General features: G+C 38.9%; 1 protein-coding gene across 1 annotated transcript; it reads left to right on the plus strand.

The window, feature by feature from the left end:
- The first annotated feature begins 38,169 nt into the window (after window positions 1–38,169).
- Window positions 38,170–94,534, plus strand: si:dkey-106n21.1 (solute carrier family 23 member 1). Its single transcript, XM_042411682.1, has 12 exons — window positions 38,170–38,415; window positions 53,673–53,825; window positions 61,996–62,153; window positions 63,946–64,129; window positions 66,169–66,350; window positions 71,684–71,801; window positions 74,971–75,127; window positions 78,961–79,214; window positions 81,949–82,113; window positions 84,877–84,985; window positions 93,077–93,172; window positions 93,261–94,534. The coding sequence occupies exons 1-12, from the start codon at window positions 38,170–38,172 to the stop codon at window positions 93,428–93,430; spliced, it is 1,992 nt and encodes a 663-aa protein (XP_042267616.1). The 3' UTR covers window positions 93,431–94,534.
- Window positions 94,535–144,179: the final 49,645 nt, after the last annotated feature.

Raw genomic sequence — 144,179 nt, forward strand, 5'->3', positions numbered from 1 at the left:
GAGTGTAGAGTTAGATATGCGTTGCTAGAGTGTGTTGTAGAAGAAATTGTGTGCAAAAGAGGCGATGTGTGCCTCTGTGTTCAGTAAGCAGAACTAGTTTCATGTTTTGTGCCAGTGAGAAAACAACTGGTGTGTGTATGGGATAGCAGTAGCATCAACAGTGGTAGGTGAAGTTTTCCTGCATGTGAAGTAAACCAGTGCATGGAAAATGGCTTATGAAAGGCTGCAGGTCTCATGTTTAGAGTCCCTGCAGTGCTTTTCACATGGCCTCCGTACAGTTATGTCACAACTCATAAGTAATGCAACTCCCTGACTCCTTCAGCTGTCAAACATGTAACTTCTGTCTGTCCATGTTTCCCCTGCGCTGCTGCTGCAGATATCTTGACATTATGCAACAGGTAGCGCCAGCCAAACGATCTGATTGGTCGCAGAGAGGAAGTGTACCCAACAAACAAGTGGAGCATACATAATAAATCCAGGCTTAATGGCATGTTATTTTACGTGACACTGATTTAACTAAAAGTTGTGTATAGTATATAGAATATTATGTATAGTATATTGCATGTATTGTTTTCTATCACTGCTGTTGTCAGTTTATTTTCTTTTTAATTGTTAAATGAATATTTTTTCCAGGTATTTTCATGTGACTTTTTCCTTGTATTCTTATTTATTTTATTCCATAAGATATTATTACTATAACATAACATAATGTAAACATAAAGTATATATTATATTGCAACATGACATAACATCTCAATGTAACGACAACAATGTAATATCATGGTATAACAGATTATTGTATCATGATGTCATGGCATCTTGAAAGAATGGCTTACAGAGCTACAATATTAACAATATGCATTTATTTGGTATCGTGAGAATAACTGGAAAAGTTAAAGAGATATGTGAGGAGTCTTTGGCCATTTGACCCCCCCCCCCTTCCCCCCCCAATGGAGTCCAGACAATGGTGGTGGTGAAGAATATTAAGCCTTGCTGAAGATCTTGTTGGGTATGATATGCAGCAGGATTCCTGATGAACTCACTGAAATGAAAGGTGGAGGTGAAATGATAAAAAAGTTTTGACAGCAACATGATAATTAGCTCATGGAGGTTGTGGTTAAGTCTAATTGGTTGAAATGAATAAAGGGAACGCTCTCAGTCAGAGGATTCAGTTGGAAGTGGAAAAAACAAAACCTAACCAGAGAAAGCATTAAACATCTTCCAGATTGACTTTTCATTAAACCTCATGAGTAGCTAAAAGTTATTTAAAGGATCCAATGCAACTCTGGTGTAAAAGTGCATTAGTCCTCTATATCCTTTGTCTTTCTCTGTGTTCTCCTTCATCTTAGTTTACCTTTTATTTTTGTTTCAGCTTCTTTAGTTCAGCCTCTCCTTTACTTGTCTCAGGTCATTGACTGAACACAATATTCTTTATACTACAAGTGTTGCTGGAGTGTTGACCTCTTAAAACTTCTTTTTCTTCTCTGTGCACCTTGGAAGTAGATGAAATTGTGCCAGAAATCTCTACTTTGCTTTCAGGACAATGACTAATCCACATTAACTACTGTATTGAGTGTTGGAGATTTGTGATCCATGCAGTGTTGCATCAGATGAACTTTAGCTTGACTGTTGATTTTTGAATAAATCTTTTCTCCTTCTTATAATTTATTTTCATAAAGTAAGGTCTGAATTACAGTAAATTCAAACATCCTCACTGAGTAGCACCGACATCTTACATCAACTGAAGTGTTGTAAATGACAACAACAAACCCACTCTTCCACATGCTGGTACGGGTGTGAAATCTTCATAGCAGAGTCCGCCCACTGTTCCCAGCAGTCTCTTGCGCTCATCTAATTATAGTGTATGTGAATGAGGATTTGTCTGTGATCTTAGGGAGCTTTGGAACAATGAATCATATTGGATTTTGAAAAAGCATGATAGAAAAACAACGATTTCAAGATGGAAAAACTGAATCACTAGCTGCACAGCTGTAAACATGTCAGTTGAGTCATTTCCTTTATAATGTGCCTGTGATCACCATTATTAAAAAGTTATGTTGTGCAAACACCTTCTGTGACCTCCAGGTTGTAAAGTTGCTCAATGAGGGTGAATCATAGTGGAGAAGTCATGCGCACCAACACCATTAAAAAGATTCGACACTGTTCTACACTGTGAGTCACTATTTTTACTTCTATGAAAGTCCAGGCTCTCTATTCTCTAACAGTAGCATTTTTGTTTTAAAACAGCCTTATATAGTATATAGCATTATGTAGCCTTTTTCTTCAAAGCTTTGTCAGCATTCACACTATTCTTATTCAAAGCTTTATTATTCTTCCGTACATTTTTCGATTGCTAACTACTTCTGCATACTTTTCAGCAACAGAAACTGTTCAAATATTAAAATGTTCAACTCTTTAAGGACATTTATGCTATTATTTTTGTTCTTTCTAGCATGTTCAAGTGATTATATATATATATATATTTTTTTAAAAACATTAAAATTTACAATGGAAAGTCTATGGGAGGAGTGTTTAAAAGTTGATATCTCAAAAAGTGAAAGTGCTGAAGTATTCATACTTCATAGACAGGTGTTCCATGTGGAAATACTTAACATATTAAAACATGGTACCAATAGCGCCACCATACAGTCAGTTATTGTGTGTTTTATATTGTGGCTAATAAATTCAACCAAGAGGCTTATCAAAACAATATTTGCACAGTATATTCCTTGTATGATGCTGATTCGACTGATAAAGGCCATGCCCATTTGTGCCTGAAAATTTTTTCTGCCACTTTTTTTGCTTGTGTTGGCACATATTTCATCTAATCTTCACCAAACTTGGTACATACCATATTTAGATGACCCTGAATAAAACTTATGACTTCATTTTTCACAATCACTTACCCTTTGTCTGTAGTTGGTTACCAAAATTTTGAAGGCATGGCCTGATGCACTTAACCATCCATAACTCTTCAATGCTAAATTCGATTGCAACCAAATTTGGGAATGTTTTACATACAGTCACACTGCACAAGTGTGTAACATTGGATACAATTCTACCCACAGGGGGCACTACTGTAATATTATAACATGACATTTCTACAATTCTGTTGCCTTTAATGCCTCAATGAGAATGTGCACAGCATATTGAAGCATGGCACCAATAGCCCCACCTTGTGGCCATAAGTGAAACACCACCATACTACTTATTAACTGCCATATCTCTTAAAGGTTCTATATGTAGAACTGTGAAGCAATTTACGTGTATTAAAGTTTTTTTATTGCTAATGAGTGAACAGGTAGTAATGTAATGTAAAAAAATTAGACCTTCCTTCTTTGTGAAGGACCTGGGCTGGATTTTCTGCGAAAATCCAATGGATGTGATGTTTTTATGCGCTCCTTGTGTGCCTTGCTAACATCAACAAACAACTGGCATAATGACACAACACAACAAAAATGGTGCAATCCAACTATGAACACCCTGCAGATATAAGCTCTTCAGCTAATGAAACAGCTCCTGTCAACCACCACATATTTCACAATGAAACAAAAATAAACAATGAAACCTGGTGCAGATCTTTTATGTAATTATGAGAAGTGTAGGCAAGGAAAAAGACATCACCTTCAATAGTCTCACGACGCGAGCATGCGAGTGCAAGCGGCAGGATGTTGACTGCACCTCATTTAACGGCCACAGATGTCACTAATCAGAAGGAATTTCTGATTCCTACATACAGAACCTTTAAATATAATATTCCATGGTAACCAAATTCAGCAAAGTTGTACAGATGGGGATGGTGAACATGTCTGTAGTATTTTCAGCAGGGCTTTGCAATTTATCTCAGCTGCCTGCATTCACACTCATTTTCCACAGGAAATGCATTTTCTAGTTATTTTTGTTTGTAGTGTATTGTCTTACTGTACTTTAAGAAAACTGTTTTACTTTAAGCCGGTAACTAGTTGAAAAACAGTTATATAAAAAGTATATTTACTTAAGTAAAAGAAGCAATTAACAGTGTAACATAAATTCTTTACAAGTAAAAGTTGTGCATTTAAAATAAATATAATAAATAAAGCACTAATTAACGTTTTTTATGTTAACAATGGACTGAGTGACTTTTTGTTATATGGGAATTAGAGAATTATCACCCGACTTTGTAGTTGTCCACAGTGCTATGATGTGTTTTAGCCTCTTTCAGCTCATTGTTTTGGTTTCACAGCATATTTACTGTTTTGGTTCAGTCTTAGTGCTCTCATCAACCTTGTTTCTACCTGCAGCAGGTAGCTGTTTTCAGCAAACAAGCTCTGGGAACATTCAACTTAATACTCATCAGGTCACCAGAAACACGACTCCAAATGAATGGTAATGTTGCTCCACGTTTGCTGGATTCGCTAGATTTGTATATAACCAAGTGTTTGCTAACATACAAGTATATGTCAATGTTGTGTTTACAGCTTATTCTGATGGTCCCAACTGGCAAAATAAATGCATAAAAAAACATTGTCTTATATATTATCAACAAACTGTAACAAAATTTAGGCTGTGGCTGATATGCATGAGTAATCACATAATCAGTAGAAATAAGTAATATGAATTTGGGAATTAACTAACCTCTTTAATAGTCAGATGAGAAAGTTTGTTCAATGTCTGAATAGGAAAAAAACATTCACACATCATACCAGTATTTTCATCACAAAGTCAAACGTCAGTGCAGAGCTGTAAACGCTGGTGACGTAGGCTCAATTCAGAGAACTCTCTTGAATGATGTCATCTCAAGGCACCTATACATAATTTAATCTCCTGGCGCACAGTGAAGTCAGGTCTGCACTGTTCTGCTCTGCACTAACAACCATTTGTTAAAAAACATGGGTCATGGGTTTTTAATGATCTGGTGCTTTGGTGAGAGCCAAGGTGCTGAGGTAACATGCTGGGCTGGCTTTTCACTGCTGTGCTGTAGAGTGTGAGTGTGTGTGTGTGTGTGCGTGTGTGTGAAGTTAGCAGTAAGACTAGAAAATGAATGTGTTTCGGCTTCTGTGCTGTTTCACTAATCTTAGGTCAGACTTGGTAATGTGTCTCCTGTATGAGTCACGCGTTGGTTGTTTCCTGCTGTCATCATGTGGTCTTTGAGGAGCAATTTAAGGAAAATTAGTGGTCTAAAACTTCCTGCTACCTTCTTTAGTCAGATCATTTGAAAACACACAACCTGTAATTATTCAAATGCCTCTTCTTTCACACAATCTCTTTTTGTTTTACTAATAAAAAACAAACATGAAATTTGTGGAATATTTATAAGTGGAAGTATACATGTTTATGTAAATTCAAAGCAGTAGTAAAGGATCACTTTTACCTTTATCAGTATCATGATCACTGAAATCCTTTGCTAAACTTCACATCAGGTTTATGGATGGATGGATGGATGAATGGATGGATGGATGGATGGATGGATGGATGGATGGATGGATGACAGATAAAACCAAATAACACCATTGGGGCAGGATAGCTTTCACATGCAGCTATCAGGACTGCAACTGTTACCTTTAAGTATGACTTCTCAGTTTTATTCTTTTTAGCATTCCACAGTGTATCAGTATCACATTGACATAGAAAATACAAGTAAAATTTGAATGAAATTCAACAATTTTCTTAAACCATGTAGGTAGACTCAAGCATTTTGCTCATCATTGGAGAAAAATCTGAAAGCACAGGTTCACAATTTTTCAAGTCTGCGTTAAAACAACAGTCAGGTGACCATATGAATCCTGAAAGAGGTTTTGCATGCTGCAATCATTCCTCCTGTTCATACTGACAATTAGAAAATCCTTTCCTAATGCGCTTACAATGTAAACAATGGTGGAAAAAATCCCCAAGCCTCTTGTGCAAAAATATATTCAAACGTTTATCTGAAGCTTATATGAGCCTTATTCCTCCTATAAGATTTGGATAAACTTTTAAACCGCATTTCATTTCACTTCATCAGCACATGGAGTTTGCTCGGTTGGAGCCTTAATGGGAATTTGGAAATGAAATGGTCCAAAAACATTGTACAGGGGCTGTCAGTAGGGGCCCAAGAGCAATTTTTGCCCTGGACAGCCATAACATGTATCCAGCCATGCTTCGTAGTGGTGTTTTTCTATAAAATGATGAAGGCAACACGGGGGCTTTTGCACAAGGGGGTCACAGCTTGCAGACTTTCTCCCTCATACTGATGGAAGTACTGGATGTACTGTACCTCGCCAGTCTCCCAGTATCCCAGCAACACTCCTTTGCTGGCTCTTCCTCAAGCACCAGACTTTGGTTTTGCTCTGATTATGTGATTCATTTACTTACTAACTATTACTCATATTAGTTGTTATATTCTATAAATACACTGGACTGTTTGATTTTCCCACTGAACCCCATGTTTTCCTGTCTTTACCACGGCTTTTGAGCTGGATCATAATTTCTGAAGTTTAGATTAGACCGTGTTTGCTGACGGGAAGCTGCAGGCCTTTGAGCTCCTCATTAGAAATACACAGATGTCTTTTGCCTTTGGCGTGGCATGGAACTCATATAGAAGAAGAGGGTGGAGTTTTTTTGGGGAGGGAAACGCCTTCTCTGTACCACATCAAAAAGATAGTGAAGCCTTGGGAGAACACACCGTCATCATCTGTCGGTTCAGACTGATGGAGTTCTTTAGTTGTGGTTGTGCAGGCAGACAGTGTGGTCCAGGTTCACATGAGAAAATATGACCAGTTCTATCGGGAGTGAATGTCATGAAAATGAAACATTTGGCTTTATAAATGATGTATATTTATTATTAAAGGTTAAATTGTTTTCAAGTCCCATGGACTTTTACCCCATTTTAAGTGAAGCCAATGTTTCAATAATCCAAACGTTACAAGTTTGGCAATATCATTTATTATTTATTCTAACTGTGGACCTTCCTAAATCTTGTTTTCCCCATGATAGATTTGATATCATATTTAAATGCGATTGCACCACTGAAAAGGGACAATAAACAAAATCCCTCAAGTTTATGCTGACATTTAAACCTGCAGTGCGGAGTTAGTGTCTCTCCCTTTTGGCAGTGAGAGTAAATAGTAGTTACCTGATGTAACTCCAGTTCTATGAGTACATGCATGAGCTGATTAAATTATTTTATCCCTCAAGTTAGCGGAGGGCCAAACTGGAAGATAGTTGGCTTGATAGTCTTTGGTGCGCATGAGCTATGGATGCCCTTCAGCTCTGGCAAACTATGTCGCCACAGACACCAGATTATACCAGTTATACTGTGAAATACAGAGAGATTTACCTGGTGGTGATAGGTTTAATCAGCATTGTGTGAACTCGTTTGGCAGGGGCTTGAATGTAACAGGTGTTCATGTATATGTTAAATCCTGCACTCCAGCTTTAAGGATCAATTAGATGGTTACCTGGACAACAAGATTGAATGAGAAACCTCAAGATTCATTCATCCAAACATTTCAACAGTCAGTAGAAATGTGCAAAGACATAATAAAACAAGACAATGATGGCATTCTTATGTTTAGCAGGTAATGTTTACCATGTTCACCATCTTGGTTTAGTGTGTCAGCACACCAACATTCCAAAGTCCGACACTACAAAAGTTCTTGCTTTCTGTTACCAGATGAGCTACCAGAGATAAAAATGCATGAATTATAACCATAAACTATTTTAAAAGCTCACTTGAGTACTGTGTGTCAGTGTCAATGTTGCTTTAAGCAGCTCACTGCTGAGACTATTCAGACCTACAAACCCCGTATACTAGACTCAACTTGGCTGAGTCTGATACCAGCTGTCGTACATACTCGCTGTCCTCGATCCTTCTCGTACATGCTGAACTGCTGCCTGTATGCCGAAGAATACCGAAGAGATTGCTCATGGGGCTTCAGGCCTCACCAGATTTGTTCATGTACCAGACTCACACAGTAGACTCAGTGCTTATTAGTCAGACTGTTCCTGCTGCCTCACTGCTCTAGTTTGGTTGATAATTAGACTATTTTAGTGCCTGCTAGTGTTAATAATTATTTAGCATTTTGAGTTAAATCCTTGCATTGGACACAAAGTACAAGTGAAGCTGATGGGAATGTCACTAGTTTTGCTGATATTTGGTCATAAAACAAAATACTGGACACATTGAAATTTAGGCCTGATCACCTTGGTGAGTTTGTTTTTGTCTTTTTAGCAAATTTCACAGCAATCTATTCAATATTTCAGCCTGGATCAGAGTGTTGGCCACAAGCACTAGTGTTGCTAACAACTGTGTCACACATCTCATCTCAAGCTGTAAAACTATCCAACTGTTCGCATGTTCTCGATGGTTCATTTGAAGACAGTTTGAATATTTTTTCACCAGAATACAAACATCATTTTGGCACTTTTGCATATGACGAAATGGATGTTTCTCAACCTAACAGGTGGTGCAGGAAAACTGCAAAAAGAGTGTTGTAATTAAGCAGAGACAGTTGTGTAAAAATTGGAAGCAAAACTAAATCAGTATTTTCCTTTGGGCAAAACTCCACTGACTCATTTATCATGATGTGTTAATGTAATGTAAAAACACAAATGGCACTAAGATAAAAAAGTTTAAATGAACTCCATCTTTTATCTTATTCAGGAGAGTCATTTATTTTAACTGTGAATGAATGGGTATTGTTTTGAGTGGTGGGGTGATATTTTCAAAATACTGAAAGCGCTTGCAACAAAAAAGTTTCAAACTTTGCTAAAATACTGACTTACAAGAAAGTGATCTTCATTTGCACCTTTAAAACGTTGAATGACTGTCACTAACTTTTGTTTCCCAACTACTCATGAAAAAAATCACATTTTCTTTCTGCTCTCTGCCTCAAGCTGTGAGTTCTGGCTGGATGACTGTGTAATGACTCTTCATATGTAATCATGACTTCATAAAAGTATATGTAAGATTTAAGAATGAGCAAACAAAGTGTAGAATTATAGATGAGCTTGTCTTGGTTTGCGGTTCAGGCTGTGCGAAGCCTTTCGATATCAATATTTATCTACTCATTTTCTCATGAATACTTTAGAGGCTTCAGTATGTCTTTGTGCATGTGTGTAGTTAGAGCATCAGGAGCCGATTTCACAAAAGCAATTTGTGAGCACTGCTTACACGTGGATAGAAAATCCTGATGTCACGTTTCACAAATGATTGTCGGATAATTGCAGATATTTTTTAAGAGCTCTTGCCAAATCGGAGCTTGCATGTCACAAATTTGGTGAAAGGGGCCTCCGACTGGCACTTAATTTGAAGCATACTGTGGCATTTTTGTTTGGTAGGGATGGCGGTGATGATGAAGTCACGGCTGTTTGGAAAACAGGTGTTATTTCCAGGTTTAGATTCATCACTCCACCCACAAGAAGAGGAGGAGATCTAACCCTAACCCTCAAAAAAAAAGGATGAATCTGTGGTATCTCTGTTACTTAGGATGAGATGCTCTTCTGATAGAGTTTATCAAAGCTGATAACACAGTTGCATTTCTACATCAAAACCTTTCAAATTCAAAAGGCTTCAATTAGAGCTGCTATTGTTTTTGCACATATGAACACAAGAGAATAGAAACAAATAAAATAATCACAGAATGACAAGGCGAGACAAAAGATAATGAATATTAGACACTGAGGAGAAGTCTGAGGAAGGCAGACATCAGTCCAACATGCTGAGTGCACAGTTTGTGTGTGGGAGACAACTGAATTCCTCTTACCCTCTCATTTTCTTTCCTCTATCACAGCTCTGGGGAAGTGTAAGATGCTACTGGAGGTGTGATGCGTTATTCTTAGCCTTCCTTGCCAGTGTTCCTGTCTCACTTTTTTCTTTTTGGTGAGCTTTCTGAAATGGAGATACTGCCCGCCTGCCTGTCACTTCACCCTTACATGTGATTTCTAGTGAGAGGTCATGAAATCGAGGAGGCGGGTAAGGTGTAAGTGCTGCCACTTAAGTGTGTGTGCATTACTGTGGTCAATCATATACTGTAAATTTGAGACTGTCTGTTATTGAATTTGTGAAAACAGGGATTGGAATGCACTGGTGGGAAATTAATTGTTAATTATGGACTGAACAGAGATGTTTAAAGATTGTTAAAGTTATTTCCCATTCTGTATTTATGAAATACTTTATCTTTCTTGCAATCAGCTGTGCCCTGAGGAGGAAACCCTGACCACTTCGGGTTAGATCTGAAAGTACAATGTAGGCCAAAGTCAATCAATTATGAATCAAAACCAGTAAATGTAAGTCCCACAACTCGGCCTGTAATAAAATACCACATAGACTACTTTTTTTTCAATTTTTAGCCATGCTGGCAGTGTGGCTCTAGTGTTTGCAAAGGCTGTCAGCTGGTCCACCACAAGACTGAAATATCACACTATTAGATGGCTTGTCATGGAATTTGGTACAGATAGTCGTGGTTCCCAGACAATGTATCCTAATGACTTTGGTGATAGCAATGATGTTTCAATCAGCACCATCATCAGGTCAAAAATTGTTGACAATGACTTTCCTATTAGCTGGAATCTGTGTTAGCTACTAATCAACAAACATTAGCATGCTAAGACGCTAACTTAGCATGTTCAACCAAGATGTCAAACATGGTAAACACTACCTGTAAAAGATGAGCATGTCAAAATCATCAATTTGAGCATATGCTGATGTGTATTTAGCGCAAAGCCAACTCACAACCTTTAGGCTACCTGTACCTGTTTTTGTACCTTTGGGTAACCAGTACAGAACTCCTATCTGGGCAGGGAAATTATAAACTATCCATTATAAACTCAACACTCTCACCGGTGGAACAGTACCCAATAAGCATTTCAAGATTTGGTGGGCAAAAAAATAAATAAATAACACGATAGACATCTCAGGTAAAACCAGGTTAAGTTTGGTTTAAGAATAAATGCTTTAACGACCATTGTTTTTACACTACTAGTTTAAATGCTGATTGAGAAGCTTAAACCAATAGCTATGTAACTGAGGGATCGAAACATCTTTCATTTTTCAACCTAAGTTAACTTTATTTACATGATGTGTTTTGACCTGCAAAATCAATGCAAACAGTTTAGGCAACAGTAGAGCATTGTAGTATTCATAATTGTATATTAAAAACATGAAGGGAGAGTTGCTGAAATGGGGATTTACAGTTGGTTTAATCCTAAAACAGCACGAACGCCAAAAACTCAGTTGAATACTTTGACAGTATTCTGTGTTTAATGAAATGCTACTTTATATCTTTCTGGTTACAGGTAAAGTTGATCAGAGCAGTAAAAGAAAACTGGCAAATCATTCCTTTAGATTTACAGGAAAACCTCCTGCCTTGTGCCAGTTGCACATGAAGACTAAAGACAAACACCTCATCGCTTCAGAACACTACCAAGTGAGAGAAATACCACATCAAAAGCATTCTTCAGCCAGCTTGCCTTCCTGATACTAGTAAACAGGACCAGTCTGGGCCATGGACTCCACCATGTGTGTATACCCACACCTGACTGCCATGTTTACCTGGCAGTCAACATGCAGGCTACTGCGTGACGCGGTGCTGCTCGGGTTCATCAGTTGTGGCCACAAGCAGTTTCAGACCGACATGGTTAAATGGAATGATGGAAGTTCCCATAACAGAAAAAAAATCTGCAGCAGAACTGATCAAAGTTGCTGTTTTCTCAGGGAGCCATTTCTCTTTGAGTGTCACAACCATGGACGTATAAACACTAGATGAGGCATCCAAACATGGTGGGCCATTCATTCTGATGAAAGTTGCTCTCTCAGTACATATGCCAAAATATTTGCTTTCTTCTTCTGTGCTCATGACATATTTGTCTTTCTTTGGCTCCACCTGCTGCCTCTTGGTCCACATGATTGACATAGTGAAGTCTTTATACGGGTCTTGGGAGCTTTTAAAGAACATTGTAGTTTAAATTATGACAAAAAGCAATTTTCTGAATAAGATCAAGATCAAGATCAATTAAGTGAGCTGCAGTTAGCATCCTGTTGCTCGTACTTGCGCGTGTTCTTGCACTCCATCAGCGCGAGTGAGCAGCGGCATTAGACGATTGCAGGTGATGTCTTTTTCCTTGCCTTCAATTCTCACAATAACATCTTTAATGTTGTGTTTTGCATCTCTCACTCTCAGTCAGTCAGCCACACGTGCACACATGCACAAGCTCACACACAAACACACACACACAGAGGTTCCTGCTGCGTTGTGGCTGCTGACCGATGAGAACCAATCCGCACCGCCCAACCCACAGAAATGTGTTAATAAACCACCTGAACCTGACCCGCAAACCACCAACTTTGTTTACCAACCGTGTTTACTAAACATTTCAAGGCTCAGCAAACTGTGGCCCGGTAGCAACATGCTGCAGTTTTGTTGTGAAATGTGTGGTGGTCAACGGAGGCAGCTAGCCGTCTTAACCCCCAAAAAACAAAGTACTGTATCCAGAAACGGTGATAGCTGGCATGGTTAGGCAGCTGGCTACCAGCCAACTTGGTAGGTAACAGAGCTGGAGCGCTAATATCTGCAGGGTGCTTCTAGTTGGATAAATTTGCACAGTTTTTGTTGTGGTGGGTGCCAGTCATTTGTTGATGTTAGCAGGAGAGAGGCAAGGCACTCAGGAGCACACAAAAACGTCACATCCATTAGGTTTTCGAGGAAAAACAGACCCAAGTCCTTCACATAGATATCAGTCCACAGGCTGATACAGGCAACCAAGAAAGTTGGGGAAGGTCTCATTTTTTAAGTTACGTTATAACCTGTTCACTCATTGGCATAAAAAATGACTGATACATGTAAATTGTTTCACAATTCTCACATATAGAACCTTTAAAATAGGAGGAAAGACGTTATGAATGGTTCTTGACAAAGCATATTTTTTCAAGGTTTGGTCTGTTTTGCTGAGTTTGACTTGGGGCTTGGATCAAGTTTGGGTTTGGGTATTTTCAAGTATAATTTTGTGTGGTGTGTACGTGGATTGCCCAGAAGGAAAAGAAAAAGAAAGTCCAAAGAAAATATACAAATTTCCCTTCGGGGAACAAACAATTAAACATTCAGTCAAGTCAGAGTTGGATATCAAATTTGGCAGCACAGGTAAGGCTCAGTCAAGTCAGGTTTTAAAGTCAAGGGTAGCATTTTCAAACCTACAGTTGGCTTGCTCTAGTCCGAATCAGTGGATGAGATGGTAAACTTCTTGCATTCTCCCTTTTCACACAAGTGGACCAGAATGCATCACTAAATGCCACGTGAGAGCATTCACTAGTTGTGTCTGGTGCTGGAGTAAGAACGTAAAGGTACTCAGAAGAAAGTCCTCTGCCCAAATGCAACATACTTTGTTGTGCTAGTCCAGGTCGGATCTCGAATCACTCTCCATCTTGCCTCTAGCAACTGTTAATTTCACTCATCCGTACACCTTGTAGCTGGGTCGTATCATGTTCTCAATGCAAACAAATCTGTCCAGAATTCGTTTGGGACCAGACCAAGACAACTTCCTCAAAGGGCCTTGGTGAGTTTGTTTTGAATCACACCAAGTACAATTGCTGTATTCAGATCTGTCCAAACAAACCTCACCCTGCATCACTGAAGGATATTTTTAGGTGTTGTCAAAAGCGAGCTTGTTACACCTGTAACCACACCCAATAGTGATGCTATGGTGTCACTGCAGCAAGATGAGAGGTTAACTGGAGGTCAACAAAAATAAGATTTCCAGGGGATGTTAAGTTACTCTTCAAAGGTATAAACAAGCCTCAGCCCAAATGTGTTTTTTTATGGTTATCAAAGAATGAAGTCCTCATCTTACAGTGATTTTCAGGGTAAGTGAAAACAGTACATACAAATGTCAATGGATGTATGATTCTTTTAATGAATGAGTAATCATGAGTAAGACAGAGAACAATTGGGAGGGAGGAGAAACGTACAAATGCTTGGTAGAAAAAGAAAAGTGAATCAAAAGGCGGAAAGGATGACAAGGGAAATGGGAGGAGGCACCCTTCAGAAGTCATCATAATGCACAAGTGATGTAGGGGGACAAAAATAGAGGGAGAAGAGAGTTTGGTGGGGGAAGACGTCTGACTCATCCACTCCCATAGGCTATTTATTTTGGTTGGTTCGAACAAGAAAATCCATGAATGAAGTTTGGATTGCTCTGCAGGATGACGTAAAAGGGATGTCTGTATATGGGAGGGTGAGGGGGAGTCACAAGTAGGCCATCGCCTTGAAATAAGGGAAACCAAAAGAAATACTGCACTGAAAAAAAAAAAAAAAGGAATCCAGGAATTACCCGCAGCCCACACAACCTAACATAACCTCATTTTATCCCCACTGGAAGCGTACAGTACACTAAGGCATTTACTATAACTAATGCTCTTACACAACTGATTAAAACTGATTTAGATGTTGTTCTTCAGTGTATGTCAGTGATATTTATTTGTGTGGTCCAGTATTACATTCATACAGGGTTATTTACATGTTTATGACATTTTTATTGATTCAGCCTGCCGATTGATGAAAAAACATTTTATAAAAAAAACTTGTTGTCCTTCATTTCCTGGCAAAAACAAGGGCATCTATTTACATACTACACACACACACACACACACACACTCACACACACTCACATATTTCTTCATTTATTTACTGGCTTCATTCCTTATGGGTAACACTCCCCCGCAGTCATGTGTTCTCGTGTGATGGCCCATTTCTAAATGGGTCTTTACACTGTACTTCCTGTTCATGTGGGACAGGGACTGAACTCGCTGAACTCAATAACACTGTTGTGCACATAGACACATACACACATACTGTACATATGCACACACTTTTTCTAGTGTTGTTTCTATATTATTGATCTTGTCTTTTTGTGAAGTATGAATTGCTCCATTGTGAAAGCATTATAAAAAAATATTTTTAAAAAGGGCATGGAAAAAATTGCACCCAGCTTGCATGCTACTTATTTATCTTAAAGGAATATTGCAACGTTATCTCAGAATTACATGAGAAGATCAATATCTCTATCATGTCAGCTATATATGACACTGCATAGAGGTTAGCTTAGCATAAAGACTGGAAACAGGGAGAAACCACTAGCCTTGCTGTGTCTAGAGTTAATAAATTCCACCTACCAATACCTATAAAGCTCACAAAAGCTCTTGTTTGTTTTATGGTTTACAGAGGTTATGTGCCAGACTATTTCTTGGTCAGGCGCAGGGACTTTGAAGACAATGACAACAACATGTTGCTTTCACACTTGTGTTTTTGTACCGATTAGTATAAAGTGCTAATTAGTGAGCTTTGGAGCTGCTAGTAGCCTTTAGACAGAACTTTAGGTTTCCCTCTGTTTCCAGTCTTCATGCTAAGCTAAGCTAACAGTCCTCTGACTCCATGCAGTGTCATATTTAGCTTCCATTAGAGTGATATCGATTTTCTCATCTAATTCTCAGGAAAGAAGCAAACAAATGTAAAATATCAAAGTATTCCTTTAAGATAAATTAGTTGCATACAGGCTGTATGCAATGTTTTTCCCATGCCCTTTAAAAAATATTTTTTATAATGCCTTTCACAAAGGAGTCGGGCTCAGTGCAAGTTAGAGACCTCTTGCCAGCTACATTCATCTAAGTCCAGAACCATGTGCCAGTTTGGCTTTAGACCTGCCAATGTTTACCTATGAGGTAACAAATGTGTTAGTGTGTTTGCAGGACTGCATTTTTGTGTAAGGCGCAGTGGGAGGATTACAAAACGTTGTTTTGTGGGTGCTTGGTGACAAGCCATAGGAAAGATTCTCAGACTGGGTTATGCAAGACGTTAATCATCGTGGCATGACTCATCTCTTGGTTCACTCTCTCCATCTCTTGTCTCTTTTATTCTGTCGTTCTGTCCACATTCATAAACTCCCCTTCTGTTTCACATCTCTTTTCAATGGGGAGGACAAGAGGTGACACAGAATGAGACACACTCCTCTTTTTAGCTCAACACTGTAGGCGGAAAAAATACAAGCAAGATCAAGCGAGAAAGCAAGAGGGGTTAATCAGTCAGAAGTGTACTTTGAAGTTGTAGTTGCAAGGATGCCACTCAAAGTAGTTGGAAAGTCACAGGGCAAGGTATAATCACATGTAAACCACGTGACCACATGTGCCTTGATAATGGTAAATATAAAAAATACATAAATAAAACATTGATTCTTTTTTCCTCTTATGCAATATTCCATTCTCTCTATCACAGCTGCCAGTCGCCTAGTTCCAGACCTCTGAATCACCACACACATCTCCAATTTTGTCAGTGATTCAAAAAACATCTTGTATTGCTCTCATGAAAAGCTCTTTTCCCTGGTTGGAGAAACACCAGAGCTAATCAGAGAGTTTGTGGGTGAGATTAATTAAAATCAGTCATTATCAGGCATTATCAACCACTCGTGTCACTCGGGCCACCTATAAAATTGCACTTTATCACAGGTGAGTCAATCATGCATTGTTAGCAGAGACAGGCTAATCATTATGCAAGTTGACTGATTTAGCTTGCAAACATTAGCTAGCGCAGCCCGTTCCACTTAGCTAACAAAACACAAGCCATGTTGAGTCTTCTATAAATCTTAATGATTAAATGTTGAATGAATGACATAGTGTTACATATAACAAAGCACACCCACTAGCCACGTCCTCATATGGACAGAGAACTCTTTTGGTCCTGAAAAGTATCAGGGCACCTCGTGATGGGTTATTGCTTTTTTAACCAGGAAACTGAACTATATCAAAATTTCTCCTGACTATAAACTTCCAAACTGTACAAGTGCCTCAGTAAAGGCTGAAAACAGCAAACAAGGAAGCTGTAGCAGACTGAATTGTCTGATAAAGTCTGATAATGAAACACATGGACTCTGGGGGAACAATAATAATGAAGCTAGCTGCCAGTGCAAACTAGCATTTACTCTGTAAAATCTTTCAATAGGGGTTGAATCACTTATGTTATATCCAATATTAGTAGCATGTTGATGCTCAGCATTTCTTGTATTGTTTCTTTTGCTCACCTCCAATCCTTTGCATGACATTTAAAAAGTTATAATAATTTGTACCTTTAATCTTTTTCAAATGGTGAACATCTTGTGGATGGTTTAACTTAAAAGCACAACTAAAGTAATGAGTCAAATATTTTCACACAGGTTGTAGTAGTTTCAATACTGCTATCATAACCTTCTCCAGCTTCTGTCTAGAAGACCGCAGATCGATGCACATTGTGTCCTTGCTTAGTTGTCTGTACAGGAACTAGCTGCTTGTGCACATCGACTCTCTTCACACCTCACGCAGTTGCAGTTGTACTGTATGCCACCTCATGTGAATGCAGGTGCAGTCTCCTGTACCTCTTGCAGTATTTACTTACACCAAAATATGTAAATATGTAAATATACATCATGGGCATTATGTGTTTTAGCTGCCGAAGCAGTCATTGATGGGTGCTTTTTGTTCCAGGGAAACCAAAACATTCAGATTTGTAAAATAGATATAATAATATGAACAGAAAGCATCTTGTGGCTCTTTGTTACATTCAAAATTGATGCTGTTGGGGCTTTATTTATTTATTTATTTATTTACTTATTTGATAAAATTACTACCATTACTACGAAAGCAAACTGTGCTGTATGCACCACTTCCTCCCTGCAGCTCTGTAACAATGCTGACATCATACCTTCAGTACCTTCATCATCATCATCATCAAACTACATAAATCACATTCTGATAGCAATGCTAAGTTAACCGGTGTGGCGGTAAGAGGATGGCTTCAGTGCAGTCGGCTGTGTTTCTCACTTGCCTCCTTTTCTTTCTCTATATTTCCTTCACCTGACCTCACCTCTTGTTGACCCTCCCCCTCTCTCCCTCCCTTATTCATCTCCTCTCTTCCCACTTACGTAACAGGGTGATCACGGCTGTCCACTAGGCCGACAAGCAATCTGAATGAAGAGGAAATTATGAATGAATAAGCAGCCATTCTTAATCTTGTCTCCCTCCCTGCTGCCTTTGCATCCTCTGTCTGTTGGTCTCTCTCTAGCTTTCTGTGTGTCTCCTTGCATCATGTTAGACTCTCTTTTCTTGCGCTTTCTCTCCTGGCATTTCCTCTTTTTCTTCCTCTGATCCTGCTTCCTTTTCCTTTTGTTTCTTTCTCCGTTGTCCTTTTTTCACCCATGAGCTCAGCGTTACAGCAGCACGGGGGCTGTTGCTGTGCAGATTAAGGGCTGTAATCCTGAAGCGCAGGGATGCAGCACGCGTGCATGTGAGTGTTTGTGTGTGTGCACGATTGTCTGCAGAGCAGACCGGATGTTTCTGGTTGCCTTATGTCACTGTAACAGCAGTGGTTTATGGTCGCTGCTCCATCCCACACCCCCTTTCCATCAGTATCAGCACCACCATCATCATGATCATCGCTCCATCTTTCGAATTTGGGGGGGGGGGGGGGGGGGGGCACAGCTGAGCTAATGGTGAGGTCATGGGACAGTTTTCAGTGCTCATTCAGGAAAACAGAAGCTGGATGAAAGAGGGGGGGGGAAGAGAGAAGACGAGAGAGCCCAAGTGGGAGGGGAAAGCATGCCGTCATCAGAGGATATATCCTCGTGCGCTCATTCAGAAAAATTGACTTTGACAGAGAGAAAAAGGAAATAAGAGAAAGGGTGGAGAAGGGAATGCTATAAAGACGGCTTGCTAGCTTTACATCAGTGTAACGGCAAAGTGGACTCACAGCTTCATGAATGCAATGCATAGAAATGACAGAGAGTGCGATATTAAGAGCAGGAAAGGATTTTTAGCTGAAAATGAGACAAGCTGGAGGGGAATATGAGATAAAAGAGATGGTAAAAAGAGGAAACAATGGATAATGCACAGAAATTTCTGCACTCTGCAGAATTAATTATTTTTCTCTACTGAAACTTTTTATTATCATAGTTGTGTAGATACCAATGAAAATATTACAAGGTATATTCAGCACACTGACCAACAATACAAAGATACTTTGGAGATATTACACCTTGCTTCAAAGCGATGAACTGAAAAGGAATGAATGGGAAAGTGAGACAGATAGTGAGGACAGCTCTATGTGCTGTGATGAAAGGGACAAGGTGTGATGACAGGTTTCCGTTCTGCTTTGTTCTGAAAAAACTGACACAGTGTGAGAAGTGACAGGAAATATTGGAGGGCATTTGGAGGGCAACATGAAAAATCTGACCTGGCTCAAGTCAAGTCAAGTAAAAAAATTATTTATATGTCCAATACCACAGATCACAAATTTGCCTCAAAGGGCTTTACAACATAACACCTTAAGGATGTTGTGGTTCAGTAACCTTTTGTAAAGATCCAATATCATTGTTTAATTAATATTAGTATTATTATTTTAAAATAAATTCAGTATATAATGTACAGCTGATGATTGCTCACAGATCAAACAGTAGGTTACATTTCTTTCTTTTTTAGTGTTGTAGTCATCTGTTGACTTATAAATATTATTATTTTTTATTCTGCTTGTTAAAATGAGACAGCTTCTAATGTTGATGTTCAAGGAATTGAAGTTTACTCTTAACTTGCTGCATTCATTAAGTGCAGAGTGACCTAATGTTTGCTAAATGCCTAAAACGTCAATATAAACTGGGTCAGTCAAACTCACTGACACCTGAGGCCATTTGTGTTAACCAGTGCTCAGCCACACACACACACACACATACACACAGCCTACATATACACACATAGTTATCTGTCACAGTTATAGTGTACAATGGTAGGTCAGAGGGAGTCAGGAAGTGCATGTGTGTGTGTGTCAGTGTTGGGGTTAAATTGATTGTTCCCCATAGTCCATGTGTTTGTTTTCATCAGTATTGAGTTTGTATGTCAGAAAGAGAAAGAGGGAGGAGAGCTACAATGTGTGGTCATGTAAAAAAAAAACCAAAAACAAACAAAAACAGAAATTCGCAAAACTGAGAGATAACAGGAAGCAGAGCGACCTGATATACTGTAGATGAAGTAACACGTCAAGAGCACTAACCACTTTGTGTGTGTGTTTGTAAGAGCTTGCCTTTCTCTGCTGGTTTTCTGTCTTTCCATTAGCTGTGCAAATACCACTACAGATAATGGTGGTCTAGTGTGATTGTGTGTGTGTGTGTGTGTGTGAAAGAACAACCTGTGAGCTAATGGAAAGCCAACGACAAAAAGGAACATACACATATACATGAACGTCCTCGGTACTAAGTCACAAACAAACACACACACAAACCACACAGGGCTGCTATCACCTGATGTACTTCCTGTGACAGTGGAAAATAAGAACACTGTTCACTGAAACACACAAACATAGTCATACACATTCTCAAACAAACATACCCTCATTTACACACACAAACACACACACGCACACACATTTATACATGCACATGTGATGCACACACATCAACACAGATACTGTTAGATATAGGCTCACACACAACAGTACAAACTAAAACCTGCGCTCACACACAAACACACTTAGATTCACATGGCTAGCCAACCTCTGTTAGATGTGAGGCACTCCTGCCTCTGGGCTTCTGCCCATTTCCTGTGAACTTACGGAAATACTGAACCATTAGAGGACTAGTCTTGCCTGAAATGTTAATTTGCAGCATCTCATCACCATGTCCCCCCATTTATTTGACTGAGAATTAAATTAAAGTTAAAACACTGCACATTTTCTGTGCACATTTGATTAAAGGAACTGATATGTTTTCTGCTCATTGATTATTTAGTGTCCATAGTAGACTGATCATTGTAATGTTGTGAGAGTATTTGACCCCAAGAGAGATAACTGAGCCTCTAGAAATAAGCAGTATTAGTTGCAATTACATAATAGATTTTTATATTTTCAATGTAGCTGATAGAAACCACATTCTCATCTGCTGTGATAATTTTTAGCTGTGCACAATAACCAAACATTGGTGATTTCATCCCGATGTTCAGTTGGGTAGATTTTTTTGGTTCCCTACGCCCTGCGGATTAAATAATTGTTGTTGAATTAGCCCAATACACTCTAATTAGGTCTGTGAAATGACACTGATGGAACATAAATTCATTAAGTGCAAGTTCCACCCCAAAAGCTTTGGCACTGGGTGAGTTGTTGTTCGTTAGCTAAACTTGTGCTATACCATGCCAGGACATCTGTAGAGTAGGAATGTGCAGAGAGCCCAGTATTTGTATTTGTGTCTGCATTTGTTGAGGCAGCAAAATTATTTATATTTATATTTTTATTCGAATAAAAGTGGAAAGAGGCTTAAAAATTCTGTTTCTGTTTTTGTTTTTATTACACTTTTAATTTTAGAAAATTAAACTGTTACAATAAGTGTTCATGAAGCGTGTGTCAGTAGCTCAGCTTTATCTCTGGGGAACACCTCCAACTCTGGGAGTGAGGTCCAAATTAGGAAATATGCATGTAACAGGTGTTTATTTTTGGTTTATTTTTCTTCCTGAAAACAAATAATTTTAAAAATATTTGTATGAAACAAACATTCGTAAAAAACCCACTATTTGTGCTTTGCCGAATAACGTATTTGTATTCTGGCACACCCCTACTGTAGAGTACATAAAAACACACATAGTGATGTTATGGCGCATTCACGTCATATTGGAGCTTTTGGAATTACACGATTCTGTCTAGTAAATAGCATTCATGCCAACTATAAAGTTGTAATTATGACTGTAAAATTCAGACTTCTCTGAAAGCACAGATGAATCAAATTTGCCGCTTCATAATTTGGAAGAAAATGTAACAAATAAGGATAGATCACATCAGCCAAAGTCTGTTGTTCATGATGATTAAACCAACATACATTATATTGGATATAGTGTTATGTTATCAATGCACTTCAGTTGTCAGATGATGTGAACACTTTCAAGTCGTAAACATAGGATTTTTTCAATCCATCAAACCAGAGCTGAAAGAGCCCCCCCACCCCACCGCCACATTATTTAGATTCATTGATTGAATTTTATGGTTTCCCAGTAAGTTACAGCAACACTGGACATAAAGAGGAGTGGATAAAATAGTGGAGTGGATAAAAATTGTGTAAACTGAAGTTGGGTGAAAACATGCTTACATGATTTTTACAGCTTTAACCCTGCTATGAAGTTATCTTGTGCATTTCAGTCAGTACATTGTTCCTGCACTGTATAAATGAGCAAGAGTCAAGCCCTGCAGTCATCAACAAATTATCAGACTGTCACTCAACACAGGGCCAGTGCTTCAAACTAAATGAGAAAAAACATTGTTATTTTGAACTAGGGTTAATCCGTGTCTGTGTGTTTAAACCTCATAAACAAAACATCAGTGTAGACTGACAGTAAAAAGAAAGAATCGATGCGTTTGTGCAGGAAAGGGTGCTGCTGCTGTTGTTGGCTTACAGGTTAACATAGGAGTTTAAAACTACTTCCTGTCAAATAAACAAGTTATTTTCTGGCCTCTCTATCAAACTCTCTAATCATTTGGGTCATTGCTACAGTTGCTACAGTGGACATGTGGATAAAGTGATAGCCCACTTTTATGAATAGCTCAATTCTCCTAGGATCTGCATGGTGTAAATCCTGGGGTCTCAGTGTAGGATTACCTCAGATAATCTTGCACTGCAGTGAGATGTAATGACCTCAAGGGGTTATAGCTACTGATTAGGATTTACTGTTCGTCCAGTGAATGTACCTTTGTAAATCTTGACCTATGCATGAATGGGGTGTATGTGCTCAATGAAAGGGATTACATGGGACTCTAGACAAACAGGGACTTTATTTACACTGGGATACTCAATCTCTTTAAGTACTGTTGAAGAAGTAGGTAAATGATTTTTGCTGATGTGAGTTTGGATTTCATCTGTGTTGTAGGGGATAAAAGCCCTGTACACCCACACAGGTGTTTTCCATTATTCTGGCTGATGACACCTCCACTCAGGTGGAAGTTGGGGGGACTTAGGCATGGAATTATGTCACCAAACTTTTTTTTATTAAATAAAAAAATCTCCAAACAGTCAGTGTATTAAATCTGTGCGTGATTAAACAATAACTGTGCTCTTGATAGACACTATTGTTCCACAAAGAAAATGCACAAATGAAATAGGAACTAGGTTACTAATTGCAGATGATGGTGAGACAGGATCTTAAAAAAAAAAAAAAAAAAAAAAAAAAAACTAACTAACTAAAACTAATGCTAATTTTGCATTCAGGTTCTATGAGAGTTACCATAATGGTGCAACATGGTGTTTGCATTTAGTGTCCATTTTGCATGTTTACACCAAGCAGCAACTACCATGGCTCAGGGCTGAAGCCAATGCCAAGTGCAATGCCGCTGACGGCCGCTAGAGGCTGGCTCCAATTGACTCCCTTCAAAAAACTTCAACCTCTCTCTAGAAATACTAAGTCAATACATATTTTCAACAGGTCATTATGGTCTCTAAATTCAGGCCCTCTTATAAATGTGCTGGTGGTCATTTGGGAAATTATTGCTCAGTTAGTAAGATTTGAAGACTTATTGTAGTTTGATGTCTGCCGTGTGGGCGTTGATTGACGGCTGTGATTGACACACCTCACTACGTCCATCTTTATATGCAGTCTGACGTTTACACACAATTTTAAAAATAGTTTATACATAGCACAAAATGACTATAAATTGGACATTTGTAGAAATTTGCTACATCTACAAAATAGAAACATAAAAAGACCAACTACTGCTGGTCCCCAGAATGGTATCACTCTCCATTCCTCAACCCCATGGAGGAATTCTTTTCCTCATGGAGGCTGAAAGTTTATGACCATTGTCCACATGGTCAGATGTCCTCCCTGGATGCAATGAATGCTGGATGCCTACAGAGGATTGCCAAGGGTAGATCAGGTATGGAAAAAAACTGTCTCCCAGGAGTATTGTGGTAGAGGACATAAGGTTTGATGTGGGTGAGAAGTAGTATAACTCAATAGTTGAATAGGGGGTTTGTAGCCTCAGGGCCTCTATCCCTTTACCCTGGTACCAAACTCAGTGAGCATCAGTGTTCAGCAGAGGACTGTCACATCCTGGCTTAGGCTACACTGCCATCTTGTGGACAAGGATGAGTTCACAGACTTGGTATAATTGATATGATTATATGATAGATTTGTATGGTTTAGTTTTGATTGAAAACACACAAATACCTGCACAAAACAGCATATAGACATTTTTATTTTTTATAGGGGTGGGGGTGAGAGGTGTACTGGATATGATGTGGATACAATTACTGTACTTCCTTTGTCTTTTTTATATTGTAATATAATACCTTTATTGTAAATTACAACCTGCTGATTAAAGGTATAATATGTAATTATTCCACATTAAAATGTCTAAAAAGAACTAGACCTATGTTTTATATTTTGTTGAGTTGTGTACTTACATTATCCCAAATGTTTCTAACAATTTTCAAACCCAGAGAAATCTGTAATTTAATCAAAGTAACGGACCGTTTCATTTGGTCGCGTGTCAATGGCGTCATACCTCCTCTACCAAAGAGTAAACACGTACAAGATGCATACGGCGGCGCTGTGTTTGTCTGCTACAATGGCGTCTACCGAAGAGTAACTTACACACATACAAGGTAATACATTGGCGTTGTGGTTGTTCCACACAAACTGTTATAAATGGACTTTTATTCAGTTTGAAGCCACATTTTGATGATAAATTTAGGTCGCTTTTAACTATATCTTTTAGCCAAGAGAAGGACTTTATTCATTGGATGTCTGGATGTTAAGTTATCAGAGAAATAAACTGGGCAAACATTAGCAGAAGCTCGGCTAACAGCCCCTTCAGGAAGTCCGGTAGTCACCAAACATCGTTGGAGAAATATTGATTTTTTAGGTGAAACAGCTTTAATCAGCATTTTTAACAATTTTAATCTGCGTGTATGTTTGTTTTTGGAGAGGAGGACACCTCTGCGGATAATTCGGCTCACGGGAGAAACCGCCTGAACGTCTGGATCTAAAGTTATAAGAGAAATAAACCGAACAAGTGTTAGCAGCAGCTCGGCTAACAGCCTGTGCTGGATGTCCGGTGGTTGCCGTACATTGTCGGAGGAACACTGATTTTTTAGGTGAAACAGCTTTATTCAGTGTTTTTACCTGTAATCTCCGAGTCCATTTGTTCTGGAGAAGAGAGGACCTCTGCGGGTAATTTGGCAGGTAAAAACATCCTGAATGATAGGTTATTGTTTTGAATGAGAGACCCCTAGTAGCTGGAATTACATATTGTGCATTTAAGCTGTGTCTTGTTTGATGCACTCTATAATCACCATGAGAGAAAACAATGTTCCACTACATGCTCTTTGAAAAAAAAAAAAAAAAGGTTCTGTGAAGTGTCAGAAATCCTGTCTCAGGGGAAGTTTGATTCGTCATTTGTTTGTTGTCGTGCAGTATCTCTTTGACTCACAGCAGAACAAATGTCTTCAGAATGATGCGTTGCTCACAGCACATGCTGCTGTGTGCCGTGGTATTGCAGATTTGATTTTCCACTCTGTCCTGTTCTTTACAGGCGGGGACGTCCCATTAGTCTGATGGGGTCAGAAATTGACAGTAATGTTTGGAAGAGGGTTATAGTAATGTCCCGGTTAAGTGATATACTGGATTGATATTGATCTTTTACTTTTTTAGCCTACATTTTATTTTCTTTGCACATTTTCTTTACAGTTGTTTCTGAAAATGAATTTGTGAATTTTACCGTTTCCCCTACAACTGAATGGTACTGGATGGAAGTTTGTCCTGAGATGCTTTCAGTGCTATTTCAGGGAGGTAAGACTGAAGATGTGTCATTATTACTGCCAATAAGGACCATATTAAAATTGTTTTTTATTTCTTTATTTTCTCTGACAAACAAATCTCGCAATAGATTGAAGGATATGACTGGTGATTTTCTATATTTTTCTTACCAAATCTTATGTGCAGAACCAAACCAACAATGAACTCATCCCACTAAGTAAGTAAGTAAGTGATGTGTGTGTATCTGAAGCCTGATTTATCTTATTCTTCTGTGTTGTAGACCTCCATTGTTGTCCAAAAACTATTAAAAACACACTAATGAGCCACACTGTTGCACTGGGTGACATGTTCCTTCGCCACAAAGATTACGTTTAGTAATGGCTCTTAAGATTAATAACAGCGATCATGTTTTCAGTCTGTACTGATCTCTACTCTACTTTGAATAATAATTTGTGTCTGATATGGCTTTCCCACAAAAAAAAAGTTCAATTATCTTATTTAAATACTTAAAATTAAATCTACTCCTTCTCCTTCATTAAACATTCCATAATCTATAAATATGCTAATATATTTAATTTCAGAAGTTTACCTGCTGGACACTAGATGTCTCCTATTTCACTGTAAAGTCCTTTCTCAGTGCACTGGAGGCTTCAAATTTCCAGATCACACTTGTGTAAGTTGAATATTGGAACAGGATTGGCTTCCAAACTATTTGTGATGTCACAAATCATGCTCTTTAAAGGATGACTCCATATGCGTTTTTTTTTTCTGGGTTGTTCAAATGAAAACACTCACCCAGCTGTTAGCAAAAAGCAGTGACACATGCATGCAGTTCACTGACAGTGTCTTCCTAACATACTCACTCACTGTATGTTGAAGCATGAAAAATTGTCCAGATATACCATGAGCAATGTTACAGCGCCGAGTCTGAGTGTGTGAGATGTTTACTTTATAAATGCATTAAACGGAGCGGAGGAACAGACAGCAGCTGAGTGCTGGGAGCAGAGCTTTGGTACGAATATCACCCGCAAGTCACACCGGATTCTGCTCTGATCCTGAGCTGTTTACTGGCGGCAGGAGAGCTCAGAGTTTATTTTCTGTGTGTGTCTGTGTGTCTATTAGCACGTTTAGCAGAGCAGCAGCAACAGCGAGTGCTCTCTGTGAGTCTGTCTCTGTGGATACTGGCTAGGCGGGCTAAGGGGTTTATATTGGTTTATTTGTAGCAACATCATCATGCAGAAACCTACATCAGGTCACCTGGGAAAAAGTTTTAAGAAGGGCTTGGGAAAATGGCATTTTGACGCTAAAACATACGTACTTCAACCAAAATTTGAATTTTTGCATGTGAATACAAACGGACGACTACTGGGGAGCTACCTCAAAGTGAAAGGGGACTTTAAGTAAAGCAATTTAGTTCCAGTCCGCCCATCATTGATCTTCAGTGCCCTCAGGCATTACTTGTTGGGCTGTTATTTGGTTTTGCTTCTGTTTGTCAACCAGACAGAGGCCCTCTGTTCGAGAAATACTCGAATTTGTCAATCAATCCACCAACATCAGCATCTGGAGAGATCTGAGGAGAAAAATAGGTTGAGCAGTAGTAAAATGTAGAGACACATCCTCATCTAAACACCCTGGACTGCCAGACTCAAGTGAGTATGTTTACTTGAGTCATTTTTAATTGAGGAATCCAGTTTATCTTCCAATTGTATTCAGTATTCAAGGCCAGCAATCAGGCCTTTTTGAATTGTACTCAGAGGACTCAAGCTGCTGCTGTTGCTCTGCTAACGTAATGCTTTCAACAAGCTGTGTATACAGTCTATTCAGGTCAGTTAGGGTCTCGTTTTACTGCCACTGGTCTCGGGTCTGTGTCAATATATCTAACACCCAAGTGGATCCAAATAGATCAAAATTTCCCCAGTATAGGACGTGTTCAGTACATGTATGAACACTGACTCTTCAAACTGAAAATGACTGAAATGAATCATCATTATCACTGACTGGATCAGTAGCTTTTAGCAGTGAAGCTCCTCGTTGGTGACTGAGAGCACTTTTTTCAGCTCAGTTGTGATACACACTACTTTACTGCCTCGTTAAAAGCTTTTTAAAAGCCCACAAAAGCCACTGGAATGATCATGATGTGATTACTGTTGCATTTAAGTGGTTGCTGAGCTATTAACCATAGTTAACCACAGTGCTGGTTAGACAAAGGCCAAAAGGATTCGAATCAGAAATTCTTAATTTACACCCCTACTCAGTATCAGCTCTGATCACGTATTATATACAGTAGCGTGACTCCCTTTTAAATTATAAAGTAGTCTTTGAGGCATTTGAACAAATTGATTTTAGAATTAGTTTCTATGACTGGTCTGTTTGAGTCTGGTCTCACTGTACTTGGGTTCACGTTGGACCAGGTCTCTTTTTGAAAAATGAAGTTATGAACATTGGGTGGTTCTGGTAGGTTTACCACAGATCTGTTTTGTAACTTTTTCATATGTAGATCTCTAGTCAAATACCCCAGTTGATCCTTGCAGTTTCATAATAAGCTCTGGTCATGTGCTGCATCATACTCATGCAGGAGGGGAAAAAAAGTGTTTCTTCAGGCAAGAGGGCAAAATTGCATGTATTACTCCTTTTTTCAATAGGGGCTGCTTGTTATGTGATTTGTTGGACATCATCATACTGTTGGAAGTGTTGTATTCTGGTCTGTTCAGGTCAATCACACTGTGGATGGGGTCGAATTGTCCTTGGGTCTGTTTTAGACCGTCTGTCTTTCTTTTGAAAATACACCCTGACCTTCCTTCCTACAGTTTTTCTCTGCACTATCAGAACATAGGTAATAATAATAATAATAATAATAATAATAATAATAATAATAATAATAATAATAATAATAATAATTAAGATATTTATAGAGCACTTTTCAAAAATCCAAGTTACAAAGAGCTTAACAGCAGAAGAGTCATAAAATCATCAGGTTTTAAAAAGAAAACGGAAACAATTTGATGTGTAAAAACCAAAACATTGTAGGAAAAAGCATTTTTAAAGGAGATAAGACAGTTAAAAGAAAATTAAAACTCAAGTAAAATCGGGGAAGGCTCTCTGATAAAGGTATGTTTTAAGAAGAGACTTAAAAGAGATCACTGAATCAGCCGATCTGATTTCCTCCAACCGATCGTTCCAGAGCCTCGGGACCCTGACTGCACATGCTCTGTCCCCTTGAGTTTTCAGCCAAGACTCTGGAACAGACAAAAGACCTCTGCCTGAGGAGTAAAGAGGCTAACACGGGAGAGATGTGATCAACTCTCTTGGTTCTGGTTAAAAGCCTGGCAGCTGAGTACTGCACAGTCTGGAGTCGATCAATAGATTTTTGGTTCAGGCAAGTAAAAGGGCTATTGCAAAAATCTATAAAGCATGATGAGATGAAGGCATGTAAAATGGTCTCTGTGTCCTTAAAAATTAAAATAATTGTATTTTTAATTTTTTTCTACGATGAATAAAACATGATTGCATGACTGTGTGCTGCTCAAAACTTAATTTACTATTAAACCAGATGCTAAGATTGCTTGCAACAGGCTTGATATGTTCCAGTAGGACCCAGTAGATGGTAGAATTTGTTTTGCGATGTGCTGGGACCCAATGACAAGGATCTCTGTTTTGTTTGAGTTCAGCTGTAGAAAATCTTTTGACAAGGCAGTCAATAAGTGAACTCAGTATTCCAGGGTCTGTGGATGGGCAGGATGGGCAGGTACATCTGCGTATAATCAGCATAACAATGGAAAGAGACACCATGTCTATGACTAATGTGCCAAAGGGGAAGCATGTACAGTATAAAGAAAATAAAATTGGTTCCAAGGCTGACCCCTGAGGCACACCATAATTGACAGAAAAAAATGAAGAGCCAGTCCATTGGTATGGGAATATTCAGACAGGGGTGGGCTTTGAGACACTTTGCCCGTTAAAGTTGCGAATGCACGAGGAGCAGGGTGAGACAGTATTAATAACTGGTGATTCACAGTTATAAACTATACATTTGTGATCAGATACAGTCATATTCAGTAATTCCTTGCTGATGCCAGAGTGAGGGATGGTGGGAATGCCTGATGATCCTGGAGATTCTCACACACCGACAGCTGAAGCCTCACTTGATCAGTAGGCTGTAAAGGAGGACGTCCAGCTCTCCCTGCACCGCATACAATAGCCCACTGTTCCATGGAACGTGGTGTTAAGCAGGCCTGTGATCTTGGCTTTGCGTGGTCTTTGGGAATCGCCAAGATTGAGTGGGACTGGGGCAAAGAGGCCTTATCCCCAGTGGTGTTTCCCAGCCACAGCAGAGTCTTTTGCAGCGCTTCTCTGTCAATTTGCTGGGTTAGTTTGATGCAACAAAGACATCCAGGTGACAGGTGAGTTGGCAAGGTGTAGATATGAAATAAAACCATTTGTGAATCCGATGCAGCTTCAGCGTCTCTCAACGTCTCAGCTGAAGGTACTTCCCACTATGTCGATAGGTTTATTTAATGTCTTTCTGGTGAGAACTGTAACACACTTGCTGATCACTTGCTTACACATGAGCAGTTACTGAGTGATTTTTTTTTGTTTGAAGCATCACAAGGGTTCATGGTTCATCAGAGCCTGGAAATGACACTCTGATCAATTCTTTACAACGGACACTTACCCACATGTTCCATTAGTCACTGTCTACCAGATCTGTGTGATTGTTAAAAATAGTTTGTAACATATTATACTGTTACACTGCATTTACTTTTGTTACCACCAATTTAGGTTTTGAGTTTTAATAAAAATCTTCATTGAGTTCAATGGAAGGGACAGTGTCTGAAGTTAGTCATTTTTATTCTTAATGGATGTGTTGCATTTCTGGCACTTTTATGTTTTTTTAAGAGTCCTATCTTGACTTAACAGTATTTTAAAGACAGAGAGTCTTTTTTGTCATTGAGATTTAATGAACTTACAGTACAAAATGACACCAAACTTGGACTGACAACACTGACGCCCTCTACAGGAAGGGACAGAACAAGCTGTTCTTCCTAAGGAGGCTCAGGTCCTTCAACATGTGCAATAAGCTGCTGCAGATGTCTTAGCAGTCTGTAGTAGCCAGTGTCCTCTTCTTTGCCGTCATATGTTGGGGGGTAACATTAACACAAGGGATGCCAACAAACTGAACAAGCTGGTGAAGAAGGCTAGTTCCATAGTTGGAGCTAAACTGGACAGTCTGGAGGTGGTTGCGAAGGGGAGGATGAGGAGGAAGTTCAACACTGATGTTCTGGGGAATGCTTCCCATCCCCTCTATGATGAGCTAGTGATGATCAGGAGCACATTCAGCCACACACTTATCCTTCCTTGGCACACCGCAAAGCGCCTTGGCCAGTCCTTTGTGCCAGTAGCCATCAGGCTCCGCGACTAAGGCTTGACCCCCATGTGAAAACTTCACGACCATTTTTCCTGGCCCAAAATCAGGCGGAGGTGGTACCTCATAGTTTTAAAACCATTTGTGTGTGTGTGTGTGTGCCTTCTTCTTCTCCTTGCGCAACCCACTTATACATATGTGTGTGTGTATATATACATATATATACACATACACACATACATTCATTTTCATTCATATTTATATATGTACATTTATAGTTATTGATAGCCTGAGAGTTATAGAATGACTGTACATATGTACATATTTATATTCACTGATAGTTGATGATGTTCTCTCATTCACTCATTCACAGATGCAGTACAGATATCTGTGGCTAGCAGCTCAGTGTTTTATGTTATCTTTATTTTTCATTTATGTTTTTTATTGTTATTATCTTAGTTTGGTTCTGGACTCTTACTCTTACCTGTACCTCTCCTGTGTTTCATTCTCATTGCTGTTGCTGCTATGACACCTGAATTTCTTATCTTAGGTTGACTTTCTCAGGATGAAGGTATTCCCACAGCTTTAGTTCTATCACGTGAAAGACGCACTACAACATTGTGACTGGCTGAATGTACAAAGAATCTTTTCAGTGCAAGTAGCACCATGTCGAATCCTTTCAGACACCTGCTGTGGGCTACTAAATCTCAACAGCAACCTTGTGAAAAAAATCTATAAACTTCACTTAAAAGGTAAGTCGTAACTAGTCACTAAGGGAGTAAAATGACTTGTGAACTCATCAAAGAATTAAGTATTCTAATTCTTACAGTATCGGACTGCTGATGTTTCTATGGTCTAGTGGCATTTACTTAACATGGTCAGTCTACAGCTTTGGAAAATGGGCATGAATAGCGATTTTGCACGTGAAAAGAAAAGACGTGGTGTAAAACACTATTTACAGTTTCAAAGAGCTTGGGAAATGCAGTCATTACCAATGCTCTTTGTGGTGATGATATAGGTACATGGTGAGAGCGATAAATAAGAAGATCAAAGGGTGGCTGTTCAGGGCAGAACACCGAATGCTTTTGATGTTCACCGAGTTGGCTAAGAGACTCGTTCTCACATCAGGCAACACTTCTAAAGCGAACAATCCCAAACTGTTCTTCTTTGAGCCCATCTCTACGTGGTGCACTGACCCAAACAGAATCCTTTGGTTTCTTCATTCAGTTCTTCTTCATTCAAAACAGCTGCACTGTTTCATCAAGTGAGCTTTGGCTCTGTGTGACACTGTCAGACACCATCTCAAGAGCACTTCTGTGACATGTGAGCTTATGATTCTGTACAACAAAAACTACCAAGCTTTGAAAAGCATCAGCCTTCAGCTGCTCCTACCCCAGCAGAACCTTTTCTCAATGACCGCCACTCTCATGACAAGTCTCCTAAATATGCCATGACATAGGAGTGAATTGATGTCTCGCTCCTGTAACAGGAAAATGGTTTCACATTTGGTATGCGGGACAGTGATGTTCAACATAGTTTTCGTGTTTGTTTTTCACACACCCAGAGTGTATCCAATTCCTGAGCATGCGTGGTAATAATTACTAGGTGGATAAGTGCTTTTGGGTCAGATGAGGTTTCAAGTGTGGACAAATTTCAAAGATTGTAAAGACTGAATGGTCAATATCCAGAACCTCCAGTAAAGTCCCCCTCCAGTAAAAAATGTGTTTTCCTTTTTGTTCTTACAGTTTGATGTTTGAGCTTCACTTTGTAGAATGATGAATGTGCAGTCTGACACTAGAAGGCTGTTTTCATGTTAATTACCGAAAGTGGAAAGTTTCAATGTCCTCATTGAAAATCCGATTTTAAGAGGCAGGCCTACAACCATTTGGTCATATTTCATGAACGACTATAAAATTGATAATTAGATACGGCAGTACTCATTGCAAATATGCTCTTTTATTTATCGTCATATATTTATGATGGGATACCCTTTTAAGTTGTTAATCATTTGTAGCATTAAGTCATCATTGAGTCAATCATTTGAGAATATTTTTTCCCCTGTATTAGAAAGGAGCAATAGAAGTACATTTTACTTAAATAGTTGTATTTAAGAGATTCTTTGACAAACTGACATTTTTTCGGACACAAACTGGGGGTGACGTATGGTTGAAGAACTGACTTTACCTGATGTTCAATGCATTTGTGTGTGTGTGTGTGTTAAAGTTTGCGAAGTTATGCAGTAAGTTTTAAATGAAGTTTTAATAGAGGTGCATATTCTCAAATGTTCATGAGGCTGTTCCAGAGTCTGGTGAATGAACTGAATGCAGTGTCACTGTTGGCTTTAGCCCCGTAGTGAGTCAGCAGAACACAAGGATCTGAAATAAACTGATATTAATGACAGTGTCATCCCACCCAGATGTAAAGTATCATAATGTGATAACTGATAAGATGGTGCACAGTGTAACAGGTGAACTGCTGTGTCTTAAGAACTGGTGAAACAGTCGAGATCAATCAAATCAAACACCTGAGGGGGATTCCTTGAAACTCCACACAAAAGATACTCAAATTAATCAACTCCAAATGTTTGATAGGAGAAGACCATTTTAATGAGTATGACAAACTAAAGATTCATGTGACAAACGTGCTTGTCTTCTCTCATAGGATCCATCGTCACACAACAGCAGGCACATGACTGTAAGTCAGGGTAAATAAAGCCTACATTCGCCTTGCAGCAGACCAGAGACATTTCAGCCAGAGAGGAGATTACAAAATAACTTAGCCACTCTCTTTTTGACTGTGATATTCTGTTTCCCTGGTGATGTGAAGCGGTCGTTCACGTTGCCCTCGTAGGTCTGCGGTCAGTCAGAGTTTTACTCCCACCGTGTGTGTTTCTGTGTTTGTGTGGAGTCCGTTTCACCCCTCAGAAGCAACTATACACCACCTTGTCTTGTTCACAAGAATGCATCTAACTACAGAGGAGAAAATAGAACTTGGACTCAAGGAGCAGGGGACAGACAATCCTGCATTTGGGGTAAGTGAAGTGTCATTTTAATTTTTTTCTTAATTCTTTGTTTTGGCTTTGTGTCACCAGCAAAGTCAAATTGTCAAACTCTCAGTGACAATGTGAGATAAAATACTATCACATGTACATCTTTTAAATATGAAAACTTCTGATATAAATTGTTTGGTTTTTTTAAATTATTTTTGAACTTTTTAATCACCACTGCCCACAGCGAAGTGCAGTGCTATTTTCTTACAGCATTACGGCACTAAGAGCTAAATGTAAGCCACTGTGGAATGTGAAATGACCAAGTGTGCATGTGTTCCACAAAAGATGTGATATTTCAGTGGAATCAATTGCATGGTTTCAAAGTATGTGGTTAATATCAGTCTTGAATGTAGTTGAGACGGATTAAAGTGCTCTGAGCTAAAACAAGAAATGTTCTTTGATTAAACTTCAACCAAGAAACAGGAACTGAATAAAAGATACTAAAGTGGGAACATGTTGTTTGTGTATGTGTGTGAATGGTAAAAGGTCTGACTGCATGGGGAGTGCAAGTGTACACAGCTGAATCCAGGGGTGATGTTTTTTCTCCCCATCCCATTTGAGTGAAGAATTTAGAAAAATATGAACACAAAACAAACAGCCTCGACTGCAGATGTGTAAACACGTCACTCTGTCAACATGTGAAAAACAATCTGTTCAGGGCCTCATTTATTATTATTATTATTATCCCTGTGTTGCATACTACCTGACACTCTGGTACAAAGGCCCAACACTGAACTTCCATCATAGGATAAATTCAAAAGATTTGTTGGAATAGGGTTTATATATTTAATAAATCAATTGAGCTTGCTGTCTTTGGCATCCAGATGAAGTTTTCATAAATCATTTTCAGACTTTTATCAGTTCACACTTCAGTATGTTGTCCATAAGATGTATCTAAAACTAAGTCTTATTTGTTGGAGTTGCTGAGTGTATTCAGGCTATGATGGGACAAAAGCGCCCCAAAGTACATAAAGTTGTATGATACATTAGTTTTTATATGTTTACTAGCCTTTTCCTAGTCAGTGACAGTTGTCTATGTCTGAAAGATGCTAAAGATTTTCAAAAGCAAAAAAACTGTAAGGTTATGGTGCCACTCCACTCTCTAGAGGACACATTAAAGTTACATTTCAAACAAATACAAGATGAGTCATCCTACTGGCAGATACTCTCACCCTATGGAAGATTTCAGCTCTAAACACTGCAGAAAATCTTAAAAAGGCACTAAATATCATATTCAGCTGGTAAAATTAAAACATCAAATGCATAAGCATGTGACAAATCCCAGCAGTCCCTTCTTTCGGCTAATAGATAACTGATTCAAGCCATAATAAAATGGAAGCAGATGAGGATACATGTCTTTGACAGTGAGACCAAACAATTTGAGCGAGTGAAGCAATCGTGTTTTTTCTTAGAGGCTTGTATTGAATAATTTGCTAAATTAAGATTGCAATAAAGTGTACTTTTTTCTTTTCTTTCTATTTAGTGATGAAGCCCATAGCCTATACCTCTCATGTATGTACATACCTGCATTTCAGTTTTATAACTGCAAATGGAAGCAAGATCATTATATCCAGTACACCTGATACAGAGTGCACATTTGCTCCCATGATCACGTTTGCAAATGGGTAAGCAAGAAAAATGTTGGCATTTTTCTTGGCTGTTTAGACAAGTGAGCTTTTGTTTGTCAGTGCAGTTCGATGTCCAGGGGCAGTCAGGAGGAGCCAGCCCATTTATGGTTTCAGGTATCAACAGTAGATAAAGATGCTAAACTCCAAACAAAGGCTGGCTTCATGTGAAATAAAACTACTTATCGTCTTAGCTTACATCTCTTTTTTATTTTGGGTAGACTTTAGTATCCTCAGGTCACAGGAACTTTGTCACAGCACAGTACCTCTGACCCTTGAGCTCCACACTTGTGGTTGTTTTCAATCTTGGTGATAATGAGGTTTGAGGGTCATTGTACTAATTTACTCATTGTAAATCTGTAAACTGTGGATTCAAGGAATAGTTAACTGGTACAAATGTAAAATGTTAGACAAAAAAAGTGAGGCGGTAGTCATAGCAGTAATAGTGCTATAGAGTATTTCTGCTTTCATGAACAGAGAAGTGTACAAAACAGCAAAGTACAGAAACAAACTTACATTGTGTAGGACAGTTATTATGCTCATAAAAATATCTCACCTAAAAAATAGAAAATATGCAGCAGTATTTATAACAAGGAAAGAAAATTTGTCTTGCGGTAGAAAATAGCCAGTGCTGTTAAATATGGCAAGTGCTATATGTATATTTGTGCATGCATGTTTGTGTGAGAGTGTGGAAATCAGTGAGCACAGGCTCAGTCATCTGTCTGCTAGTATGCAAGTTTCACAAAGAGAAGGTCACGGTATGAACTAGGGATGTGCAGAGAGCCCAGTATTTGTATTTGTTGAGGCAGCAAAATTATTTATATTTGTATTTGTATTTGAATAAAAGTGCAAATAGGCGTAAAAATCCTGTTTTTGTTTTTATTACACTTTTAATTTTAGGATATTAGTGTGTTAAAATAAGTGTTTATGAATAAACTATCTTACGAAGGAGATCCCCACAATGGGTCTTTAACTCAAGTCTCCCAGATCATAGGCGACTGCGCTGACTACTGAGCTAAAACTCTGATCATTGCAATTATGCACACAGACCTGTTGGTATTTATACACCCATTACACAGAGACAGCACAGCGTGTAATGAGTGGGGAGGAACTTCAAATGAAATTATTGCTTTGCACTTTTCATTTATTGCCTATTTTTTACAACCTAACTTTGTGGAACAGAGAAGGGGAACAACAGGTTATGGAGAGTCCCTTGAGAGCACTTCGAGCCTGGCAGTAGCTCAGCTTTATCTCTGGGGAACACCCCCAACTGCGGGAGTGATGTCCAAATAAGGAAATGTGCGTCATGTGACAGGTGGATGTGACTCCACTCATTGAGACCTGCTGATATGGAAACAACAACGGAACAGAGGAGAGAGACTGAAATAGCGATGTAACCAACCTGCACACTAGTACTTGATATGGTTTTATTTTTCTTCCTGAAAACAAATATTTTTTAAAATATTGGTATGAAATAAATGTTGGTAAAAAACCCACTATTTGTGCTTTGCCGAATAACGTGTTTGTATTCAGGCACATCCCTAGTATGAACAGTTCAGTTTGCTTGACTTGGTTCTTCAGAGCTGAGGTTGTGAAAGAAATTCAGTCAACACTGTCAATATCTAACATTTTGGAGGATAACAACAATCAGCATGTCTTGTATTGTACACAATATCACAATTTATGTGCGGCAAAGCAGGTTAATAAATAAATATAAATAAATAGATACAAATAAGAAAAATTGAATTATACAATTAGTTACACAACAGAAGACAAAGACAAATTACACTATAGAACTATATAACAGGCAAACACACACACACACAAGTATTAGAAAGAGCAATAGTCTTCCATAAAACAAGCCAAAGAAATATATTTTCATTATTAATATGACTACACTGTATAAGAGTGAATTTACTGAATATTTTTGCAGTATCTCTTTTCAGTGCTGCACTTTCTAGACGGTACCTTTGCACCCGTTTCACAGCCGGCTGCACATAGAGACCAATGTTATTAGTCAAGCTCAGAGGATGGCTCATTTGGGTGAAAATTAGGTTGTAACTCGTTGTAGATTTGTTGCATGAACAGGTTTCTCAGGGTGTAGAGCCGCACGGAGGCCACCATCCCTGGTGTGCCTCCCCTCGACGCAGCTCTCATCAGCCACCCTCCCACCCTCAGAGGGGATGAGGTGAGGCATCGCAACTCAGTAACATCACAACGGAGAGAAGCAGAGAGCATCGGTGGAACAGAGCACATATAGCTCCTGCCACCTCCACTTGGAGCAAACCGACAGCACAGGAATGACTGTCTATGGCAGACAGCATCCTGATGGCGAGGGCTGTATTCACCAGCCCCTCTGCGATGTGAAGGCGAAGTTTTTAGGATGCTGAAGGATGCATACATTCATGTCGAGGTGGCTCTGAAACACAAGAAGTTCCTGCATTTCGGTTTCCAGGGGATAGCCTATGACCGCGACAGACTGCCGTTTGGCTATTCCCTGGCCCCCTGCACCCTAAGAAGATGCATGGACTCGGCGCTTCAGCCACTGCGCAACCGAGGCATGAGGGTCTTCATTTACCTCGACCATCTTGTTGTCATGGCTGGCTACATTTATCCAAAATATCAGTGGGTGAACACATGCGTGTGACTGAAGGAGAGTATTACACATGGAGTCCAGCGGACGGCTCTGCCTTTGCTTATAGAACTAGGGTAATATCATAACCTTCGTTATGAAATAAACCAACCTTTTCGGCCTCCAGATTAAAATGTACAAATTTTGGAAGTAATTATGTATGTAAGTTCTATTCAGTTCCTTCAAATATGCAGATGAGACTCCTGTATTGCTTTGGCCAATCATTATACCAACACTTCATAGTTCATGTTGCAACGATAACATTCTTCACTGTTACATCCTGAAACCACAGTATGTAAGAAAATGAATGTTGAGATGGTTAAGACATTAAAATATCTCAGCACTAGACTGAACAATAACCTCACTTTCTCATGCATCACCAGTTCAATGATCAGTATGTTTATCAGTTACTGACTCAAGGAGCCACTTGAAGAACATCCATGCAGCCAGCAAAGCAATTGGTCTTTCCACGCCCAACTCATCCATCCGTATCATCACAGCTGTGACGTGGAAGGCACACATCTCAGCACATGATGCTGCACACTAAATAATCATGCCGTCCAGCTTCAGTGATGATTAACCACTGTCTATCGTATTAATAATTTACTGTGCTTGTTCTTCACGCAGCACTTTATCTTAGAGGAAAATACTGTAACTTGCTCCAGTTTCCAGTATGTACACAGTTACAGTCTCGAGTTCTTAATTCTACCTCTGCCAATATTTTTAGTTTAGCATCTCAGGTTAAACCATAGGTGGTTTCTGTAGTCTGCAATTTTCCTTGCCATCCTTTTCCTCCTTGCACAATTAATATTAATAATAACAGACTTTATTTGTATTGCACGTTTCATACAGGAAATGCAGCTCAAAGTGCTTTACAACAAAGAAATTACACGCACCAAGTGCTTCACATGAAAAAAGACAAAAATAAAAACATGTTAAAAAAATAGTTATCAGTAATGTTATTCATATTGTGGCGTTAGTTCAGCTTGCATCAACTCTAATAACTGTGAACTTCAATGTAATAACTCTTTAGCTTACAGTCCTGCTTTAAAGTTCTCAATGGGCCCCACTTACTTTAATCATCCCATACACAATGCTACAAACATCTTCTTGTTTAAACTGCACCTTGACATTTCCTACACAATAGAAACAATATGGAGCATACACAATCAAAAACGTATTTTCTCCTCTGCATGAGTAACACTCTCTTATGTTCTATAGATGTCACTCAGTTTAACTAATTGAAAACATCATGTTACACTTTTAACTGTGTTTACTGAATGATCAACTGTAGACAGTCTAACAATGTCTGGGATATACAAAAAACCTTTCCAGCCCACATCTCTACAGGGCCATAGGTTTAACTTGACTGGTTAACTACCTGTATCCTAGCAATGATCTCACTCTTACACACCTTGAACACGAATAACGTTACATAACACAGTAAAATGCTATTAAACCAAACTGAACAAACTACTGTGGTGGGTTTACATAAACTAAACATTTCATGGGTTTAATTGTATCAAAATGGCCGTTAATGCTATCTGTTAACACATATTAAGCTGTGAATTACACATGCTAATTGCTAACGCTAATCACTACCATGAATTACTAATGCTTCCAGCACACACATCACGACTCAACGTGTACATTCAAATTCACATTTTATGCGACCCCAAGCCAACTGATAACCTTTCCTGCTTCAGTGTCCAGACAGTAGTCAGGACATACAGGGGAGACTTTGTGTTCTGCTCCAGGGCCGAAGTTGTTGCTAACGTTGGGTCTGATCCCCTTCACTTTAATCAGCAGATGGCAAACAAGACACGGGGACTTGGCTTGGGTCTTGAGGAATTGTAGTAATTTATTCACTGACAAATAGCCAAAACTGTACATACACTGCATTGCTATGTGCACAGCTGTATTGCTAATTTCATACTCTCTGCTCCGGTCGCCAGCCTCACCATCACACACAGGCTCTCTCTCTCGATTGCACTCTCACTATGCATACAACCTATGCACTGAGCTATTTCTTTGCGAAAATCGCCATTGGCCAAAACTGGACCAATGTGCTCTCTCCTCTTGATTCTGGTTAATAGCTGAGCTGCAGAGTTTTGAATGAGCTGAAGTCTCTCATTGGTTGTTTTTTGGAAGGCCAGTAAAAAGTCCATTACAGTAATCAAGTCAATTTGAAATGAAGGCATGAATCAGTTTTTCAGCATCTTTTTGATTTATGAATGGTCGCGCTTTAGCTATGTTTCTAAAGTGGAAAAATTATGTTTTCATTCCCTTGTGAATCCCAAAAGCAGTTGTCATGTTCATGATCTCCAAGACTGACGTAAAACTTTCTCCCTTTGATGTATGTTTTGAACCAGTGTAACATAGTCAGAAAGACCAACCAATTTTTCAAGATGATTGATTAGAATATCATGGTCAATCATATCAAATGCGGCACTTAAGTCTAACAAGATAAGAATTGAGACCTTATTTTCATCAGAGTTTAGTCTGAGGTCACTGATTATTTTAGTAAGAGCAGTTTCAGTGCCGTGGTATGTTCTAAAGCCTGACTGAAATTCCTGCAAGATAATGTTTTCTTTAAGAAAGGAATTTATTTGCACTGAGAAAGTATTTTACTAATGAATGGAAGGTTGGATATCTGCCTATAGCTGGTCAGTGCATTACCATGCCGAGTAGCTGGTCAGTATTGGAGAATAATAATCTAGAGTTCCCAGCGTTCTCTGTAATAATCTTGGAAAAGTAATCCATTCTTGCCAGATGTATTGCTTTGTTATATGCAATCATTACTTCTTTGTATCTATTACAGTGAACTGTCAGCCTAGTTTTCCTCCATTTTCTTTCAGCTGCCCGACAGATTTTTGATCTCATTAAGACTGTTATTGTTTAACCATAGGGAGATTCTGTCAGTCAACCCCTTTTTAACCTTTAATGGACAACAGTATTTAAAGCAGATGACAAGGTATTGTTGAAAATTTCAACCATGTCATTTAAAGAGCAGTCATAACTATATGGCTCATAATATTAAAGAACGTTTCTTCATCCTCGCCATCAAGGAATCTCTTTTGAACCAGAAATTCCCTTTTAGTCTTTGTTATGGTTAGGTTGGCATCAAAAAACACATAGTGATGGTCTGAAATAGGTAGTTCAAATAATGAAACATTATCAGTGTTTAACCCTTTTATTATTACTAAATCTAGAGTGTTACCATGCTGATGAGTGGTTTCATTTACATGTTGGGTGAGTTCAAATCTATCCAGTAAATTTATACGCTCCATAGCTTTGAGGTCATTCTTCTTATTAATATGGATGTTCAGGTCTCTATTCAGGATCATATATAGTGACACCAAGTGAGATCATCTCTGAGAATTCCTGTAGGAATACTGATGAATATCTCGGCAGTCGATATAATGTAATGATAAGTACTGATAATTCTGCTTTGAGTTCCAGTAAATTCACCTAGGTCAAACCTAGGTCAAACTGTTCAAACTGTGTAGAGAAAAGGCCTGCAATCCCTCCTCCTCTCTTGTTTTATCTGACTGAGGAATTGTAGTTTGGAGGACAGGGCTCTATAAGTGTCGCTACACCAGTAGTGCTGTTTAGCCAGGTCTCAACTAAGAGTACACGATGCAAATTCTTTTCAGTCATCAGATCATTAACCAAGAAGGATTTGCTAGCCAATGATCTGGCATTAAAAAGCGCTAATTTCAGCTGCTGGGATTCGGTGGCAGGAAAGGAGACTGGTTGTGACTGAACATTTACAAATTTAAGATTATTACCAGATGGTGTGTGATTGCTACAATGTGTTTGACCATGCCACCGACTGTTTAAGATCACTGGTATGTTTAATAAAGCAGCATAGGGTCTGTCTCATCTCCAGTGGACACCTGAGTTGATAACTGTGATAGTTGTTTGCCTCCATGTGCTGTCCTGTGTGCGCTGTAAGGGGGGAACAGGGAGGGGGGGAGAGATATAGGCTGTCTGTCTGTGTGCACTGTCCTTTGCACTTATCCACACATTCTTGTTTGGGTTTAGCATGCCAAGGACATGATGTAGATTGGTGCTAAGTAGTCCCTTATCCAATGATGTTTGGATGAACCCAATCAAGTTTAATGCATTCTTTATGGTTCCAAAAGATATCGAAATTGTCAATAAACATTTATCCCATTGGTGAGGCACGCCGATGTCAGCCATGTATTCAGGCCAAGGAATATTCTAAAAGACTCAATTCCTTTCCCAGTCACTCAGTTTTTCCAGTAGCAGGGGAAAGTCTTTCTGCAGGATCTCAGAACCAGTTTTCCTCTGCAGAATGTCAAAGGATCCAGTATGGATAATAATGTTCATGACCCTGATGAAGGCCACAAGCCAAAACGCGTCGGTCAATAAAGTTGTTCCTCATACTACAAGTGTTGCGGGAGTTCTCATCTTTCTAATAATGTTCATACAACATGGATGTGTAGAGAGGATGGTTGGCAACACCTCTTTTATCTTCCTGACAGATGTGCTATCCACATCCACATAAATTTTTGGTCTTTGGCTTTCTTGTACGCTTGGTTATAGAGTCCCCAATCAGAATAGTGTCTGGCTCAGGTGAGAAGTTAGCAGTATTTCTTCTGGCCCTCAGCCTAGCAATGCTTTAGGTTTTGGATAGCCTTAATGCTAGTGGTGTGATTAGCTTCCTTGGGTTCAACATACAGTAGTTAGTATTAGTCAGAAGATCATATCTGTTATGCAACGAAAGTTTAGGTGGTGGAGTGGGCGTTGGTGCTCTCTTATCTGTTTTCTTGCTGGATTTGCCTCTGCAGCGGACAACATCAGACCAAGTCCTCGGCTGGAGTTCATGCTTTCAGTCTAGAGCCAGTGCTGTGCCAGTAAGAAGCATCAGGGAAGTCTGGTTTTGGAGCCTCCGTGGCTAATCCAGGGCAGCAGATGACGTCAGACCAAATGTTGGCTGGAGTTGATGCTTTCAGTCTAGGACCGGTGCGATGCCAGTAAGAAGAGTCATTAGGGAAGTCTGGTCTGGTTTGGGAGCCTCTGCAGCTAATCCAGCAGTGTTGGGACATATCCAGGGGAGTGTATCAGCTAAGTTCGTGACGGGATGCTCCACATCCGATGCAGTCCTGTGTATAATAGTCTGTGCCTGTCTGTTAGCATGTAGTAGCTCTGCACCTTGTACAGTAGCTGCTACAGAGTCATGATTACATACATACATACATACATACATGATTTCTCACCCTCATGTGATGCAGTAAATGTAGTAAAGCAGAGTGTCAGGGGAAGGCATCAAAAGTCCCTAGCCACCATGAGGACTTAAAGGCTCTGATGAAGCTCTTTAATACTGAACATTTTAAATAGCTCCCTTTCCTCTGGTACTGTCCCCCACTATTTCAAAAATGCTCATGTTCAACTCCTGTTAAAGAGACCTGGACTCAATTTAAATGATTTAAACAATTTTAAACCTATCTCTAAACTTCATCTATGCCTTTATGAATGATAACTCTATGATTGAGTAATTCCAGTCGGCTTTTAGAGCTCACCACACTACAGAAACTGCCATTCTTAAGGTCATGAATGACTTGCTTTTAGCTGCTGATGCTGGACGTCCCATTTTAGTACTCCTAGATCTCAGTATAGCGTTTAGTGAAGTCATACAGACAGGACTTTCTGTGTTGGTATTGCTGAGTCTAAGTCTTCCACCTCTAGGCTGCACTATTCACCATTTACATGCTGCTTTTGGGACATCTCATAAGATCACACAACATAAGTTTACATTTTTTCGCAGACAATACCCAGGTTTACCTAAGCTGTGACCTCAATAACTTCAATGAATTTTTTTTGCTTATCAATTGTCTTGAAAACATTCATAAATGGATGGCTGAAAATTTCCTTCAACTCAACTCAACAAAAGACTGAGATACTTCTTGTGGGCACTGACTTCTCCAACACTCAAATTACAAACATACCAGATTCATACTCTCATCTAATTACTCTGCAGTGTAGAAACCTTGGTGTTTTAATTGAGAGCAACCTCACTTTGAGCAGCCACATCAAATCTGTCATAGAGTCATGCTTTTTCAAACTTAGGAAAATCTCTATAATTAAGCCATTTCCGTCTACCAAAAACCTTGAAACAATCATTTATGCTTTTATTTCATTGCAGCTTGATTATTGCAACTCTCTTTTCTCTGTCTGCAGCAAAAACTGTTTCTCCTCTCTACTATTAATCCAAAACTGCAGCTGCCTGGATTTTAACAGGTACCAGGAAACAAGAGCACATTACACCTATCCTTTCATCTTTGTACTGGCTACTTGTTAGTTTTAAAATTTTACTTATCATTTTTAAGGCCCAGAAGGTCCTTAAATGCTGCTCTCCTGGTGGTTCCTAAATCCAGACTTACTGTGTTTATGTTTTATTGCTTTATTTTATTTACTGTTTCATTGATGGTGCTATTGTTCTTATTGTTTTTGCAATTAACACTTTCATGATTCCTGCTGTTCATTGTTTTCACCCTGTAAAGCAACTTGTAAACCTTGTTTTGAAAAGGTGCTACACAAATAAAGTTTAAATTATTATTATTATTATTATTATTATTATTATTATTATTATTATTATTATTATTATTATCTGACAGCTGTAGTGACTACTGTAGTTCCTTTGCAGTTTAGAAAGATAACTGATAAACAATGACCTTATTAAATAAGATCCATTGTACTTTAATTTGTGTATTTATTAATAAATGTATGTGTTATAGTCACATAACTTTATTTATATATCATTTAGGGACAAGCTGAGAAAACTAGTTGAAAGTGCTTGTAGACCATGAGATTCAATTCAATTCAATTCATTTCAGTTGTATTTATATAGTGCCAAATCACAACAAAAGTAATCCCAGGGCACTTTTCACATAGAGCAGGTCTAGATCGTACTCTTTAATTTACAGAGACACAACAATTCTCCCATGAGCAAGCACTTGGCGACAGCGGTAAGGTAAATCTCCCTTTAACAGGAAGAAACTTCAAGCGTTGGGATGTGTTTTGACAGAAATTTTTAAATACTTTCAGTGAACATGCTCTACTCTTCATAGGGACTATTTTTTTGTTAGAATGTTGTTCTACTGAAAAAAGTGAAACCACCAAATAATGTAAGAAGTCTTAGAGGCAACATCTTGACACTTTGGAGAATAAAACCAAAACAACATGGCTAGATTTTGTATGTGGGTGAACCGACCCATGAAATTTCCAATTCCAATTCCATGGCCTCTTGTCCTGTGGTTACAGGAGTACTGGAGTGCAGGTAGATAACCACTAGATGGAAGCAAGCAGCTGTGTAATCACTGAAGCAAACACTACCTGCTGAGAACTTTGCAACGTGAGAGTAAATCAAAGACAGAGAGGAAATGTGATGCAGATGGGACCACATTTGCACGGTCTGTCTTTGTCATGTGACTCTTGTGTGAGACAGATGCAATAGTGGGATGCGCAAAACAAGGTATTTTCTTTTGTTTGAAGTCCTGACTGAATGCCAGACTCACCCTTTGAGTCACAGCAGGTTTCAGATCGATGACTGCAGCATGTGGCTCTGTCCCCGGTTGTGAGACTTTGGTGTGAAATATCCAAAAATTCACTGGAGTCTGGATGTTATCTTGTGTGCTGGCTCTAGTGTGTATGTGAGGCACCCAGAGAGAAAGATGGTGCAATAGACATAATACACTACGCAGAGAAAGAGACAGATAAATGATTTAGAATTTGTTGTTTAACATTTCAAAAGCAGTACAGAAAGAATTCACACATGTAAACATAATTACAGTCATAACTTAAAATTTAATCTTTGTTTATATATCATCATTTGTCTCCCCTCTGACTGTTCCCTTGGTACTGTCCAGTAAAGCAGAGTTTCTCAACTATTAGGTTACAACCCCGTGGGGGGTCACACAAAATGGAGACAGGGTCACAGAAGATTTCACAAATCATTTATCATCAATAAAATATTCTCATTAAAAGACATAGGTTGAAAAATTTAGTGAATAAAAACAAAACGAAATATAATGTATGACCTAAATAGTCTTTTATTAGAGAAATGTGGATATCTGACCATCAACCAGCAATGCCAGTTCTGAAGGTAGTTTGAAAGGCTTATTCTGTCTTTATTGCTCTTTAACTACAGGGTTATGCAAATTGTGAAACTAACATTAGTTATTATTGAAGAAATACTCTATTATAGTATTTGCTCAAGGAATATTAACTTTGGGCCCTAACCTTTAACCTGATGCTCCAGATGATTTTTCTTGTGAGATCTTGTGATCTCGCGAGTCCAGCTGCCTCGAAAGGCAACCTAACCCTAAGGTCAGCCAAAAAAGGCTGAGAGACCCTGAAATATACACTACACACAGTGAAGGGAAACATAACCAGCAAGGTTCTTTAAGCAGTTATAAAACCACACTGTAAAAAACTTACTGTGATTTTTACAGTAATTAATTGGCAGCAATTGACAAGTAACTTACTGTAATTCATTTTACAGTAAGTTACTTGTCAACTGCTGCCAGTTAATTACTGTAAATATAAACACAGTAAACTTACTGTAAAATAAATTTTTTTATTTACAGTAGCAATTGTAAAATGAAACAGTAATTTAATGGTACTGTATCTACTTTTACAGTAGCTGTACATAACTGTAAAATAAAAACAGTAATTTTATGTTACTGTGTAATGGATTACAGCACCAGACATTTTGCAGTAAATTAGATCAGTTATTCATATAATGCTGTAAACTTTCAAACCACATTTAAATTTCAATAAATGAGTACAGAACCAACTCTTTAAATGACAATTATTTATTAACTGTTGAACAGTAACTACTACATTTTACTTATTACTTATTTTCATTGTGCACCATGTTTACAGAAATCTAATGGCCTTCTTCCATATGGCGGAAATACCCACACTGAATAGTGAACTGCTGCAATTATATCTGTGATGCGCACTGCAAATGGGTTTCCCTCAGACAGGACAGCAGAACAAAATAAGTTGTTTACCCTTAATGACATAAACTGTAGTAAAAGAGCCTGTTGCCTGCAGTTCTACATCTACCAGCTCAATTCAGCTGTTTCCTCTTTTACCCATTCTCTTTTGCAATATATAAAACTGATCGGCTGACCAAACAGCACAAAACATTTTGCATAGACCAATGTTTACTGACCAATACTGCAGTCTGTTTTATACTTCCTGTACATACTTCATAATAAAAGCCACACAGTGGTACACCAGTGAGAAGCTTTTAATGTGAAGTAGCAACAGCATGAAATATTCGGACTGCATGGGCTTACTTAACACTGTAAATACGAATATAGTAAATAAGAATGAAGTAAACAAATGTTTTCTTTTCAGTGTTTGCCATAAAAGAAGCAGGGACCATATGCAACTTTCTGTCCTCTAAATATCATTCTGTAACAAAGTTTTCAAATGTATATATTACAAACATTAGCAAATATTACAATGACAACGTTAAAAATACAATATGTAAACAGCTTGTTTAAATCTGTAACCACAGTTAAACAAATCCTCACGAAAAAATAATACAGATGTTTATTTATTAAGCCCACTACGAGTTAAAAAACATAAAACACAAAATCAAATCACTGAATTTGATATATATATAATATAGACACTGACAATAGACACTGTTATTTCCTTGAAACAAAACACTCTTAGGTAATCTAAACATGGATATTCAACTGTGGGAGATGTCAAGTCACCAGGTACTCAGGTAACAAAATAATCTTCAAATTAGTGATTTTCTTTACGAAAGGGAAAGCTGCTACCTCAAATGGAGTAACATAATGGTGTCTGCAGTAGTATCAATATTACTGTGATTTTCTACAGTATTATAATAGTTACTGTGATTTTCTACAGAACTAAAATAGTTACTGTGATTTTCTTCAGTAACATATGGTTACTGTGATTTTCTATATTACTAAAATAGTTACTGTGATTTTCTACAGAACTAAAATAGTTACTGTGATTTTCTACAGTAACATAATGGTTACTGTGATTTTCTATAGTACTAAAATAGTTACTGTGATTTTCTACAGCACTAAAACAGTTACTGTGATTTTCTACAGTATTATAATAGTTACTGTGATTTTCTACAGTAACATAATGGTTACTGTGATTTTCTACAGTAGTGTGTTCACTACTGTGATTTCTACAGTATCATTATGATTACTGTGTTTTTAGGCCAAATACACAGTACTATACTGTAAAAATATTCACAGCAATTAACTGTGCAGAAATACATTAAATTACATTGGATATCACAGTCATTTTTTTACAGTGCAGGGTTCAAAGTGAGGGTGTGCTTAGGGTGTTGTCAGGGGTCCCTGACCCGCAAAAAAGAGAGAAGTTCAGACTTGAGGGATCTCATGCTATTTTACTGTATTAAATTACAGGTTTCTTTTTCTGTAAAAATCAAAGCCCTGGTATGATGCGTCTTTGTCCTTTTCTTCCAGTTCCAAAATATATACATGCAGTATTTGTTTAACCTAAATGTCTTGACACTCCATGGTTTACTGCAGGCTACGTGACACAGAGGGATTCTTGTTTAGTATGCACTATTTTATGGACATCTTTAATCGCTACATGTAAAGATACATTTTTCATCAGATTTTAATTCTTTCAGTTTGTAAAGTGCCTCATTTTTTTTTCTCCTCATCATGATTTGGGAGAAAATAAATTGAACTGCTGCATTGTTCAGAGTTTCTGGAACACTTTCTCTGTTAACCTATTCTTTTCTCTCTTTTTACAAGATTCCTGCCACATTTGCCACACCTTTTCCTTGCAATCTCATCTCACATGTCACTACAAACCCCTCATCTCTTCCACCCTCCAACGTGAATACCTCTGTCACAATTCAAACACTGGTGTCATCTACTCTCTTACTTACACTTCAAACAGAGACATCCTCAAGAGAGTTTGTTCATACCTTTTTGGAAACTGATCTACCCTATGTTGACTGTGTTAAGAGGGAACTGACCTCTTTGCATTTGAGGTCAGCTCATGGGTCACATGGGACATCCCATAATATGCAGTATAATAATCCATAATCCATATATATAATAAAGAAAATATAATCCTGTATATTCCTTTAAAAAAGTTTGTGCTACAGAATATTTTGTAATAATTTTTGTTCTTTTTTTACCATATCACTGTTGAATGTATTACACATTGATTTTACAGTGTTAATACACATGTAACCACCACACCGGACACACTTCAAACAGGCACATCCTCAGAGGTGTTTGTACAAACCCAAAGGAAACGTATCTGTCCCATGTGGCTTGTTTTAAGAAGTAGTTGACCCCTTTGCATTTGAAGACAGCCCCTAGTCTCACATATCAGGTGGCCCTTAAGGATCACTCAGTCTTAATAGTCTTTAATACAAGTCACGCTCACATCCTTCATCATGAGCTATCACTTTTTTTCCAAAGAATGCCAAAGAAAATCCCATAAAAAATCTGGACAGAACAGGCTGCCTGTTCATCACAGGGATGACACTCGCAGACATTCACATCTACAACCAAATATAGTCTTTAATCTATGGAGAGAAATCATTTTCAATACTAGTGACACACTTGTCTTTCATTACACACATATAAAATATTTTACAAATTGTTTTTTTTAGATGTGTGGACTTGGTTACATTTTTGTGTGGAGTTTTAAGACTCTTTAACGCCATTTGATCCACAAATGCATGTGGTGTTTAGAAGCTATTGGAAAACTTGGACATCATTCTTTTCAGCAAAGTTTTGTTGTTCAGAAAGGCTATTTTCTCCCAAAAGACAATGTATAAAAGTCTATATGTGTTGTGTGTGTTTTATTTTGGCATCTTCACTGACTGCATGTTTTTTTCACATCACACATCAAGCAGTGGCTATATCCCTGTCCTGACCACTTCATGATACATGGATATGGTTATCAACCACAATTTATTTGTAAATCATCATATAAGTTTTTAAATCTTGCTTTTATTTGTGTATCATGAAAAATAAATTTGTCATTAGTCAAGATTTATTAGTTTCCATACTAAACCGCCTGAGGCCCTATCCATCTTTGGAAGATGGAAAAAAAGCCAGTGTTACATACCAACAGATACATTCCAACATCATACCAGAGGACCGCACTTGATGTCCATTTGTCTCCTATGATGTGCCTTGTACTTGATCTCACCAAAATGATTTACACAGCAAAGACAAATGCGACTTTCCAGGAATAAAACCCTTTCAAGGAAGTAGAAGAAATACAAATAAGTTCACCAGTTTCATAATTTTTTTGGCATTTGTAAGTATAAATTTAGGGGGCTCTAGCAAAGGTTAATGACTTTGCCTCTGACAACATGAATGCTGAGGAAACATAACTTATATTATTCCGTCCACACTTTGATGTAAAATGCCTTATGTTACTACCGTACTTGTTTATGTCACCCAAATGGGAACAGAACCTCTGGGGCTGTCGGCATCATGTTCCAGTCATTTGAACAGTAGTCAAAGCCAAACATAAGGGCACAGAGGTCCAGACCTCAGTAAATTTTCCCTGCTTGTTAAATTTGATTAGGACTGAATGACTACACACAAGTTGAAGGGAACACATTGTTGAAGGTTTACTTTTCATACTTCTGTGAGCTGTTGCATAAGGTTTAAGAAATTGTAATTTGATGAGGAAGTTTATTAATCCCTTTAATTTCAAATCTATTAAAAATACATCCATCCAAAATAATTACCTCACACTTAAATACTGAGTCGAGCGATCACAAACTGTAAACAGTCTGTGAGAGCAATGCTGCAGTGAGCAGTCTGATAGTTTATTATTAAACAGGGAAATAGCACATGCTAGAATGACTTTTCCATACCAAACACAATTCATGTGTTACTGACTGACATATGCATGGTCAAAGCTGAACAAAGGTGAACTCAGAAATGTGGCACTGCAACAAAACAGGAAATGCATTTTTGGATTCATCCGTCATTCACTTCAAGAGAAGTAAATAAGAGATGGTGTAAACAGTCAGATCCATTAAAGGTGCAGCGTGTAGGATTTAGTGGAACACGTGAAAGGCCCTCTCTAGAGTGTTTAGTTCGTCCATTCTGGGCTACTGTAGAAACATGGCAGTACAACATGACGGGCTCCGTGGAGGAGGACCTGCTCCCCATGTAGATATAAAAGACAAGGTAATGAAAACACAGTGATTCTTATATTAAGGTTTCAGATTATACACTAATTAAAACATACTTATGAATATTATATTCCATGTCTGCCAAGTCTGCTCCACTAGATGCCACTAAATTCCACAGAATGCACCTTTAAATACTTCAAAACTGATGCATACCACAGACACATGTGCACACACAAAATGGAGGCTGTTTTGTTGAATGAACCAGTTAGCAAGCTGATAGCTTATGCAACAAAAATAAAGCCACCTTTACATTCTTTTACCCAGTTTTCCCAGGTGTAGGAACTATTACTGTATATTAGCCAATTATGTCAGGGTACTCTGGGGAGTTTTTGACCACTGTTGAGCAATATTTTTATGAACAGGTCACTGTTCAAACACTAGAATGCATGTGCACGCGGGTGATGCAATACACATACCTGCCAGTGGTTTCACATTACTCCACTCATCGACAGATGGCTGTAATGCACCGAGAAACCCAACAATGTACCAGCAAAGGCGGGGAAGAAAAAGACAGCTAGCAAGTGAACATGGATGTAAGGTTTTTCAAAAAAAAAATTCAAAAAAACAAATCAAGTTTTCAAATGTTTTATGAGAAAGGAAATGATGTTTGATGACAAACAAAAACTTTGTTTGCCATAAAAGTGAACGGGGCACTTTTTAAGCACTAAAAGTAGGATTGAAAGATTCCTGACTTTTGCACCATTTTGTAGTAGTAACCAAAATGAAACTGGGTAAGCAATGCATGCTAGTAAGCCCAGTTCCCCCAGATTAATTTTATTGAAAGCAACATATAGACTGTGCCAGTGCCAATTTTCACTGGTAATGTTACATTTTTATAAATACTATGTAAGATGCTGTGATTGCATATAAATAATGGTGTTGGCAGGTGCGTCTCTAGAGTGTGTTTGTGTTTTGTTACATGTGACATGAAACACTGTCTGCAAACCAGATATCCCCAAGCATTGCATGGAATTAATTCAAATTAATGCAAAAGAAAAAAAAAAGCATTCAGTGATTGATATACCCTGAACTTCAGCCTCCTCAATTACTGCCTTTCCCCTTTGGAGAACAATATGACACAAACACATACCTGCACGTACACATGTGCGTTGCATTCATTAACATGTAATGTAATAAATGCAAAGCAGAAATACCTAATTTCATCTCTCTGTAACCACTTTTACCAGACACCAGAAACTATGGCTCTCATATTTCAATTCAACAACAAAGAGCTGTTTTTCTTGTTTTATACAGCTGTAGCTGCATTTATAACCACACTTATCAAGTTTTACCCCAACCCAACAAACTCAGTGCCTCCCTGTCAAAGTCTTGCATCTTAATTTAACACAATAAGGATGTTGCAATCTCTGAAAATGACAGAATGGAGTCATGTACTGTATGTCATGTCATATGGCACAATGAAAGTCATTGTCATGTCAAAAATAAATTAGATTTTCTCTTTAAAAAAAACATGAAATAGGCTGTAAAAGGTCAAAAAATGTTGTGAGGGAGGACCACTAGAGCAGTTCAGCTTTAAGCACCTTCATCAACAGCATCTTGATGGGATTTGGGAGAAGGTATGCTGTTCACCCCACCTGCCCTCCACTATCACCCACATAGATGTTCCGAACACCATTAATCACTTAAATTCCATTGCGTACACTCATTATTTATGTCTCATCTGATCTAAACTAAACCAACAACTCTAGATTACAGTGAAGATAGAAGGCGTTCCCTGAAACGCTGTCTGTTACAAAGACAAAGCAAAAACAAAACCATTAGGGAACCTTTGGCTCTGCAAGCGCCTCTGGTATGCTCATAGAACAGCAAATGACTGATGTAAGGTATGTTTGTGTTTCAGGTTGTGTTAATTTAGGGCTGGGAGCTTGTGTCCAAATATTCTGGGTGGAATTAAACAAAAAAACATAAGAAAATATTGTTTTTTATTTGATTTTTCTTAGATAAATGCCATTGATAGATTGATGATTTGTTTGCCTTTGCTGTGTTTCTTTCCAAGGGAAAAGACGGTGATGAACAGCCACAGCTGACAGTTGACATTGGGGAACCACACACAGAGGCCCTGGAGGAGACTGTGGACAAAGGTGTAGATTTGGTTTACTCCCTCAATGACAGGCCGCCATGGTACCTCTGCATTCTGCTTGGCTTCCAGGTAAATATTTGTTTTTTTTGGTCCTGCACAAAACCTTCTTTAAAGCTGCATTATGTGATTATTTGCCTCTTGGGGGGCAGAATGAGGCCGAAACAAGCTGAAAGACACACAGCCCTGACAAATTATTTCCTTGTTAAGTTGTTATGGTTAGCAAAAAATTGCACATTATACACATTCAGCAGATGCAAGACAACATTAGCATTCATTCAATCAAAAAAAGATGGCCTGGCTGTGTCTAGACACTGCCATGGCTGCACTGCCATGGCAGTGTATTTGTTTTTGGTGTGGTTGTTTTTTCTTCTTTACCAACCAGATTTTGGCATGAATTACATATGATCGCAACACAGTTCTGAACATTGGATTTAGCTGTACTCGTTAGCTTTCCAGCTCTTTGTGTGTTAATCGGATGTGGATGGCAGAGATCTTGCAAGATGTTCACCATGGCAACCATAACAATCTGATTGTCTCAACAAAGGCAAAAGAACAAAACATTTAGACTGTAAAAGACTGTAACATCACACACAAGAAAGCTCTGGTAAGCCTCAAAACAGAAAGGCCAGGTTGCAGTTTGCAAAAATATACAAAAACAACCAGTACAGTTCTGGAACAAAGTTCTATGGACTGATGAAACAAAAGTCAACCTCTATCAAAATGATGGAAGTGTGGAGAAAAAAAGGAACAGATCATGACCCAAAGCATACCACTCATCTGCCAAACATGGTGGTGCTTCTGTTATGGCTGCCAATGGAACTGGCAATGTTGGTATTTATTGAAGATTTCACTGCTGACCGACACAACAGGATGAATGCATTTTAGACGACATTTCATCATTTAGAAGATCAACAATCCTAAAAATAAATCAGATTGAAGAGGTGAAATATCCTTGACTTGTCAGTCACTTGATCTCGATCCGATTGGGTATCATTCCACTTGCTGAAGACAAGACTAAAGGCAGAGAGACCCCACAACAAGCAAGAGCTGAAGGTGTCTGCAGTGAAAGCTTGGGAGAGCATAACCAGGGAAGATGTATAGCGTCTGCTGATGTCTATGTGTTGAAGACTTCAGGCAGTCATTGACTACAAAGGATTTTCACACAAAACATTAAATATAAAAGTTTTGTTTGATTTCATGCACATCTGTCCAATAACTTCTGAACCCTTAAACTGTAGGCATTATGTGTTAAAAGGGCTGAATATCCCACACAGTTCTTATGTAAACCTAAGCTGCAAGATATTGCTCTGTCAGCTAGCTAGTTGCTGACTTTCTCTGGTTTATCAGAGCTTGTTTCTGAAAACAGCCGTCTGCTGCTGCTGGAAATGAGATTAATGAGAGTGGTGAGACTGAACCATACAGTAAATGTGACCTAAAAGCAAAGCAATGAGCTAAAAGATAAAAAACTCAGTAGAGCTACAGAGTTGGAGGTTTGTCACTACAAGTGACCCCTTTTTAACACAACATGAAGTCATTTAATTCAGTGGTAATATAGGTATGTGGAGCTTTAAACAATACGCTTTTGGGTGAAAATAAGAATATAACTTAAAAGTACCTTTGTAAACAAAGTTGCATTTTACATTCAGAGTTAATCACAAAAACATATTGCTGGTATCCTTGAGGTCAAACAAACATGTTGAATGCATTTCCATGCAATAATGTGGAATAAGTTGATGAAGTAATACAGTGATTATATTACATGGACAGTATATGAAGCCAAAATTAAATAGCAACTATTTGAAAAAAACAAAACACTTTTACAAAGTAATTGATTCTGGAGTTCAGGGTAAAGTTGCTATGAGTTTCCAAGTATTTTGTTTGAGTCAAGAGCTCCTTATACATTTTGTAAATATATCTATGATTAAGCACATCAGGAACCCTTTTCATGCAGCTGTTACTTACATAAAGAGATCTACAAGGATTCTGACATTAAAACTGACATCCTCTGATCCAGCGGTTCCCAACATTTCAAAATAAATCATACTTCCAAACTTCATGTTGAAGGACAAAACTTGTTTCAGAGTACTTTACTTGGGTTATGGTTGGACGTCTAGGGTGAGGGAGGATGTTCTGCACAGATTAATTAAGAGGATATTTCTGATACACAGGTTAATGGGCCGGAAAAAAGAGATAAAAAGTCTCGCCCACTTGTGCTTCTGGGCTTACATAAGAAAATCAGAAGACCAGAAGGTCATGAGTTTGATTTCATAGCAAAGCAGCCATGACATTTGAATCATGCATTAAAATTAGTTACAAGGAAGCCCTGGAAAATGGATAAACTCTGAAGTGTTGGTCATGAATCGGCAATTTAGATATTTTTAGAGGGTAATATTATCAGTTTCGTTAAAGCCCTTAGCTTGAACCACAGACAGAGGAAAAGCAGCAGAAAAATGTAGGCTACTGTGTTTGAGGTGTATGGAACTTCTTAACAGTTTATTCCTTCCAATCAAGAACAGCCCATCCTCACAAGAAAAACAACAGTATATGTCTGAAATTCAGGCTGTCAAAAACCTGGCCTACTACAGCCATAGTAATTATGACCTGTTGAAGTGATGCAGTTCAGATGATGTCAGTATAAGGTGACTTGATAAGATAATTTTGCCTTATTTGGAGGACGTGGGTTGGGTCGATGGCTGAGTAGTTAGATGGCAAAAAATGGACTTTGCTATAGGAGACCACTGTTCACCTCATGTTTCCAACTGTAAGCGTCATTTTCATGGATGTATTATAAGAGCTAGATAGAGCGCTGCCGTTCAGCCTTGCAGCCAATTTTTCCCAGTAGCCACTTGCGGTATTGGAGTGAATAATCCCCCTGCGGCCCAGAAAGTATTTTCCCCATAGACCACCATTGTTAAAGAGATGTCTTTAAAACTGTTGACAGGACACCTCAAACTGCAAACAAGGTCCATTATGACTCTTTCTATTGTGAATTTTTTGATCCATGGAGGTTTTATATTTGTAAAATTTTCCTTGAGCCAGGAAAAGCAATTTAAAAATCAGTGGCGTCACCACAGTGTAAAGTCTGTGGGCCAAGCGGGAACTCACAGGCAGAGCCAGCGGGGCAGACAACACTGCACATATTCACTGGGCCACACAACGCAGAAGCAAACCTGGAAACCAGAAACTTTTTTTGGTGCATGCACAAGCTTCTTATTGGACTGAAAAGGCACCATTTTCAGTCCAGTATCCAGCTGTTATAATATATCCATGGTCATATTTCCAATTGTGACATTTTTTTTAAAAACTCAACGTTGCAGAGTTTATTGTTACCATGACACAAAGTTGTGTAACTTTAAGAAAGTATAAACCATGTGATTATTTAAACCCAAACTATGATCTATGATCTAACCTTTTTTTGCCTAAACCTGACCAGACCTTAACCACAGTGTTCTCACACCATAAAACATAATTACTTTTAAACAGTGATTTGTAACGGTTTTGTATGTGGTCTGGTCTCATCAGTCCTATAGAGGGCGCTGAAAACACTCATATGTGTTGTTTTGGGAGTCAAATAGACCTATTCTGTCATTTTGGTATGAGGACATATTGAACAAGAAACATGGCTGATAACTGCTGCGACAATAGTAACTATTGGCTGCTTATTTACTTGTTTTCCTTAGTGTTTCGTTATTATTTATGTCTGTTTCTTTGAAGAAAACATTCAGACAGCGCACATTTTGGAACACATCAAAGGGTAAAACATTTGTTTCGGGACAATATTTGCTTTGCTGCTTGCTGTGTAATACGACCTCACTATGTGTAGAAATAAAAGATTAGAGGCCCCCTAGTGCAAATTCTAAAGATTGTTTTTGATGCTTAATAAATGCTGAGAAACACACTCAACTAAGTTTCAGGGAGGAGAAGAGAGGAGAACATGTTTACTGTTGGATCCTGTGACCTTTACATCTGACAACATCTTTTTCTACAGGGATTATTACCTTTCTCCAGCTTTTCAATTTTTAAAGTCCCTTGCACTTCTATCACCTCTCTGTTTTTGCTTGAGCTCAAACTCAAGTTTCCCAGAAATCACTATCATGACTTCCAATAAAAGAACTATGTTCCACCCAGTCATCATAGTTTGGGCTCTTTTTTACTGATATGTTTTTTGGTTAACTTAGAAACATGATAACACATTTTCCCAGAATTTTATCATTTGGACTGACCAGCTACATTTCTGTTTATGTTATCCTTTTGGATTGGAGCTGTCGAACCAGCAAACGTAGTTAACGTGCACTAAAATTGTCATGCCAAATAGTCGTTTTCCCCTTTTTTGTTTTTCTGGGGGGCTTTTGTTATTATATCTTGTCTTAGTTATTTGTTTGGCTGTTGAAAAGAAGAAAAAAAATGACAAAAACATCTAACTGAAACCTAATTGATGACAGGAATTACTATTAGGGTCTGTTAACAAAGGTAAGTGCTTGTTAACACTGGGAGAGGCATGATTCATTGGGCACTTTAACGACTGACTCTTCTAGAGAGTAAAAACATAAGAGGAAGGGTGGACTAGAGTGACAAGCTGTAAATTCCCAGGTGGCGGACTTAAACAAATTCAAAACACCACATGTGTCCCTATCATCTAGGTCAGTCAGAGTCATAACAAAATCCTGGGCGCTTTACTTGTCACAAATGTTGTGCATTATGTAACATCATTAAATCATGCATGATAAGTCTGTAGGACAGGCAGCACCATTCACCAGCCACCTCATCTGAATGTTAGAGGGCATGAATGTCCATCACAGGGATTATCAGGTACCCTCCTCAGTGCATTTAATTTAATTTGGGCCATCATTCTTCGAGAAGACTCCACAGATATTTCCAGCATCTGACCACCCTCAGTTAAGCTAATCACTGTAGATAACGCCATAGTTTCCAGCATTCAGGCCATAAATCTCTCTAAACACACACAAAGGCAACAGGTTAATGGTTAATACATTTATGTTTAACTGCATTTACATTTTATTTCACTACTAATCCAAATTTTAAAAGTCCTATCTCACTATTGATAATTAAGAAACTTCATTCTGTTTGAATCAGGCAAACTTCAATCATATTGTAATCCATTTAAAGAGTAAAAAGGTCTCTTTATTTCAGAGATATCTATACACATCCTTTTCATGTTTGAGTTAAGGAATAAGGCTGTTCTTATTCAATAGTTTTCTAATCAAAAAAAGACCCAAGCCATTACTTTCAGACGACCCTGTATGTGGCACTGAGCCCCAAACCCATTAACCTCTACTGAAGGTGAAAATAATTAAAAACAGGTCACAAATATATAGTTTCATTTTTTAAAAAGCTCAGTAATTTCTAAAGTTTTAAGCAAACAATACTCAAACAGGAGTAAACAGTGCATTGGTTGGGAACTATTTTAAGTCATGAATTAATACAAAATTAACATTTTAGTGAGCATTTATGGCATCCATTAACTCAAAATAAACATTACAGAGGCCCAGAGGAATTTGTTGGTCCTATTTTTTAATAGGACCAATTTGATAATAATTTCAAACACATTTAAATACTTCTGTGGATATTGTCAGCCCGATCAATAAACTTTTGAGGGGAAAGAAATAGGTCCATGCAGCTACAACCACTGAGAGAATCAAAGAGACTTTTGAATTGGTTTGTTTTTGTTGCAATAAAAAAACTTTTTTTTTCTATTTCAGAATCAGCTCCTTCATTTGTTTTATGTTTGATTTTAGAAAACAGTGCTGGTCACGCCAGTCAAGGCGGTTAAAATTAATTCATAGTATGCAACTGGGGAACAGCATTGGTTATTCACATCCTCATTAAGATTTTTCCAAATGTCAATGGCCCTCTGGTCACATGAGGGTCACTATGTTGATTTCCACATTGAAATTTACACAGCTGTAAAGGAACTTTTGTCAATCTGACATGACTATACATTCACTGGAGATGACATGAGGCCTCATACGTTGCCTTCTTCCTGAGGGAAACCTCCTCCCAGTTTCTTCTGTCATGAAACTGACCTTAGCCATTTGACTTATGGGTGTTGTAGGTTCAAAAATACCCCCATAAATCTGGTGAGGCCTATCAACATCTGTCTTCTATTTTTTCCCCTTCATCCAAATTCTTTTGGATCAATGGCAATCCCCACCACCACTAACACCCCCCCACAAAACACACGTGCACATATGTGGGCAGAGTGTACAGGACAGTTGAGTGATAAAAGTACAAGATGTACAAGAATATATTGTTTTAGCTCATATAATCCCATGTGTTGTGTTTTAGCAGATTTATAATGAAATAAATACAAACATAAAAAGCTCAATATTGCAATCCATAAATCTGTGCCAAGATCGTTAAATGACAGACAAAATGGAAACACTGTATCTACCTATAAAAAAGTTACCATGCGCTTTGAACCATCATACAATATCTGTGATGCAGTGATGAGGGAATACAACATAAACTACACCAATGGTTCATGTGGCTTGCAACAGGTTTTTATGCACTGAAAACCAGCAGACTTGTAAAGTGACCTGCAAGCAGGCAACCCCACAAAATCACGCAGATGTGCCCCTTAGACAGCTGTCTGAAAACAACTGACACTAACCACATTGCCACAACACTACAAAAAAAGACAAAAAACAAACAAACAAACAGGCAAACAAAAGAACGGACGCAACCCAAAGGGGAAACGCCACTACAGCCTAACGGGGAAATCTCTGTAAACCTCATATCAGGACAGTAATACTTACCTTCTGAATGGCACACAATAATCCAACAAACCAATGATTCCAGAAAGAAAAAATGAAATGATGTACTTCCCAGCATGCGCAGTCAACACCATTCACCCACTGCTATCTGAGGCACCAACAAACTTTCTAACAATGGACAAGCCCCCATTTGTTATGACCCGGCTCTTTGGCCACAACAAAATAGGAAGACACACCATGTAGTTTTAACAAAAGATAAATTTATTTAACAAAGTAAGCTAAATTAAAGGATTAATTAAGTATTTACAGTGTTGAGTATAGAAATGAGTGGTATCAGTAGTGTATGTGATATATGAGTGGAGAGTGTGTTGTAGGGTGCATGAAAGCAAAACCAAGGAACTAAAGTAACATAACCAAAACAAACAGGTGCCTGTTGGGAGAGGGGAAAGAGAGCTGCAGCAGCGAGGCAGCCGAGTGTCAGAGAGAGAGTGTTCTGCTGCAGCCAGGCTTAAATACCCTGGAAACACCGTGGGCCCTCATGTTTTCCTGGTGGCGTTAATGATTCCCTGCAGAGACAAAGCAGACAGACAGGTGACTCGCACTGCAAACCAAAGATGACAACAGGGGTCATCACATAGCCTATACTTAAACAGGCCCTTTCATTTTTAAGTGGCTAGTATTTTAGATTTTGTCTAATAACTTTTGTAAGTTTTATGAAACCTACTTATTGACTTACAGGGAGTGGACACCATATAAGCAGCACATGTACAATATAATGCAGTCCAATGCAATAATAAATGAATACTATCTGTAGGAGGCCTATAATGTTCAGTTTTCTTGAGACTGGTCCGTTTATTCAGAGAAGTTCCAAAATGACAGTATTTGTTTCATTCTCATTGCATTCAATTTCATATTTTTACAGATGTTTTACAGAACAGAGGGTTGATTTTTTTAAGGAATGGAGAGACTGAAAAATATTTCTGTGTCAGTTTCATTTGTTTGAAGCTTGAGATTCTCCAGAGTGTTAAAAGTCTTTCCTTATCAGAAAATGAACAGATTTGTTTATTAAACACTCTTGCCCATTCAGGTTTGATTCTGGCCAGAGACATGTTGCATGTTGTCCCCTTCTCCCTTGTTTTTTTTTTTTAAAAAAAGCACTGGTATAAAATTCAAAATCTGCCCCCTACTGTATATTAACGGAAAAATACTGCACCAAAACTTTGCATTTTGACAAGAATAAATCGTTGTCACATTTGTTTTAATTGTTAAGAAAACTTTCAGCTGCAGTTCACATTGTTTTCCAGAACGTTAGATTTATATTATCCTAGATTGTTCAAAACAGGAAGTGTGCAAAAACTTTATTTATAGAAAAGCATTTCAGGTTAATATTTTTATTTTGAGAAACACATAAATACTTCACAAAGAGCCAGGATTACTTTGATGTGAAGGAAAATTACTTTTTTTCCCCTTGAAAGAGCCTTATTAACTTTCATCTGCCTCCACAGCATTACATCCTTGCATTTGGTGGCATCATTGCAGTCCCACTGATCCTGGCCGAGCCCCTCTGCATAAAGGACAACAACGCCGCCAAAAGCCAGCTTATCTCCACCATATTCTTTGTGTCAGGGTTATGCACACTGCTTCAAACAGCTGTCGGTACCAGGTAACACTCTTACTGTCTTACAGCACCAGTTGAGCAGGTAGCACAAGGTCATACAAAAGTACAGATAGAGTACTTGAGAAGTTTCCACATACTCCCTATAGCCCCCCCTTCCACACACACACACAAACACACACACACAGACAACCACACGTGAGATTTGACAACTTTCACTTGTGTGTGAACTTCTAGGTACTTTAACCTCTGTGGAATGGTACGAATTAGTGTGCGTGTGTGTGTGTGTGTGGTCATATTTTAAGTAGTGTTGTCAGTCAGGTTTAAGATTTACAGCAGGTACAAACTGAGGGAAAGTCCCAGTTAATAATGTCCCCAAGATGGATGAAACTCCTTCACAAACCTTTGCCCTAAATATTTTACATCTCTGATGATGAAGAGTAGTTAGATCTTTATTGAGGATTATGTGACAGTGCAACGCGGTCCCCCAATGCTCGCCCCACATACACTGCCTCCTTCCAGGGGTCCTATGATGGTTTCACAAACTTCATGCCCAGACAAAGCAGCACTAAGCTGTATTTGCAACAGCCTGAAGTTACAGCTCAGCTCAGCTCATGCAGAGACCCCTGTGGTGGTTTCTGTGGTGTAAAACAGTAAGTCAATCAGCTGCCAAGTTCTACGTGACACTAATAGTGGAAATGAGATTTAGCCTTCAGGATAAGTTCTGAAACAGTTTTCCTTAAAGCTTTATGCTATCCAATGTATACAAAGCTTAATTTGTAGCTTTTCTTTTTTAATAGAGATGTGAAATCCTGGCTCATTGGCACTTTGATGAGAAAATCCTTCTGAAACTGATATATCAATCTTTGTACTTTGTGAAAGCTCCCATCGTTGCCACAGGGCAGCTGCCTCCTACACATAAAGTATAGTACAATACAATACAGGTCTCCGCACACACTTTCCTGCCCCCTCAGCACTGCTCTAACTGTAAGCCTGAGCAAATGGCTACAGTAAGGCTTTTGTTTGAGTTCTCCACCTACACAGTTTGGCAAAAGCTAAAAGGGACAAAAATGGGATCTCAGGAAACACTTTGACATTGAATAATAAGTAAGTTAATCTTTATTTTCACTCTACCTGTGCAATGAACCCTCGCAACTGTGTTATGATGTTTTTTTGTGAAATGACAGAAAGGATAAAATGTAAACACAACAGGGCAACACAACAAAAACAATAAATTCAATTCAATTTTTATTTATATAGCACCAAATCACAACAAAAGTCATCTCAGGGCACTTTTCACATAGAGCAGGCCTAGACCGTACTCTTTAATTTACAGAGACCCAACAATTCCCCCATGAGCAAGCACTTGGCAACAGCGGTAAGGAAAAACTCCCCTTTAACGGGAAGAAACCTCAAGCAGAATCTGGCTCTTGGTAGGCGGCCATCTGCCTTGACCGCAAAACATACTGTACTTTGCAAATTTGGAGAGGGTTCCACATGGAAAGCTGTGTCAAAATCCATTTATGACAAGGAATTAAAATGGAAAAATTGAAATCAGAGAGAATAAAGTATAAGCGCAGAGGAAAATTGCCACTAATACCATCATTTGTGAAACTGTTGCTGAGATAAGTTTCAGAGTCAGTAAGAGTTGTCACCCAAAAGGCTTTTGCATCAATATTGTTTTGCTTCCTGAGTGAATCTCAGTCTATGAGAAAAACAACGGGCTCATTAAAATCCACAACTCTTCCTTAAGACTTGCCCTGAGAAGATCCAGGTCATTCTAGTCTTCAGAGACATGACATCATTTGATCCAGTGACCTTTGACCTTATTGACTTGCAGGTTACCGATCCTCCAGGGTGGGACCTTCAGTTTCATCACTCCAACCCTGGCCATTCTTGCTCTGCCTAAGTGGCAGTGCCCGGCCCCAAAAGCACCTGTGATGCTGTCTGTGCAGCTGCAGAACAGCACCAGCCCGCTACAAATGGAAAACTCTGACGAGGTCTGGATGTCACGGATGCGTGAGGTATGTAAAATATCCACTTGGGACACCTTCTGAATGTTGTCAGTAAAGATTATTCTCAGGGCCTTGTGTGCCCCTAAGGTGAATCCAATCCGTTACCTTAGCAATGCTAATGAATTTAGGGGGAACGATGAAGATCCTGTAACATATTATCACACCTTAATCTTTGTATGCTGAAAGAAACAGTCATATGGTTCAAAATATTCTGTTTATATCTACATGTATGCATCCAGAAAGATCAAACAAAATGTACCAATTTGCAAGAGAAGCAAGAAATCTCTACCAAAAGTGACTTGCATGCCAAACTTCTTAGCAAATATTGAACTTGAAAGTTGATAGGTATTAAAAGATTTATTGAAAGTGAAGAACTTGAAAACAGGAATGTTACAATTTGGGTTGAACCCCAAATATTCAGAGTAAGTACAGTAAGCTTTGAATAGTGTTAGAATATTAACATTTTGAGAAAAATACTTGAACTATGAGTAAAAACCTGAAAAAAATGGTAAAAAGAGACCCAAAACCTGTGTTCAAATGTGGGACCTTGCTAAAATTTCAGATAAAAATCCATAGATTCAGGTAAAGTAATTCCCCAAAACCTGTTAGCGTGAAAAAGTGAAACACTACCATATGCTGTTCAAATGCAAAAATTGTGTGTATACAGTACACACAGAAATGTGGGTAAAGCCACAAGCTTTTAACAAGACCCAAAAACCGTATTAAAATGGCAAAATTCTGCTAAATTGGATAAAGCAGGATCCAATACCTGTGTTTTTAAATGTTGATTGTTTGGGGAAAAACCTGGAAATGCAAGAACTTTGTGGTAAACCACAGAAATTTGGGTAACCCCCCCAAAATTTTGGTGAAACAAGGCCCCAAAATTGTGTTCAGATGGGGTAAAAAATACTTCAATCTGGGTAAAAGGCTAAAAATGGGTAAAACAAACAATGGAAAGTTTGTCAAAATGCGGTTTGAGGTAAAACACCAGAAACTCTGATAAAACCTGACAGTTTAAGTGAAACCCCAACAAATTTGGGATAAAAACACAGCACATGGTCAAAAACCATAAACCTAGATGAAACAAGACCTTAAAATTGTGTTAAAATGCTGAAATTTCAGTATATAATTTCAGTATATACTGGAATTTTGTTTATAATTCAATCCACATTCAAATTCTTCAATTTTCATGTTTTTATTTTAAAAGAAAAAAATCCAGCTACTCATATATAGACAGGCTAGGTAGGAACTTTATGCCCAGCATTAAATTTACAGTACAACCAAGGACAAACCCAATTTCCATCATATATCATGTACATATTCTGGTTCAGCAGGTTTAATGACAGCTTTTGAAATGACTCAGACTCAGGAAGCATTTTGAGTTTCATCCAAGTTCATTTCAGTTTGGCATGTCAGACATTTTGCACCCATAAATCTCTCAAGTTTTACACAAGATGTCTTTTCCTGTGGCAATTTTAAGGGGGACTGACTGTACAGCTACTACACCTACATAGCTTTCACGCTTTTTACTGTTCTGATGACAGTTTAAGATGAGCTTGTTAATAGAATAAGGACAGCAGGTTGAGAATCATAAATCCAGGTACAGCTACATTTAAGTGACACACAGATTTAAACAGGTTTTTCTTACATAAATAGTGCTCAAGTCGACTCAACATGCATCAAAAGGATATGTCCAAATACAAGCACTGTGTGCTACTGCTGGAAACCTGCAGTTGAAGGTTATGTAAAAAAGTCAAAGGAAATGTGGATAATATAGCTGCCACAAAGAAATGCTTACCATTACCATACCCAAATTAAGAATTACAATGAGCAGATATATAGCAAAGGACTTATGTTTAACTGGGGCCTGTGTTATGAACCTCTTTTTTTGACATTTTCAAAGTACTGAAGAGCATTAAAGTGACTTTGTATTTAAGAAAGACAAATTTAGACATCACTAATGTGCTATGTGGTGCACAGTTGAGTACCAAATAAATGGCATACCTACCATATCTAAATTGTTTTCCCCCTTGCCTCATTATCAACAGATCCAAGGAGCCATCCTGGTGTCATCTCTGCTTCAGATTGTCCTAGGGTTTTCTGGGCTGGTGGGCTTTGTACTCAAATATATCGGTCCACTGGCTATCGCTCCCACCATCAACCTCATTGGCCTGTCGCTTTTCATCGAAGCTGGCAAGAAGTCTGGAGGTCACTGGGGAATAGCTGCTCTGTGAGTGTTTAGTGTTTTAATACACTGGCTTATTACACACAAAAAAGGGAAGGAATACATTCTAATAGAGAAGGACTTACACATGAGTGGCACTTTCATATATGTAGTTCTATCTCTCACAGGGACCGCCCTCTACTGGACTCTATGGGTAATCCTCTCCTCCAATCACACGCATGCAATCCCCCACTGAAATTTGCATGTATGTAGCCGGCCAATCACATACCTACTGATTACGTGTGTCTGATGCAGTATAAAAGGCAGAGTCTCACTCCAGCTTACATCCTTCAAACCCGTTTCACCCTGGTCTGCCCCAGCTTTGTTGCTGCTGGCGACGGCACCTCTTCTGCTTCCCTTCGGTTGGGACCACGCAGAGAGCGGCTTGATGCAGCCACTCTGCATTTACTGCCGCGGACTTCCTCCGTTTAAATGCCTGCAATGTAGGGACCATTTTCAGCTATGTGGCATCTCACTGCGCCGCAACGAGAACGACCTGGAGCCCAAGATAGATCCCCGCATTGATGATGAGTCCCCTGCTTTGTCAAGTACCCAACCGCCAAGACGATGATAGATGATGACATCTTCCTCTTGTCTGTGGCTGCAATATTACTGAACTTCAGTGATTTCCTGGAGGTTATGGCCATGGCGGCGGAGCATGTAGGGCTCACACTGCCCCTGCCAGTTAGCCGGCCATGTGAAGGCGTTTACGGCCCAGCTCATCCAGGTTCAATGAGCCTTCATTTTGCCTCCTCTTCCAGACATTTGGCAGTGTGTCAAAGCATCCAGGATGGAGCTGCTGAAGTCACCAGTCGTGGGACTGCTTTCCTTCCTGAGAGTGCAGGGCCACATAGAAACAGGCTTTCCCAGTGTGCCCCCTCTGGAAGAGGTCCTCACAGCCCTTCTGATTCCTTACCCAGCTGGCAGGAAGCTGCTGCCTCCACTGGTACAGCATAGGGACATGCTGGAATATTTCAAGAAAATTTTCTGGCTCGGTGTGCAGCTCACCGCAGCAGCTAACAACCAGGGAGTGTCAGGTGTCACTGTGTCACTGCAGCTATATGCCACTAATGGTGCAGACCATCAAGGTGGTGAGAGCAGGATCCACCATTGCTTGCTACAAAGCAAAGTATTTGGGATTCCAATGCTGATGCGTGGAAAGGAAATTAGACACCCTGCCATGTGCAGTAGGAGAGGTTCTCTCCTTTCTGGTGGAAAAGATGATGTCTCATGTCACTATTAAAATGTATGCAGCAGCGATTTCCTCCTGTCATGATGGTTTTGGCAAAAGACCTGTCTTCACCCACCCCCTTGTGAAATGTTTCCTACAGGGGGTTAGGAGACAACACCTGGTGATGCATGTTTTACAAGTCAGAACTACCGTTGGTGCTCAAGGCCCTAGTGAGTGATTCCTATGAGCCTCTGGAGCGCTCCTCTCTGAAGGCATTGTCATTCAAGACAGCTTTGCTGCTTGCACTGACCTCAGCTAAGAAGGTGAGTGAATTGTATGCCCTGTCAATTCACCCCAGCTGTCTGCTGCCTTGTGGTGACCACAGTGGTGTTACTCTCAGACCGAACCGTTCGTTTAGATTGAGAACTATTCACATAGAAGCATTTTGTCCTGCACCTCAGGTGGACGTCAGGGAGGCAACGTTAACGTCAATGGCCTTATTCAATGGGGCGTGTCAAGGACATATGCACAGCAGCATCTTTGTCTACACCTTGTCTGTTCATAAGGTTCATTTCTCTTGGACATGATGGACTGCTTTTCAGTGTCCATGCTCACAGGAGTGACTTAGGACTTATGAAAAGGGTGGTTTGAATGTCAGCTGTGGTACACCTGACCCCCCCCCCTCCCCTGGGCAATATACGCTTGCATTCCTGGGTGATCTAAGACGACTCGGGGAATGTGTAGGGTTGTGCAGGGCTGGGTTGGGCCCCCTACTGCTCCGCTTAAGCAGCTGGGATTATAAAGTAGTAGGAGAACTGCAGCGACTAGGCTATAGCCAGTCGAGCTCAGTGAGGCAGTCTTATGACATGTTGCGGCAGGGCAAACGTTCATCGGACACTGCCTACTGTATACATAGAGTCCAGTAGAGGGCGGAGCCTGTGCAGATAGAACAAAGGTTACGATATTATAACCCTAGTTTTAAAAGCACAGATGGAGCCCTCTACCTATGGACCCTGCCGCTCCTATGCCATTCACTGAACTGGTTTCGGGATGTGAGCTGTAGCGAGATGCTGCCTTTTGTACTGTGTGAGACACACATCAAGTCAAGTCAAGTCAATTTTATTTACATAGCACATTTCATAGGACAGGCATAATCTCGTTGTCAGGCGTGTCCTGATTGGCAAGCTACATACATGCAAATTTCAGTGGGCGATTGCGTGCGTGCGATTGGAGGAGAGTATTACCCATAGAGTCCAATATAGGGCTCCGCCTGTGCTTAAAGAAGTAGGGTTACAATATTGTAACCTTCGATACATCCTTGTAGGGCCTGTAAATGCCATTTGTGCTCATGCAAAAATTTTCCTGCAAAACTGAAATTAACACACACACTGTGAGTTTAAGCATGGTGTGTTTTTTGATAACTACAACACGTGTATCTGATCATAGCAACATGGCAACCATAAACATTTGGAGAAAAAGAAGTTCCATTTATTCCATTCTGCCTGTTGACTCACTCAAACAAAATCTAATTGCCATGTTTCTGTTCAGCAAAATGTCTGTATTTGCTCAGTATTTATTGGCCTGGTTGCAGCCTTTTGTTTATTTACCAAAGCAGTAACCTTCACTATCTAAATCCACCTAATCTCCACAACTACTGCTACTGTAACTCCTTGTTCCACATTAACTCTCCTTTCATTTACCTTTGCCTCTGCTCTGTCCAACCCCATGAAACCTGTCTTCATTTACTGCTGCCATCTCCAGATAATGCAGACTAAAGTCATTACATAGAGTGATCCTTGTGGGTTTTAAAAGGTTCAGCACATCCACCTCCTGGTGCCATATGTGTATGGTAATCAGTCATATCCTTCTTAGCCCCAGTGCCCTGCTCCCTCTCAGCAGTTTCCGTACAGGATGTCCAGCAGCTTACAGGAGCAGAGACACGGACTGCTTGTGGTTGTAATTAAAATCTCCTTGTGCACAAAAACTAATGAAGAAGTGCCTTTTCAAAACATGATCAGCATGAACAGCAAATATATATATATATATATATTTGTTACCATTAATTATTCAACACTGTAAGTTTAATGGCAATCCAGGATCAAAATTCAAAAGTGCAATGATTAAATATTGAGACATCAAACATGTTAAGATTGGCTGTCTTTTGTTAAAGGCAGAATGAGTAGGATTTCCCTAAAAAACAATTTATAGATTCATACAAAAATAATCTCTCTCATTCATCACTTATGACCCACTAGAAGTGTGTGGCGGTGCATGTATCTGCAGAGACCCTGCCCTTTGCCTGTATTTTCTTATTTTGCTGTGTTCAGGATGTTTCTGGGTGTCAACCTTTGGGCGGTGGGTGTTCAGCCCCCACCCAATAACAGTGCACGGAGTGTGAGGACGGGACTCTATAAAAATGTAGCAACATGTTGCTACATTTTGATGTAGTTGTGTCAGGAAGGAGGTGCCAAATTTGAATGTTTTGTTTATAAACCACAACCGACAAATCCTATTCATTCTGCCTTTAAATGCTGTTGTATGACAACAAAGTAGGAGCTGCAAAGTAGACGTTTAATTTCTGAAGTAAACAACTCTCCTCCTTTATTGGTGTCAGCACTGGAGGACAGGAGGCTGCCATGGTAGGGGAAGTGATCTACATTTTCGAGATTGGTGTTATCAATATGCATTACTGGGGGGGAAGCAATGCTGTCTTGGTTGGCTCATGGAGAACTTTTGTCTTCCTTATGCTCAGGGCCAGTCCCTGGAACCTGTATACTTGAGCAAATGCACTGCAGATCCCTTTCTATATGGGTAAAAATAGCATTATCTGTAACATGAACCTCCAGGACGGACGTAGTGGAGACCTTAAACTTGGCCTTAAACCTTAAGTGAACTTAAGTAGAAGAGCTTAGTATCTGATCTGTACGGAATTTGGACACCAGAGAGCAGGTTTTTGCAGATGCAGATGAGATGAATAATGGCTGTAATGAAGATGACTGAGGGCAAAGATACACCCCTGCTTGACCCTAGTTTCCGCCTTGAAAGGCTCAGGCTGAGAACTGTCACTGACATGTGGTCATGGAGTCAATCTCAACACTCTCCATGTATTTCTCTTGACAACCTGGTTTTGTCAGTGTTTGCTCATGGTTCCCAGAGTCAAAATCTTCAGTGAGATCAACCAAGGCAATGTAGGGCGGTTGCCTTTGCTCTTGCAGCTCCCAGGCTGTGAAAATCATGACACAATGCTTCCCATTTTATAGCAATAAGCTGTTCAATTTCCTTATCATTGTCATCTAACCAGTCCTGGTGTTTATTGGTCTTGAAACCAAAGATTTTATTGCTAGAAGGATGTTAGACTTAAGCACTTCCCAGTGTGCGTCAACACCATCAGGGTATGCAGGACAGCTTGAAAAAGTAGTAGTGTCTTAGACTCTGTCATGTTCCTGATGTTCAACCTCGGGCAGATGAGGTTTGTCCTCTTATGCATCATCACAAATGACTGGCACTGGTCATAGAGAAAATTTTAGAATGGCAATCCAGCTTTAAACGGACGGTCATCCACTTAGATGTTTAGACTGATTCTGCTGCTGAATTAAATGTGGATCAGTGTTTTAGCTAAAATGTAAATGTTTAAATCAGATTTGAGTGGCTTGCTCAGTGAAACACAGTAGGACTGAGAGATACAGCAAGGAGCTCTTTGTATTCTCCAAAACAGAATAAGTTTTTATTATTTCCAGTAATGTTGCCTGTTAGACCTTTCTAAACGTTTACTAGGTTGCAAACTTTCCCACTGAAATAACATGCACCATGGCACTCATATCGGTCCTGAACAGTATTTTATGCACAGTGTGCAGTGTTTTCATGCACAGCATGAAGTGTTTCATACACAGCATGGAATGTCATTCAAGGGCAGGGAACCGCGTAAAGTATTTTACAATGTTTCAATGGCCACTTTTGCCTCACTTGCACTTACCAGTAATCCTCTTCACATGTAGGCATGCTTACTGTGTAAAACGACATGTTTTAACTTACTCTTACTAAATAACTGTGTCATATGGAAACATGCCATGCTTAAGCACAATCACAGTAATATCTGTGAGCGAGGGAAAGGCCTTAGGGGAAACGACTGTGAGTGACACATTTTGTCCTGTCTTCTGTTTTTCCACAGCACGGTCTGTCTGATCCTCCTGTTCTCTCAATATCTCAGCAAAGTGGATGTTCCAATGATTGCTTACAAGGATAAGAAGTGGAAGGTTTTCCAGTATCCACTCTTCAAGCTATTCTCTGTGAGTTGTTAACGTTATCCAGATGTCACACATTAAGCTTGTCTTCTGTCATGGAAAAAAAAAAAAAAACATTAAATTTTAATTTCAGGCCCTTTAGCCCTTAAAACCTGTTTATAACCTCCCTGCCTTCCTTCAAAGCTATACATTTTAATGACAAACACAGCAAAACATTCTCTACCAGAAAAAGTTAAATATTCTATTTTCTGAAATCTGCCAGTATCAAAGAAACATCTGTCAATCCTGTAAGCAAAATTTATTTTAAAATGTTTTTGCGATAATGGTGTGGACCAAATCAAAGATGATATTTATAAACAAGAGAAGTAAAGTTACATTTATTTTAATTATTTTCATATTCAGAACAGGTCCAACCACACATCTGGTTTTTAAAAAGTAAGTGTTCTATAGATTCTTGAAGCCTGAATTACTGAAAAATGTTGTTTTCATCTTGTGCTGTTGTTACAAGAAAGAGTAAGAACTGCTCAAAGTCACACTCCATCCACATAATTGACATAGACTGAACAACCTGTTTAAAGAGAAAAAAAGAGAAAACAAGTTTTTGGACTTTCACAGTACAGAACATAACATCCTCATGTCAGGGAGGCCTAGAACAGGAAATCACCCTTATTGGGACCAGAACTGTCGAGCTGATTACATGACAAAAAGAAGTAGTTTCCTAGAACTTACAATATAATATGTGTGAATATTTCACAATGCTCACCTTGTTTTATTAATACCCAAACAGCAGTCAATGTGACTGGGGAAAAATGAATACAAATGTTTAAAAATGACAGTGTTAAGGGTCTTTTCTTTTTTTCTTTTCAGGATTGAAGGTCTTTTCTTTAAATGTTTGTCCTGAGCAGTCATAACCCCAGTCAAACCCTTTTGTGAGATCATGGGAGCCCCATTTTTAAAACTTTCAACTATGACTGTCTTGTAATTACAGTTACCACCTGTCAAGAAATCACCTTTGTTAACCTTTATTTATCCAAGGATGGGATTTAGCCAAGAACACACGCTCCTTTTAACTTCTTCCCTGCTTCACATTCATGGTTACTGTACATAACATGCGAGAGCTGATAAGCACAACCACAATCCTCAACTGCTCGCTGTCAAGCAGATCACTCTCATTTTGAGCATAGTTTTTACATACATCAAGACTCCACTGATACATATACTGCTTTGCATGCAAGTTTAATTTCATTTACTTTGTGACCTGCAAATTTTGCACTTAGGAATAATGTTAATGAACCTTTCCTTCCGTAAACCAGACACATTTCTTTCTGTTCAACAACAACCAAAATAAATACTATAAGTGGTGGCAGAAGTGTTGAGTTCAGTCAGCAATGCTTTGAAGCTCCTGGGTGTGAATTTATGTGACTCCTTGATTAACAGGGATGAAAATGTGCATGTATGCTAAAAGTTTGTCAGGTTGGGGAAGCAGGAGTGGACCCAAATGCAGAGGCCAGAATGCAGATTTGACGAAAATCTCCTTTAATCATGGATGGTCAAGTACAGGCAAACAGAGCTGAACAGAACTAGCAGACAAGACAAGACAATAACTCGACAAAGACGCAACTCAAAACCAGACCTTAAATACAGACTAAACTAATCAGGGAATGGGGAACAGGTGACGAGACACAAAGGCAGGCTGGGAGTGATTGGCTGAGGGAAACACAAGAAGCAGGGCAGGGCTAACAAGGGTGATGCAGGGCAGGTGAGGAGGAGTACATGAACACACACAAGGGAAACACAGTAACAAAACTAAAACCCAGAAAACAAATACATCTAAATACAACCCACACCAACCTGACCAAGAACCATCATGAACCTAAACTAAAGTATACAACACACCAGGCTAAACAACAAAAGGCAGTCCAAACCCACCACCCAAATACAACAAGATCCATATGACCAGAAGGACTAAACAGAACTGCAAACCAGGAGACCCCAAAGAACACAAGAACATATAAAGACCAAAAAAAACGCACAAAGTCCAGGCAGGGTGTGATAAAGTTTAAATTACAATAACATCAAACTGAATGCAGAAGCTTTTCTAGAGAACTAAAGACCTCTGAGTCAGTTTGGCCTCAGGGTTCAATCTTTGAAATGATTTATGTATAGCAGTCCTACACATTTTGGGAGAATTACTCACATCTTATGAAAGCCAACAAAGCCTTAAAAAGAAAAAGAAAAAAAAAAACAAGCAACAAAGGTCTGTTGATCTTTCAATAACCAAGTTCTTATAGTTACCCATCAGTATTTGTTGCCTGTCATCAAATACACAAAACAGAAAAAGCAACACTTTTTAGCGTGAAGGAATGAAGCCAGGGATTAAACCCATCTACTGTATGAGGTTTGCCAACACCCAGTAGTATACACAGTCTCTTGCCAAGTCCTATTCGTCATTGAGTGAGCATATAATGCATGACATACTTTGGCTGTCAAATCATATTGGATGTATATTTTGTAGTTTAAATAGGTCTCTTTTATGGATATTGCCCAATTTATCTCCCACTTGGATCCTATAGGTGAAGGTGTCAATATAAGATCTAAGAAAAAGTCAAGGAAATATAATGAACATAGTTTGCTGGCATGTTTTCTGCACTCAAGCTGCTGTTTATCTCTCCTTGAAGAGAATATGATAAAATCATTCTTATGGGCAACTCTTCCAAGTAATCCCTCTACAAATGCAATCGCGCACACTGGTGCCTCAGGCTTGTTACAGGCTCAGCTTTAATGCAAGTACAGTAATGAAATTCATTGCTACATTAGATTATACTCATAATTCAGTATGTTCTCAAACAAGGTTGTAGTTATAATCCTCATTCTTGAACATTTAAATAAACCAATGAAGGAATTCCTTTGCAGAAATGTATCCTGTTGTCATAATTAGGGGTGGACCGATTTATTGGTTGTAACATTGGACTGTCATGGGTTTTTGATACAAATATGACAACAGGTAATGTTGGCTATGAGAAGGTAGGTATTTAAGTGCAGATGATATTTTAACTTATACTGTAGCTTCAATGTTTTCAGTCTTCAAAACATGCAGTGAATTCTGCCTCACCAGGCCTTAAGGAGCTGCTTAAAGAATTGCAGCAATATTTTACGTTGATTGAATCCAAGGTCAAATGCATTGAGACACTCTGTATCTGATAACAAATTCTAGGCTTTGTTCGGGATGTGTGGCGGGTGGCTGGTCTGCTTCTTACTGACCATCTTTGACGTCCTGCCTTCGAAGTCTGATGAGTACGGGTACTCAGCCAGGACTGACATCAGCCTGGATGCTGTGGCAAACTCCCCGTGGTTCCATGTGCCTTACCCAGGTCAGTGCACAAATATCATACATTTAACACAATACTTTTGTTCCTGGATACCTAATTGGTCAAACCTGGTGAAATTTAAACCTTACAGATATAAGCATCACTTTAGTAGTCACGATGTTAGCAGCCATGGTAACCAGGGAGACTGAGTGGTTTCTATGCCCATTCTCTTTTAATGTTATATATAATATTGAACATTCTGTACTTTAGATGAAGGTTGCACAGCTGCTCTTTAATGATCCGCCAAAATGTTACTGAATCTCTTGGAGCGAATGAAAATTACCAGTTTTTGCTTTAATTGCTTAAAGTATATTTCCTGATACCTTCAATGATGATGTTAGATCTATTAAATACAGACAGATTTTCATAATAGGAATAATAATAGGAAATTCATGAGAACAGTCATTTGGCTACAACGTAAACAGGCAAAACTCATGCAGGATTTGCATCTGCATGTGCTCCCTATTTTCTAAAAACATGCATTGCAAAATTCCATAACCTTTGAACTGATTTTCAAAACAAATAATAATAATCATTTTAGCAATTAAATGTTTTCATCTTGTATCAATGATATAGATATATCTCAAAATATGTTCTTTGTCAAAAATTGAATGCATATGTCTGTCAAAAATTTAAGTCCATTTTATGACTTTTTGATTATTTGCACATGGCACCTGCTGTTTGCAGGCATTGCATTGCTCTGACCATGTGGACCAGACAACGATCTAATATGATACAACTGTCATGAGACAACTGTGCCAATGAAACATTAAACAAGTCTTTTTATACAATAGAAGGCACAACACATTCTCCATAAACAAGTTGGAAAAATGTCTGTACGCAATAGTTTTGGCAGGACTTTGTATTATTCATTGAATGTAAACGGTTATGAATTAAGGACATTTACCACAACAGCAACAGCAAAAAAAAAAAACAAAAACAAAAAAAACTGCTGCTTTCACTCAGCTATCTTAATTTGAACCCAAAGACCTTCTATGAATGACTTTTTTTTATTTTCAAGTCAAATCTTCAGTTGGTTTGACAGTCATTTGCTCATTGTAGAACTGGTATTTGAGGTTTGTTTTATGAATATCAACCCATGTAGTTTTGTTCTTGTGTGTCTTGCTGCATATTTGTTTTAGAGCATGTTCTTGCATGACTTTCGAAGACTTAACCTATTTATCTAAGAAAACAGTATCTGCAACATCATCCTAAGATGTTCATGTATGTGCTTTTATGGATCAAAGGATACTGTCATTTTGGATTTACCTTCGTTGGAATGTTTGACACCTTCACCTGTTGACACCTGCCATAAAGCACACACTGGTCCACTGTTTAATAATTTAATTGTCAAATATACTTAACATTAGATTAGAATAATTATATATTCCCAAAGGGGAAATTGTTCCTGCAGCGATATGCATAAAAAGAGCATAATACTGGAGGAAAACATCATCGTGCCAGTATTACACAATACACATCCTTCAACACATCAGTACAATATGAAAATGTACAACATATACAACATGGGGTCAAAGCAATTTACACAATATTCACAGGGATGTGCTGAGGGATAAAAATAACAAGTGCCAGCTGGGTTTTTCAAGTACTCCAATCCACCATGTAGGTGATCATATGCTTGTATTTGAGTGCATAAGCATATATATACAGATTGGTGGATCAAGGTTTAAATATTAGCATATTGCATTTGTGATAATAGTTTCTTTTGGAGGTAAAGACCTGAAAAACATGTAGGGGATGGGTATGAAGGGATCTTGTCTGATTTTGTATAGTCTAACCAACCATAGAGAGCATGCATACTGTTAAAATTGTATCATATATTTATCAAAACTTTTGTAAAAGAGTGCTGAACTAGAGCACTCATTAGATAAGTTTCCATCCATCATTTCTCTTCCCATTTCAATTGTACAAAGAAAACCTTGAAATAAAAGTTTTTACAAGTTTTTCACTTGGTTGATCTGGAAACATTTACATAAAACAGATAAGTTGCAATAAAGGCTGATTTTTGTATGTTCCTTGTGTTGAACCAGTACAGTTTCTGCTTCTGCTCTTTTTACTGCAGATGAATCATTCATGTCATATTGCCATTTTACAGGCCTCCACTCCACCAGTAAAATCAAACACTAAGTATAAAGAAAGTAGGGTGGGCTCAGTGTGTACAAAACCACAACATCTCTGGTTCAAGTCCAGACGGGGCACGTTGTTGCATCCCCATCTAATTAAAAGCAACAGTGCATATGTATCAGTTACTGGTGTTGTTGAGGATGAATTTCATTTGGTATTTCATTGTCCATTGTACAGTGACTTGAGGAATTGTTTGTTTGAAAAGATCCAATTCAAAAACCCTGATTTGTTTCGGTTGTTCAAAGCTGATATGTTGAGTTGGCTTTTTGATATGGAGATTTTTGTTTTAGCAAGAATTATAGGAGAGGCTTGGCTGTTGAGAAAGAGAAGATTGTATCCATCATAACAGGACATGTCTCTCATGTAAACTAAATGTTTTGAAATGTTCTCTTTTTGAATCTGTTGAACTGTACATCATTATAAGTCATGTGGCCATCCTGGTTATTAAGCCCATACAGGCAGGGCACCAGAAAGGTGCAGGACACTTAAATAAACAAACCAATCAATCAAATACTGGTGCTCAGTAAAATTATCTAATCTTGTTTCAGATCTTGAATATATTTGCATTAAGATAGTTGATAGAAACAAGCACTGCTTCATGTTTCATTTGCAGAAATTTTCTTAAAATCTTGTAAAATATCGATAAACTTTGTTCCATAAACTAACTTTCTACCCATTGAGGGGACACATGATCCAAAACACACCTGCCAATAACAGGAATAGCTTGTGCAGCAAGAAGGATGTGATCCCTCACTGGCTTCCCACCCATGTACATTGGTTTTATTTGAGCATCTGGCCAAGCCTGGGGTCATGCCAACTATTTTTGCTCAAAATGTCCTCATGCTGATTCAATTTTTTTTTTTTTTTTTTTTGCCAATGAGCACCCCAAAATACTTGCATTCAACTATCCCCACAGGTTAACCATGTATTTACTCTGTGGATATTCTGTGTGAATAGCTGTGGATACAGCTTCAGCAAACTTAAATGAATTTCTTGTCAGATAATGTTGTGGATAAGTTGTAAGAACAGAAGAAGGAAAGGAGCACACCCTTGCAGAGGGCTAATGTTAGTTACAACAGGATCAGCGAGCCAATATCCCACATTCCCTTGTTGAGTCATTCGTGCAAGAAATCCATAATCCAGAAAAACTGTTGGGACAAAGTGAGTGCTGAAATGGATGAGTTCACTGTGTTAAAACTTTGCAAAATGTTAGGAAATAAAATCTTAGCATGATATTTGGATCTGTCCAAATGTTTGCATACAACATTGAGCAAAGTCAGCATGGTGTCATGCAGACCTTTGTTCTGGCAGATGTTGTGTACTGTTGCCTGGCTATAAATCCCTCGATAGTTCAAGAGAAAAAAATACATCTCTGCTTTTTAACATATGAACCTTCTTCTAAGCACATTGAGTTTATGCCTGTTGTATGAAATGTGCTATATAAATAAATTTGACTTGACTTGACTTCTTGCCCTTTCAGGTCATCAGGTAGCTGTCTGCAAGTACTTCTCTTAATCAAAGCTAAATATAGAACATTCAATTATTGTGCTACAAGAAGCTGAAACAAACCACTAAAAGATTTAAAATGTGGTATGATTTTGGCAGAAATCCAGTCAGAATCTTTTAGTGTAAGGTTGTTTGTATCTACATGTGTGAGAGCTAATATATGCTTATTCTGTACCATACTGAAGGTCAATGGGGTATCCCTACGGTGAGTGTGTCTTCAGTGTTGGGTATGATGGCCGGCGTCTTGGCATCTACTATGGAATCCATTGGTGACTACTACGCTTGTGCTCGTCTGTCCGGTGCCCCTCCTCCTCCAACTCACGCCATCAACAGAGGTATTGCCGTGGAGGGCATTGGCTGCATCCTGGCTGCTCTGTGGGGAACTGGAAATGGCACTACCTCTTACAGCCAGAACATTGCTGCACTTGGCATTACCAAGGTACACAATAATAATAGTCTCCTCTTGTGTTTTATCACTCTTTGAAATTGCATTAATTAATATTTTAGCAGACAATAGAGTACTAATGAATAAAGGTCCAGTATTTAACAGATTCAAGAATCACATACAAATCTACTCGTAATAATTTTAAAATGCACAGTGTAAACTGGTTGTGGACTGCATACTACTCATACCCTTGTCTTAATTTATATATATCCAAACCTAAAGCTGCCAGTGTTAGCTTCTGTCTTTTTGCATTTAGTTCTTGAGAAAAGAACCAGTGTACTGTATCTTTGACAGAAAAATGCTTCTCATTTCATGTCTGAGTCAGTGAAGCACTTGAGATCTAGCAGAGCATTACTTCATGTCTGAGAGAGTGAAGCACTTGAGATCTAGCAGAGCGTTCTGATGGTTAATTGCATCTCGGCACTTCCTCAGAAGAATCCCACTACTGTCTTTAGTGCTGGTACATTGCAATGAAAACTCAAGTGGACTTCTGTAAGCTCAACCCATCAAGGGCTTAGTGAGAGGCATGCAAGTGTCACATCTTACCTAGAAAGCTCTGTGATTTTACCCAGAGGTAAACTTTTATTTCTCATTTTTCTGAGTAGCATGGATTATCATTCATTTTTCTCAGTTTTCAGGCCTGTTTAACAGAAACATGTGTTAATGCCAGACTTTATTCACACTCACACTGCAAAAGCCCATTCATGTAATTTACAGCTGTATTATGTATTATTGCAACACATGATGACTGTTACATATTACTAAGTGCAAAGGGAATGTAAAGGAAGGCATACTACATGACTTGTGGAATGCACAAATAATGTTGATTTATGGGGGATTTAATGTCAATGTAAATTTAATTTAATAATGTAAATTTATGGGAAATTTTACAGCTAGAGGACATTTCTCTTGTAATGACAATAAGTGTATGTTTATGGTGTAAAATCCACATATAATCCATCGACTGTGGGCATCATCCAGGTACCTCATGTTCTCAATAGGAGTTTGACATTATTCAAGTTTATTCAGAATCATGATGTTTACAGAAAACATCAGCTCAAACAGACTTAAAATGTTAAAACAACACCATCAACAACACCATACACATAGACACAAATCAAAATGACATATTTAATCAATAAGAGGAAAATTTACATTTTTAAAAAACTGAAATGGAAAAGTGCATTATTTAATGCATAGCTTTAATTGTGTGCTTAATTGGGTTTTAACAGTCATCCTATTCCTGCTTCTCGTCCCTCAGTGAATGGTTAAAATTACTGTGCTTCCATTTTGGCCGCGACTCCCTGAAAAAGAGATTTATGCCTCAAAACACCATTCTGGTTACATGAAGGGCAAATAAAAGTAGGGATCAAATATTTTACACAGGTGCAACCACGAGTTAATAGTCCTTAAAGCACTGTGTCTCTGTGGACAAGGATTTGTAGCTTCTCCCAGGGAGTAAAAGTTAGAAGAGATAGTGAGCAGACTGACAGGGGTCAGATATGATTTTGCTTGACTTTTTGGTTATGGCTTTATGATACAATTAATGGGAGGGGAAGCCTATAATTCTGGATGATTTATTGATTGTGCACTGCAGTTGTTTGTTAGACTTATTGTCTGAGCTGCTGACCAGACAGAACATTTAAATGGTCATATATAACAGAAGGACGAGTCAGTGTTTTATCTTCAATTTCACGAGTTGCCTGAGGAGAAAAAGTTCTTACAGTGCTTTTTTCTAGCATGTGGTCTGAGTTGCTGCTCTATTTTAGTGAGTTGCTGATGGGTTGCAAATAAATTTGATTCAGTCTGTGACTGTTATGAGTTACCTTGAGATGTGTACAATATATCCTCTATACATGTTTCACTACTTTTTTGCAAGACACTAAACCTTATTCTGATAAATTACACTTGGAAGAAATTGACGTAATATTAAAACAATAGCCACTCATCTGCATGGTTTTAGTAACTCTGTGTTATGGTGAATAAGAACACATTGTGTATACATAAAGAAATATAGTATACAGTATATTGCAGATGTACCCTGATGGAATTTAAACCACTTGGTTTTAGGCAGCCATTATCCAAACAGGACAATGTTTATTGTACTGAAATTATGATATGTCAGAATAATAACCACTGAGGCTAAAGTGAGAAAGACCAACACTTCAAATGTCAAACTGCCATCACATCTTGTTAAATTAGTACTTGTTTTCAAAAATATCATTTTCACATTCTGGCAAAATTGAAAAAAAAAAAAGAATCAATATAGTTCAACAACTGTAAGAAACTATGGTTGGGTCACCAGAATAAAATAAGAAATGCATAAATATGCATTACTGTATTCTCTCGGCACTTACTTAAGACGTTAATATTGAAGTGAGAGAATTTGTAGGTATTTATCTGTATTTTCATGCAGTATTACACTATATAGTACTGAGTCAAGGCGTGTCAGTTTGATGTACTCAAGTCTGTCGAAAATAACAGCCTGTCTTTGGGGAACACAGCTCTCACAGCGGATAAAAGCCTATCCTACCGCTGAATGTTTTATGGGTTCTGCAGTGTTGACCTGAGCATTCTTTTTCTGTGTTGTATAAGATTGATAATGTCCTCACTAAAACTTCTGCGTCCTTTTCAGTCTTGGTAAAAATAATGCTGGTATGATAAGAATTATTGATTCATCCATCCTATATGCTCCAGATAACACATACCTGTGCTCATTTTATGCCAGGTTGGCAGCAGACTGGTCCTCCAGACGACCGGAATTCTGATGATCGTCCTGGGAATCTTTGGGAAGTTTGGAGCAGTTTTTATTACCATCCCAGATCCGGTTATTGGAGGCATGTTCCTTGTTATGTTTGGAATGATTGCAGCAGTGGGGATATCCAACCTTCAGGTAAACACAATTCAGTATTGTTACATATCATATTTTATATATTTTATATGGTGGACACTTTTATCCAAAGCACCTGCTGTATGGACTGTGAGTCCTCCATGGAAGATTGAGGTTCAAGAGTCTGAAACACGAAACATCCATCCTGCTAAGAGGTCCTTGAACTGGAATCTCTGCTGGCTCCAGAGGTGCTGCTCTGGCACTGACCCTTTGACCTGAAATACAAGCAAAAACAGAGGAATCCTTTGGGGATCAATTATAATAATAACTTTATTTGTATAGCACCTCTCAAACTTAAAATGCAGCTCAAAGTGCTTAAAAAGTAACCAAATACATAGATTAAAAGACTGCAAATAATCAAAATATAATAAAACACAAAAAAATAAAATACCAAATACATAAATCAAGATCAAAAGGGTGAGTCTTCTGCTGTTTACACAAGTTGCATGTCAGCTAATAAATACCAAGCATCACTCTCCCTGCATGCATATTTAATGTATTTAGCATGGCAGTTACTGCTCCTCTGGGGGTTGACTGAGTCCATGATGCATCCATAAATGCAAGACGGTGGACGGTGATACACTTTTGTGGGCAGTGTAGTTTGGAAACAGCCCAAGCAACAGGCAACCAAGAGAGCTTGAGTCAACTGTAATCCTGTTTCCTGGCATGAGACAGTTCTATGTGATTAAAGCAGAAGTGTTAGGGCAGATCTATAGCACTGTTTGCACATTGAAACCACCCACAAAGATATACAGTATTTTACATCATCACCATTACTGTCTTCACTTGCTCAATAAAGATCCTTCAATATATATAATATTTTGGTCAAAGACCTTCTTCAGGTATATACGACAAATGGAATAAACATATGTATATACAAAAGACATGGTTCACAGCGACCAATCATCACAAACATTTCATTAGTGGCAATACCTTATGGCTCAGAGTGAACTCCTCCTACAGTTGGTCAAAAGGCATCATTTGACTTCAATCAGATATAGATCTGTATGATACATCTTGAAAATATTAAAAATATTCATGAAAATATTAAAGTCACATATTGCACAGACTTAAAGGATCTGACTCTGTGCCGCACTACTCTGGAACTGGAAGTCGGCATGAACCAAATAATCTCTAAGGTGTCTCTAAAATCTCAGATGGTGCATGTTCACAGCGGGATTGAATATATAATTATTTTCCAAATGACCGATATAAATAGATTAGCATAATTTGGTGCGAAAATCAAATCCATGCTTGTGCCAGAGACCTGCAGGTAGAATCATTGTCAAAACTGAAATAAGTGTATTTCAGAAGATATGATGCCATGTCCCTTCTTCCTTTAAGTATGTGTCCATTCCACCAACGCACCTGTCACAAAGACTATTTAGGTGTGCAAGATATGTTTTGATGACATTAACACCATTAAAAGATAATGTTATAGGGTTGTTGTTGGGAATGTGCCTATATTTGTTATATTGTTAAGGTGAAAACATCAACTTTTAGGGTTATTGTTGTCCCTGAGACATATGATGAGAATATATGAACAGGGTCTGTATAGTTTTATCACTTCAAGGGGAAATAAATGGTTTATTGACCTTTGACAGCAAGCAGTAACCATATAACAAAATGTATAACACTTACCTCCTCCTAAATAAGTCTCACAGCATCACACTTCCACAACAGAAACACTTGGAAGTTATTTAGAGCAGAAATCTGACAGAAACATTTGATGAAAACCTAATATATTGCAATGCTAAATCCTACACAATAACTCAGCTTTTATTGTTTTTTTAGTTTCACAACGTAACTGTTAAGCCAAAGATGAAATGTTTGCTCTGCTTTGCTGAAACTGCCTCTTTAATCAGCGGGTGGTTCTTCAAATTCCAAGCAGCAGGGAGTTAGAGGGAGTGTCTGCCAGAAAAATAATTTCAAAATACTGAAATCTTTCCAATGTATTTACAACATTGTAATCACTTTATCATAGAGAGCCAAAGTCCCACTCAGGCAATCTAATTTTCCCAGAAATGGTTTCTTTAATGAGTCTTGTAAAAAAATGAAACACGATACTGGGACTTTCTGTCCATATTCTAATGACTATTTTGTTTGCATCCAGCAGCTATAGCTCCCACGAGTCTTAGTCATAGGTGTCAAAACCTCATGGGAGCTATGGTATAGTGGCATATATACAAAATAATTGTCATTTTATCTTGGTTGGAACGACATGGTGCTCAGATTTAGCTCAAAATGTGGACAGAAAACTCCGGTATCACATTTCAGTCTTTCAGAGAGACTAAGGAAGGAAAGTCTCAATGGGAGAATACACAAGAGATAAAAGCTAATGGAACAGAAGCTCAGTTAGAAGTAGGGCAGGACCTCTGCTCTTTATTGAACGACTGTGTCAACCCCTCTCAGTTATACAGTATCATTGTCCTTTTGTGTAATGGGGCAAGAAAAATCTTGCTTTCGAATTTAATTATGCAGTCCAAGCACATTTATAGACAGGATTTCCCCTGCTCTGGCCTGTGTTACCTTGTCATGGCCAAATAATTGTGAATCCTAGACCAAAAAGGAATCTGGAACTTTTTTAGATTCCAGATTTTGTCTAATCACATTTTAGTGTGGGTCAAAAACAGAGATGGCAGCCAGCTGAGGCAGAACAACAAAATAATAGTTTGCATCTGAGAGTCAATAAACCAATTTAAACAAATTTGTATCACACAATCTCTCTCTCTGTCTGCCTTTCTCTCCCTTTCTTTCTCTCTCCAGTATGTGGACCTTAACTCATCCCGTAACCTCCTCATCCTTGGCTTCTCTACGTTCAGCGGCCTTGTCTTACCTACCTGGTTTCATTCCAATCCCGGTATCATTGACACAGGTAATTTTGACATGGATACACTCACTCCCTTAATCTAGGTACAAATGTCAAGATTATTGAAACCTAAAAGACTAGACAACTCACACATAATGACTATTTCCACTAATGTACACAGATTTATTTAGTCTTGACAGTCAGAGGACAACACACTAGCACAGGTAAGATTATGTTTAGTTCTCCTTGAAAGACTGCAAGTATATAAATTCATGTGTGTTCCTGCACCAAAACACAAACAGACATCCATCAAGAACTGCTTTCCTGCTAATTTATGGTGCAATTTGAATGAAAAAGAGAAACAAAGGAAACATACACAATTTTGATGAGATAGTGGATGGAGAGACAACAAAGACTGTACACTCTACAGAGAGAGCTGGACTTCATAAGAGTGAGACACTGAGCTGTGGTTCTGCATCAAAACCTGATTACCTGGATCATTAAATCAATTTAACTCACCACACACTATGGTGTTTTACCCATTCCACAGTTTATTTTTTTATTATTATTTCTCCTACTACATGATGCTGACAATCTAAACACCCACAAAAGACCCACACATGTTGTTTTCTATGTAAGTCCACACACCGGCAGTGTCCTGATGCACATTAACTCATCAGAATACTTCACTGTCCTATTTTCCATCCTTTACATGATGTCAATGCCCCAGAACTGCAGCAGTTTCACATCACATTGGCTTCCTGGATTGGCATATCCTGGCTACTGTACATTGGTTATTCTCACCAACGCAGCCAATGCGTGTTGCACCTTATTATCCTTCAACACCACACACTGTATGATTTTATCTGAAGACTGTTAGTACCATGCAGTCGATACCAAGACACCCTGACTTGGAATATATGTACGTGCCCTTACACACACATAGTCACACATACACATTTTTGTGTTGGTGTATTTTCATTTTGTGCAAAACATGTTCCAAGCTACTGAGAGATGCATCTTGAGTGTGACTGTTTTCTGTTCTTGATAAAGCAAAGATAGAATCAATAAATGGCTCCAGAAAATGACACATCCAGGCTCTAAATCCTTATCAGCAAAGCGACATGGTCCTCTGACAGTAAGTGGGAGGCTGTGCTCCTACTGCTCCACTTACAGATTACCCATTAAAAGATGGCAGCGGTTCTGCCAGCCTAAGCTCCTAAGGCCAAGGTGTTCCCAAATCCCACAGGCCCAGATGGCATACAGGTTACCTTTAGTCTTTAGCCTAGATTTTAAAATGGCCAGAAGAGCCTTTCTAATAGTCTTACCTGATTCTGAACTCCAAGTATACTTTAATGTTTTTTTGGTTGTTTTAGGTGAATGAGGGAGTTTAAGAATGGAAATGTCAGTTGGTATGTGGCTCAGTTGGTCAGGCAATTGGGTCAAACCACATTGGTCCAGTTGGGTGTACTGCAGTTCAGCCTGTAGGGGGCACTGGTGAGACTTTTTGCATACTATCACTAGTGTTGTAAGGCTTGGGGTGTCATGTATTTATAGATTAATAGTGTAGGTGTTGTCAGTTGTGTTGAGAGTGTAATTGAGAGGGTGATTCAAACAGGTTTTTCTTGATTATGCATGACATTAGCTGTCTGGGGAAATTGCAGTTACAGCACCAGGGGTGTGCAGTTTGTCAGTGATTATCAAAAAGGGATGTTGATTCTTGAAAAACAACAGTGTGGACACAATCAAATTACTCAAGCGGAATCACTTGTCATATGCTTTTAATAATGAGTTTTGCTCACTCATTTTTAGACTAATTTTTAATGTTGCTTTTACAATATATATTTTTTTTATAAAAATTAAATAACGTTTTGTCATTTGTACATCACTCTGGAAAAAAAAAAGTTTTATTCATAATGAGTGCAGAAAAGATTGGATGATGAGGTAAAACGTTCAAATTTCCAATAGTGTTTTTTCCTGACTGACAATTTACGTGCTACTGTCTGAACTGCTGTGGTAAACCCATATGCTACACCACATGAGTTGTGATAATTTATTATTATTTATTTTTGACAACTAATACCAACCTGGCACTCTTGGGAAAGGGTTGTAACAAAGTGAAATATAGTGCTGCACAGGTGACAAGGGGCAAAGCTCTTGCACATCACCACCCGGGGCTTAATCCAAGTTTAATCTGGGTTTAGAGGAACCTCTGGGTTGGTTGTGTATTCCAGTTAACACAAATGGCAGTGGTTGTGGGTGAAAAGATAGTGGATTATGTCTTTGTCACTTTATTAACGTCACTACTGATTGGCCAGCTAGGAGGAGGGAAACCAATAGAAAACAGCATAAATTGCGGAGAAAAAGGGTGAAAATGTTAACAAATAAACTGAAATATTGTTTTGCAAGAGAGGCAATTCTACACTTTACATCGACAATACATTGAATAAACATAATAAACACACACACACACATACACATACAACCATACATGCAACAGTGAGAACCCAATTACATTAATCCAGCCATGAAACATAAATCCACCAGATGAAATTGGAACATGTGGAGCCTGTTTGATCAATCACAGATTTTAGAACCAATCAGAGATCAATCACAAGCTATTAGCTGATGATTCCCTGCTTTTGATGACCAATTTATTGGCATTGGATGGTCTTTGTGACCACCTCCTATGAAGTGCCATCAAAAGAGCAATCCTCAAGATTAAACAGCTCTTCTCTGCAGACATAAGACCTTGATCCCATGAGTCATGTGATGCGAGTGTCTCCCAGGAAAGTTCTAATCCAGAGTTTAACACTGGGCATGAGGGCTTGTCTGGTTTTCTCAGGTCTAGGCTGCTTACCTCCCAATCCTCTTGGCTAGCGTCCATGTCACTGGCTGTAATCTGCCCGGCTCAGATAGCACTCTTGCTCCACAGTCTTTCCTCAGCCTCAACACCCAGCTGATAGCTCCTCACAAGAGGAGGCCTGACAGTGCTCTTTGTAAACAAACTGCTGCCCACCCAGACATCTTTAGATGTACATGCTATGGGACTCAAAACCAATTCAACGGGTGCCTTGAACTTTTGACTGCTGCCTCTTTGGGCAGAAGATGTGTGTGTGTGTGTGTGTGTGTGTGTGTGTGTGTGTCTGTGTGTGTCTGTGTATGTTCTTTGAACAAGAGTGTGTTCAGAGTCAAACTACGTCAACGCTGTTTGCAATTCTTGATTCAATTCGATACAACTTCATTAAGCAGTTTATTGCCAGAAGGGCATTATGAGAGCAGGGCATTGGACATGCAGGCATTCACATATTCAATGGCGCTCTGTATTACACTCATATGCTGGTGGTAGCACATGCCACATGAAAGGCCAACTCTGATTCAGGAAATTGGAGTGCCACAGTGGTCTAGTGATTACAGAGACTGCCCCTCAGCCACCAAGCAACCTTCCTGAGTCCAAATATCTGGACATCTATGGACCTGCAGACTTTACAGAACTCTGCTAGCTTATTGCTTTCCATTATTCCGTCTCCTTAACTCTGCCAGGCCTGCCATGTGGCCTTTAGGAGAGCTCAATGCAAACCACAACCAAAATTTGCTCTTTGTATATCACTCTTATCCATTTCTGATCTTTCACGTCAATTCAAAGTGTTGTAAATACTTATGTTAAAGACGAACTTCCAGCATATACACAGTAATTAAGTTAAAGAATCAAATATTTTCTCCCCTAACCCTAGAGGTATCCAGGCACATAGATAGTTTTAATTTTACTTGGTCAGAACTGAGATTATGGCCTACACCAATACAATGTAGGTGAATTGAATTTAGTTTGTATTGCTTAAAGAAATTAAAAATTATATTTTAAAAATTCTGTTCCAAAGAAGACTGTTCACACTGAGGTTTGTGGATTATCAAGAATAAATGAGATACTGTTTCTGGAAAGATACAACACTGCTGAATTTTTTTCTATAAGTAATATATTAATGGTGTGAGCAACACCCAGCCTATGTGCCCTAGGAATAACATAGATTTAATTATAACAATAACAACAACAATAATAATAGTAATATGACTGATAATAATAGTGGTAGCAGTGGGCAAATACGACTAATAATAATAGTAGTACCAATGGGCGTCAAGCTGGACCAAGGGGACAGCAGGCAGTCCATAGCCACAGGCAGCAGGTTGTCTGCAACCGAAGGTCACCTGCAAGATGAGAAAGCACAAAATTCCAGGGAAGATGCCAAGTTGGTAAAATGCATTAAAGGGGCATGAATGTGGACAGAGGTAAAGAAGGAGAGAGGAGCTCAATGCATCATCAGAAGCCCCCCTGCAGTCTAGGCCTATAGCAGCATAACTAGGGGCTGGTCTAAGGCAAGCCTGGGCCGAACCTAACTATAAGTATTATCAATAAGGAAAGTTTTAATTCTTAAACGTAAACAGGGTGTCTGCCTCCCGGACCCAAACTGGAAGATGGTTCTTTAGGGTCTTTACAGACTTGGTGGGGCAGCCTGATCATAAGGAATTGCAATAATCCAGCCTAGAAGTAACAAATGTGTGGACTAGTTTTTCTGCATCTTTTTGAGACAGGATATGCCTGATTTTTGCAATGTTATGTATGTGAAAAAAGGCAGTGCTTGAAATTTGTATTATGTGGGAGTTAAAGGACATATCCTGATCAAAGAAAACTCCCAGATTCCTTAAGGTGGTGCTGGAGGCCAGGGCAATGCCATCTAGAGTAGCTATGTCATTAGATAATTTATTTCTGAGGTGTTTAGGGCAAAGCATGATAACTTCAGTTTTGTCTGAGATAAGTTTAGTAGCAGAAAATTTCAGGTCATCCAGGTCTTTATGTCCTTAAGGCATGCTTGGAATTTAGTTAACTGATTGATTTCATCTGGCTTCATTGATAAATGTAACTGGGTATCATCTGCATAACAATGAAAATGTATGGAGTGTTTCCTAATAATATTACCTGGAGGTAGCATATATAAAGTGAATAGTATTGGTCCAAGCACAGAACCTTGTGGACCTCCGTGTCTAATTTTTGCGTGCATGGAGGATAACGTGTACAAATTGAAATCGATCTGATAAATAGGACTTAAACCAGCTTAATGCAGTTCCTTTAATGCCAATTAAATGTTCCAGTCTCTGTAATAGGATGTGATGGTCAGTGGTGTCAGATGCAGCATTAAGATCTAACAAGACAAGTACAAGGGACAAGGGAGAAGTCCTTTGTCCGCTGCAAAGGAGGTCATTTGTAACTTTCACAAGTGCTGTGTCTGTGCCATGATGCACTCCTGACTGAAAGTCAGCAAATAAACTATAATTATGTAGAAAGTCACACAACTTATTGGCAACTGCTTTCTCAAGGATCTTGGGTAGCACACACACACGCCACCCCACCACCATTATCACTCACTGAATATACCGTAAAGCTTACTGTTTACAGTGAATCTGTACTACGGTGTTGTCAAGATATCAAAATTACCAAAGGGTAAGAGTAAATTACCAAAGAGCTGCACAGATCAGAAAGCAGTTGCACCATAGAGGTAAGTTACAGCATAACTCTAAGTAACAACTAAATATTTTCGCACATGCCCTTAGCGTACTTATTAAAGTGACATGTTAACAGTCTTAAAGTTAAAATTTCAACAGCATTAAAGATTAAAAGTCTATATATATATCATATATATATATACATCAGATTTTAAAGTTTCTAAGGTTCCTGTGTCTGAGTATAAATCAGTGCTGGTTGAGGGCAGGAGGTAATGAATTTTGTCTCTAATAGTTAGAAATTTATCATCAAAGAAGCTCAAGAAGTCGCTACTACTGAGAGCTATATGAATACATGGATTAACAGATTTATAGCTCTTTGTCAGCCTGGCCAAAGTGCTGAAGAGGAACCTAGGGCTGTTTTCTCTATTAATGATGAGTAATAGACAGCTCTGGCATTACAGAGGGCCTTCCTGTATATTTTAAGACTATCTTGCCAGACTAAGCGAGATTCTTCCAGTTTTGCAGAACGTATATCCTTTCAAGTTTTTACGATGTTTGCTTTAATTTGCGGGTTTGAGAGTTATACCATGGAGCTAACCTCTTTTGTTTTATCATCTTCTTTTTTAAAGGGGAAATGGAGTGTCATTTGCCATAAGCATGAGGCAATATCAACAAGATCAATTTAGGTGGGACTAAAGTTAGCATAAGAGTCCTCTGTTGTATTGAGACATGACATTGAATTAAATTCTGATGGAATCGCTTCCTTAAATTTAGCTACAACACTACCAGATAGACATCTACTGAGGACATTTTTGTCTAATGGCGTGTAGTCCAGTAATAGGAATTCAAGTTATTAAGTAATGGTCTGGTAAAATAGGATTATGTGGAAAGACTATTAAATGTTCAATTTCAATGCCATGAGTCAGAACCAGGTCAAGGGTGCTGGTAAAACAGTGAGTGAGTTTATTTAAACTCTGAGAGAAGCCGTTTGAGTCCAATAATTACATAAACATAGTGCTCAGGCTATCACCCTCCACATGAATATTAAAGTCACTTATTATAATTACTTTATCTGTATTAAGGACTAAGTTTCATGAAAACTCAGAGTACAGGCCAGGAGGACGGTACAGTATAAGAGATAGACCTGGCTGTAATGTTTTCCAGGTTGAGTGTGAAAGACTAAGAGCAAAGTAAGAACAAAGCTTTCAAATAAGGTATAATTAAGTTTAGGTCTAGGGTTGATTATTAGGCTTGAGTTGAAAATGGCTGCAACTCCACCTACTTGGCTGGTGGCTCCAGAAATGTGAGTATTAACAGGAAGTGGATTCATTTAGGCTAACATATTCTTCATGACACAGCAAAGTTTCAGCAAGACAAAATATTGACTCATATTGACTGAGTCAATATAATAATCTTATATTAGATGGTTTACTAATACAGCTTTAGATGACAGAGAACTAATGTTTGAGTCCATATTTAATTCTCCTATTTTGTTGTACTATTGCAGTGGTGGTGTTAATTTTTATTAGATTTTTATGTATAACTCCTCTTCTGTTTACTTTAGATTTAATTGATTTAAGTGGTTGGGGGACAGACACGGTTTCTATGTGGTTTTGGGTGGGTAACTGCTCTAATGGAAGCACAGATAAGTGTGTAGGACTGCAGCTCTGCCTCTTGGTCTCAACTCTGGGTTGTCATGGTTTTGGTCTACTAATAAACTCAGCCATGTTTCTAGATATGAGAACAGCTCCAGAAAGATGGCATACATCCCACTTATTCTCTCCTAGTCAGACCAGGTCTTCCTCAGAAAGTCTGCCAATTATCTGTAAAGCCCACATCATTTGCTGGACACCACCTCAACAGCCAGCGGTTGTGATGATAACATGAGGCTATACACGTCATCACTGGTCATATTTAGCAGGGGCCCAGAGAAAACTACAGAGTTCGACATTGTCTTTGCATATGTACACACTGACTCAACAAAACCAAAAGTTTTAGCAGAGGAGGACTTTAACCTTAAATAAGGGTTAACAAGAGCACCATAAACAAAATTGCATTCACTTCCATTGCCTTGGTGTGGCAGCAGAAATCACAGAGAGAAATATCAAAAGCATATGAAACCAAAACTATCTATATGCTAGATAAGACTAGCCATAAATGGGAATATATATATATATTTTTTGCAATTTTGGTAAAAAGTGATTTTCTTAACCTCCTTTAAGACTGGTTGAAAAAATTGTATTTGCACTAAATCGTATTTTTTGTTCACTGAAGTTATACAAAAAGTTCTGTGCCTGTGATATTGACAATTTAGTTTTTGGACATGTGGATAGAGTTGAAATTTAATGTATATGGCTCAAAGAGTTCATCACACATAGATGTGGGTCATCTGGGCAAGAAAGCAGGTATGAGATCCATCCAACAGACGGTTAGGAGCTGGACCGTGTGTGGACTGCCTGTTATCCTGTCCTACAGGATTTACTGTCAGTCCCCAGATGCTGTTGGTTTTGGTTTGAGGAAGCTGACCTGACCTCTCACCTCCGTGTGGAGGAGGCAAGAGCAAAGAGAATCTCCCTTCAAGATTGTAGTTGTCACATTGTTATTTCACAAGCAACTGAAGGGTAACAAATGACATTTGTTTTTTCTCTCTTGTGTTTGAAGGAATAAAAGAACTGGACCAAGTGATTGTAGTGCTCTTCACCACACACATGTTCATTGGAGGGTTCTTTGGGTTTATCCTGGACAACACCATTCCAGGTTTGACAAAACACTTACTGTTAATAACAATAAACAACAAAACGAGCCCTAACATCACTCTCAGCTAACCTTGTCTTTTCTTTTTTAGGCACCGACAAAGAGAGAGGCATCAAGAACTGGCAAGACAAGGTGCAAGAAGAAAGCAAAAACATGTGTGACCAGTCGTGCTATGACATCCCTTTCTGCAACGGTGTTTTGAAACGGTTTAGATGTTTCCAGTACCTGCCCTTCCTCCCTTCTTATAAGACCAACCACTAGGGGTCATTCAAGTAATGAAATGTTAACTTACCCGGTAGCATTGATGCTGGCCTATTAGCCCTATAAAGCCAAACAGTAGTAAAAAACATGAAAATAAGAAACAGAAATTATATAATTTGTCTAAACTCACTAAAACATTATTGGCACAAAAATTTACATGAGATTATGTTGTTTAATTGCTTCTACATTCTTTTTGTTATAAAACCCTCACTGTGATGTGATCCCCCCACAGTCCAAAAATATGCAAGTTTGTTGATTGGCTACTAAAAAAATGAAACTCTAAAACTTGAGATATTTAATGGAAATATAACTAGCTATTGTTTACCTTTATAGGGTAGTCTACATGACATCTTTATGCAGCCTGGGGTTGCCAGCACTGGCTTTAACCTTCTGAAACCATCATTCAGACTGTACTGCCCACTGCAGACATAAAGGTACTGATGTGGGACCAGCCTGGCCCTCTTTATTATGAGTAACATATGACTCTGAGGGAAAAAAAACATAAGAATCCACAGTGAATGATGTTCTATTACATAAATATTATATAATCCTAACCTTATCTTCTTTAGCACTCCAAGTTAAGTTCTTTTGTCCTTATATAGGTTAATAAAACATTTGTAGTGCCTGAACAAGCAAAGAGCAGCATGATACAATTAGGAGGAATCATCAATCCTCAGAAAGAACTTGAAAACACATGAATTAGATACTAATTTATTGAAAAGAATATAGATTCAGACAGTGAAACATTTTGTGATTCTTTTGGAAAGGGTATTTATTAAATATATCTTGGATGTGTGCAAATCTTTTTGAGATTTTCAGTATGTACAGTACCACCACCCATCCTTTTTGGACATCACATTGGAGTAAAGACTGAGTCAATATTTGTTGCTCTGAAGCCACTGTTCAGGTGTTATGAATGTGCTGTAACTCAAATGTTTTCAGTAGGATCATTACTACCTCATCAATAACAGTAACTTACATAAAACACATAATTAATGTAATTATGTGATGTCTTTAAAATAACTTTTTAAAATTTTAATTAACGTTGTTACGGTTACTGCTTTATACATTTCATTTTGTCTTTTGTCACTGTATAAAGGTAAATTTGTTAAATATGATGCTTTTACATTTAAGTATATATATGTAATTTTACTAATTTTTGTACTATAATTTTGAATCTGTCCTAAACTGTGACAATAAAGGGTTGTTGTTAAATAAATTCTACACTTAATAAAGACTTCCGTCATATTTCTCACACTTATTTTAACTTGAGATGTTGGATTAGCTCCTTTTTTTGTAACACCTGAAATAATACCTGAAATAATATTTTTACACCACTTGAGGGCTGTGGGAACAAGCTATGAACAAGTTTAAGTCGTTATGACGAACATGTTAGCATTCACTTGCCTGTTTAAACATCCAGCTGATACAGACCCAATGTAAGCTCTGCCTGCTGCAGCCGAAAACGATGCTATAAGAGCGATGAGTGTGAACCAAAATAGGAAAGTTACACAGTGGAAAACCAAAACACGGAGCGGAAAAATGCTGTAAAACTTCATAGCTGAGCGGAACTGAAGCGTTGGGTGGGTGATAATTCTCTGTGGCTGTGTCACTATGAGCAACCCATTTCACATTACACATTGATTTGAGTCATTTGATCCTTTTTATTTTAAAAATATGTATGTACTACTCTGGTTTCTTACTTATTTACTTTTCCACAGGTTTGTAATTGCATTTACATGTTTTCTATGAGTGTGTCTGAACCATCAAGTCATACAATATACGTTAAGCAGTTAAATTAACTAAAGGAAGAGGGCTGTTAATCCTATGTTGTTGTTGTTGTTGTTGTTGTTGTTGTTCATCTTGTTAATCCTTTAATCTTAAACATTTAAGGGACTCTTTCAAGAATGAAAGGGATTTTCAATCACTTCTAAATATCTGAGACTTAATTTGATTTTAATCTCCTTTTCCAAAAATCCACATAAAATCTGAAAAAAATGGAAACACTGACAGAAAAAGAACAAACATGGCTTTGAATTTTCAACTAAATAGGGATTGTAGATACCACAAAACTCACATTGCAGGAAAAGTGCTAATTACGGTGTAGAATAAGACTGCAATTCTTGAATGGTGTGCTAAAGCACTTATATGGAAATTAAGTTTGGAGATGAAGTAGTGGCATTGTTTGATTTCTTACAACAACCATAATGTTTATCCCTGTCTACCTGGGGTCCGTTTCACAAAGCAGGTTCAACAAACTCTGAGTCTAATCCTGAACTCTGAGTTGATCTACTCTGAGATAAGAAACTCTGAGTTTCCGGTTCCAGAACAGCTGATTTGAGTCAGTTTATTCAACTCGGAGTAGTTTCACCTGGAGTTAAGCGCGTGCACCACAACTATAAAAAGCCAGCATCAATGGAGCCCCGATTCAACGAGTCACCATGGCAACAGGGAAGAGGAGGGCTGCGTTTTTCGCCCCACCAGAATTAGAAATCTTAATGCGATAATACGGCGAGTTTGAACATGTTTTCAAAAAGAAGTGCAACACCGCTGCAGCTGCAAAAGAGAGGGAGACGGCGTGGGAGAACATCACTGCTCGGGTCAATGCGTAAGTTTAAATGTAGTCCTTTGCAATCACAATAATATTACAGAGGAAAACTGCTTGATTGGTCGCCTATTAATTTATTTTATTTAGGTCCAGTCCCGCGAGGGAGAAGCGCACTTGGCAGCAGTTTAGGATAAAATATAAAAACATTGTTCAAACAGGTGAGACCTCGGCATAATCTCATGGGGGTACCTCATTTTGATCATTTTTTACATTGTAAAGTAAATATTAAGTGGCTGTTTGACTGTGCAGTTGTTTTATCCCCAACATAATGCTGGTTTCACACACATAAATGTCTTCTCATCTACATCATGTTCTGTTAAATAATTAATCCTATTTAAATTAACACAGACTTCTACTCAGCCAACAGAAAGAAGGCAGATGTCCGTAAAACGGGTGGTGGTCCAGCACCGCCACCTCTAACGGAGGCAGAGGAGCTGGCCCTAAGCCAGAATTTAGGAAGGCCAGTGGCTGGCTCCGACATTGTACAAAAAACTTCCGTTTGCAAAGAAACGCAACGCAACACACAATATCTGCTGGGATGTGAGAGAATTGATTACGATTAGTAATGTTGCAAATGTAAGGACGGATTAGGTTTTGTATGTAGATGATGGACTGTGACGTGAAACGGTACCGCTCAAAAAGATAATTGTCTGGAAATGCTAGAACATCTATGCGCGGTCTGATAACCATCTCTCAACGAATATTTAATTCTCTGCGCAGTAATGCTGCACCTTCATCCACGGGATCGTTATCAAAAGGACATGCCATGTTAGTGAAAAAGTCGCCACCTACTGTGCCTAATGGACTTCTAATATACTGACTCTGATTTTTTTTAATGATTTTTTTAAATGACAGACGGCAGAACTAGGCTACGCCAAAACTCGCCTGCTGACTGAATGAATGAGGAAATCAAATGGAGTGTGTGGCTCTGAAAGAGGGCGGAGACTGAGAGAAACTCGAGGTTCATCGAGAAAAACCTGGTCCCGACCAGGTTAGGTTCATAGAGTCTGTTACTACGGTAACTGACCAAGAGCTTAAGTTACCCCTCTCTGTGAAACAGGCTAGAGTTATCCCTCTTTCTCTGGTTTGAGTTACCTCCCTTTTTGAAACGGAAAACTCAGAGTTTCCCTCATTTCAGGGTTAACAGACCCTGAGTTTTCACTAAACCTGCTTTGTGAAACGGACCCCTGAATTCCTTCATCCTTTATAGGTGAGCACACCTCTACTGACACCCAGTGAAATCATTCATCTTCCTTTCAGAGGGTTACACAGACAAATTGTAGTAATTACGTTATTATCATTTTAAGCTCATAAAGTTAATATAAGTGGTGAGGAATAAAAGTAAATTGAGAGAGTGTATAAACAGAAATATCAATCACAATGATAGTACCAAAAAATATAAATGTCACCCCAGACTAATTTATTCTCTCATTCTTTTATGTTCATCTCCTTAAGAACAAGGAGCCGATGTCTATTAGATATCAGCATCCTGCCATGTAATTGGAATCATTTTCCATAGTGGGTGCAATTTCACTCTCACTCTCAGATGAGCTGCACCCTATTTCTTTTGGAAGAGGACCAAGAACCAAGTGTGGTTAGTAGGGATGTGCAGAGAGCCCAGTATTTGTATTTGTATTTGTTGAGGCAGCAAAATTATTTGTATTTGTATTTGTATTCAAATAAATGGGGAAAGAGGCTTAAAAATCCTGTTTTTGTTTTTATTACACTTTTAATTTTAGAAAATTAAAGTGTTACAGTAAGTGTTCATGAATAAACTGCCTTATTACTATTAACTATTTTTAAATCAAGAGTGGATTGTATTAAGTTGATATATTCTAAGATACCGTAGGCTATGTCTACTCATTTGTCTCCTTTCACTCCTGTAGTCTACTTGTTGTTGGTAGTGAATGCTGTGGATATGTGATAGCATGTTGTGAGCTAACAATAATTGCAAAGCCTTTTCTATATGAAAACAGGCTTTTGGATTAATAAGAATTTGTATGTCTGTTGAGTAAATACAAGAATAAAAGAACACTTTCAGCAGGGAATTCAAACAATTTCTAACTACAAGTGGAATAGCCCTGATGAGTGCGCAGATGATGATAGCTCCCTGCCAGACACACTAAATACTTTCTACACCTGTTTAGAAGCTACTAACAAAAAGCCAGCCCTAAGGACCACTGGGTTTAATGTATTGCACTTGAACTTGAACATATATGGATGTTGCTGAGTTATGGCGTTGAATAATGGCCAGAAAAGGTTTTTTGCAGAACATTATGATGTCACAGTGAAGTTGACCTTTGACCTTTTATGAATAAAATGTCTTCACTTCATCATTTTATTCTATTAGATATTTGTGTGAAATTTTGTCATAATTAGCGTATGCATTCTTGAGTTATGGCCAAAAACGTGTTTTGTGAGGTCACAGTGACCTTGACCAAATTCTAATCAGTTCATCCTTGAGTCCAAGTGGACATTTTATGCCAGATATAATGAAATTCCCTCCAGGAATTCCTGAGATATCATGTTCATGAGAATGGGATGGACATTAGGTCACAGTGACCTTGATCTTTGATCACCAAAATCTAATCAGTTCATCCTTGAGTCCAAGTGGACGTTTGTGCCAAATTTGAAGAAATTCCCTTAAATCGTTCCTGAGATATCACATTCACAAGAGAATGGGACAGATGTGAGGTCACAGTGACCTTGACTTTTGAACTTTGACCAATAAAATGTAATTAGTTCATCCTTGAGTCCAAATGGACTTTTGTGCAAAATTTAAAGAAATTCCCTCAAGGCATTCCTGAGATATTCTATTCATGTGAATGGGACCTGAAAACATGTCACCAGCGTAGAGGTACAAAAAAACAACATGCTTGAATAGTATAGTAACAAAAAGAGGGATTTAAAGATGATAATGTTGAAAGATATCTACTTGATTTGACTAATTTGGAGGTCTGAAGCTTCATATTGACTTCAGATAAACTTTTAAATACAATTTTGCACAGAGGGAGGCTTGTGAATTTTGGCCCCCATCACTTACACTGTAAGTGCATTATGTAAGGATCTTCTGATGGTCAGTATTAACAGGAGAAATGATCACAGTAAGAAAACTTGTTTAAATGTTTATTTGGGCACCTGACTATTGTTTTAAGACAGATTTAAAAAAATTTTAAACCCATCCTTTAATATGTGTGCATAAGTATATGTGTCCACATGTTTTGACATTTCTAAATTCTTTACTTTAAATACAAGCTTTGAAGTTTATGTTTGGCTGATGTTGTGTCTTTATCTTCATCTCTCACTGAAAATCTCATACTTTTGGGGATTATGATCATATATCCAACAGCAAAGATGTCTCAGGGGTTTTTTCTCAGACAGTTTAAGAAATTATGGGTGATCAAAAGGGCTTTGTCTTCTGATCAAGCATGTCATCTCACAACAAAGGTCGTAGGTTTAATCCCCTGTGCTATTTGCTGTCTATCTGTAAATGCCATGTGCTTTCATCGTATGAAGACAAACTGTGGAAGGAACAAATATGCAAACATTGATATTCCCAGGCCCTTTATGCTTAGGGTCAAATTGATTCCATGCAAGTGATGTACTGTAAGCACTGAGTAGTATTTGTTGTTCCTGTTAAAAAGGAAATCATAAATTTAATGACTGTGATGTCCCTCACCCACAACAAGATAGTTTGAACCAGTTGTATCCCATTACCTTGTCTGAACTTTTAGAAACAGTATCATAAGTGTCTTCAAGCCCTCTTGATGTAATACCAACAAAGTTTTTACTAAAAGTAATGGAATCTGTCAGTTCCTGTTTGCTTCCTGTTTTTAACAGTTCCTTGTTTGTGTCCCTGATTATTTTAAAACAGCATGTGAGAACCCACTGTTTAAAAAAAATGGGCTGGATCCCTCCCTCTCTCAAAACTATCAACCAATTTCCAAGTTGCCTTTTATTTCAAAAATTTTAGAAAAAGTGGTGTCTAAGCAATTTCTCTCAGCACTGGAAAATAATATTTTGACAAATTTCAGTATAGTTTCCAGAAGTATCACAGCACTCCTCAAGGTTACCAACAACCTTTTAGTGGCTGCTGATGATGGCATGTGCTCAGTCCTTGTGCTCCTGGACCTTCACGCAGCCTTATACATGATTGATCAGAGCATCCTGTTAGGCAGACTGAGGCATTGAGTGGGGATATCTGGTATACCTTTAGAATGGTTTTCATCTTATTTGTCAAATAGGAGGTTCTGTGTCTATGTGAACAGCTATGTCTCTTTTACAATTTACAATTTCATTTAGCGGACGCTTTTATCCAAAGCGACGTACATCTGAGAAACTGATACAACATAAGCAGGGATCCAGTCAGGAGACAGCAACATGAGTAAGTGCCATAACGCTGAAGTTTGAGTCCAATAGGACGTAGGTGCCAACAGGTGGTGCGCCGAGTGCATAGATTGCATAGAAGCAGATTCTCTTTTTAAATTTTTGTCTTTTTTGTTTTTTCTTTACTTTCAGTCCATCAAGTGCAGAGGTGTTTGCGAAAGAGCTGGGTCTTTAGTCTTTTCTTTAGATTGAGAGGGACTCTGCAGATTGAACAGAGTTTGGTAACTCGCTCCACCACTACAGAGGAACTACAGAGGAGAAGAGTCTAGCTAGCGACTTAAGGCCCTCCTGTGGTGGTGGTACGTGCTTTTCATTGGCAGAGCGTAGTGAGCGGGAGAGAGTGTAGACCTGAATGAGGGAGTTCAGGTAGGTAGGAGCCGTTTTAGTTGCTGTTTTGTAAGCAAGTGTAAGGGTTTTGAATTTAATGCGGGCAGCAACTGGGAACCCATGGAGAGATGTCAGCAGCGGGGTGACATTTGCTGTTTTGGGCTGGTTGAAGACCAGATGTGCTGCCATGTTCTGGATCATCTGCAGAGGTTTGAAAGTACATGTGGGGAGGCCTGCCAGTAAGGAGTTGCAGTAGTCAATGCATGATATTACGAGAGTTGTGCTGCATGCTCACACAGGTAGGGTCTGATCTTCCTGATGTTGTACAGGGCAAACCAACACAACCAAGTCACTGAGGCCATATGAACCTTAAAGGTTAGCTGGTCATTGATCATGACACCTAAGTTCTGGGCAGACTTTGTGGGCATGAGTTGGGTTGATTTTCTTCTGTTAAGTATGGTGTGCCTCAGGGGTCAGTTTTGGGACCAATTTTATTTTCTTTATGTATGCTTCCCCTTGGACACATTATTCATAGACATGTTCTCTCCTTTCATTGTTATGCTGATGATATGCAGATGTACCTGCCCATTAGATCCACAGACCCTGGAATGCTGAGTGCATTTAACGACTTTGTTATGCCCAAAACCGGACTCAAACAAAACAGAGATCCTTGTCATTGGGTCCCAGCATATGGCAAAACAAATTCTGCCATCTGCTGGTTCCCTAGTGGAACATATCAAGCCTGTTGCAAGGAATCTTGGCTTCTGGTTTGATAGAAAATTTAAGTTTTGAGCACCCCAAAGCTTGTGCAATCATGTTTTTATCATCTTATAAACATATTTCAAAAATAGGAAAATGCAAGGAGACATGATCAAATCACTCCTGTTTTAGCCTCTTTACACTGGCTCCAGTGTCCCGGTTGAAAACTAAAGGAGATGTTTGCAGTCAGGGCCACCAAGCTCTGGAATGATCTGCCTGAGAAAATAAGGTCGGCTGACTCAGTGATCTCTTTGAAGTCCCCTCTTAAAACATATTTTTATCAGAGAGCCTTCCCTGATTTTACCTGAGTTTTAATTTCTTTGAGCTGCCTTTATCTGTTATATTGCTCATCAATATAACATCATAATCAGTGTTATAATTAAAAATGCTTTTTCATACACAGAATTGGTTTTTAAACACCAAAATTGTTTGTTTGGTTTTTTTTTGTCTGTTCTCTTTGCAAAACCTGATCATTTTTATGACTTGTCTGTTTTATTTTGCTGTGAAGCTCTTTGTAACTTGGATTTTGAAAAGTGCTCTATAAATAACCATTATTATTATTATTATTATTATTATTAGAAGTAGTAGTAGTAGTAGTAGTAGTAGTATTAATTTAATGAACACCCTTGTCCACTGGTTTTCAACACATTTGCTATCAGTTCCAAGATCATCAGACACGTTCTGAAGTTGAGGGAGTGTCTTTTTTTCTTTGATTTCTAAGCACATTTATGGATGTTTATTAGTGATGCACATCACAGATGGTGGTATTCCCCAGAAATGTAGTGACACTGAATCTAAATGAAAATCTTGTCTCTTACAAATACTCATCCCCATAGGATTGAATATTTCTTATATTATATTTTAAAATTTTTGAAACTGAAAATGTATAAACATTTAGTCAGTTTGTTCAATTCAATGCTTATTATCCAGTATAAAGGACTACTTGTAAGATGGGCTTGAAAGGCATAGATTTGGGTGAAGATCTTACACTGGAATGATTGTAACACTCCCCACAAATACACTTCCCCACAGATAACGATATCTTGACAATTTCATTTGCAGCATGGAAAAAGCCAAGGCTGCCCTCTTTCACCGTTATTGTTTGTCAATGTAAATGAATCAGGAGCCATGGGAATTCATAGTAATCTGCATATAAAAGGTGTTATGAAGCACTTTTTTTTTTACTATATGTGGATGATTTAATCCTTTACATAACCTATATTATATCTGCAAAATGTTTTTGAAATACAGTACTTTTCAATTTTCACATTGGAAACTAAACCAGCAGAAAGGTGAACTGATGTCAGACAAACATGGCAATGTCTCATACATTAATACCCCTTCAGGTGTAAAGTATGGAGAACTGTAGACCATAAACATCTCTTTAGGCAAAATTTACTTTGATTTTATAGGAGCTCTGACAACATAAGCTAATGGGATCTTTATTGCTTTGTCTAAATTCCAACATTTTATCTGGCAGCCAACCTCAAGCACTACAAGTAAGCATGCATTTTGGATAAAAGACAATGGTAACAACTCACCACATTGGCTGGAAATAAACAGGCCTCATGTTGAGGAGTGTCAATTCTAGCTTTATTTTCTTCTAAATTACATTTTTGCCATTGCATAAAAATCTCCACATTTACTGATAAAATTTGTTGGCTGCCAACCATGTGCACCAGCTGGTTATGTTCACTTTAATTAGATATGTGCATTGAGGTATTTACGCTTCTGTGATATAGCAGGTAAAAACATGGCCACACACAGTGAGTACCATATGTGAAAGCCATATGGCTGGGAACTGTGCCAAGTTTGACACCAAGACCATCACCTGGTCAAAGAACATTCCAATTGCACAGATATAAATATAAGATGGTTGTCTAGCCTTGCAACATGGTTGGCACAAATCTAACGGGATTACCAAATCCTAATCTGGATTGAGTTGTATCGACAGATGCGAGCATTCATTAAGTGAAGAGGCACCATCGGCCACAATGTTCCGAACGTGAGGTATTAGAGAAAGTCTGTCAGGGCATTACCTGCCCTGGGTTTTATCATCTATTGGAAACGTGACTCATCTTAGATCTGTGCCACCTCTGAGATGAAGGTTCAGATTTCTGGATGGAGAAGTAAAGGGCGGCAAATACTTAACTCAGCCTGTCAACTCGGAACAAAGAATCTAATCAATACTGTGTGAGCAAATTAACCATTTTAATATAACAAACAAATGACATCACAAAAACTAATTTTAGAAAACTGACCCTGGATTTACAAAGGTTAAAAGTTGCACAAGTACATCTGTGTAAAAACTGAGTCACAAATAGATCACTTGATTTTCTTACCCAAAAGTAAAAATGGTAAAAGTAAAAAAAACAAAAAATTCTTATCACATTGCTGTTTTGAAATAACATAGTTCATAGTCTACTTTCAAAGCAGACACTATGAGCATGAGGAAAGCTGAAGATTTTGGAACGCCATTTGGGATTTTAAGAAAATCAGAGAGAGTAAAGAAATTCATCTCCAAATGCAACCAGGACCAACAGATCAGGGATTAGAGCAAAAGATGGGGCGTGTTTCTCTTACTTAAGCTACTTTATGCAGCTTTACTCCAAGGTACACCATATTGTTAGTCAATGAGGCCCTGAAGGCTGAAAGCTGTAAGGTCTTAATTAGGTCATGATGATTCCGGAATCTCTCCAAGTTGGTCAGTATCAAAACGATTTAGGACATTTTGGGAATAATGTTTTCACACCCCGATTTGCCCTGGAAACCTGCTACTTCTTACTTATTGTCCTGCATCTCCCATGCACTTTTTCCCACCAATTCACTGACATACTTCCCACCAAAGTAAAAGTATGCTCAGGGTTATTTTGAAAATGTACATTTGTTGATAAGTATACACAGTAGTCCTCTACATGTGTGTAAGATTTAAACATAGTAAGTTGTATTTAGTGTTTTAAAACATGCACTTGCATCTACACACTGACACTCAGCACCATGGACAGGGCCCAGTTGGGCTCTTAATGAAGTAGGTGTTTCCTCAATGTCATATTCTTTCAACACATACTTTTTATGTAACTGTACTTTCCAGTATCAGACAATGAATAGGAAATGTGTGTATCTATAATGTATAGTCTGTTATTGTTTTGAAGATGAATGTCATCTAAATGTCATCCCACTGTTGAAAAAATTCTCAATAGACTATCTACAAAATAGGTTATTGTTTTCCAGCACTGTGTAACCAACCTTGACTCCCACAAATTACATTCATATGGAAATAATTTGTATTGTCTAAAACATTTAGGAGAAAATGTAATGCAGCTTGGATTATGTCCACTGGCAACATTTTGTTCCAATACAAAGAAAGTAGTGTGATTTTCTTATACCACAGGTCATAGCGAGGCCAGGGTCAATGTCTCATGCTGCCAGTCAGCGCAGACATTTTCAGTACCTAATCTTTCCTTAACTTTATCCATATCTGTGTTATAGTTTCTTCACCTGAATCACACCATATTCACCATGACAACAATACTTTCATTACCTTGAAGATACAGTAATCAATATTTTTTTTATTAAAAATGAATCAAACAATATGGAAGTGACTGTAGAGCTTTTTAGCCTCTTTCAGCTTAATTGTTTTGCGTTTACAGCACAATTAAAGAAATGCATGCTTCTGTCCACTGCTGTGATAAACGTACTGTACACTACCTGGCCAGCACCAAGCGGCAGAGAAACATAGTTAGTGACTAGCTGGTCAAGAAATTGTAAAATCTAGCAACTAAAGAACTAGAAATTTTTCTCAGGAGTTGCAGCAGAGGTCAGACCAGGGAACCTACTTGGGAACAGAAAGATGACTCGGAATGAATACTGCTGTTACGCTACATTTGTTGCATGTGTAAGGAGGCAACTGTTTTCCAAGACATTAGCCACAACAGTATCCAGTTTAATATGTCAAGGCTGTGTGTTATCTTGTATTTGAGTTATTTTGCCCTTTAAGAAGCCAAAAATAAAGACAAAAAATGTTGCTACTGTAGAACAAAGTGTTTTGAGTTTCTTTAACATACTCAAATCAGCTGGCATAACTTGATTTTTTTAGAGAAATTGTCTCATTTGGTTTTTTCTTTACCACATCACTGCAGTGGGGTACTTTGTTAATTAAGTGTTCCTGAACCTCTTTACAAAAGCACTGACATTGTATTCAAGACATGCATAGCAATAACCACACAAATTGGTGGTAAAGCTCAGCATTATGAAATCAGAAAGCACTGTACACTGCGGTTACAGACTCCTGCAGATAAGCCATTTGATACCAGAGACTGAACTGATGCCACTGTATAGCAAGTACAGTGGAAAGGGAGTGACTTATTTATTTTCAAGAACAGTCTTTCATTGGCAATGAATTACAACAAAGAGTGCAAACTGTTGTGTAGGAGCCAAAATATGTTGTTATTTCTGTTTATATATTGACGTGGGCATCACGTATTGCATCACTTACATGGCTTGACACATGGGTGTGGTTTCCTATTATTTAACCTGTTCACTTAGGTGGTGGCGGGAGTTTTGGACAAAGGGAGTTGGTAGAGCTCTGATATTTTCTGTTGACCATCACCATCGTCACCATCGTCACCATCATTACTATCATTACCATTGTCTGTTCATCACTTTATTTTCACAGTCAGATTGCATTTTTTGTATATTTTTTGTGCAACAGCTGTTTGTCAGACTCTTTCATTTTTGTTTATTTTTTCAATAAAACACCAGTAAAACGTCATCTGGACTTCAGGATGGTTTTGTATGGATGTGTCACATATAGGAGCCTACTAAGTCTCTTAGCGGCCTTTTTTGAAAAGTAGTCGCTACATTTAGTAAAACAGAAAATAGCCGCATCTACGGACAGAGTTTGGACTGTATTGACAATGGATGATCAGCTGATTCCCCTCACGGCATGGAGAGAAAAGGCCACAGCTGACTGCTGCGGAAAAAACTTGCTTGAACAGCGGCGCATCACAGCCATCAGAAGCGGTATGTTTGTGGATTCCTTCTGTGTGTTTGTTGAAAGTTTGAACACAGTTTGGATGTGCTGCTGCTTGTCCATTGGGGACTGTTGGTTTTGGCTTGTGTTGCACGCGCTTGATTTGCCGAGATCGGCGTAGGTTTTGGACTGTTTGGATTGTGACGCTGTGGCTGTCATGCTCTGAGTTTAAAGTTTGCATTGTTGACAAATGTTGAGCTGATGGGCGATCTTGAATGAGATCTATTTATGGAGTGGCATTTATGTTGCAGTTGCTGTGTATCTCTGATGAGCGTGCACGTTGGAAAATGTCAAAATGAGTGATGACGTGGATAATGAAATGGAGGAGAGGAGGACGGTCAAGCTTACAAGTAAGGCGTTGGCTTGCAAAATTGAAACTCTTCAAAAGGAACGAAATTCAACTGTGAAAACCCTTAAAGGACATGAAATAAATGAGCTCATGAAAAAGGATGAAAATGCAAAGGATGTGAAATTCAATTTGGAGAAACTGATTCAACTGTATGAAAATGCAAAAGCAACACATGAATCAGTTATTCAGTTATTTGCTTCCTAAAGAGGAACAGGAAACCCAGAGTAACTGGTTTACACGCATAACAAAATGCAACACAGATTTCATGGAAGATGTGAAACAATGGCTTTTTGAAACTGAAAGAAACTCTGTTCATGTGGCTGCAGATTTACCAACTGCTGCAAATACAGACATTTCTTCCACCTCACCTGGAAAGGCATCTGTTGAATCAAAGGAGGAAATTCCCCAAACTGAGACTCAGCACGACATTCCCTCCCAGCAGTCAAACATAAAGGCAACATCTGACATACAGGAAGAAATACAACCAGGTGACAGTGTGTCAAATGTTGGAAGCAGCAGGAGGAGCAAACAAAGTTCTAGATCAAGCTCTAGAGTGTCAAGTACTTCATCTGCATGCATTAAAGCTGAGGCTGAAGTAGCTGCTCTGAGAGATAAACATACTTTGGAAGAACAGGAGGAGTTGCTGAGGAGAAAAAAAGGAGCAGCTGGAGCTGGAAGCAGATATTGCCGTTACTATGGCCAAAGTGCAGGTGCTTGGAGCTTCAAGAGGATCAAGTGTACGGAGTCATTTATCTAAAATGTCTGATGGCATGACGTCATATTTTGAGAAAGGACACCTGGAAAAGAACATCATGTTAAGGCAGAACCTTTTGTGCCAAAGTTACAAAACCTGCCTACACAAGAACAAATCCCAAAGCACAGTATCACTGATCCACAATCCAGTAATACACCTGTAATAACAACTCAAACACAATCTCTCACCACAATTCCTATGACACATCAGTCAAGTATTTGAAATTCAGGTGAACATGAACATGTGCCATCTCAAGCTACCTTACCTGCTTCAAACAATGGTGAATAGAATAACTTATTCTCAGTTATGGAAAAACAAAATGAAATCATTGCATTGCTAATTCAACAACAATGTCTTTCTTCTATGCCAAAGAGGGAAATCCAGGTTTTTGATGGTGATCTGCTTCAGTACCCAACATTCATTAAATACTTTGAACACAGTATTGAAAGTAAGAATGAAAACTTCAGAGATTGTCTTTATTATTTGGAACAATACACAAGAGGACAGCCAAGGGAAATTGTAAGGAGCTGCCTACATATGGACTCAGACAGAGGATTCAGGAAGGCAAAGTCTTTACTGCAGAAGCGTTTTGGCAACGAGCATAAAATTGCTACAGCCTATATGGAAAAGGCTCTTTCACGGTCAACAATAAAACCTGATGACACAAAGGCTCTACAAGCATTCACTCTCTTTTTAAGAGGATGCTGTAATGCCAAGTAAGATGTCGACCACATGAAGTAGCTGGATATGCCTTCTAATATGCTCATCATCATAAAGAAATTGCCCTATCGGCTGAGGGATAAATGGAGAACTGTGGTCTGTGATTTCCAGGAAAAATACAATCAAAGAGCTACCTTTAAGGATATGGTGGATTTCCTAGAAAGGCAAGTGAAGATTGTAACAGATCCAGTGTTTGGAGATATCAAAGACACAGTGAGCAAAGATGTAAGGAGGTCCAAACCACAGCCTCAACCAAGAATAAAAGGAAGTATCTTTGCTACCACCGTGACACTTGCAGACAAAGAAAAAAGTGATAAAGGCACCAAGGAAAAGGAAAGCTTGCTTGGTTTGAAAAACTGTTTATTCTGTGGAGGTGGACATGCTTTGGATATGTGTTCACAATTGGAAAAGAGGGCACATAATGAGAAAATCACTTTCTTAAGAGGAAATGGAATATGTTTTGGCTGTTTGTGTAAAGGGCACCTCAGCAAAGACTGCAGAAAGCGACTCAGCTGCAACATATGTAGTTTAAAGCATCCCAGGATGTTGAATATCTAACAAAAAAAAAGGAAATGGACAAACACGAAGCAGAAGTAAAGGATGGAGCTAAAAGGTGTGCAGTAGCTTCTGTGCAAATCAGTGGTCTTACTGGGGCCGGTGAAGATGACTGTCTCAATCGTGCCTGTGCAAGTGAAGGCCAAGAAGGGGAATGCAACAGTGCATACTTATGCATTTCTTGACCCAGGTAGCCCTGCATCATTTTGTACAGTGGGCCTAATGACCAAGCTTAATCTCCAGGGAAGAAGGTCAAGTATTCTATTAAGAACCATGGGTCAAAAGAAGGTTGTTGAAACCAACATTTTTTCAGGCCTAGAAGTTGCTGGACTGGACAACAACAATTTTCGTGATCTTCCAGGCATATACACTCAGAAAACTATGCCTGTACGTAAAGGAAACATCCCACATCAAGAGGACATCAGATGGTGGCCTCACCTGAGGAATGTTTATCTGCCTGACATTGACTCTGATATAGAGTTGCTGATTGGCTTGGATGTACCAAAGGCTCTAGAACCACTGTAAGTAATCCGGAGTGTGGCAGATGGACCCTTCGCTGTCAAAACCATGCTTGGCTGGACAGTTAATGGGCCATTAGAAGGAAAGAGTGATGATCCTCAGGAACAGTCAACAATAAGTGTCAACAGGATATCAGTTGTAAAACTTGATGAGCTGTGGGCGCAACACTTCAGGAATGACTTCCCTGAGTGTCTCAATGATGACAAGGAACCTTCAAAAGAGAGAGATTCAAGAGAGATACACCAGTACATTAATGGGAGTCTTAACTAGATTCCGTAAGGAACCTGTTGTCATCGCTGTAGATATTGAGGCAATGTTTCACCAAGTGAAAGTACCAAATGGAGACTGTGACTTGTTGCAGTTCCTCTGGTGGCCTGATGGGGAACATGGTGGAATACAGAATGGCAGTGCATCTTTTTGGAGCAACTTCATCTCCAAGTTGTGCAAACTTTGCCCTTAGAAGATGTGCTGAGGATAACATGACAGACTTCAGTCCTCAAGCTGTGAACACTGACTGCCTCACTGCAGTAGCTTCAGAGGAGGATGCAATAGCTCTTTATCATGAGCTAAAAGCACTTTGTTTCAAGGGAGGCTTTCTGCTTAACAAGTGGATAAGTAACAGCCATCATGTGTTGTCTGCCATACCTGAAACAGAGAGAGCAAAAGAAACGAAGGATTTGGATCTGGATTGCAACAACCTACCTGTTGAGAGGGTGTTAGGTGTACAATGGTGCGTACAGTTTGATGTTTTCAAGTTTAAAATCATCTTGAGAGACAGACCACTCACAAGAAGGGGGATTCTTTCAACAGTGAGCTCAGTATATGATCCCCTCGGAATATTAGCACCAGTGGTCCTGACTGCCAAGAAAATCCTGCAAGATTTGTGCAGAAAAAAGATTGGTTGGGATGATACAGTGCCTGACTCCATCACACAGAAATGGATGTGTTGGAGTCAAGGTCTTCATAAGTTGGAGGACTTCAAGGTTAACAGATGCTTTAAACCCACAGACTTTGGAACAGTGACATGTGCTCAACTGCATCATTTTGCTGATGCATGTGAAGACGGTTATGGAACTGTCAGTTACCTGTTACTGCACAACAACTGTGGCCAGGCTCAATGTGGATTTGTGATGGGAAAAGCAAGAGTGGCTCCATTAAAGCCAGCCACTATCCCACGAATGGAGCTGACTGCTGCTACAATGGCAAGCAGAATTGACACAATGTGGAGAAAAGAACTGCAAATAGAATTAGCAGACTCCATATTCTGGACTGATAGCACCTCTGTGCTCAAATACATCTACATCTGCACTTTTGTGGCCAACAGAATTGCTGCAATTCACAAAGTCTCACATGCACTACAGTGGAGATATGTTAACACAGCTAACAATCCCGCAGACATGGCTTCCCGGGGTCTGAAAGTCAAATCTTTTCTTAAAAAGGACATATGGCTGTCTGGGCCTCAGTTCCTTCTTCAGCCTCAGGAAATGTGGCCTCAAAATCCTGATGGATTGGAAGAACTGTCACCAAAAGACTCTGAAGTCAGAAGCATAACTGTAAATGCTGCTCAGATAACATCTGAAAATGTGGATCCAGTAACACACTTTATCCAATATTTCTCATCCTGGATACATTTGAAAAGGGCAGTAGCATGGATGCTCAGACTGAAAAGACTGCTTCTGGATCTCATCAGAAAGAGGAAGCAAGCAAGTGGTGTTCTAGCTCAACTTCATACAAATAACAACCATCAGAGAGATCTGCAAAAAACAGAGACCAGAAATCTTAAGATTCAGGACTTTGCAGAGCAAGCAATGCCAGAAGAGATGAAATATCCTGTTATACTGGCAAAAGATTTCCACATTTCTAATCTAATTCTTCGACATATTCATGAGGAGGTTGGTCATGATGGTCGCAACCATATGTTATCCAGACTACACCAAAAATACTGGATCCCTGGTGCCACTGTGTTGATCAGAAAAATAGTGTCAAAATGTGTTGTTTTTCAGCGTATAAATGCTACCCCTGGACAACAGCAGATGGCAGACTTGCCCCTGGATAGAGTCTCTCCGGATGAACCCCCATTTACATATGTTGGAGTGGATTATTTTGGTCCCTTTGGAGTAAAACGTGGAAGGAGTGTTGTGAAGCGCTATGGTGTCATTTTCACATGCTTGGCTATAAGAGCAGTTCAAGTTCAAGTGGTATCATCGCTTGACACAGAGCGACGTTTTATAGTCAGACGTGGTCAGATAAAAGAACAAAGATCTGACAATGGTACCAATTTTGTGGGAGCTCAGCGTGAGTTAAAGGAAGCGATAGAAAACTGGAATCAAAGTCAAATTCATAACACACTCCTTCAAAAGGGAATCAAGTGGATCTTCAACCCCCCTGCTAGCTCACACCATGGAGGTGTATGGGAAAGATTAATTAAATCTGTGTGCAAGATTCTCAACTCCACCCTAAATGGGCAAAGTCTTGATGAGGAGGGTCTTCACACCATTTTTTGTGAAGCTGAGGCAATCCTCAATAGTTGTCCAATCACCAAGGCTTCTACCAACCCAAATGACCTTGAAGCACTTACCCCAAACCACCTTCTGCTTCTTAAAACTATGCCCTCGCTTCCACCAGGACGGTTTAATAAGGATGACATATACGCTTGCCGCAGGTGGAGAATAATTCAACATATGTCGGACCTATTTTGGAAAAGGTGGATTAAGGAATATCTTCCACAACTGCAGGAACGACAGAAATGGTCTAATATCAGACGAAACTTGGCACCAGGAGATACTGTAATCATTGTAGATGATTCAGTGCCTAGGAACTCCTGGATAAATGGTAAATGGACTGTACTTGTATAGCGCCTTTCTAGTCTTCCGACCACTCAAAGCGCTTTTTACACTACGAATCACATTCACCCATTCACACACATTCATACGCTGAATGGGTACAGGGGTTACCATGCAAGGTCCCAACCTTGGGAAGCTAACCATTCACACACATTCATACACTGATGGCAGAGCCATCAGGAGCAATTTGGGGTTAAGTGTCTTGCCCAAGGACACATCAGCATGTGGACTGGAGGAGCCGGGAATCAAACCGCTGATCTTCCGATTAGTGGACGACCTGCTCTACCTCCTGAGCCACAGCCGCGATAACTGGAAAGATTGCTGAGACCATTCTGGATAAAAAAGGACTTGTTCGTCATGTGCGGATAAAGACAAAGACTGGGTTTCTGAACAGGCCGATCAACAAAGTCTGCCTTCTACTGGAGGCAGAAGAACTTCTGATCTGCCCAAACTGACATTTTTTTTTTGATTTTTTGAACTTTGCCCCCTGTCCCCCTGCACACATTACAATACACAGACTACAGACTTTACTGATTCAGAGTGATGGTAAAGATCACTCTTCTTTTAAAGACTGTATGTCCGATAACTTCCAGTTATGAAGAAAGAAGACCTACAAAATAGACTCTCCATAATATTGGAATATGTTTATGTTTGATTATCCTTGTGTAATTATTATTGTTTGAGACATGTTGTGACATGTCCAGTTTGTTAGGGTGATACTACTGAGCTTAACAGCATGCTTTTGGATGCACCAAAACACAGACATAGCATGAAATGCCTCTTGGCTCAGTTTTGAATGAAACTCAGGAGCAACCTAACATGCCCATTACTGAAGAATTTCACAATAACCTTTCTAGCCATGATAGGTGTGCTAGGTGTGTTTTACTGATATTTCACCATAACAAATACCAGCTTAATCTTCCTAATGTGTTTGAAAAGGGTTCACACCCTTAGTTTTTGTGGGTCAAATTTGACCTAGCACTGAAAAAAACACTAATTATCATATGAAATGTTTTATCTGCTAAATGACTTATTATTCATCCATAACTATAATACATACATGTGCTCATTTTGATATTTTATGTACCTTAGACTGCATTTAACTTACAATGTACAAATTATTTTCAGTTTAAAATAGGCACAATTTATCTATTTCATTGCTTATGATGAACAAAACAGGCATAGGATCATATTTGCTGCCTGTCACTCTACAATTGAATTCAAGTCAATACACTTTCTTGGCATGAAACATAATTTTAATATTATTACACAACATTATTATACTTTCATTATAAGATTTTATTACTATTATATTTGTTTTGTTGTAATTTTTGTATTCATGATGGTTTGGCAACATTTACTACGTATTTCTTTGCATAAACATCCCACAAATTTGACCCATAACACAGCAGATGTAATTTTTTTAGTAGGCATTCTAAAAAAAAAGAAAATGATGAAAATGTGTTTTATTGTATTCAGTAGGCCATTGTAGAGGATGTAATGAAGCCTTGTTTTGGTCAGAAAAAGTAAAAGTATGTTTAACACATCTAAGCTTGGAAACAGGTCAAATTTGAGCCGAACACAATAGGAGAGTTAAATGTTAATGGTCAACTGTAATTGTAACCTGTGAAGGTCCACAGAGATACATTTTTAAATGCCAAATTAGACATGACAAACAGTTCACACCATATACATAGATAATATAGAGTGCATAAACAAACAAATACATCTTACAATACACTTTTGTTTTAGAAAAGTACATAGATTTTGGAGTTATATGTTCTCACGGGTTATAAACAGAATGCCGGTGATGCATTCACCAATAATCTTTCAGTACATAATTGACGTGCAGTGGCAGCAGACAGTAATCCAATGATGTGTAGCTCATGTGACCTCTAAACATTTGAACAATTGTCAGTGTATAATCACATTATCTGTACAAACCATTCAGTGGTACCATGTTGACAAAAACTTATTGTGTGGCTGAACTTTGTTTAACTCTATTTTATCTACTAGTCCAAACCCCAAACATGTCCAGCTGGAATGTTTGAAATGTGCATCACATAATGCATGAGCCATCCGGCATTTTCTGATTTATTACATATGCTGTACATTGTGTTTTCACAGTTGGTGCACACACCTAAAAAATGGAAGATCATATTTGAAACAGAGGTGAGTCATCTACGTTTGGATTGGTCTCTCACAGCCAGACAAACATCTTTTGCTCAGTTTTCACCACACAATTTAAGCATCCATGTGGGAAATGGTTTAGCCTCCTCAGGTACCTCTCGACCAATAAGGAAATATTGAGATGACACTTCTACTTGCTACCTCTTTAATATCCCAAAAAGCCCTACTATTAAAACTAAAAGTTTAGATCCAATTAATGCCAAATGTTTTGAGAATGTGATTTTGGTGGATATAGGAATTTAACAAACATTTTCTAGAGGGTGTAAGAGTTTATGTTGTATGGTTAAAGGTTAAAGGAAACTATCAACCATCTATGATGCCAAATCACACTGGATGAAGTTAAAGTTTAAAAGGTTGCCAAGGTTGAAGAGTTCTGGCAAGCAGCACTTGATCAGTGAATTCTCAAAGTAAGCATGAGACAATTTGAAGAGCTGCAAAACACGTATTATTCTTGAAAGAGTAAACAGCTCTCTCTCCCAGTCATGACCAAGATGGAATCCACAATGTTGCTGATTCTGAGATGGGATAACTAAGTGATCCTAAGCCCTGCCTGTCCTTAGATACAATCGTGATGGTGGACAACTTTCTGTCAACAACATGACAGCATGATAGCATAGATAATTTGTGAGATCTGGGAAACATATCTTCTAATGGCTAACAGCAAAGGCTTCAGTACCCCATTAAAGGATTTATTAAAGCCATGCTGAAGTCTATCTATCGCAATGAGATTTGAAGCTAGCCTGGTACTATTTCATATTATTTTATAGTATTTTCTATATTTTTCTTATCGTCAACAAATCTCATGAGCAGAGGCAAACCAACAATGAATTGATCCTACTTATGGGTACTGTGTGTGTATCCAAAACCTGATGTATTGTCTTCCTCTGCGCCATAGACCTCCATTTTTGTCCAAAAATTATTAAAAAACATAATGAGCAACACCACTGTCACTGGGTGACATGGTCCTTTGCCACATAGAGTTTGGGCACTGTCTTGGGAATTTTCCTCTTAATCATAGATGAATTCACAGAGAGCATCTGTTGTTTTTGAGTTTTATTGCAATAAACAGAGTTAACATTTGTAAATGTGCATCTCCCAGTTTGCTAGGCTGAGGGAGATCCTATGTAAAGTTCAATGTCGGTATTTGTACATACAGCCACATGCGTCACAATCTTCCCATATTCGTCACCCTAACAGATTTCTCTTAATTAATTTACCATATCTCAAGGAATTTTTTTTCAGTCTTCTGAAAATTAAGAGGTGATATCTGAATCCTTATCTGCCTTTCCTCCTTAAGGACTTTCCTCCTCTGTCTGTGTCTAATGAGAAGTAAAAGTTACAGTGACCAAGTCCCACAGCTCACCTTTGATGGTACCTGTTGGGAACATTTTCACATGGAAAGCAGAGAGCAAAAAGTCTTACAATCTGCTTTTGGCTATAAAGGCAGTATAACATAATCTTAAGACATTAGCATGAGGGTATTAGTTTCTATTTCAAACAGTTATTTTGTTTAGAAAGGGCTCCAAAGACAAACATCAGTGATCATAATTTCAGTCTCTGGAGAGTAGTTCTGTATAAGGCAGACGCCACTGTGCTAGCGCAGGACATGGTTCCATTTACAGTGCGTTGCCAACTTGTGCTACTTATCACAACCAGGAGTGATTAGATAAAATGGAATATAAGGTGGGGCTATAATGCAAGAATTTAATTACAACAAGAAAAACCTGTTTCAATGTTCATATGGGTGCCTGACTGTTGTTTTAAGACAGACTGTGAACCTATCTTTTAAGGACTGCACAGCACACTTAGTACACTTAGCTGCACTTTGGTGTCACCAATGTGCAGCTGTGGTTTCTAATTATGGCATATTATTTGTATTATTATAAATTGTATTATTATTATTATTATTATTGTTATTATTGTTATTATTATTATTATCATTATTATTATTATTATCATAGTACACCACTACATTTTTGAGGGGCTTAGGATGCTCGAAAACACCCGAGCCAGCGGGCTCCACAGCGCCCCCAAACACAAGGCCATTTAGGAACAAATTTTCTTTGATGTGCAAGAAATTAGATGGGTTCATTGCTCTCATCATTATCGACATGATACACATTTTTTCAAATTTTTTCACCAAACAGGAAGTCAGCCATTTTCGATTTCATGACTCATTTTTCATTTTACAAACACGTTTAAGGCCTTTATGATGCCCCCAAACTCACAAAACTTTGTACCTATGTTTGAATTAGTAAGTTTTGCAATTACTGTCACAATTAGACTTGGGCGTTGCACATCGGCTCTATAGCGCCCCCTAATTACTTTTAGCACTTCTGAGGTGCTAGCAGTGCTCCAAAACTCACGAAACTTTGCACCTGCATCAAATGTGGCATAACTTGATATCTGATATGGGTCTTGGGCATGGGTGTAGCAAAAATGGCTTGAGGGCGCCCCGTAGAATATTTCAAAATCAAAGCCCCTACCTTTAAATTTGATGTAGATGTATGAAACTTGGAAGGCAGATGTCACATCTCCAGAATTAAAAAACTGGCCACTTGGGGCCATACTCTAAGTCCAACAGGAAGTCAGCCATTTTGAATCTACTATGCATTTTTTTCACAAAGTGAAGCCATTGACATTGACCCAAGAAACTTCAAATTTGGTAGGTTACATCTAAACACTTTTGTGATGCTAAATTGCGAAGCTTTTTAGTTTTCATGGAACACCCTTGGCGTTGCATGCTGTTATGCTAGATTTATAAACTAGATGCTAGATCAGAAACTTTTAAGAGAAACTTTAAACAGGGAACCTTCATCATAATGCATCACAATTATGAATGAAGCAATCTCTACTGTGATAAACTCCACACCTGGGCTGTAATCCCATTTGTCTGATGCCCTGCTGTGGCTAGTCTACCTAACGCCTGCATGGTCCCCATATCAAAATCTGTAGATTACGTTACATAACATTATGTAACATAACATAACAACAGGCTCAGATTTATCTAATTAGGGTATTATCACAGTTTAGCTAAATTACTAACATTAGTCTGTTACTAACCTAAATCACATATGCATAAGAAGCTCAAGTCCATTATAAATCTAGCATAACATTAACATAATTTGCATGCAAATAAGTTACTGAATTAACATACAAATCCAACTAAATGTAACTTGACAATACATGAAACATTATCTAAATAACAACACATCAAAATGCCAGTTACCCTACTTCTTTAATAGTTTCCTTGTTTTAGGTCCTAGCCTGATTTCCATTATCAATTACTCTCTCACATCTGGGTCTGTACCTGACTATTTTAAAACTGCCAGTGTTCAGCCACTCCTTAAAAAACCCTCTCTCAGCCCAGCCCAATTACAAAATTATAGACCAATCTCCAAGGTACCTTTTTTTAAAATCTAAAATCCTTGGTAAAGTCATTACAGATCAACTCCTGAAGTTTGTTGAGGGTCATAAAATCTTTGACAAATTTCAATCCATCTTTCACCACAAGAATAGTACTGAGACCGCATTACTAAGAGTGACCAATGATATTCTTATGCATGCAGACAAAGGTGAATATTCCATCTACTTGATTTAACTGCTGTCTTTGATACTATCAAGCAAGCCATTTTACTTGATACGTTGAATAACTGGGTTGACATTTCTGGTACAGTTTTGAATTGCTTTCATTCTTATTTGACTAATAGATATTTTTAATGTTTGTATCAACAATCACGTGTCATCTCATGAGTCCCTCAGGGGTTAATCCTCGGACCAATCCTCTTCACGTTATACATGCTTCCGCTGGGTCATTTGTTCAGCCGCTTTCAGGACATGTCATATCACTTTTATGGTGATGATACACAGATCTATTTCTCTGCCAAATCCAATAACCTGAATCAACTCCGTGATTGCTTAACTGCCACCAAAGATTGGATGCCTCTTAATTTCCTCCACCTAAACCTTGACAAAACAGAAGTTCTTTTAATTGGACGTGATAACTTTGCCACTGCAGTTGATCGGTTTATTGGTCCATTTCACTCAAATACCAATTCTACCATTAAGAATCTTACCGCTAAGTCATATGAGAATCCAGTATGTGACTTTTGACCATCATGTTACTAAGCTTGTCCAGTCCTGTTTTCTTCAGTTATGAAATATCACAAAAATCAGATATATTTTGTCTTCTACAGATCTCGAACTATTAATTCACACTTTCATTCTCTCTTGTCTAGATTATGTTAATTCCCTCTACACATGCCTCAGTCAAGCTGCTCTAAATTGATAACAGTTGGTTGAAAATGCAGCTAACAGGCTATTAACTAGAACTAGCCGTCTGTCCCACATTACCCGTTCTTGCATCCCTCCATTGGCTTCCCATAAAATTCAGAATAAACTACAAGATCCTGTCGATTACATACAGTATAAAGCTTGCTCCAGTTACATTTCTGATTTCCTCATTCCTCATTCCACTTCTTGACCACTCCAATCCTTTTATCCATCCCCCTCTCCAACAGCATAACAGGTGACTGTGTCTTTGCAGTTTTAGCCCCAACCCTCTGGAATCATTTTCCTCAATCTATCAGATTCGCTGAATCTTTGGACTGTTTTACACAGCTTGTTACGCCCAGGTCTAGGGGTATGAGGGCACAACATAAGGACAAAACAATAAACAAAACCAACTATCTTACCAAAACAATTTCTAACTACTCCCTAAAGAAACAAAAGAATGAACAAAAGACATTTTCTAAACCTAATTCTCTACATTAACAGAAACAGGAAAAAACTGTGCTCAAAAGGAAATGGCAATTCACCCCTACTGCCTCAGGAAAGTTTAGATGTCTTATCTATTTACAAAGTTTGAGCTATTTACAGAGTGAACTATTCACAAGGCCTGAGCTATACACAATGCAAGGAGATGTTAGTAATGTGCTAAGGCTTACACAGACTAGCAAGTAGGTGCTACACATACTGACAATGACGCCAAAACTACAGCAGACGAGAAATCATACTCAACCTACACTTACATTCCTATCACAACATTAAAAACAAAAAGTGTTACAAAGGTGGGAGGACAAGGAGGGACAAGGCCCTTCTGCCAACACCGACCCTGAGCGTCACCTGGAAACCCTGGACGTAAGGTAGACCGGCATCTTGAACTGGCCTATCCGCAGCGGCCGCAGCACTGGAGGGCAGCCAATCCAGGCTGGAACCATCACCTGTCAATGAACACAGATCCTCACAGGAAAAAGAGAGTCCTCACTCTCTTTTGAACAGTGTTGCACAGTTCAGGATTACACACAAAATACAGTATGGCTGAGAGCCATAACATGCTTCTAAAAACCGATCTTTATAGACAAGCCTTCTTATAGATCTCCATACCTGTCTAATTTTTTGGTTAGTTTTAGTTTTGGTCTCTAATATAAAGCGTTACTATTCATTTTGCTTTATACATTTATATTTTCCTGTGTGTGAAGCACTTTGTAACTGTGTTTTAAAAAGCGATATGTAAATAAAGCTTTACTTACTTATTTACTTATAATGATTTATGAATTATGCCTCCATTTTTGGTCCAAAGATCACATATATTGTCATATATTCAGGCTTATTTCATGATGGATAGACAGTGATACTGTAGGTGGACATTCAAGAGTAGACATGAACTCTAACCCTGTTTAGATGCTGTGGATGAACAGAGATTCAATTTTTTTTTATCTGGGATTAAGTCTAGGATAACGTTTTCTGAACTTCAAAGCATGACAGATTCTGTATCTGAGACATTTTGAGTCATTTGACTTTTCATCCTGATTTTGTCAGTTTAACAGGTATGACACTGACCCCGACTTTGGAGTTATTAAACCCTCTTAGATGTACAAAGATAAGCAGAAAAGGAGAATATTTCTCATTCTGCATACCATGACATTACCAATATAATGGATTTGATGATATCACTCAGCATTATGTTCAGGTAATGGCACATTTTTGTCTTTATTTGTACAGCATGGCCTGTCTTGATGTAGGCCTAATGCATCCAGTTCACATTTAAATTGTTTTCTTCTCTGTATCACAATAAGTTTTCAAGTTGCAGTACTTTTCTGCCGTTTTTATTTTCTTTTTCTCACACGCTGCTATATCATGTATATATATATATATATATATATATATATAAATGAAGCTTTGGCCAAAGTTCAAGAAAGAAGATCCCTTGGTTTGCGTTCTGCCTTTATTTCACTGCTATTTCCCCCTATTCTATTTCTCTCCACCAAATCCACTTTCCCATGCTGTCAAAAATTTACTTTGCAAGGCAGCTGGATTTGCGACATCACAAGATCATGCAAGAATCCATCTTGTCAGGCTTCAGGTTATGCGCTTGTTGTCTGAACCACCAGTGTTTCGGACCAATCAATGCTCTATGAGAATTCTTGCATGATCTTGTGATCTCATGAATCCAGCTGCCTCGCAAAGTAAGACAGTGATAGACAGACGGTTCACCAATCACCTGCTAAGTATTTTTTGAAAGTGCCTGCCCTCTTTCAGTTTCCAAGGATGACTTCTCAGATGGTTTTAAGTAACAAACCATCTGGTGCAGCAGGTTAGTCAAAAATCCCTTCATTCACAATTCCAACATCACCATACCTGACTAATGATATTTCTACCCATATTCTGAGCCAATAAGTCTCTAGATGCCATTCTTTAAATATTAAATGCCATTCTGTCTTTCAGACCTGCTATTGTGCAACCCACGTCCTCCCCATCACCACCATAACCTCCATAATATCCAGGGAGACTTGTCTGAAGGTTTCTATCAACCACCTTACTGGCTCTACTCCACCACCACCAGTACCTAGACTCCAGGGGGATCCTGTCCTATCACTTATCCTCAAAAGGGCCTACGTTTTATCAAGATGTTTCACATTGATAGAGTCTGATCGACAAAAGGCTTTCTGCCACTAACATCAGTACATATTGTTATACATTTCTAATTTATCTCTCCTTATTGAAATGCCAGTTCAATGCAATATGATCCAGTTAGTGCAATATTTTATTACATTCTACTTTTGTACATATTTATGCTTTTACTATCATGTTACATACTATCAAGAGCACTAATCAATATTTTAATATTAGCAGTGGATCGAATGAGTATGCGTAATGTGAAAGGGATCGCCCATAGTGACAAACCCACATATAGTAGAATTATCACCTGCCTCTGCACCTCCCCTCAGCATTTACCCTCTTTAAGCGCACTGTTCTGGTATTATGGTATATTTAATGTATGGTTTAGTCTTAGTGATTTCTTCAACTCTGGTTCCAGCCACAGCAGGCAGCTTAGACCTTATCAGATCACCAGAAAAAAGACTCCAAATTAATGCTAACATTGCTCCATGTTTTCTCCATAAAACTTTATATGAAAATCAGTGTCAAATGTGTGTGATTTTTGGCTCAATGGGAACTTGGATATCAAATAAAGTTAAAGCATCATCTGTGGGAAAAAAAACATAATTGAAGTGAAAATCAATCCAAAGAAAATTAGCATTTGGAGTGAACGCTAATATTCCAGAGTCACCACATATCAATAAGGGAGGTTAAATAAGGAACTTTCAATGGATCCAAGACTATCTTGGAAAAAAACAAGACTAGGGGTGAAGTAGAAGGAGTGTGATGTCACCCATTGGTTTGCACTGGAGCCAGTTTGAAGCCCAGAGATGTGGCTTATGGTCGGTGCCATCTTTTCCGTTTGGAGCCAGGACCTTCCAAATAAGGAGAACAGGGTGTTTCCACTACAGACAAAGCACAAATCTTTTGAGCAAACACACCCATTCAAATCCGAACTGAAGGCACAGATAATAGGATTGATCTAAGAGTCCAATATGATTGATCCACTTTATTTTATGATGCACATTATTTTATTTTTAAATGCAGCCCTTATTTTACTTGAAATGAGAAAAGAACATGTATTTACTATTAGAGTACTAAGCCTTTTATTTATATCATCTGTGAATAACAGAATGTTAGTTTCTTTCACGTTGTTGGTATATATACTCATTCACACCTCACATCAACTGCATTCATTTTTCTATGCGTTCAAATAGCAGCCAGAGGCTAAGCAAATCGGCCTGTTCCGAACAGGCATGTTTTGAACAGCAATGCACAAGTTAAACACAAAAACATTAAACTTACTGAAATATTGCTAGGGAGAGAAGCAGGTGAGAAAACTGTCAATCACAGCTGATGCCCATGCGGTAGACATCAAAGCTACTGTACATCTTCAAATCTTATTAATGAAGCAATCATTTCCATGCGGTAGACATCAAAGCTACTATACATCTTCAAATCTTATTAATGGAGCAATAATTTCCAAAATGATCATCAGTAAACTTAATCACCATGTGCATGGCAGTAACCGCATAAACTTTCACTGTTGGTAAAGTTCAGTATCATGAAAGCAAACAGCACAGTACATTGCAGTTAGACTGGAGATAAGCCATCTGATATCAGAGTCTGGGCTGATGCCAATGTGTAGGGCGTGCAGTGGAAAGGAGTGTCTTATTTATTTCCAAGAAGTCTCTTTCATTGGCAATGAATTGCAACAAAGAGTGCAAGCTGTTGTGACATGTCCAATTTGTTAAAATGATACTACTGGGCTTAAAAACATCCTGTTGAATGCACCAGAACACAAACGTGTGAAATGCCTCTGGCTCAGTTTTGAACGAAACTCAGGAGCAGCCTGACATGAAGAGTTTCACAATAGCCTTCCTAGCCATGATAGGTGTGTCGGGTGTGTTTTACTGATATTTCACCATATCAGATACCAGCTTAAATGTTAATGATCAACTGTGAAGGTCTGCCGAACACATTTATAAATGCCAACTTAGACATGACCAACATACATGATACAGAGTTCATAAACAAACAAATACATTTACTGTATATGAGACCATTTGTTTTAGAAAAGTATATAGGTTGTGGAGTTACATGTTGCATGGGTCATGAATAGAACGGCGGTGATGCATTCACCGATAATCCTTCAGTAAATAATTGACGCGTAATGGCAGGAGACAGTAATCCAATGATGTGAAGCACATGTGACCTCTAAACATTTGAACAATTGTCAGTGCATAATCACATTAACTGTACAAACCATTCAGTGGTACCATTTTGACAAAAACTTATTGTGAGGCTGAACTTTGTTTAAATGTATTTTAACTACTAGTCCAGACCCCAAACATCTCCAGCTGGAATGTTTGAAATGTGCATCAGATAGTGTATGAGCCATTGGGCCTTTAACGATTCATACTGTAGATTATGTTTTCACAGTTGATGCACATGTAACATCTAAAAAATGGAAGACCTTATATGGTACAAAGGTGAGTCTCCCACGGCCAGACAATATCTCTTAGTTCAGCTCTATAGCTCAGTTTTCACCATGAAATTTAAGCATCCACATGAGAAATGAGTCATACTTCTCAGGTACTGTTGACACACTGTTTGTTTTGGTCAGTAATGTATGCGTGGCTCCGGTGTAGATGGCATGCTTCCATATAGACTCTTTGGATCCTCTGTTGTCACCAAAAATGGTCAAAAAGCCAAAAACTTAAAGTTAGATATGACAATCCATTTATTTTCAAACTATAACAAAAGTATATCTCTCGAAATACACACCATCTTTATCCTGCCTCACGGTCAAAAACCACAGACCTCGCTGTGTGCCGCACCTCGAACAATTAGTCCTACACTTATAAGTAAACTACCATGGCAACCCACAGTGCCAACCAATAGCCACCATTGAATGGCTCCAACACAACTGACCCTTAATTGATCATGGCTGTACAAGACATAATTACAATTATGCGCCCACTAATAGCACCAAGAATTGCACAGCATTTGCACCGACAATCTGCCTTTTTTAGGACCTATTCACAAAAGATTTTGCGCTAATGACATGCTAGCGCAAACAGGCCCATAACATTTTGCAGCTGAGTGTAATTTGCCCTTGGTTTGCGTCTGTTTGAGTGAGCGTCACAGTTTCCAGTGTTTCAGACTTTTCTCCATATTTCAACACACAGATTGGTCCATAATGAAAACTGCAGAGAGCACAAAAGCCTTAAATTTAGGAGAGATAGTATTTAGTAGAGGTGTGCCCACACAGAGCTCCCCACAATTACAAATCAAATTTCATGTATTTTGCTACTTTTTCTTCTCTTGTATTTAGCATCTTTAACATAATCTACTGAAATGTCCATTAAAATAGGCTACAGCTATTAATGTGACTCAAGCAGGTCTGAAACATGTTAGATTAATGTCTGAATCTTACAGTAATGTTGTTCAGGTGTCACTGAATGTATCTGGGATTTCACAGAAACATCAGTACTGTTGTTCTGTTTGTTGCTCACAGCTGGCTGCAGCATCACACAGCAGCTGAAACGATAGGTGTGTCTTTAAACTGAGAAAGAGGCTGTGTGCATTTATGCATGCAGCACAGGAGTGGTAACTTTATTAACAACAGATTGGTCAGGATCTGACGGTAATTAACGTTCTTTGTTGTGCTACACATCTACACAGGTCAGCTGTTATACACGGATTAAGATTTATACAGTGGAATTGTTTGTAATAAAGCAGCCCTTATGGATGAATCTCAAGCTCTATTCAGCTGTCAGGACATTTTTATTTTTAAGTAGCTGAAAGTTCAAGAGAAGCCTACCATGCCCTACCCACATAACCCCCCTCAATGTCTGACTGAACATTTCACCCTTGATATCATTAAATATCAATTCAACATCATTCAAGCCTCACAAACTTGAAGATTTGAAGAGAGACAGAGAATGAGAGTGAGTGAGGAGTTGGTGTGCATGCACTTAACACCAACTCTCTGAAGACGTTAGTAGCACCACTCTAACTGCATATGGCAATTTGCGCTGTTTTTTGTTAATTAGATGGTTTTTGCAACAATGCTTGTTTGCATAGAAAGGGGTCAATTTTGCACCCAATGTATGAATATTACGTAATTTACATACATGCAAATGACACAGGTGAACCATAATGCTATTTGCTTGACAACACAATTTGTGGTGAATTTCACCCTTTGCAGGTGCTTTGTGAATTACACAATTTGTCTCATTTGCATCGTGTAGCGGCACACACCTGATTTGTCAGGGAACATTTTCATTACCTTTTCGAGCATCCAGGAATTTTGTGGGGCAGTGGCATCTGCAATTAAAACAATGTCCTCTGTTGCAAGATTTGGCTTGGTTTCGTTCTTTTTTGCCTTTCCTGTAATGCAGCAAGGTATTCTTTGGACCATCTTTTCAAGAATAAATCCAAAATGTACTGTGCCTGTTTCCATCTTTTTCTTGCATACTGGTCCTTTCAATCAAACAGGCCTAGAGGAAAAATTGTTTCCTTTTCAATGTGAGAAGATTGTTTGACATCAGAGGTTCCAGGTCATTAGGGTCCTCTGAGACTTTGGTAATGGGTCGGTCATTCAAGATTGCCTTCACATAAGACTGACCATGGCTTCATCAGTTAAAGTTTGTTCATGTTAAACAGGTATCAGCATCTTTCTAACCAGCCTGATCATGTTTTCCCCAGCACTGCCATGATGTTAAATGTTGGTGGACTGAAACTCCATTTGGTATCATCATGCAGTAATTCTGCAATTGCTCTTTTCAGCTCCTTCTCTGCTCCTGTGAAGTTTGTGCCATTATCTGAGCAGAAGTGAGACACAAGTCCTCTCTGGCACATGAATCTACAAATGGCACTGATGCAAGAGTCCATGTCCAGTGAATGTGCCACTTTTAAATGAAGTGCTCTGCTTGCCATACATGTAAAGATGACTCCATAACATTTCACATAGAAACGTTCTTGCTTTATCTCAATGGACCCAAAGTAATCCACCCCCACATTGGTGAATGGAGGCAAGTAGCAAGGAGACGTTCTTTCTTTAGGGAGGTCTGCCATCTTTTGATCACGCACTTTTCCTTTGTGACGCTTGCAAAAAGCGCCTTATGTGTACATGTATGTGTTTGAGAACTAACATGGAGATGTGCTAATCTTTTGACAGGATGACTTGGTGTTTGCGCTCTTCTGGCATTGCTGTCCTGGACAGTCTTCCCCCTAGTCTTAGCAGTCCATCCTCCAGGATGGTTCAGCTTGTAGATGGGACTACTCTTTTTCACAAGATTTCCAGACAGTGCACAAATTTCACTTTTAAATCTTTCCTTTTGGCAGTGTGAAAGAAAATTGAATAGTAGGTTATCATTTTATAAATCTTTTCTATATATGTTACAATTTTTTTTAAACTAAGGGGTCAATGTTTGTTATCAACTGAATGTGATGTAATGTCATTGTCATTTTGGGGATACATGTTGATGAAGTAATCCTACTCCTAGGCTAGTTGAACTCTTGAACTTGTTTCTATATGAGGATTGCTTGCTGACCTCTGGGGTTAGCTAGAAATATCTTTGTCTTAAGCCTACTGTTTCAAAGACTGTGTGGATCATGAGGTGCCTAGACAAGCTAAAGTGGAAGGATGTCCATGTTTGAAGTTATTGATTGACCATGAGGTCTCTGTTAGATCATATGACCATACTTGTTTGTAAGAAGGTGTAACAGTTTGTGGAAGTGTCCATTTAGGACCAGACTGTTTTTAGCTTTGCTTCTGGAGAGGTATAAAGCTGTCTAGTTTGGGTTCACAATCTTTAGAGAAAGGGCTGGCTTTAGGGAAAGGGCCAGCTGAACAACATGCTTTCTCTCCAAAAATACAAGATGATTGATTTTTGTTTGTGTTTGGACATTTGTATAATTGTTACTGATGGTGTGATGGATTGCACAGTGTCTACAACTGCTTCAACAAGTAGCAATTTTTAATGCTTTCTTTTGCCTCTGTGTGGTTCTTGAGCAACGATGAAAAATCTCCACAACAGCAGAACTGGATAATAGCATTTTCTGTCATTGATAGGTGTCAGTTGACAAACCTTGTCCCACTGAGGCTCTGGCTTTCAACATCTCCAGGTCGATGTAATTGAGGTCCACAGGGAATTGTAACAGAAGTTCCTTCCTTTTTTACTAATTTCCAATAGAACCTTCTTTGCTTTCAATATCCACACAACTGCAGTTTTCAGTCTCTTCCAATCAGAGCGATACATGATGAGCTGACTGGTTACACTGCTGTTCTGTTCCCTTATTGCATTTGCCTAAATCTCCTGTTTGACCTCTGAATCATTTTCATCAACAGAGGACTCTATCTTTCAGTGCATCCATGTTTCCTTAGCTTTCCACAAGAATTTTGGACCTGTTAACCATGTTTTGTTGTACAGAAGCTTGTGGACAGTCAGTCCTCTAGACAAATCGTCAACAGGATTTTGTGATGTGTGGATTTACCGCCATTGAGCTGTGTCTGATACTTCCCTAATGACAGATATTTTGTTGACCAAAAATGTGTGGAATCTCTTGTTCTCATTGTGGATGTATTTTAAGACTGTGCTGCTCTCAATCCAAAAACAGGATTCTGCCAAATGAAGCTGTAATTCTTCTTTTACTGTCTTGTATACCCGAACAGCCAAGACAGTGGCAGTGAGCTCCAAACGAGGTGTGGTTACTGCTTTAAGTGGTACTACACTTGCTTTTCCATGAAGAAAAGAAACATGTACATCACCTGGTTCATTCTGTAACTTCAGGTATGTTACTGTACCATACCCTCCTTCACTGGCATCAGCAAAGTCGTGCAACTGGGTGTAGACAGGTGGTCCAAAGTTATGTGGTTTCAAGCACCTGCTCCCTAAGAACAATGAAAGCCCACTGAGCTGACAACTGATAAAAATCCCCTGTCAAGGTTCTGGATACTGCTTTCCATAAAACATTGGAGCTTCAAGGCTCATTCCATTGGGAGTTAGTTTCTGTCTAAATTGAGCTCACTCACATTTTTAGACTGGTCCTTCTCAGGAATTGATTGACAACTTCACAACTGTTGCTGATCCACTGTGAAAAATGAAAGCCTCTTTTCTGGCAAAGGTCACCAAGGTCATTAACAATCTATACTGCTTTCTCCACAGATGGTGAGCTTTGCAGGCAGTCATCCACATAGAAATTTCTATGCGCAGTGTCAATCATTTCATCCACAAAACTGCCCTGGTGGTCATCTGCAGTCTTCATCAAAGCATAGCAGACAAAGCTGGGTGATGATACTGCTCCAAATAGGTGTACAGTCATCCTGTATTCTGCAACTTGCTTGGTCAAATTTCCACTGGGCCACCATGGGAATTGAAGAAAGTCTTCCTCTGCCACTTTGACTTGGTGAAACATGGGTGTTACATCAGATATAAAGGCAATGGGTTCTTGTGTGAATCTTAGGAGCACTCCTGTTATGGAAATTGTAAGGTTCGGGCTCTGCATAAGTTGATCATTCAAGGAGGTTCCTTTGAACTCAGTACCACAGTCAAAAACAACCTGCAACTTGCCTTTGCATGGGTGGTAAACCCCATGATGAGGAATGTAAAACACATGTTCCTTTGCCACAAAGAGTTTGGGCATGTTAGTTTGTTTAGAAATGGCTCAAAAGACTGCATGGTAGTATATTTTCTCAAAATTGGCTGAAGCTCATAATTTATGGCTTATATGTGATAGGCCTCAGCTCTGGCTTTGAGGTCCGAAAGATTTGGTGTGATACAGCTAGTGTTGAGTCTGTCCTCCCAAGAAAAATGACACAATAGGTCATAATGTCAATCACCCAAAAATGACCTATACTTACGTTTAAGTGAGAGATGCCACCTTGCGGCTGTAGTAATTATGACCTGGAGCAGTGGTGCAGTTCAAATGATGTCTATATATGTCGATAGATTTCCTCATTCCAATGGAGGCATCAACCCAACAGACTTTGCCACAGGAGACCGCTGTTCATTTCCCGTTTCAAACCGCAAATGTCACATTTCCAACTGCTAGTCGGGACAGTTTTTGAAAAACTAACTATAAATGTCCCCTAACTTTTACCTTGTGGTTATTATTGTAGCCATGAAGATGAAGGTCACCTAACTTTAAGGAGGTGGTAACTTTAAACCAGACTACTTGTTTCTCTAACTTTAACAAAGTGATCATTTTAAACAAAACCATGATCGTTCCCTAAACATAATCAAGTGTTTTTTGTGCTTAAGCCTAACCAGACCTTAAATACAGCATTGTCACATCATAAAACATTATTTTTAATAGTGATTTGTGATGATTCTGCAAAGCACAGACAAATGATGTCCTGGTGATTACTGCCGATAGAGGTGCCAGATTATGCTTGTTGCGAATGTTAGTTGCGTAGTGATGCTATATAACACATTTAACACAAGTCTTTGGAATACTTGACAAACAGTTGGTAATATGTTCTTCTTATCAAGGTTTCTGGATAGTTTTGGAGCACAGAACTACATAACCATGTGAATTGGCCAAAGAAGCGTTGCTCTCTTACTATGATCTGTCTGATCAGCATCCGGTTAGGGATCAAGCTCTAGGACAGGCGACTAGGAATGGATGATCCCTCATTGGAAACAGTCCAACTCTGGGTCAATGAGTTTGCTTCTTGAAGAAAATGGAAAGTGATCTAATCCCAGCATGCAGCTTGTCACTCCTGTGATTTCAAACTCAAAGCGTCTGTGTTCTAAAGCAGGGGTAGCCAATCAGTCACACAATAAGAGACAAAAGAGTAGACATACAACCTTAAAGAGTCACATCAAGCACAAAAGCCCTTGAAGGGTAAGTAGACACACAGACTCACACAAGAAATTCCAGCAATATACAATGCCAGCACAACTTTTTCATGGGTATGTGATATTTTCAAGCAGTATGAACACCATTTAGCTCATCCTGTCCACCTGCATCTGACAAATGCATCAGGAATCCTTTGAATATACTATGTCCTGAAGAGCTTGAGGGTTTTTTCATGTGAAATAACGTTGGAGATAAGCTTTACACTTGGCATGATTCCAGATAGTTACATGGAAACAAACTGTTCACTTACAGGATACGGGTGTTCCTCTATGATTGGTCCTCTGTGATGTGTGCTGTTTTATTCCATTAATTCAACAGATTGGCTCTCTTATCGGGGCAATGACATACATATATGATGTATGTAAAATTTTGATTCAAAATTAAATTAAAATGACAACATAAGTTGAAACATAACATCAAACAGATAGGCCACATACTGTATACATATGTAGACAAAGAGACTTGTAGCTCCAAAAAGATACCAGTATTGTAGACAATAGCTAATATTTGCATCTTGAAATATATTCTCTCCAACTGATAAATAAGTTGATGGGATTCAATATTGCTGCTTCAGAAAATGTGCATGCAGTGTCTGTCAATCATTCCTACATAAATAACACAGATAAAAACAAAGGTTATCATACTGTAACCTTAGTTCTATAAGCACAGACGGAGCCCTCTACTGGACACTATGGGTAAAACTCTCCTCCAATCACACACATGCAATCGTCCACTGAAATTTGCATGTATGTAGTCGACCAATCAGAGCGTACCTACCGATTATATGTGTCTCACACAGTATATAAGGCAGCGCCTCACTGCTGCTCACATCCAGAAACCACTTTAGTGCACAGTATAGAGTGTCAGGGTCCATAGGTAGAGAGATCTGCCTGTACTTATAGAACTAGGGTTATAGTATCGTAACCTTTGTTCTGTCTCACAAAACTGCCAACCTGGTCTTCCGATGGTAGATGTTCACTCATGTTGCTCAACAATCAGCCCACAATAAAGGAAATAATTTCTGAAAGATAGAAATTAGGCCATATATCACAGCAGCAAAGTCATTCCTTTCTATAATGCCTGCCTGCGTGAGTCCTGCATGCCCCACAGCACACAGACATACCTGTGTTTATTGGTTGATTGATTGATCATCCCAGTCACCACTAATCAAATCTTGATTGCTTAATTTTGTTGTCACTCTATATTTGTGCCACGAATGCTTTCTGTGAGCGGAGCCTGCAACCAAGGACATGGCAGGCCCTAGGGGATAGCCGTATGGAGAGGCACAGGCAAAGGCAGACACATCCAGTCCCAGCTCCAAATAGTGGGTTTATGGTTATGATAGTAACTGAAATTGAAACAAAACAACTTTTTAAAATCACATAAATATTTTTAACAATAACATTATAATTACTATTTTTCCTGATGGACCTCCTCTGTGAATAAGGCTGTTGATGCTGCTACACCACATGTGGAATGCGCTTGGACCTTGGTGGGAAGATCCTTACTTGTCTGCAGGCTTGGGAGATGCACTCACAAAGCCAACTAGATAGGCCGGCCACTCCCTCTCCATAGCACACAAATAGCTGTTAATTGCACCAAAAGGGGGCTGTGTTTTCAACATAACATGCCAACACACGTACTGGGCACAAAAGATGCAATTTTGCCCCCCTGATGTCCCCATGAGCTGGAGGACAAATTGCCTCTAGCTGAATAGTTCTCAACCTAAATAAACTCCTTATGTTCTTGGGAACAAATGAGGGGTTTGGTCTGAGAGTAGCACCACTGTGGTCACAATGAAGCAGCAAACAGCTGGTGTGAACCGACAGGGTACACAGCTCACTCACTCTCTCAGCTGAAGTCAAGGCAATCACCAAAGCTGTCTTGAATGACAACACCTTCAGAGAGGAGTGCTCTAGAGGCTCACAGGAATCACTCACTATCATCACTAGGGCCCAGAGCACCAACAGTAGTTCCCACTGGGGGGAACAGACACACGCATCACCGTGCATTGTCTCCTAACCCCCTGTAAGAAAGGTTTCATGAGAGGATGGGCAAAGACAGGTCTGTTGTCAAAGCCCTCATGACAGGAGGAAATATCTGCTGCATACACATGAGCAGTGGCATGACACAGCCCTTTCTCCACCATATACTGTACAAAGGAGAGAATCTCTCCCACCGCACATGACAGGGAGTCTAATCTCCTTTCCCAACACCAGCGTTGGAATCCCAACCACTTTGCTTTGTAGCAAGCAATGGTGGATCCGGCTCTTGCTGCCTGGATGGTCTGCACCACTTGTGCATACAGTCCAGCCCACATCAGCCTGTCCCTCTCAGGAGCCAAGTCTGGAGAGGTCGGTTGTGGGCAGCGTGCCTATTGAGCCTGCCTCCTGGGACAGAACCCCCCCAAACTTGGGGAATGGACTAGCACTGGGCCACCAACATCTGGGTCATCTCTGCATACCATGGTGCCGACCTGCAGTCCAGGGCTATCAGGATGACCGACAGCCTCTCTTGTCTCACTCTCTCCAGCAGAAGAGGAATGAGACGAAAGGAGGAAAGGCATAAAACAGCTGGCAATGGCGTGTGTGCAAATATGTCCACCCCCAGGGGTGGGCCGTCTTGCGGCATCAGGGAGAACCAAAGCAGGCAGTGGGTGTTGTTTTAAGTGGTGAACAGGTGCACTTCTGCTCTCCCAAACCATTTCCAAATCTGCTGCACCACCTCAGGATGCAGCACCCACTCATCTGCCAGAGGGCTGCCTCTTGACATTAGGTCTACATCCCTGTTTTCCGGACCCGGAATGTGGAGGGCTCTAAGAGACAGGAGGTGTTCTGAGGCCCACAACAACAGGTTCTCTGCCATCATCAACAGGGCTGCGGATCAGACTTTGCCCTGCCTGTTGATGAAGGCAACCATGGCACGATTGTCTGTTCTCACCAACATATGTTCCCTCTGAACCAGAGTCAGGAAATGTTTGAAAACCAAGAGCACCACCTGAAGTTCAAGGAGGTTGATGTGTCGGTTTTCTCCTGAAGGCTACACATCACCTATAAATCTCCAAAGGGATGCATCTGTGAACACCGCTATATAGGAGGTCACTTGACCCAGCAGTGTCCCTGTCAGTAGATGCTGTGTAGACCCCCAGTAATGCAGGTGCTCCTGCACTAAAGGAGGAACATTCACCATGCAGTGCTTGTTCCTTTGAGGGGTGCTCTTCTTCCAATTGAAGGTGAAACCTAACCAGGTTAGGTGCAGCACCAACTTGGCTGTTTGGAAAATGGCCCATTCTTTGGATTTGGCCATGACAATGAGGCTGTCTAAGTAGAAGAAGACCTTCATGCCCTGTTTGTGCAGCTGCAGCGACATGTCCACACACATGCTGAATGTGTGGGGAGCCAGGGAGTAGCCAAATGATAGCCTGTTGTACTCATAGGCTATCCCCTGAAAGGCGCAGGAACTTCCTGTGTCTCAGCGCCACAGATCTTTCAGGTCGATGGTGGTGAACCAGTCACCTGATTGAAACAGTTCCAGCAGTCTCCTGATAGTTGCTGAATGTCTTTCAGCCAATGCACAGGTTCAGGATGCGGAGATCCAAAATGGGTCTGAAACCTCTCGTTTTCTTGGGAGCCATGAAGTACACAGAGTGAAATCCCCTCTCTCTGTCATGAGCTGGAACAATCGAGACAGCCTGTTTCAGCAACAGGTTCGGGATCTCCTCAGAGAAATAATCTATCTCCTCTTGAGAGGATACATTTATCTCCTTGATGCCCAAGAATGGAAGAGGAACACGGCAGAACTGGGGTGAATAAACCAGTCTCAGTGTTTTGTCCATCTGCTCCGTTAACGTGCAGCTGTGCAGCTGCCATGCCTTGTAAAACTGGGTAAGAGGGTGGGCGGCCAGTACTCCAATTTGGCCCTCTCCTCCACTACACCTTCCATAAACAGAAGATTGGCCACTGGGAGGCCGATATCGAAAGGGCAAAGCTAACAGAGTGGTCCGTGAATGCATCACTGTCAGCTGCTTCAACACAGCGTTTGATGTTGTGTCAGTGCGTCCATTCCCCTCTGTATTTCCCACAGAAAATACTGGAGGGGAGCGAAGCAGACATGATGTCGCCTCTCCTTGGTTCGTGTGCGGGCCTGTGGTATTACTCGCTAAGGAGAAAGTAATGCTGCCAGCCACGCTATCATCAACCTGAGAGATAAGCTGTGTATGCCTGTCCTATGAAGGACAGTGGTGAAAACAGTGGGAGACAGTGCTGACACTAAGCAGACATGAAGTGTCCTCTCCCCAGTCAATGTGTGGGCACGAAGTGTTATTCCTGTGAGGTTATAATGCAACTTGCCACATCACCATTAGCCAGAGAGATGAGCTGACTGGTCCAATAGATAATGGTACCAGCAAGCACAGCAAGAGATAGATCTGCTTCTGTGTGTCACTATGGCGGGCGGGATGAGTTTCATTCTTACAACACTACACCTAACATAGTACTCATGGATGGGCTCAACGCTGAGCTTTTTCCGGCTAACACAGCCTGCAGAGAGGTGGAAGAGGGAAGGGAGGAGGATTTTGGTCTTTGCTGGAAAATGTAATTAGTTTTATTAAAACATTTTCAACACAGCAGAACACATGAACCTGTGCCAGTGTGACACTCTCTCCTGCTGACAGTCATTTCAGCGCCACAGACTCTCCCCATGCACAGGGCTTCTGCAAGGGTCTGCCAGAGTTTTTGTCCTGCTATGGGCCACTCCGCGGTTGCGGGAGGGAGGAGGGATGGTGCTATGGTGTCTCTGTTGAGGTGGTCTGGAAGGTAGCTGACGTGGCGGGGGCTGATGGTGCTCTGCCCTGCCTGCACACTCTCCTCCTTGAAGGGGTGTTGCTGCCATGCAACTCTTCACTTCTCTGGCTAGAAGAAGGGTTGAGCAGGAGATGGTGGCTCAACTGTGCCTTCTCCTCTTCCAGCCTCTTAAAACACTGAGTGACAGAAGAAATGGACCAGAAAAGACTGTCTGGAGCTATGGGAGCTCACACGAGGTCTTCTCTGTTCTCTCTCTGATTGTCACAGAAAGAGAAAAAGATAAAAGGTGGAGCTGGGATGCAGATGATGTAATGTTAACATGGGACAAGGTTGGTGAGAAAATAAAGAAAACATAGCAGTAAATCATTTTGAACATTTAATGTATTTCTGCTGAGCCTATTTGGGGAAAATCATCAAAACTGAGTTTCAAAACATTGTCCTTAGCGCTTATCCAATTGAACACTGTTTGGATACGGTCACTTCAGGTTTGCTTTTTACTATGTTCTATGTGTGTGTGTGTGTGTGTGTGTGTGTGTGTGTGTGTGTGTGTGTGTGTGTGGCAAGCTTTAGAAAACATCTGTAGACAGTTATACTTTTGGTAGTCATGAAAACAGAAAATATATCACCCTTGGATTAAAGGGAAGCAATGTCACAAGTTACATCATGTGTACATTAAGTGTTCTGGTCTGAATGTGCGGAGTGGCCTCAGTTGGAGTTAGATTCACAGCCTGAATTATTAACCGACTCCAACCCTGAACTGTGTCAAAAGCAGTGAGAGTAAAAGTATATGAAGAGAAACAATCTCCCCTCCGAGAAAGAAGGCAGAAGATATCTGTCTGCCTTACTATTCTAGCCAAAGAACTGTAGATCATAAAGTTGCCTGTTGTTTCTCCCTCTTTATCCTTTCAGCGTCACAATTTCCTTTTTTTGTGAAATATGCTTGCAGTTGAACCCCTAATATTCCAGTGATACCCGAGGAAGCTTCATTATAAGTATGAAGCTCATTTGAGTAACATTAGTAACATTTGTCTCATAAACAACAATGACCAGATATGTGTACTGACAATAAAACTTTTTTCATTAAAGTAAATTAAAGTAACAATCACTCAAACATACACTGTGGTTGGCAAAAAATAACAGCCATGTTGTAACATAAAGATAAATCAGGAGATTTTCTGTGGAACTATTTCACAATAACGCAGAACCATTGCATGATGAACAAGAGGTCCTGTACAAACTTGATGAGTGAGGACCTGAGCGCTAATATCTATGCACACCAATAACATTTAAACTAGTTATGTCAAGTTCTAGTTTAACTACATGGCACAATTCTTCTCTGGCGTGCTCACATGTGTACACACTCAAATAGATAAACTGCTTTTCAGTGAGAGCGTCTGAGGGAAAACCTAGCGCCAACTACCACAGCTTGAGGCCAAAGTAAATGCAGAAGTATCTTAAAGTACAATTGCACCCACGGCGCCTAGATGCTGGCTTGATGCTTGGTTTGACAGTTGGCTCACCTGCTGCTTTCACTGGCTCCAGTACTCACACTGAGTAAGACTATTGTATTGTAATTTCGTAAGTTTAATGTTACTTGGTTATAATGCTCTGCTCTGTTAGCACAATTTAGTGAAAGGCAACACCCTGCACTCCTTATTTGGAAGGTCCTTCCTCCAAACGTAAAAGATGGCACCAACCAATGGGTGATGTCACACTTCACTATGTCCATCTTTATATACAGTTTATGGCAGTTTTTCCCAAACTTTTTTTCTGAGGACCCAGTTTTTAAAAATGACAAACCATCATGACCCAATTCACAATAGGCCTTATCTATAAATCACGAGAAAAACAAATTTGTGCATAAATCAGTCATTTCCACATCACCTGATATTTTCTTGAATAGGTAAACCAGCCATTTCGAAGAGATATACACAACTTTGTTTTATGCACCTGTTATTGAAAACATACACACATGTTAAATACTTTATAAATGAGACAAAATAAATGCATTTAGGTGGCATTAATAGGCTCTAATTTTTTTCCTCTCATCAGTAAAACAAACAGAATGTACGCTAGCCTTTCATATTATATTTAGTGTTATAAGTACAGTCATCAGAACAATACTCATATTCAGCACTATCAAAAACATGCTTCTCGTTGGTAGTTTCTTAAAATGCTCATGCCTATTATCAGAATGAGTAAGCTTATGTTTAAGTGCAGCTATTGTTATCTATTTACTTATCCTGAATATTATCTTTTTAGGCCTATTCCAAATATTCAACTGTGCATATGAATTTTACTAACACCTTGCTATATGATAGGTGGGCCTGCTTACTTTTTAGTATTGCATTCCAGTCCGGTGTACAAGAGGAGAGCACAACAGGCACAACAGGCACATTGGGTGCAGCATTCAGTCTGTTTCTGTGTTTTGTCTTTATTTTTGTGACAACAGAAAATAACACTTCACACCTGTATGTGGCTGTGAAAGGGATGACTAGCAAAATCGATGCTTATTCAGAAAGAAGATAATGCCATGCATTCGTCTTTTTTTCAGCGTTGGACTGCTGCTCAGCTGTAACAGTTCTGTTTCTTCAGCAGGAGTTAGTCCCAGGTCCAGCAATGACTCTTTCAAATTCACAGAGATTTTGAATCCACCTTTTGTCACTCAAAATGTCATATCTCACCATTGAAAAATACCAATCAAATGCTGGCTTCCATCACAGGTGGTAGTTTGGCTAACGTTAGCCGTAGTCTGGTCTTTAGCTGGGTCTTTCTTTTTTATAAACCAAGCATCTATTTCATGTGGCTGGCTGCAGAATCTGTTAATTATTATGGCGAAAACTGTTAGTGTTGTTGAACCAAAAAGCTCCCTCGTGTAGCTCAAAGGTGTACTGTAGATAAAATTTTAAATAAAAAACTATGGAAGAAATTCAACAAATTTATTTGGTGACCCAAATAAAATCTCCTGCGACCCAGTCTTTCAGAATGACTGGTCTACGTGGACAACTGCAGGGGAAATGAGAAGACATGACTAAGACTGAGAAGAAAATAAAGAGATGTGGATTAGTCTCAGGTAAGAGCATGAGGGAAATAGAGACAGCAGTGGAGAGGTAACATGTTTGTGTGTATGTGTTGTGTGTGTGTGTGTGTGTGTGTGTGTGTGTGTGTGTGTTGTGTGTGTTGTTTGTGTGACAGAGTTGTAGGGAGAGAAGCAGGCTGTGAATCTGTAATAGAGAATGTGCTCTAACGTTGTATTGTTAGACTGTGGGAATCAAAATGCACAGTATTTCTCACTGTGTATCAAAATGCAGTGCTATTTCCTAGGTTAAATATGTTCAAGATTTGAGAGCAATCAATAAAATTTCTCCAAATTTCAACATTTCTAAAAACATTTCTTTAAAACTCCAGCCTTGCACAACATACTCCTTCTGAGGCCCATGAACTATTAAATTCATGCATTCATGATATTCAAAAAAAAAGGGGTCATAATTATTTATCTAAGTCAATGAAACACTGATATTTTTAATTTGATTACATATGGCATCTTGATGGCACATGGCCATGGTATAAGCTCAGGTTCTTTGCCTCCTTGTCATCCATTACAGTCGATGTGATATTAACCCTTACTACAATCCTTTATGACAGTCAGCTGTCATATTATTGTATTTTAGCCTGGCAGGACTATAAGAAAGTCTGAAATATTGTAATTCAACAAAGGATGTAGACTTAATTTGAGAGTGATAAGACTTTAAATTTACTCATAGTCATTTTATTCATTTTTCTACATGTTTTTTCTGCACACGTTTTGATGTGCACATAATTTTGTATTATTTGACACATATTAAAATTACAATGTACAACTTATAGGTTTGTTAGAGGAGGTTTTAGAGCACCAGGATGCATGATGGAGACATTTTTCTTGCAAATGCTATTAAGTAGTTCAGTTAAGGTTTTCTAGTACATAGTGAGCTGAATGATCAACAAGGGAATTAAAAAAAAACAAAAAAAAAACCAAACCATTGATACAGACAGCTGAAAAGCAAATGTGCTGTACCTTTATTAATATAGTGAATTATTATATGGGTACACAGTGACTTTAAATTAAATCAATCACATAAATAGGAATGTTAAATGTAATCAGTAAGAGTCAACACTGGGTTATGTTGGAAAACACTTTTAACAAGATCCACCCCTGAGAATAAAACTGTAAATCAAGGCTAAGTGCTATTGTGAGGAAGTTGTAATTCATGCTGAGCCAAACAAATGTGTCCGTGTGAGATAGTTCAGCCTTTAACAGCAAATGCCTAAAACCTGTAAGAAGGGGTTTAAGTTAACCTACACAGACTTTGGATTTAAACAGATCTGCATTGATGGGGTCATGACCTTAAGAGGTATAGAGTCACCGCAATCAAAACATACCTCACGCCACCTCCAACAACAAAGCCCAGAGTAGCTTTAATGATAATCTGTCTCAGCTGAGAGACATCCCACTGCTGAACTGGACCCAGAGGTTAATGTCCCAGTGAAACAGTTAGAGCACCTATAACTTCTGTAATGTTACATATATCAGAGTAAAACAGTATGCAGTAAAGGTACAGCTTCAATAAAGGTATGATCAAATCTTTTAGGGAGTTTGACTTGATGAGCATGACTCTCTGGGAGATTCACATTTGTTTGGAGCTGGATTTCATCTACTGTTCAGTTATAGAGGACCATTTCCCTTGTCAACACCTCCCTCACACATACCATCAGCACATGCATACTTCATATACTTACCATCTACAATCTTGTTGCCAAATCTTTTTACAAAGAGGAAGTTCCAAGAAAAATGCAGTACTGTTGGTTATGTTCAAAGCCAGTGTTGCAGGAAGTTACCTTTAAGAAGGTATCTTTTTCAGAGAAATAAAGGTGACATCTGATAGCCAGAAGTTCCTCATACATGGAAATCCAACCAAAAATACCGAAGGCAAAATGAGGTCAGACTGGTGTCCATATTTAGCATGTTTCCTCCTTGTTGTTGTTTGTGTTGTTTGCCGCTGTTACAAATTATATCAGTGAGAGCAGACACAAGAAACCAGACAGTCATTTTTCAAGAAAAATACTTTTTCTACTGTGTGAGGTAGTTGCTGTTTCTGATTTAAACATGTGGATGTATGTTAAAGTTCAACATTTCTGTCGATGTGTTTTTGTTATTGTCACAAAATATTAAAAAGATTATACCTGAAGAATCTTGGCCCATGACATTGATTACCATAAGAAAATTGAAATACATAGTGCTTAAAGTCTTAAAAGAAAACATAACACAATATTCCTCTTTAAAAAAATGAAACAAACACACATTTTCTCATATCAGTACATCCAAGAGTTATGCTGCTACATCCTTTAGGCTTCACAGGAGGTGTTTTAACTGCAATACACTACTATTTTAATTAACACAGCTGACTCAATGACTCTTCTGTACTGTCTTCACTCTCTGGTTTTTACTTTTCCCCACTCAGAGGCATGTGTCTTTAAGAACCTATTATTGGTTTATTGTGCTTTGATGCCCCAAATCTCTGAGTTGACAATTATTGCTCCTCCAATATAAAAACATATATAGTATGTATATGTCTGTTTACCATTGATAAATGACCCAAGGAGTGGAAATTCTTGCACTTTCTGCACCTCATCACTTCACTGTTCCCTTGAAAATATAACTGTTTATGGATCATCTGGTGTCATGTAAAATAGGCCTGTGTGCTTTTTGTTATCATAGCAATTGAATTTTACAATTGTACTAGTTCCACAATACCTTGACTTGTATAATGCCTCTTTGCCAGTGTACAAGGAAATGAAAACACAGCAAAGGAGCGACATCAATCAGTTTTATGGGTGGATTATCTTGAAAAGTGATATTGACCAATAAAAACTGTTTTGTTGTCTTACTGGTTAGCCGACAAGCTCCTGTGGTGCCAGAACAGTGTCTGGGGAGGAAATAATGGCAGACATGATATTCCAAATGACATGCCGAAAAGATGCCGCAGATATTAACTACAGTACACTGTACAAATGCTAACAACAGTGCACCTATCAACAATACAATCCTATCCATGTTATGTGGTTGCATCCTAGATTCTTCCCTGTTTTCGATGTGTTCTTGGGATACTCCACATTCAACCTGATTTTTCCAAAACCTTTGGAAACCTTGGAATGTTCACTAGAAATTAAACTAAAATTCTGAGGTTTGGAAGACAGTTTATCCACTAGTTTTCAGAGCTTTCAATGCATTTTAAGTGTCATCACGGCCCCACATATTAACATGTGAACTATAGAGTATCTGGATATTTTATCTGGATAATGATATTCGATCCTCAGGGCTTTTCCATTCACACCTGATATTAATAAGCATTCATGTCCATATCTCCATTTTGCCCATGTTGCAATCTCATCTGAATATTAAAATGAGTTAGGTGGGGATGCTGGACTTAGCAAGTCCCAGATCAATGTCATGGTATGTTGTCACTTTTTGCAAGGGAAGACTTGCTAGCTACTGATACTACTTGTAGCTTTTTCCCGGCTTGCTTAAGCTAGCAGGATATTGTGCAGATTGCATTTATACCTGACTGAGATCCAATTACAATATGAGTCAGACCACCTCCAGATGTGGTCGGTTCAATTTGATCACATTCTGATCACAAACATTCTGCGTGTCTTTACACATTGCATTAATATGCATTTTCCCTGCCCTTTTAGAATTATCCATGTACAGATCTCATGTTAATGCTATGTGTAAATGGGTACACATGACCAGTCAAAGCATCAACTGGGAAGAGGCCCAGTCAACGCTGGACCTTGCCAAGATCAAGGAGGCCCTTCACATCATCAAAGACTGTCCTTGAACAAACACAAAGGTTATGATCTCCTCCCATATACAACCACCTGTAATTATGTTGTTGAAAGCTACGAAACTTCCTTACTGTAAGTAATAGGTCTTTCTGAACATGAAAACTAATGCCAAAGTTAAAACGAAACTGGCTATTACACAAGAGTTTCCATTACTTTTGTTTTGTCTCTGCTCTTCTCATTAGTTTCAAGTGGATGTGACCTTGTTGGAAAAAGGTGATGCTATATACAGTGTTTCTACCAATGGACTGGAAAATGAACTGCATTTATATTGTACTTTTTTCCAAAGCACTTTTGCAGTTTGCCTCACCCATTCAAACAGATTCTCACACACCAATGGCAGATAGCTATGATACAAAGTGCAGGTCTAACCATCGGAATTTAACTTATCAATCAAAATTCAGATTTACCATTGACAATCTGAATCACTACTGGTGAAATGTAAGGAGGAAATTGAAGCAGGCAAGTGATTACGTTTGGTGATCTCCAGAGGAGGGAAACTCACTGCAGGCTCTGGAAATTTTCAAAACACACACCTGGGACTAAAACAGGATTCTGAATCTGAGGTCGAAGAGGGGGAAAAGGGAGATGGTGCAGCTATCACAAAAGACTGTGGTAACTTACATAAAAATCCAATCACTGCATGAGAAATTTTCCATGTGGAAGAATACATCTAACTCACCAAAGCATTTTATGCAACATGGTACAAGAATTCATAATTTTTATGTTGTACTCACAATACCTCAGAATTGATACATGTTAGAAATGAAGAAAAAATAATTGACTAACCATTGAAAGGTAATTTTTCTTTACATCATTTATCACAAATTACCTTTTCATTTATGAAAAGGGATTGTTCCTCAATCTAATGACAATGACAGTGTTTCTTGCTTTCAAAATAGTATATGAAAAGAATCAGAACCAGGACTAAGTAAGAACCAAAATTAGGTGAATCGATGAAATCAACAATATCTAACCCTAATCAACACCTGTCTGGTACAGCCCTGGTGATATTTGTTGCAAGGTTCTGGTTATCATAATTGTATATAATTAAGCAGTTAATTAAAATTTACTGCACAGATCTTTCTTTAATTGTATCCAACCCTATCATCCAGTTGGTCTAGTTTTACGACTGCTAAATACACCTATAGCAATTACTGGTATTACTCATTCACCTGTCCAAGCCATCTTTTCCAAAACCACTCCAGGAATTCAAATAGCCAACCTTCCAGTCACTTTTGCCCCTCTAACCTCCCCCAGGGTAGGGAGGTAAAACAAGTTTAGATTGCAGCCCTGAGCCAGCACTATATAGCACTTTAGCTTGACACTTGCCACACAATCTTTAGAATATTCATTACTGTTTTAGTGTAAGTCGCTGTAATTCAAGATAATCCAATCGTAGCAGCAACAATGGTGTATTGATTCAGGCACTTTAGAATCTAGTTCATTTACGCACTAATTAATCCATTTTCAGTTTAGAGGAGTCGTCATGCACCTAAATCCTCAACCTAACCCTCTGGGGGCCAATTATAGGTTTGCACGCTGATGTTGAGTTGGAATTTCAGGGCCTGTTGTTGCCCTGAAGGTAGTGCATTTTATTTTTGTGCAGTTAATCCTGCTGCTCTTCTAGTATTGGCCACATGGGTAGTTCCACTTCCTGTTGACAGGAGAAAGTAGGTTATAATCTGGCATAATTATAGACATTCAGTCGTATGGCAGCAGTTCATCTTCCCCTTTTGTGCATTGTCATTTTCACAGGTTACATGTTAGAATGTTAATAATTGGTGGTTTTAATTGGAGAAACACCAATGAATGAATTGTAGAGGCATTCTTTGGGGTGACAAAGCTTGCTATACTGCTTGGAAGGCACAGTCCTTTAAAGACTTGAACCATTACTGGTGGCTACATCTTGAGTAACAACCTTAATTTACTTACGCAAACAATTGGTCTCTGTGCTTTCAGAGCTAAGCCTCTATGTAATGGGTTAAAATTAGACACTCAGCGTACCTAAACTATGTGCAAATCAGGCATAATACAGCATATATCCACAATACAGAATCTACTGGACTATATAGACATTTAGATGTATTCTCACAAAGATCTTTAAAACATGATTGAAGATCACAAAAACAATTGGATCAGTTTGCAGCCTAATTCCTACTTAGCTATCCCTTCCACCTGAGTCTGTGGCTTCTTAGCCCTGTCTAGCCTATGCATCTCTTCCTGGCATTCCTCCCGGGTCTGAAAATAAACCAGTCAGACTTTGGGTTAAC

The sequence above is a fragment of the Thunnus maccoyii genome, chromosome 5 (assembly GCF_910596095.1).
Source record: "Thunnus maccoyii chromosome 5, fThuMac1.1, whole genome shotgun sequence".
Lineage (NCBI taxonomy): Eukaryota > Metazoa > Chordata > Actinopteri > Scombriformes > Scombridae > Thunnus > Thunnus maccoyii.

What these genes read in the sequence shown, in the direction of transcription:
- si:dkey-106n21.1 (XM_042411682.1), top strand. Translation starts at nt 38,170, where the DNA reads ATGCTGAAGGATGCATACATTCATGTCGAGGTGGCTCTGAAACACAAG. An exon ending in TTTATCCAAAATATCAGTGG is followed by an intron (nt 38,416 to 53,672) that starts GTGAACACATGC and finishes TTTCTTTCCAAG; the next exon opens with GGAAAAGACGGTGATGAACA. An exon ending in CCTGGACAACACCATTCCAG is followed by an intron (nt 93,173 to 93,260) that starts GTTTGACAAAAC and finishes TTTCTTTTTTAG; the next exon opens with GCACCGACAAAGAGAGAGGC.